The sequence below is a fragment of the Scleropages formosus genome, chromosome 13 (genome assembly GCF_900964775.1).
Source record: "Scleropages formosus chromosome 13, fSclFor1.1, whole genome shotgun sequence".
NCBI classification, from domain to species: Eukaryota; Metazoa; Chordata; class Actinopteri; order Osteoglossiformes; family Osteoglossidae; genus Scleropages; species Scleropages formosus.
Genome location: NC_041818.1, coordinates 9,540,988 through 9,679,819, shown reverse-complemented (window position 1 = coordinate 9,679,819; position 138,832 = coordinate 9,540,988). Strand labels below are relative to the sequence as shown.

General features: G+C 44.7%; 11 protein-coding genes and 1 pseudogene across 30 annotated transcripts in view; 5 read left to right on the top strand and 7 right to left on the bottom strand.

The window, feature by feature from the left end:
* The window catches only part of nxf1a (nuclear RNA export factor 1a), a 14,641-nt gene extending 9,366 nt beyond the window's left edge, over positions 1–5,275 (bottom strand). Inside the window, exons 1-5 of one of the 2 annotated variants that reach the window (XM_018737276.2) lie at positions 5,078–5,275; positions 4,137–4,196; positions 1,749–1,968; positions 1,500–1,635; positions 1,136–1,219 (exon numbers count right to left, since the gene is read on the bottom strand). In XM_018737276.2, coding sequence (XP_018592792.1) covers positions 1,136–1,219; positions 1,500–1,635; positions 1,749–1,968; positions 4,137–4,196; positions 5,078–5,141 — 564 coding nt within the window. In that variant the 5' untranslated portion in view covers positions 5,142–5,275. Of the gene's footprint in view, positions 1–1,135; positions 1,220–1,499; positions 1,636–1,748; positions 1,969–4,136; positions 4,197–4,265; positions 4,499–5,077 lie in introns of those variants that run through there. The other variant, XM_018737277.2, reaches the window with a different exon arrangement.
* Positions 5,276–8,934: 3,659 nt separating this feature from the next.
* LOC108925237 (uncharacterized) lies at positions 8,935–15,650 on the bottom strand. Of its 2 annotated transcripts, XM_018737064.2 has the most exons (8): positions 15,455–15,650; positions 13,840–14,701; positions 12,126–12,210; positions 11,663–11,876; positions 11,316–11,520; positions 10,502–10,603; positions 10,139–10,210; positions 8,935–9,818 (listed from the first exon to the last, which is right to left on the bottom strand). In XM_018737064.2, the coding sequence occupies exons 2-8, from the start codon at positions 14,698–14,700 to the stop codon at positions 9,273–9,275; spliced, it is 2,085 nt and encodes a 694-aa protein (XP_018592580.2). In that variant the 5' UTR covers position 14,701; positions 15,455–15,650; the 3' UTR covers positions 8,935–9,272. The 2 variants fall into 2 exon arrangements, with proteins under 2 accessions (XP_018592580.2, XP_018592581.2); XM_018737065.2 differs by lacking the exons at positions 10,502–10,603; positions 15,455–15,650 and having other exon boundaries at positions 13,840–14,789.
* A 489-nt stretch (positions 15,651–16,139) lies between these two features.
* Positions 16,140–24,137, bottom strand: LOC108925458 (seipin-like). 3 transcript variants are annotated; one of them, XM_018737404.2, is made up of 12 exons: positions 24,007–24,137; positions 21,543–22,096; positions 21,321–21,402; positions 20,986–21,129; positions 20,505–20,537; positions 20,131–20,265; positions 19,530–19,627; positions 19,081–19,222; positions 18,774–18,840; positions 18,080–18,151; positions 17,853–17,927; positions 16,140–17,505 (listed from the first exon to the last, which is right to left on the bottom strand). In XM_018737404.2, exons 2-12 carry the CDS (start codon positions 21,749–21,751, stop codon positions 17,312–17,314), a joined length of 1,251 nt encoding a protein of 416 aa, XP_018592920.2. In that variant the 5' UTR covers positions 21,752–22,096; positions 24,007–24,137; the 3' UTR covers positions 16,140–17,311. The 3 variants fall into 3 exon arrangements, with proteins under 3 accessions (XP_018592920.2, XP_018592921.2, XP_018592922.2); XM_018737405.2 differs by having other exon boundaries at positions 16,140–17,493; XM_018737406.2 differs by lacking the exon at positions 20,505–20,537.
* Positions 24,138–24,226: 89 nt separating this feature from the next.
* Positions 24,227–30,123, top strand: LOC108925460 (guanine nucleotide-binding protein G(I)/G(S)/G(O) subunit gamma-3-like). 3 transcript variants are annotated; one of them, XM_018737409.2, is made up of 3 exons: positions 24,227–24,421; positions 27,423–27,522; positions 28,946–30,123. In XM_018737409.2, the coding sequence occupies exons 2-3, from the start codon at positions 27,424–27,426 to the stop codon at positions 29,072–29,074; spliced, it is 228 nt and encodes a 75-aa protein (XP_018592925.1). In that variant the 5' UTR covers positions 24,227–24,421; position 27,423; the 3' UTR covers positions 29,075–30,123. The 3 variants fall into 3 exon arrangements, with proteins under 3 accessions (XP_018592925.1, XP_018592927.1, XP_018592924.1); XM_018737411.2 differs by having other exon boundaries at positions 24,227–24,425; XM_018737408.2 differs by lacking the exon at positions 24,227–24,421 and adding an exon at positions 25,264–25,474.
* A 3,515-nt stretch (positions 30,124–33,638) lies between these two features.
* ctsf (cathepsin F) lies at positions 33,639–40,693 on the top strand. Its single transcript, XM_018737128.2, has 14 exons — positions 33,639–34,085; positions 35,499–35,615; positions 36,363–36,444; positions 36,543–36,592; positions 36,687–36,759; positions 37,052–37,165; positions 37,253–37,401; positions 37,968–38,064; positions 38,154–38,234; positions 38,357–38,476; positions 38,642–38,706; positions 38,815–38,905; positions 39,107–39,165; positions 39,953–40,693. Exons 1-14 carry the CDS (start codon positions 33,813–33,815, stop codon positions 40,025–40,027), a joined length of 1,446 nt encoding a protein of 481 aa, XP_018592644.2. The 5' UTR covers positions 33,639–33,812; the 3' UTR covers positions 40,028–40,693.
* A 128-nt stretch (positions 40,694–40,821) lies between these two features.
* On the bottom strand, positions 40,822–43,896 carry LOC108925490 (BAF nuclear assembly factor 1). The gene is made up of 3 exons (XM_018737473.2): positions 43,791–43,896; positions 42,005–42,172; positions 40,822–41,888 (listed from the first exon to the last, which is right to left on the bottom strand). The coding sequence occupies exons 2-3, from the start codon at positions 42,128–42,130 to the stop codon at positions 41,742–41,744; spliced, it is 273 nt and encodes a 90-aa protein (XP_018592989.1). The 5' UTR covers positions 42,131–42,172; positions 43,791–43,896; the 3' UTR covers positions 40,822–41,741.
* Positions 43,897–44,185: 289 nt separating this feature from the next.
* Positions 44,186–47,346, top strand: eif1ad (eukaryotic translation initiation factor 1A domain containing). Its single transcript, XM_018737193.2, has 5 exons — positions 44,186–44,332; positions 44,792–44,958; positions 45,112–45,220; positions 45,570–45,678; positions 46,544–47,346. Exons 2-5 carry the CDS (start codon positions 44,872–44,874, stop codon positions 46,755–46,757), a joined length of 519 nt encoding a protein of 172 aa, XP_018592709.1. The 5' UTR covers positions 44,186–44,332; positions 44,792–44,871; the 3' UTR covers positions 46,758–47,346.
* Positions 47,347–48,664: 1,318 nt separating this feature from the next.
* Positions 48,665–50,057, bottom strand: LOC108925300 (N-acetyllactosaminide beta-1,3-N-acetylglucosaminyltransferase 2-like; annotated as a pseudogene).
* Positions 50,058–58,480: 8,423 nt separating this feature from the next.
* Positions 58,481–71,093, bottom strand: LOC108925355 (uncharacterized). Its single transcript, XM_018737205.2, has 4 exons — positions 71,009–71,093; positions 64,520–66,622; positions 61,328–61,648; positions 58,481–59,501 (listed from the first exon to the last, which is right to left on the bottom strand). Exons 2-4 carry the CDS (start codon positions 66,606–66,608, stop codon positions 59,236–59,238), a joined length of 2,676 nt encoding a protein of 891 aa, XP_018592721.2. The 5' UTR covers positions 66,609–66,622; positions 71,009–71,093; the 3' UTR covers positions 58,481–59,235.
* A 2,745-nt stretch (positions 71,094–73,838) lies between these two features.
* krcp (kelch repeat-containing protein) lies at positions 73,839–81,688 on the top strand. The gene is made up of 13 exons (XM_018737242.2): positions 73,839–74,078; positions 74,414–74,575; positions 74,977–75,058; positions 75,197–75,241; positions 75,719–75,992; positions 76,163–76,294; positions 77,646–77,833; positions 78,080–78,276; positions 78,530–78,621; positions 79,334–79,388; positions 79,850–79,947; positions 80,322–80,416; positions 81,251–81,688. Exons 1-13 carry the CDS (start codon positions 74,017–74,019, stop codon positions 81,374–81,376), a joined length of 1,608 nt encoding a protein of 535 aa, XP_018592758.2. The 5' UTR covers positions 73,839–74,016; the 3' UTR covers positions 81,377–81,688.
* Positions 81,689–82,462: 774 nt separating this feature from the next.
* On the top strand, positions 82,463–127,947 carry mark2b (MAP/microtubule affinity-regulating kinase 2b). Of its 11 annotated transcripts, none has more exons than XM_018737253.2 (19): positions 82,463–83,519; positions 99,085–99,258; positions 101,663–101,716; positions 104,764–104,812; positions 105,390–105,455; positions 105,692–105,762; positions 106,235–106,291; positions 107,406–107,642; positions 107,775–107,894; positions 108,258–108,357; positions 108,991–109,103; positions 109,249–109,378; positions 109,560–109,708; positions 110,191–110,285; positions 112,616–112,762; positions 116,427–116,687; positions 119,968–119,994; positions 124,319–124,357; positions 125,993–127,947. In XM_018737253.2, exons 1-19 carry the CDS (start codon positions 83,469–83,471, stop codon positions 126,429–126,431), a joined length of 2,379 nt encoding a protein of 792 aa, XP_018592769.1. In that variant the 5' UTR covers positions 82,463–83,468; the 3' UTR covers positions 126,432–127,947. The 11 variants fall into 11 exon arrangements, with proteins under 11 accessions (XP_018592769.1, XP_018592770.1, XP_018592768.1 ...); XM_018737254.2 differs by having other exon boundaries at positions 108,255–108,357; positions 124,322–124,357; XM_018737252.2 differs by having other exon boundaries at positions 108,255–108,357.
* Positions 127,948–127,995: 48 nt separating this feature from the next.
* rcor2 (REST corepressor 2) lies at positions 127,996–137,620 on the bottom strand. Of its 4 annotated transcripts, none has more exons than XM_018737266.2 (13): positions 137,243–137,620; positions 135,595–135,721; positions 134,253–134,309; positions 133,865–133,945; positions 133,703–133,755; positions 132,948–133,109; positions 132,651–132,775; positions 132,430–132,496; positions 131,984–132,226; positions 131,779–131,856; positions 131,627–131,684; positions 131,156–131,382; positions 127,996–131,002 (listed from the first exon to the last, which is right to left on the bottom strand). In XM_018737266.2, the coding sequence occupies exons 2-13, from the start codon at positions 135,713–135,715 to the stop codon at positions 130,646–130,648; spliced, it is 1,629 nt and encodes a 542-aa protein (XP_018592782.1). In that variant the 5' UTR covers positions 135,716–135,721; positions 137,243–137,620; the 3' UTR covers positions 127,996–130,645. The 4 variants fall into 4 exon arrangements, with proteins under 4 accessions (XP_018592782.1, XP_018592783.1, XP_018592780.1 ...); XM_018737267.2 differs by having other exon boundaries at positions 131,315–131,382; XM_018737264.2 differs by having other exon boundaries at positions 127,996–131,382.
* Positions 137,621–138,832: the final 1,212 nt, after the last annotated feature.

Sequence of the window (138,832 nt, the reverse complement as noted above, 5' to 3'; positions counted from 1 at the left end):
AGACTCTTTATAAAATAAAGATTAGAGCACAACAAGACCAGGACCTTTGATTACTGTAATCACTCTTATCCCGTATCTGCTGAGCTATTCATAAAGTATCCTTTGCAATAAATCAATGATTTTGCCTTTCAAGAAATTACACTATAGACATGACTTGCTGAATGACGAGGATACGTTTTGAGAAATGCATTGTTAGGCGATTTCGTTGTGCGAACCAAGTGTACTTATACAAACCTAGATGGTATAGCCTTGATGCAGTCAAGAGACGCGGTAAACACGAGATTTATGATGCTGCTGCCAGCATAACAGCATACTGTTTTACAGTAAACTTAAGTACAAAGAATATGCTCTAAAATGAGAAAATGTACAGTAAACAGAAACCAGTAACATAGGTGTTTATTATCATTATCAAGTATTAGTATTACATACTAAACAATTGTATGCTATACTTTTATACGACCGGAAGCGCACTAGGTTTGTTTACAGCAGCACCACGACAAACGCGTAGCGCTATGACATCGCTAATCGATACATTTTAAGCTCCATTAATCTTTTAGGACCACCATCATATATGTGGTCGGTCGTTCAGCAGCGCATGACTGTCTATGCAGTTTTTTAAAATAAAATAAAAAATAAAAAAAATTTTCTTTTTGTTTTACGACTCATTATCATTACATATGGTGAACAGCATCTGACAACTGTCAAGCACAGAAGTCAGACAATGCATGAGGGGTCATCTCACATTATGTGGCTCCAGATGTCACCAAGAACATATTCAAATTGAAAAATGTTTGCATAAAGTGCTTCTTTTAAGAATGATTTCATGTCATTATGCAAAGTGTAGAGTACAAACTACTTATCAAATTTGATAAAAAGCAGTTCCATTATATGAATGCCATTAACGGCTGTATGTGTTTCAGGTCACTTTATGAATAAAGTTGTCAATCTCCAGGAACAGATTACAACATAGTCAAAAGAAATTTTGAGTACAGCTTTCCTGGTATCCAGACATTCACTTTAAGATCCTGATTTTCAGGGACATGTTACGTTCAGATAACAGTAGGTACGGGGACACTTTTGTCTAATTTAAGATTTTTTTATTAAGGTCTCCACGTTTTCATGCCGCATGACCTACATGAACAGGAGTGAAAGGTACGGAGCAGAGGTTCTGCAGAGCCGTCAACAGCCACTTCTTGTCATACTTCTTCCCATGAGGGATCTGTAGGAAATACATGAGTTTGGGTTTTGCAACTGCAATAACACAAAGGAAACTACCCAAGTACCATAGAGAAGCCCAGATCTGACAGACATCCTGCTAATAAGAAGAGTAGTAATTTGTGGTCAACCTATCTTTCACACTGTTTTCACAAGACCACTGTAGTGTCAAGTATCGTTTGAGAATTATATTAAAACCTGACATCTTGAAAAGAAAAACAAGCTTTATTCAATTTTTTTTCCCCCCCAAAAAGACTCCGTTTTGACCACTTTCTTTCACTCACAGTCATCTTGAACCAGCTCCGACGACCTCCACTTCCACCACCTCCACCACCTCCAGCTCTATGGCCATCATTTCCTCCCCTTCGGTCCCGATCAAACCGGCCATTCCCCCTTCGGTTTTGTCTCCCGTAGGGATTACTGAAGGATCACCAAAAGGACGAATTGTTTAGAAACAACAATCTTTTAAAACAAACCAAAAAAACATCTTCAGGAAGTGCCACATAAAGCAGGAACTTTGAAAGTGCGCTCACAATCTCCGCTGCGAAGATGAAGACCCATCCTGCGAACTGCTGTCATTCATGGCAACATCCCCATCATCATCCTCAAAGCGGGATCGCGGTCCTGGAGCACCTCCTCCTGCAGCCCCACGATTCCTCTGTCTTGATGGCTGCTCACTGTACATGTGAGTTCTGAAAGGGCCCCGACCCTTCCGATGGCGGAACTGAGGACCTCCAACCCTGTCGTCATGTTCTAAGGGAACACACAACAATTTGAATTCTACAATTTTAAGGTCCTTGCAGATATGAATGGTCAAATACACTTGGCCAAATTACTGCAGCAACAATGTTACACAAATTTTGGCAGTAGAGAAAAGATGAAGCATGAGAGAATACAATCTTAGCATAACATTGAACGCATTCCCTTGATTCATATATTCGTCAAGTATAACACTGCTTCAGCTAAAATTTTAGACAGGACAACACGGTGGCACAGTGGGTAGTGTCTGCATCTTAAGAGTATCTAGTCTGTGGGTTTGGGGCTCAATATGACCCATATTTGTGTGGGTATGTTCCAGATGCTCTGGTTTCCTCCCTACAGTAAAAAGACATACATTTCAGATTAACTAGTACTTGCAGTGTATGAATAGTTAGCGAGACTGCCATATGGCAGCACAGTGGCAAAGCAAGTAGTGCTGGTGTCTCACAGTGCCTGGGTGGTATGAGAGGATGTGGGTTCGATCCTCACTCAGTCTGTGAGGAGTTCGCACGTTCTCCGCATGACTGCGTGGGTTTCCCCTGGGTGCTCAGGTTTCCCCCACATAACATGCTACTAAGGCTCACCCACAGTATGAGAGTGACAGAAAGTGTGTTTCACTGATGTATGGATGAGTGACCCATTGTAAGTAGTGTATCTAGCAGCGTAAGTCACTGCACTGAATAAGGTGTGGGTGCTGAAAACACTACATAGAGTTCATTGTAAGTCGCTTTGGAAAAGTGTCTGCTAAATAATCATTGTGAGTTTGCAGTTAATACTGGATGAATAAAACTTTAGAGATCAGAGAAAATCTGAATGCTGCTATAGACATGAATGTCCCATTTCAGAATGTCTATAGCAGACATGTAAAATGAATAAGAAGTGAATGTGAGGGGGAAAAAAAATACCACTCATAATTAAACAAAATTAAAATGGATTACAATCCCTGCAAATGGGACTAACAGCCCCTACACAACTGACAACGTACTGTTACTAAAGCACTATATGTAGACGTAGAAGGGACCATGCCTTCTAAAACACACTATTGTTAAAAAAAAAAAGAAAAAAAAGCAGCCGTTTATAAATAGACAGCTCACCTTAAATTAATCAGCAATTTAAATTGCACTGTCTTCTACAAACTACATTTCTTCAAATTTTCAGGAAGGCAGACGCCGAACCCCACATATACAGGAACCGAAAAATATTTACAGAGAAAGTCAGCTTTTGAACACACTTAAGTTTCCCAACACCCTACAAAACGATAACGTACACAAAGGCCGTCCGGCAACGGGTTCTCCTACATCTCATCATCAGGCAGGAATCTCAACCTGCGACATACCACAATAGGCTGCAGGAGCTCAAAGTGAACACGAACCAGCATTAGACATAATCACTTTGGAGGAACAACCTAGTTTAAAAATATATATATTATATATAATGGGGGGCACGGTGGCGCAGTGGGTTGGACCAGGTCCTGCTCTCCAGTGGGTCCGGGGTTCGAGTCCCACTTGGGGTGCCTTGCAATGGACTGGCGTCCCGTCCTGGATGCGTCCCCTCCCGCTCCGGCCTTACGCCCTGTGTTGCCAGGTAGGCTCCGGTTCCCCGCGACCCCGTATGGGACAAGCGGTTCAGAAAATGTGTGTGTATGATATATTATATATAAACACACTGTATATATAAAAATTGTTTATCAGAGACAGTGGCACGATCCACTTAATTATTACAGCTTGCCCAGGACAAGTGCTAAACTTTGAACTTTGACTGTTCAGTAAAAAGTCAGATCGAGTGGCTACAAGCCAAGGGCTGCGCAGATGTGGTCGGAAGTGGCGTGGACAGTAGCGGACAGTGTCCAGCGTCCAGTTTAGGGCTACTGCCTTGGCTTGTAGCCTCAAGTTCTCGATTAAAACTCCCCACGGCTCATCTTGTGCCCTTGATCATAACAATTCCCTGCTGAACAAACTGGTGAAGTGCCCCTGATTGAAAGCGTAAACAGCCTGATCATGACAAGCCTTGGCTATATTATATGACTAAGTGACAGAGTCAGGGCGCCATGGCCACGAATGGGCTGCACCACCTCACGCGCCACCAGCACGCTACACGTGATGGTCGCTGCCTGAACGACCGCGTTACAAACAACAACTGCTTTCCGGTCGACTACCATTTACCTCCAGACGGCCCGTAACTACTCCTGACCTCTCTGCGGACGATGGGGTCGCCGTCGCGACCTACGAGGTGAAAAAAAACTCCATTTTACTGCTGGTTGCACTGAAGAGAAAAGAGCCAGGGCCACTCACCGTTGAAATAGCGGGTATCGTCCGTCGTCGCCATATTCTGGACAAAAAATCCCAGCTTAAAAAGAAGAGTTTGACGCCAGTAGCTGCGGCGTCGCTACAACATATAATACGTAAGATAAAGACCTACTTATGAGTCTATCAAGAGGGGCTATACGATTATATCTTGTATTTTTATGCTAATTTGGTAACGACTGCGCGGCCTCCGCGTCACTAAGAGCGAGGCGCATTACGCATGTGCACCGGAAGTACCTAGTGGAATTGTAGTTTTTTCCTAGTTTCCACGTTTCGGTTTCCCAACTACAACTTCCGGTGTAAAAGTGACAATCTTTAATACAAACGAGGCTTAGTGACTTTTTAAAGACACTTACTAGCCACACTAAATTTTTAATTTGAAACCCACCTTAACACCGAACGTATTGAGAATTACAAGTTCTGGAACAAGTTCTTGTACACTGCATTCTGCGCTGCCATCATTAGGCTACGCTCCTTTCCCATCGTGGCAGAGACTAGGACCGCTAGGTGCACAGCTAAGTTACCATACTTTCAATGATTTAGTGTTAAAATCTTACTTTTGTTAAAAAGCCGTTGATATGCCCCTCGATCTACACCCAGAAATTCCATTAACTCACCAAATGAGACACTTGAAGTTGAAGTAGTGTTATTTTCAAATAAAGAAACAACATTCCATTCACTGACAATCAACCCACCTGACCTAGTTCTCGTAATGTTGTACAAGCAGACACAGGGGTTTTAACAAACGCCACAGCTGCAAAGAACAAACTATTTATGCAGTTTTTTTTTTTTTTTTTTACCTTCTATTGGGTATACACGAGTGACCACTTGGAAGTTGTCGTACCACTTGCGAAAAAATGTCATCTTGGTTTAATTATTATGTAAAATGTAATACTTAAAATGTCATACGTGTGTAAGCGATACTTTTTCTTCAGTAATTTGTAAAGAAGCTTCACAAATTTTAAATTAATGGGCAACTCTGCTTCACTCGACGTCCAGGAGACTTGCAAACACGTGTCCGGATCGCCGCCAAATGTGTTTCTGTGCGCAGCATTGATTTACGACCATTTACAAGACTGGTCGTGAACGAGCTCGGGTCGAAACACTGTTAGGTAGAGTATTCACTGTCGAATAAATAGTAGTTGAGTGCAAAAATATTTGTAATTACGTTTTCTGTTATTAATACACTTTCAAGTTTCATTTGAATCCTTGTTATAGCCATTTTGATTTTTTACGATTGGAGGTGTGACGATGTTACAATTTTCAAGACTGTAGTGTACCAGCAAAATTACTCTGAAAAAAATCTTTACTCCAGGCTCACACAATGCTAAAGTTCCTTAATTTTGTCTTTTTGGTAAATTTTCGTTTAATCCTGCACCTTTCCTTGTTGGTGTTTGTTGCAGGAGTTATCAACCCTTAATTACTACGACATGATTGGATAATTCGTATAACTTTCCATAATTGTACCGTTTTTATTTCAAGTAGGAATGCTCAGACAGATAAAGAACACATTTGGTTTTAAGAGTTTCTTTGACAAAAAATGCTTTTGAGCTTGATTTAACATAGTTTGGATAGCTTTACGAAGAATTTCATGTAACAAAAGTCAGCAATACGTAAAACATTGGTCCAATTGGTCCACGTCACAACATGTTGTGACGTGTCATGACGTCACAGTTAAGCCAATCATCGCGTGGCGCAGTGATGGCCTTCTGTTTGCTCATTTTTTAAACCTTATATTATTCAGTGTAAGTGTTAACCATAATGTTGCCAAAATTGCAATCTACATATTGTCCATATGACCGTTAATAATAAGCCACTGGCTAACGATTGTGACGTCACATAACGTCACGTGTGATGTAAATTCTTATGTATGGTGATGTACATATACATTTATTCATTTAGCTGACGCTTTCCTCGAAAGTGACGTACATCTCGTAGAAATGTATCTATTTAACATACATTTTTTTAACATGATGTATTTAACACGCATGCCAATGAAGGCAAAGTCTGTGTGCTATGCAAATTATAACTGTTGGTTTGTTATGTTTGAGTGCTGCTCCTTTTCACTATTGCAAGTTTTTGCAACGTTTTAACATTGCACGTTTGCAGATCCTACCAAAATCAGTATCACCTAAATCTAATTTTAGATGAAGGGCACCGAACTGGACAAATAGTACATTTTTATTAAATTGACAAAGTTATCAACACCAATTGGCACAATGGAAACTAAAGAAGATGGGAGTATTTTAAATGTTTTATTTTTTTTTAAAAAAATTGCAATTTTAAGTCACTGTAATGCAAAATTACCAAGTAATAAAGTGTTTTTTTTTTTTTAGACATTAGCTTATAGTAAGATCACACTCCTCAACTTTGACAGGTTCACATTTTGGTGACATGTTATAGAACTCAGTTGTCACAACACGGAAGGTTGAGGGGCTTTTCTGGGTGGGACGCAGTGAAAGGTTTACACAGCATTTTTGACTAAACCACCTGCTTATAGGTTTGTTTGTTGAATCCGAGGCCCTGTAACATGGTGTTACAGGCAGTGTCGTGGTTGCAGATACTTGCTTGCAGCTGAAGGACTCAAATTTAAAACCCTTCTCCAACTGTAGTACCCTTGATCAAGGTACTTAACTTCAACTTCTCTAGTAAAAAATTTAAATGGGTATATCCTTGTAAGTTTCTTTCGAGAAAAGTAGTTGAATAATAATTGCAAATACCAAGAAAAATTAACAAGAAAAATCTTCATATGCCCACATAGTCACTGTATTAGTTTTTCTTCTCATAAATTCTTCTGTCACTGCTGTACTGATCATACTCAGCTCTTCTCTTTTCCTCCAACCCCCACAAATATATCTTCTCACATCACATTTTGCCTCTCCCAGCAGGCCCAATTATCAGTCGGGAGCTCTCTATCAAAGTAGACAATTACTTTCTCATGTCATTTCAACTAATTTTATCTGCTTCTTCATTTAAGCCTGGGAGTTTAAATCAACTCAGGTCTCTGCTTCCTCCAACACATTGAAGCCATAGCCCGGTCCTGCAGATTCCTCCTGCATAACATTTGCAGAATCCAACCATATCTCTAGCACACTCTACCCTACTTCTAGTCCAGGCCATGGTGATATCCCACCTGGATGACTGCAGCTCTCTCCAGTCTGATCTCCCAGTCTCTGCCATCAAGCTTCTCCAGTTGAGCCAGAATGGTATAAGTTGTGTTTCACCTCCCAGAGTATTCCCATATATATATCTCTCTTCCTCATCTCATCTGCATTGACTTTCAAGTTCAAGGCTCTGGTTATGGACTAAAAGGTGATCAATGATGAATACCAACAAAGCCTGATCACCCCATACACCCCAGCAAAACCAATACACTCCTCCACCTCTAGGTGCCTGGTGGTCCCACATATTCCAGGAGTCTAGAATCAAGTCCAAATGCTTTTGGTTTTGGCTCCATTGGGGTGGAACTAGTCTCCTTTCTACCTCTGATGTGCTGAATCCTTTTCAACATTCAACAAGGGTCTCAAAAGGGCACTTCTTTTGGACCACTTCTCTCTTTACCTTCTAACTGCTCCATCCTCATACCATCTGTAACAATCACCTTTAAATTTCTTATCATTTCTTATCAAACTCACCCCTGAAGGCAGCTACTTGTGCGATGCTCACTGGCAAAAAAAAACGAGATCAACTCATTTTACTTTGATAGTTGCATTGTTGTAACCTAAACATTTGTTGAAATGCACATTTGTTTGTATGTCACTTTGGAGAAAAGTATCTCTATCTCTAACATGAATAAATCGAAATGTAATGCTTTTAACACATTTTAAAAGTTGAGATAAAATGGCTGTGTGGTGTGTTTTTTAAATAAATAGTTCAATATTCATAAAAAAGAAAAAAGTCATGTGATTAAAGCTCAGAGTTAAAATTCTGAATGCTGTACAACAGAGCTAGTTGTGTCATTTTTAAGCAATGGTTTGTCACAATGATTGCATAAATGTTTCGGATAATTCACAGCTTTATCAAATATGTGTTATGATTTATCCATTGTTGCGGATACATCCTGTTTCCCATTTTGTAATTCAAGTGTGAATGGCTCTGGGGGCTTTTTTGAATGGGGCAAAAAGTCCCAAACACCTTTTGTTTAGGAAAAAAAAAAAGACTTTCAAAATAAGCATAAGACCAGACTTTTGTATAGAGTATTTTGATAGTGTGTAGATCCATGAAAAGTTTTTTTTTTTTTTTTTGCCCCAGTGGTCTGTGTTTTTGAGAATGTATTTTAAGTGCAATGAAAATTATGCAACTTTGTCAAAAACAATTTTAATTTTTTTCAAGAAAAAAAATTATAAAGACTTCAATGAGGGGCATCACAGTGGTGCAGCAAGTAGAGCTGCTGCCTCGAGAGAATGTGAGTCTGTATGGAATTTGGTTGTTCTCCCCGTGTCTGCATGAGTTTCCTCTGGGCGCTGTGGTCTCCTCCCACAGTCCAAAGACATGGAGTTCAGGTGGATTGGTGACTAAATTGCCCTTAGCGTGTGAATGGATGAATGCCTATATGTGTGTGTGAGTGGCTACCCTGCTAAGGACTAGCGTTCCAGCCAGAGTGTACCCCCCCTCAGCCATTGTGCCCAATGCTTCTGGGATAGGCTCTGGTACACCTTGACCCTGCTCAGGACAAGCAATTATTGAAACTGGATGGACGGACTTCAATCAGTTTTCTTCATTTAGGCTGTCGACCTAATGCATAATACTGTCATTTGAGCTGCAAAATCACACTGATCTCAGTGCCTCAACATCTGTTTAGTCTAATTCACAGGTGCAAAGACCAATTGTAGGCCCCATTTCTGTGGTCCAGCACAGGTTCTCTTTCAGTTATACTGGAAAGCTAAAATATCTTTTGGTTTCTTGACCAGCTCTTACCCGAGAGATTTTCAAAGTCCAGCTTTGCTGCTATGTTAAGGATGTGTCAGTGATGTTCTCAGTCCTATCACGTGACCTTTAGTCCACATCCATGCTTGCGGTACGTAGGATGTTTCCATTTGGCGGCAAAGAATTTTCGGCATGTGACTCTGGCACAGAGTTACTCTGGAGGCTTTGGGTAGCGATGTACTCGAGGGATGTTAGGAATGTGGAGCACTCCAGCTTGCACTCTGGTCTAGTTGCACTGGATCCTAGAAGGTCACCACTCAACACCTCCTCTAGACCAGTGTCCTTTGAGTCGGACTCTTCCAGCAATGGTAGCCGAGGGCTCTTCGGTATGACTTCCCTTGACATTGACCAGGTCTGTGTCTGCGGTTTGCGTTCAGGTTCCACAGCGCAGCTGCTCAAGCCTGTTCCCTGAGACTGTTCAAGGGCCTTCGTCACCATCGAGGTCAGTGTGGTCAGACCAATAAGGTATCCATCTTCCCGATTGCCCTCAGTCCATGGTATGTCATGCCCGAGATGTAACCCAGAGGGAACAGGGAGCGTTTTCCCGAAATCTATCATCCATATGTTGGCTCTGCTTGTGCGGTCATGGATAAAGAGAAGCGAGCTGCCAATAATCTTTGGAGAGAGACAAGGGATTCATTTTGGAGGAGGAAGAGGAGTAAAAGAACACTGAGCCAAAGTAAGATTTTCCACACACAGCAGAGCGAAAACTTAAACTGACAAAGTGACATAGCCAAAAATCACATATAACTGGTTCACCATATCCACCTTAGTGGATTTGCTTCCACGAACTTGCGTTTGCACAAAACGGTACTGTAGCAGCGCATGTAATAGTAGTAAACACGTTCGTAAAGATACCTAGTAATTGCTTATAAAAGCGAAGGGGACCATACAAAACATGGGAAAACACGGTATAGTGGCGGAGATGGACTGACCTCGTGCGTCCTGAAGAACTCAGACTCTTTGAGAGCTTCGTGTAGAGCACTGAGCCTGGATAGATACGCCTCCTTGGAGAAAAAGAGAAATAGTGCACGAGTTTCCCATGGCCGAGCAGCACCGGAGGACAGTTTGGTCTTATTAGTGTGGAACAACGTGTCCCTTTACCTCCGTGTCCACTGTTTTACATGCTCTGGTAACCGAAATGCCAATTGTCGTGCAAATATATATCGAAGTTCTCGTTTTCAGTTAAGCTGAGAGTGACGTGTAAGGATCAAAAGCAAGTGATGTACCAGGCTAGAAATAAAAGTAGGGAGCAGGGAGATTTTGTTTGTGTTTATGCCAGCTGGATGGGAACTGACCAGAATGCTCGGCTGTTTATTTGTGAAGGAGAGAAGGGCTTCAGCCACCTGGGCTGACGTTTGAGTCATTTTGAAGTCCCGCAGCACCTTGCCGTTTTCCGTCTGAGAGGAAGGACAGAGATTTGTGAATTTGCGACGTTTTTTAGGCAATGCCTTGATATATGTGACTGATGTCTCAGTGCCTCTCTGTATTTGTGCACAGTTTATAGCTCAGTTCATGGATGTGTTTCGGGTGAACTGGTGCCTTTAAATTGCTCTTAGCATGTGTGTGCATGTGTGAGACTGCCTTTTGGTGGACCGGTGTCTCATCCAGGGTGCATCCTCCCCCATGCCATGTATCTCTGGGATAGGCTCCAGACCACGACAACCCAGCTCTGGACAAGCACTGGACATTACTAATGAATGGATGGATGGATAGATAAATATTCTGTTAGTAGGAGATCTAAAAAAAGTTGTGAAAAATTCACCATAACCGTAACTATTTTACAGCTAGGGGGGCGCGGTGGCGCAGTGGGTTTGGCCAGGGCCTGCTCTCCGGTCGGTCTGGGGTTCGAGTCGAGTCCTACTTGGGGTGCCTTGTGATGCAGTGGCGTCCCGTCCTGGGTGTGTCCCCTCCTCCTCCGACCTTGCGCCCTGTGTTGCTGGGTTAGACTCCGGTTCGCCACGACCCCGCTCAGGACAAGCGGCTTCAGACTGTGTGTGTGTGTATTTCACAGCTGATTGCATGACTGTAGTTACATCAGTGTCTGTCAGTTCGGTAGCTGCGTGTGGCAGCGTGACCGTCGTGATGTGCTGGAGCGCCGGTAACGCATACCGTGATCCCCTCTATCCTGAAGCCCAGCGTCGAGGTGGAGCTCACGTTGTCCCTCCACTGCATGTAGCGCTGCTTCGTCACAGCCTTCTGAGCGTGCTCCTTCTCGGAGGGTGCCGACGGGTCCACTTTCACCATCTTCTGGTACATGTCGCTGCGCAGGCTGGGGTTGTGCCGGGCCTTCATGAGCTCCTCCTCCAGGAAGGTGCTGAGAGAAAGCAAGCCGTTCCATCGTTAAAAACCGCTGTACAAATAACCCCCGAAAGGAAGACCTCAAAACTAGGTAAATTTGAAGGTTGAAAGAACTTCTGCATGTGGCAGCACTTCAGCGCTCTGTGAAATCGGTGTACCGGACACCCATTTTGCAGTCCATTATGACAGGACAGATCTGCCCACTCAGCAAGTCCTCCAGGCGCATGTAGCTGTCCTCCCCCCTGCTGGCGAGGCCGTAGTACTGCGGGACAAACTGGCGCAGGGCGTCACTCATGAGGACCTCCAGGCAGGTGTTTTCCACAGCGTTGTACCTCTTCAGCACCTCGCCGCCTTCGCTGGGATGGAAGTTGCCTGGCAAGGTGCAGAAGAGAAGCAACATCTAATGCTGTTCCGCCAATCCGTCAGCCGAACGCAGCGGATCGACCGCCTAAAGGTCGCTGGTTCGAATCCTGCCCTCTGCCGCAGCACCCCTGAGCAAGGCACTCGCGGCAAATTCCTTCGGTAAAAGTTACCCAGCGGTATAAACGGGCGACTAGTTGCAGGTAGCGTGACGTTGTATGTTACGTGCAGCGGCACGCACAAAACGCAGTACGAACATGCCTGGGTGTCCTGCCAGCTGCACCCAGGAACTCTGCCGGCGCGCTGACCACTGCATCATGGTGAGGAACGTCCTCCAGGAGCGAGTCTGCCGGAGGGATGAGGGCAAAGCAAAGGAGGACAAAGGAGGAGAGATTTTAACATACTGTGAGGTCAGTGTCCCACATGCAGATAGCACATGTCATAGTGTAGCCTGTATGGACTGAAGGATCCCGAATCCCGAAGAAAACCCAGCGACCCATTCGGTGAAATCTGTCCTTTCCTCGTCCGTGAGAACCGGAACGGATGTCGTTTCGCTTCTGCAGTCGCCGCGCAGAGAAGCGAAGCCCGACGGCGCGATAACAAAGGCGGCGGAGTGGAAGTGGGTACGGGGGGCTCAGTGAGTGTCGCCCTCCCTCTTCCGCTATAGGCACCATGCAAATCATTTCAGCGGCTTATTCAAATGTCTTCACCCGACACTAGTTATGTCAAGGATCTCTTTGAAACGCATGCAAATCGCGAAAGGGCCAGAAAATCCTGAAACGAAGAGCTGCTCGCACCCAAAGGTCAGACTGGCCCCGGAATATGCGACGAGCAGGAGTATCGAAAGCGCTCAAATTGGGCCGGTTCACAACACTTACTGCCAGTCTGCAACAATTTCAAAAAAATCTTTTTAAAATCTTTTTCGGTATTTTAATCGTCGACCTTAAATTCTTAGCTATTTACGCCGCCGCCGGCTCCTTTTTACTCCACATCTACTGAATATCGACAACACGCGTTATTCTCGTTTTTTTTATTTTATTTATCCCTCTTTTGTTTTATTCTCTCTTCTCTTTCGACTGTTAATTATGATGTGGACCTTCCCTTGCTTCTGCTCTAACTATTCACATGCTGGTGCCATGCAATTTGTCATCGCGGCAGTGACTATCCTGAGGAAAACCAAGGCCGGGACCTACGCGCTTTTGATTAAACGTGCGGCGGGCTGCGTTACGCGTTATATTTAAAGGATATAAAATAAGGATGAAAAATGGGCCGATACAGCCTTTGACCCTGAGTGCAGCCCAGCTTCCCATTTCAAATGATTTGGAATCATAGATCTCGAGCTTCTTTACCAGTTCCAATCCAAAAGAATTCGTCATACATTCAGCGTAGTGATGAAATACAGCCTGTTATTATTGGGACAGTCTGGGCTTCCGGGGTGCAAATATTCATATTCGGTTCCTCAGATTCTCTGGAGATCGTGCATAAATAAGAACTAAGAATAAGTACGTAAACATGCACTGTCACGCATGGTCTGGCGCGTTTCCAAGGCCACGCGGTGCATCGACACGCTCCCAGCTCAGAGCCGCATTCCTCTTATCCTCAGCATCTCCGCAACGAAAGGGGGCGAATGACGTGAAAGTGACACCGTAAGAAACTCGTCCGCGTTGTTCCGGATTTGCGTAACGGAAAAGCGACAACTTTGTAAATGAGCGGAATTCACGCGAGCGGAGTCTGTGAAATCGACCGCCTAGGAATCGATCCCCGGCGAGCGGCGGTCGGCACCGACGCGTCGATCGTCCGGGATCGATTTCCGAACGGGTTGTTGAAAAGGTCCGAATAACGGGGCGCGTAGCGGCCGCGTGCGGTCTGCAGCAGGACGCGCAGCACTTGTCGGAAAGCAGCTCTTCTGCACGGTTCTGCACCACAGACATTCTGGCAAATGGCGCACACACACAGAACCCCTCCCCCGCCTCACCTTCTTCTTGGGCCCCGCGTCCTGGGCCTTGGTTCTCGCCTCCTCTCCTTCGCTGAAGACTTCGGCATCGCTCTCGGCGGAAGAGCAGTTGAAGGAGGAGGACGACGACGAGGCGGAGGAGTGCATGAACATGTGGGAGAGGATGGTGCGCCGGATGGAGCCCCTCCGCTCCAGCCTGTGGTCCGGCTGCACCTCGGAGCCCGCTTCCTCGGCCTGCCCATTTCCCTCCGGGATGTCGCTCTCGAGTCTCCTGTCTCTTCTAATCCACTGTTTTCGTCTCTCTCTGTCCGTCTCAAACCTCTTCATCTCATTTGCTTCTCCTTCTCCGCTCCCACCCAGCCGCACCCTCCTTCTCCCTTTCCATCTCTCCACGTCCTCAGCATTTACATGACACGCAACCTCCCTCTCGCCACCTCTTCTTTCCGTCTCCATGTCCTCCCCGTTGTCTCTCTCTTTCAAACACTCCCCTCCTCCCTCCTTTCCTGTCTGCTCTCCCTCTGCCCTTTCCTCATTATGATCCATCGCTTTGTTGTCCTTTGGATCCACAGCAGCACTTAGTGCCTTTTCTTCAGATGACCTGTCTAGCATGTTATTGGTCCCTGGTCCTGAATTTGGCCCACGCTTCCCACGAGAGATGAAGGTGGTCCTCATAGTGCAAAGCTTTGGCCTCACCTTACATGGTTCCACTTTCACATCGGGAGCTGGAGAGCTCCGGGTGGCTCGTTCATAGGGATCAGGTGTAAGAACATCGCGGTTTGTCTCTTCACTGCTCTCACACCCTCCAGTTTGCTCTGCCTCCCTTTCTTTGTGTCCATCTCCCCACTCCTCCTCCAGAACTGTGCTTGAGGAAGGGCCCTCCATTCTTTAAATTCAACACAAGTGATGCTGAGTTAGCTCAATTCTGCCTCTCTACGCACCTTATACACACACATTCTCTGAAAGAGCTTGTCCTATGTGGGGTCGCAGGGAACCAGAGCCCACCCGGCAACACAGGGCGTAAGGCTGGAGGGGGAGGGGACACAACCAGAACAAGACGCCAGTCCGTCACAAGGCACCCCAAGTGGGACTCGAACCCCAGACCCACCGGAGAACAGAACCCGGTCCAACCCACTGTGCCACTGTGCCACTGCACCCCCCTTCCACACCTTATACTTATTTAAAATATGCCCAGAGTAGGACGAAATTCAGAGCGTCAGCCGTACTTTCAGAACACATTTCTGCCACCATCTGACTTGCGAGAGCGTTCAGGATACCACGTAACATTTTTTTAAATGTTAGTTAAGGTCCTCGTGCGGATCTGCAGTCATTCCACTGTCAGTCTGGTGTTCGGGTACGCTTCGTTTCAAATAAAACGGTACTGCTCTGGCACCACGCAGGTCGGCTGAGGACATCAGCGTCCGAAAGCGCGTCGAGAAAACTGAACCTGAGCTGCTGAGGGAAAGAGCGAGAGAATCCAGTTTTGAAAATGACTTCCGAAGAACAGATTTTTAGTCTGTTTTTAGAGTAAATTTCTTAGGCTTTCTTGAACGTTTGTGACGACACAACAAGCAGAGGTTACTAATGTAAGTTATGTAACCCACAGGTGAAGCGGGAGCATTACTGGAACGATACTAACCTTCCACGGCCATTCAGGAACACAGACGCGCCACCCGTTCCAGCATTTCTGGCTGTATTCTCGCTCCTGTGCTGCGCGAAACCATTCGTCTGCTGTCTTTATGAAACTCCACTCACTCCTGGTCTTCTTATTTTCCTGTCTTTTCCTCCCAGCTTTGCGCTCCACTCCCCTGTTCAGAGTGTGTTTTGCATAATGGAAGGTTGACCACACTTTTCCACAACATCCCGATGGCATGCATATTATGCACACTTCAAAGTGTGTGCGCGCGCGTCTATACGAGACACCAGTTAGACCTATACGCTCTGAAAAGAAAATCAATTTAATCATTTCAACGCAAGTTCCAACTATGAAATTCTTTGACTTCGTACAAAGATAAAACAACATCATGAATTATATTATAAAGATGATATCGCAATGAATGGAGACAATTTTTCTATTCAGTGCTCAAGCCTTATTTAACATGAACTGAACTACTATCATCCAGCCTCTTGTATGTTACAATTAACTGTATACACTGTTTCTTATGGAATTTATAATATGCATGATGGTTCACTTCTTTAAGCAAAACATGTGCAATGTTAGTGTTTTACAGAGAAAATGAATTGCTTTACAATTTATATTAAAATATGTATTAAAAAACAGTTGATATAACAAAGACGAAAAAGGCAAATCTTTAGGCAGCAGAATTCATTAAGGGTGTTTTTTGTTTTATCATGACATGATTGCTTTTAGATAAATACACAGACTGCACCTGTATATTTTTTCTTTATTTTGTAACACATTTCTCAAAGGTGACTTAAATGTTAGACAAGCAACTGCGATGATTTACCCATTTATACAGCAGCGTATTCTTACTGTAACAGTTCATTGTAAGCACTTTGATCAAGGGTAATACTGCAGGAGTGGGACTCCTGTTATGGTGTGTTTTTCCTCAGCTCTTGACAATCCAATTACAGTACTCCAGGTACTAGTCCTGACTGAAATGCACAAATGAGTCAACCCATTTACAGGCTGAAAAATTTTATACTGATAGAGGTTTATTTTTGGCAAAGAGTTTCATCACACATTATTAAATAAAGGTTACCCGGTCAAGTTCTCTGCCAACTGTACCACTCTAACATTCATGAACTATCCCATTATACCTACCACAGTATAACATTTTTAAAAAAAAAAGTATAAAAAATAAAATTGGAGGGGAAAAAAAAAAAATTAGTTTTACGGTCAAGTTCGTAGTTAAAATCTAAATTATTCCTGTGCTTTCATCATTTTCAGAACGAACAGAGACAAAAGTTATACAGTTTTATTAAAGTCGAGTACAGAGGTGATAGGTTACAAAGTTAAAGTGAAGTGTTACAGGAAGTGGAGATGCGATAACCTAGTACAAATGGTAGCAGTACAGCTCTAGATGTGCAGTGTTGAGTTTATGCTTGCGTCATTTTATTGTGCAGACAAAGACTCTGTGTTAGAAAAAAGTTAATATGCTTAGCAATGACATAAAAATTAATCTGAAAGTTACTTAATTTTTCCAGTTAAACTGTTTAAATGACATTCTTTCATTAGTGGATGCATAGCTCTTAATGCTCCATTTCACCAGTTTATACTGCTCGTCATTTTTAGTGAGGCATTTCCAGATTATTCAGAATATATTGCCCCAGGGTACAAAGGTAGAATCCTTAAGGAGATCTAAACCTGCAAACATTTGCTTACAAACATGCGTCAATGTGTCTGCCATGCCCCATATGTATGTCCTATATAGTGAAGGAAGAGGGAGCAAGAAAGAGCATACAAAGGCACCTATGGAGATTTTTGAAAATCTGAGTGGGCATGTATTTTTGTGTATATTTGATGGTTCCTGCCTTAAGAGCTCATGCAAGCTCCATGCCGTTGACGCAGGACAGTGGCAGAGGCTGAATCTGAATCTGAGAGGTCCTCCTGCTGCTCGCTGCTCCCCTGTGCTTCGACCTCTTCTCCAGCATCAGGCTCTTCCTCACTCATAGTGGTGTCCAATATCTCGGGGGCTTCTAACAGAACAGGGTCATCTGTGGAGAAATCTAATGGTTGGACATACAGTCAAGGAAATCAAATGCAAGAACAATTAGTGAAAGTCTGGACATGTTCGCTTATTTACAGTTACTGGGTTAATTTCTGTAACCCCGAAACAAAATCCATCAAACCATAATATGGTAAGAAATACATCATAGACACAAAAGCACTAAATGAAATATGTAACTATTAACATTTCTCATGTTTTTAGAATGTCATCCACTCGTAAAGCTCTTACAAACAGAGCTAGTTTTACCATCAGTGCCACTGAACACTGAAGAAATTCATTTCATATGGAAAAGAATGCTACGGGTGACACCTGATCATTATGACGACAATAACAATGTCTACCTACCTGGAGCTTCATCTTGTAAGCTGACCGGTCCGTTCAGGGAGCCAATAGTCTCTGGGACTTCAGAATCCAGTTCGCCTATACAGCATACAAACAGCAGTACAGCAAAATCCACTATACACGTATATTCATTTAATATATTTTTTGCAGAAGTGATACACACTGATTATCTGACAGCAGGTATAACATACCGCACCGAAAGCCAGCTTTCTCTAGTACTTCACTCTTACCCTTTCCCGGTGGTTCTGTGTTCGTCCCAGTCCCTGGGTCCTGTGGGCTATCATTCCTCTCAGTCTTCTCATCTGAAACAAAAAATGCAAGCCAGCCACATTACCATAACATCATGCTGCAGAACAGGTTTAATTATATTTAGGATAGTTCCTGGGAAATCAAGAAATAACATCTAAGGAGGGGGTGGGACAACTTTGAAATCTGTATGAACTCTATTGTACAGATAATCAGTCAGATTTACATTTATTCGTTGAGCAGATGCTTTTCTCAAAAGCGACTTAAAATCTAAAAGCTACCTATTTATACAGCTGAGTAATTTAGGGTAAGTACCTTGTTCAAGTCCTGTCCTGGGTGTGTCCCCTCCCCCTCCGGTCTCACGCCCTGTGTGCCAGGTTAGGCTCCGGTCCCCCGTGCCCCGTATGGGGGCGAGCGGTTCGGACGGGACGGACCTTGTTCAAGGGTACTACAGCTGGAGGTGAAATTCAAACCTACAACCTTTGGGTCCAAAGGTACTACCTTTAACCACTATGCTACCAGCTGTCCCAGATCAACATTTGGGACAAAAATATCTTGTGTAAAATTTCTGCCTTCTGAAAGCATCACAGTAAGGATGTGTGTATATATACCCTTATTGTGACAAATACTAGGTCATATATGATGTGTGAGCTTCTATGTAATGTAAAGACTGGTTACTGTAGCTTATGCGTCTCCTGGCTTCTTCTCTTCTTTGCTGTGGTCGGGCACCATTTCTCAGCAAGACCTGGGACACATAACGCACAAACCCATAAAGACTACAGATATGCAATGTGAAAAGCTCAATGTAATGCCACATGATCATAAAACACCCTCGAAATGCGGATGGCTGATACAACAGGATTCAGAATGCATCACACTGCACAGAACACCACATTTGTCATTACTGGAACTGTACTGGACAAATGGCCAAAAAAAAAAGGGTTACATGATTTCCCTGCAGTCTGTCACGGTATTCGAGACTCACCCTGACTCGGACCTGCTCTGGAGGCCAGATCCCTCCCCAAATGAACTGCAGGTAGCTGAAGAGCACCAGGACACTCAGGAAAGCAAAGTTGCTGGCCACACCCAGCACTGCTGATGTCAGTGGGAAGTTGAAAAGCAGATACCTGAAGAGAAGAGGACCACAGTAAGGGAAGAAGGTGTTCAGAGGTGTTGATTCAGCAGCCAACAGGAAGAGGGAAAAGATGAGAGGAGCCATAGATGAGACAGGAATAAGAGGACTGTCAACTAGTAGTGTAGGCACAACAATAATTTCAACATTCAAGGACAAAACATTTATATTTATTCATTTAGCAGATGCTTTTCTCCAAAGCGGCGTACATCTCACAGAAAACAAACAAATAGTAAATATGAACTTATATTTAAAGTTGCTGCAACATTCATAAAGGACTCATTTGCCTACAGAAGCGGTACCTAATGCCAGTGAAGTGAGCATGGATCCAGAGCTGAGCCGAGTAGATCTGGACTTTCCGAGACTGGAGCTCTATCACTGCCCCTACAGTTGGAAGGTACTGCAAGGACAGTAAGGGGATTCCAATGTATGGGGTGTCTGCTGTGAAAGTAGTAAGGATGTGTATAGTATCCATATCAAAGGACTCCTCTCATATTTCAATAGGTTCAGCAATGCACCACCTATGAGAATAAACATACTAGCAAAACAGAGTAGGTCAAACTATGTACAGTACCTCATTCAACAAAATTAAACTGTCAAGAATAACAGTAAGAAAAAATTATTTCTGGGTTACGTTTGCACGCCTACTTTACAAAATAGCAAGTTAAAATGCAATGTTCATCTGCTATTATAATGGTTACACAACACAAAAATAAGGTAAAACTATTTTAAGACTTGAATAACATATTCCTCAGATACTCCTGGAATTAACACCCTCTAAGAGATAAAAATAACAGGACTTTCGCCAAAAGATGTCTTTAAGCACAAAAGAGCAGATGGAAGTGAGAACTAAAGTAACTCCGGGGAAACCAGGGCTAGAAATACAGATCATTCAATACTCACCGAATTCTCTCTGTAGCCAGAGAAAAGCTCCACTTCGACAAGCTGCTTCTGTTCTGACATTCCAGACAGCAGCAGTGGGGAGAAGAACAGAGTGCCAAGGGCCTGCAGGAGACTCGAGCGGTAGTGCAGCATGGCCTGATGGGACAGCAGAGGACTCAGCCAAAGGACAGGTCACAGCACACCTCAGCGTTACGGACAACCAGACAGACAAACCGGTTCGGGCAAACAAGTGCTCAGCATCACATCCACACACACACCGATGACAAAGAGTGTTAGGTTAAAGATGTGGCAACGAGCAGTCTCCACAAGGGCACAGCGCAGGGATGGAGGACAGGAAAGGCAAGTACGTCACTGCTGGGGTAACGTGTACTCACGGTGCGAGAACCTGAAGTGATGAGCTGGCTAACCTGAGAGAAGGGGGAGAGGGACAGTAACCGAGGGTTTCGTGTGATGGAAACGGAGAAGGAAAGACAACGTGACAGAAGTCAAAACCAGGAAAGAGGAGATATGGGCGGTAGGGAGGAGTTACACAGAACTACAGGAATGGAATTAGCAAGCTAGTTTTTTTTTGCTGGTAATCAGATTTTAACGCTAACCAGACCATCCAAACCATCCTCAAAGAAAGCTCAAGGAGCAGGTCATGAGACAAACCACCCATGTTTGCCACAGGACAGTGAGGGATGGCATAGCATCTCTCCATCATTACTGTAGCTCTAGAATCGACCAGTTCCTTTTCATCTGGGTAACTGCAGATTTGGGACAGAAGCCATGCTCACTGCAACACGGGGAACCGGGAGACACGGGACAGCAAAAAAGCTAGAATGATCTGATCTGAGAAATGAGAAGCGTACTCACTGAGCGGGCGACTGTAGAAATGGGTTGTCCCCCCTTGGTGTAGCAGGTCATCTTTACCATGAACATACCCAGCTCCTGGTTGGCTAGAGACTCTGGCATCTCTAGCTCCAGAGAGATTCGATAAGGCTGGCCATATACCATCACCTGGAAGGGGAGTTGCATACCAGTCCAGATCTTCAGAGCCACAGTTTTTACTCTGTGTAACAGAGTTTGGCCCCTAACTCAGAATCTGTTCAAATATCTATTCAAAAAGCTGCTGTTTCTGTAATGCTAGGTACGTATTTCCTGTCCATGTTCCTTTACAAAACCCCTCTGGATACATCATTTTAACACACCTGGTCTCGGTTATTCCTCAGGAAGGAGACATTTGCCACAGGAAAGGAGCAGAGGGTAGAGCTGGGAGGTTCACAATCACTTCTGAAAGTGAAACCGTAAAGTCGACTACATTTGTATACGTTAAGACTCAAATGTCACAAAAGTATTAACTGGTCAATACAAAGTTGCTGTGCTTTTGAGGAAAGATCGAACAGTACAGAAGCGATCATGATCAGCTGTACCTGTAGTAGTAGTGCACTGGGGTGCTGAAGCTGGCAGTGGGCATATACGAGTAGTAGAAGCTGCCATAAAGAAAGATGGCCACCCAGAGCAGCAGCACCAGCACACAGAGAAGGATGGCAGCCTGCAGAAAGACACGTCGGGTCCGCAGCAGCACCACTGCAGCCACATCCTGCAGCCACAGTAGGGTGGGTCCAACCAAACCCCCCATCTCCTCCTGGGCGAGGCTGCTGCCCCGCTGCGGCTCTCCGCTGGTGTCCGTTGTTGTGCGGGTACGGTCTGCCCCTCAGGTCAGTACGCACCTATGCCAAACGCTGATGCCCGCGTGCTTCCCGATCTTTCAGTCAGTCAGCCTTTATCTGCTACGAGTTACTTTTAACTTAGAACTGCAGTTTAGTTTTTTCTCTCCTCATACAATGCTTTACAAGTGCTCTTGTCTACAGGTTTCTTTCAACTAAGAGCAAACTATTGAATGAGAATCATGTATAAGTACAGGAATTTCTGGACAATACTTTGTCCCAACCATCAGTGTTTCACTTGAACAGCTGCCTCTCACCTTGAAGAAAAAGGGGGGGGGGGGGGGGGGACACAATAGTGAGTTTGGTTTTTACTCAAAGACAAAGCAGTGCACAACTGGTAGTGTAGTGGTTAGAGCTGTTGCCTTTGGACGGAATGGCCGCAGGTTTAAATCTCACCTCCAGCTGCAGTACCCTTGAGCAAGGTACTTACCCTAGATTGTTCCAGTAAAATTGCCCAACTGTATAAATGGATAAATAACTATAAAACAGATCAACACTGTAAGTCACTTTGGATAAAAGCATCAGCTAAATGAATAAATAATTCCCCATCTCCTCTCTTGTATAGTATGCTCAGAGTAAATATTTGTTTTAATGAATTCAGGGGCTATTGACACATTATTAAAAATTTGCTAAAGAGAGGTGGGAGACAAGCAAACCATCACAAGAACTTATATAAGATGGAGACATTACATTTCAAATGAGAGAACTTTTTAGAAGTGAACTGAGTGGCACTTTAAATACATCACTCTGCTGAGAAGAGTGCTCTATAAAAAATTACTGGAATTGAACAAAGTTGAACTGAAATTCCAGTTGTCGTGCATGGGATAAAAATCTGAAGGCACGTGAGAGACCACCATTTTCCACAGACATAACAAAAACAGTGATGAGTTTCACCGAACCGTTTCTGTGTGACGCTGAACATCAGATGACTGGTGAACACAGAACTCATAACAGTTCTGACAATGTGCTCTACCGAGTGTTTCTCGGAAAAGAGACCAGTATAGAGACACACCAAGTTTGTGTGAAATCATGTTATGACACCAAATAAAGACTCTTTAATGACATAGAGACCAACACGGTCAAGGAAGAGAAGTAAAACCATAAACCACACTCATTTATAAATACTCCTTTTTAAAAGTGACACGGCTCCATGAATACCCATTTTTCACCAAATTATAAAGATAAATGCACACGACAAGCACAGCAAGCATATCATGCAGTGATCTGACTAGGGCTGCTGTCTCACAGTCTAAAGGTTCTGGGTTCAAGCCCCACTTCTGCTGTAGCACCATACAGCTGGAATGCCTCGGTGTATCAGTGGATAAATTTACACTTACATTTATTTATTTAGCATACGCTTTTCTCCAAAGGGACTTCCAATGAACTCTTTGTGGGGTTATCAGTCCACACACCTTCACCGTGGTGACTTACACTACTAGATACACTACTTACAATGGATCACTCATCCATACATCAGTGGAACACACCCTCTCTGTCACTCACACACTATGGATGAACCTGGACAGCATGTCTTTGGACTGTGGGAGGAAACCAGAGCACCGAAAGAAAACCCACACAGTGGGGATCGAACCCACATCCTCTCATAGCACCAGGTCACGTGCTGTGACACGCAGCTGCGCTATACGCTGTGCCAACTTACAATATTTACCCATTTTATTATTATACAGCTGGGTAACTTTACTGGAGAAATTTATGGTAAGTACCTTGTTCAAGGGTACTACAGCTGGAGGTGGGATTCGAACCTGGCTCCTTCCAGTGCGAGAGACAGCAGCTCTAACCACGAGAAAAACACGAGAGAACGGAACGAGATTGTGACGTCACACGACGCGAATTCCAAATAACTACACCACCAGCTAACTTTATTTTAAAGCTGAATATAAAACTTGTCACTTGTCATTTTAAAAATTAGCAATAAACACAAATTTAAATTAATATCACAGCTAGCTTAAAGACATCGTCAGCAAAGAGAAAGAGCACTTGTCTTGTTAAATTACAGAGAGAGCGCTGCCTCAGGAGACTGGAGGAGAGGATGCGATGTCCACGAGACGAGACAAAGACGCCAAGGTGACAGGAAAAGTTAATGTCGCAAAATGAAAAAAAAAAGAGGACAATTTTAGGCAGAGACCGACTCCTCCAGCCAACTCACCTCCTATTCTCCTCACCGTTGTCGTTGACAATGTTGTTCGGTTACACAAAGCAAGTCTATGCACAGCGCATCTACACACGTCCTTCCGAGGGCAACTCGTCCTCGCGACGAGCAGCGGAGAGAGTGAAGCTACGGCGGCCGAACTGGGACTTTAGACCTTCTTCCGCTCAATTCCCTTGCGTGCCGTCACGCGCGTTTTCACAATTACGACGACGACCCCGCCGCCGCGCTTTTCCGGCCTACAGCCGCACATCTCGCAAACTCTTACTGAGTGATCGGTGGAATATTTAGACTATGTGTTCCCATGAATATTAAAAAAGTTCCAAACATATTTAAAATATGTCATACGCTCCTGTCTTGGGCGAGAAATAGCAATTTGAAAAGAGATGTTGCTTATGTAGACCCACCCAGGCAGGCAAGTAAGACTTGTGTTTTCCCAAATTACACCTATAATCACTCTTTCTTGGAAATATTTACAGTATACAATATAGATATACAGACCGTCACACACAAATCCCTTCATTCACACACAGTAATGCATAATTTACGTGGTAATTTGCATTTAATCTGATTTTCTGTAAAACCTAGGTGTGCTTTCAAGATGATATACGTTGAACGATTGTGTGTAGCTCTGTACAATTCTTGAATAAGTTTGTGTCTGGCATGAGAAAATGTTCTGAAACACGTGACTGCAAAAAAGAGGAAGCGCGTGAGCAGAAAAGAGGTTAAGGACAGAGGCAGCGGTACTGTCAAAGACAAAGGGGGAGGGAAAAATGGCAGCTGTTTCCATGGAAACGGCAGGGGGCAAGGGGATGGGGTAAGTGATTCAAGCGAATGACAGACAGCGCTTCTAACAAACCCATTCTGCTTCCAGTGTATGCACACATTAGAAGAGAGATTTACAGTAACGCCGCAGAATACATCAACAGACATGAAGCTCTTCAGCTCTCAGCTTCTTTTCATCATTCACCTACTTTTGAGTAATAGTCCTCTTTTTCACTCCATCCAGATTTCCTATATACATACTGCATTTCTCCTTTCCCCCTCTAACTATATTCCATTCGGCATTTAAATGATTAACGATTTTCAAGCATGGATCCTTTTCGGGAGAGACGATTTTGGCTGAGGAGTGGTACTGGCTTCCACCCACATCCCGCGTTACCCACGACGCAGACCTCGGAGTTGGTACATCCCAGTCCGGCTCGCTCAAGAAAATGAGTATGATGCAGCTCTACACTGACCATTTGGCACGTTCCATTAGCCTGAGAGGGGAGTCCACTGTGACACACTGTACATAGCAGACCTGCAGTGCGCTGGAGTGTATTGAATGGTGTAGCATCCACACTGTCTATGAGGGTGGGGTCCGGCTTTACTGGAACCTCAGACACCACGAGAGAGACGCCGAAGGAGAGAGGGAGAGAGAAAAGGAGAGAGGGAGAGATTGCACCGGGAGAGGAAGACAACAAGGGTAAGTGAGAGGACGAGAAGGAGAGAGGAAACAAACGAGAGCCCCCCCCCCCAGACCGAGAGTCCAGGAAAGCTGTCACACCTCTATGGACTTGCCTTTTCCTACCTTCGACCATCCCTCCATTTTTTCTTTCATTTCTCCTCTTTGTCACACTATTGCTCTATATATGAGGGTGTGTTTCTGCATTCAGATTTACAGCCTTGAGGATCAAAATCCATCAAACCCTACGTTCTATTTGCAGCTGTATTTTCCTCTCTGTTTGCCTGTCTGCTTTGACTGTTATGTCCACACATGGGCCAAGGTGTAGAGTTCAAATACGACGTTGTTCACTCAAGGTGGGCGGCGTGAAGCGATTCTTTTATTTGTTTAATGCGACTTTTAACTTGCTCTTAATTCCGCTTGACCCTGTGATTGTATGTTACTTTTATAACTAGGATGGGAATTTCACATTCAGACATCTGGAAGAGCTACATCTGCGTACAGTATGGACATATCATAGCTCAGAATCACTCATTCTCATCAGCAATACGATAGTCACGCTGGTCAGAACCTGAGGACACTCTCTTGGGCTAAAAGGTGGAAATATATCATTTAGAATGCTTATACACTTGGAAACCTAGTTATGTCCCAGTTCAAAATATCCATTACAAAATTAATCGTAAAAAGAAAGAAACACACACACACACACACACACACACACACACACACACACACACACACACACACACACACACATTTTCAGAACCGCTCGTCCCTTACGGGGTCACGGGGAACCGGAGCCTACCCGGCAACACAGGGCGTAAGGCCGGAGGGGGAAGGGGACGCACCCAGGACGGGACGCCAGTCCATCACAAGGCACCCCAAGCGGGACTCGAACCCCAGACCCACCGGAGAGTAGGACTGCGGTCCAACCCACTGCGCCACCGCACCCCCAAAGAAAGAAACCAAGGAATTAAATTGAATTTGCTATACGGAGATAAAATTTTTGATATGCGATTTGTAAAATTGCTATACCATATAAAGATACATAACACAAATAGTAAAACAGGTTAAATCCTTTCACTGGAAAATATTTGAGTGCCATGCCACATTTCTATTTTTATGAATCTCTGAAGAAAGGTTTTCTAGGACAGAGGACTTTTAGTACGATGGAAAAGTGACACCAGTGTAACTGTCCCTGGAGAAACAGATGGAGAAATCTGAGGCAAGAATATGTTGAACACACTTCTTTACTGGATAGATAGGAACCATTGAAGTTCCAAAACAAATTCAAGTGGCTTTGCAATAAATGGATTTATGAGAAATAACATATATCTCCAGTGTGAAGATCCTGTTGTAAAAAAAGTCCATTTGTAGACATACAAAGCAACGACAAATATTCATATACCATAAGTAAAATAGTATACAGGGCCAATCACACCAATGATGGAAATATAGGCCAATGAACATACTCTGTGCTCTACATAAAGTGCTTATGATAACATATTATTTAATAAATAATGCAGAAAATCACACCTACCGAGTCAAATAACACCTACGTTATAATTTACAGATTCGTTTCGTATCCTGTGTAAATTTCCAGGTTAAACCCGAAGGATATGTTGTGATTTTTGAGCGTATTTAGTGTTCAGCCTTGAAAATTTCTCAACAAATTCTACATTTTCTTCCCCTGGCATAATAACACCAATCATATTCCTCATGCATCGAACCCGATGGACACATGAACCGTGACATGACTTACACTCATACTCACACATCACAGTTAAAGGAGATACAGTTTCGAATGATTACACTGCTGTGTATTTGTCCCAGAGAATATATGAGAATTTCTGGATAAGATGAAATAGCCACAAAATTTGTCTGTTAATTGTCTCTTAAGCCGGGGTACCCGGTGACGCCCCACGTAAGCGTCCCCACGTGTCTCAAAGAGTGCGTACTTGTGTGTCAGGATGAAAGGAGACACCCCCGTGAACAGCAACATGAGTGTTGGCCAGGCCAGGAAGCTGGTGGAGCAACTGAAGATTGAAGCCAGCATGGGCCGGATCAAGGTGAGACACGGGCTCTGGGCCTCACATGAGTCAAATTCAGTTTACATCATTCATTAGTTCTTTCTTCGGATGGCGTTCTTACGGTGATTGTTCCGTATTAGCAATGAGCACGTTTTAAAAAGCACGGAAATAGCAACCGGTTAGTTAAGAAGAGGAATATCAGATACTTTTTGGTGTTGTTCACCTAATATAATCTCGTATTGTACTGTATTGAAAATGTGTTATGTTAAAGACCTGTTTTTGCTCTGTGTGAGATAGCAAGTGGCATAGAGGACAAGGACACGGGCTTGGAACCAAATCACTGTTTTTAAAAATATTTAGCCAGAATTTTATAAAATTATTTTAATTCAATTATTTTAATTTCTCTAAAATTATTTAGAGGTGGCGCAGTGGGTTCGACCGGGTCCTGCTCTCCGGTGGGTCTGGGGTTCGAGTCCCGCTTGGGGTGCCTTCCTACGGCCTGGCGTCCCATCCTGGGTGTGTCCCCTTCCCCTCTGGCCTTGCGTGCTGTGTTGCCGGGTTAAGCTCCGGCTCCCCGCGACCCCGTATGGGACAAGCGGTTCAGAAAATGTGTGTAAAATTATTTAATTTAATTAATTCTTGCTGTGGCTATCCTGGTCAATCCCGAGATCACTGTGAGTTAGGCCAGTAGGTGTACACCCTGGATGCAGCTCCAGTCTGTGCCAGGGTAGTGACACACACACACACACGCACACAGTCGCAGTCTTGGGCAATTTAGAGTCACCAGTCAACCTGGAACAGTGTCTTTATACTGTGGGAGGGAACCAGAGCACCCAGAGGAAATTTCTACAGACACTGGGAGGATGTGTAGACGCGACACCTATTAAACTGGATTTAAACTCGGGCCCAAACAGCCCAGGTGTTTTGAAGCGACAGTGCTACTCGCTGTGCCACCATGTAACGTATTCAAATACACACACACACACACACACACACACACACACACACACACACATTTTCAGAACCGCTTGTCCCATACAGGGTCACGGGGAACCGGAGCCTACCCAGCAACACAGGGCGTAAGGCCAGAGGGGGAGGGGACACACCCAGGACAGGACGCCAGTCCATCGCAAGGCACCCCAAGCGGGACTTGAACCCCAGACCCACCGGAAAGCAGGACCTGGTCCAACCCACTGCGCCACCGCACCCCCCTATTCAAATACAACGAAACATAAATAAAAACAAGGCATATGCAAAATTCCAGGTGATATAACAATGCTTTGCTTCTCACTATGTGAAACATGAACATAAGCTCCGGAATGCAGCGGTGTAACCACAATTTCGCATATTTCTATGAGTGCAAATTTACTGCTATTGTAAACTGTAAATTTACCCTTCGAGGATTTTGTTGATCTTCACAACTGTGATCTTGACATGTTTGACAATGGTCACCACCGTATAGGTGTCAAAGGCTGCCGCAGACCTGATGGCCTACTGTGATGCTCATGCCTGCGAAGACCCCCTCATCACCCCTGTTCCCACGTCCGAAAACCCGTTCCGGGAGAAGAAGTTCTTCTGTGCTCTTCTCTGAGAAGAGCGGAGAACTGACAGCATGCATCTACAATGACACACGGGCGAACAGAGGCACACACGCAGCCACACTCAGAGCATCGCTGAGACCAGAGGGCAGATACAATAAGGGACAGGGGATAACAAGGTTATGAGAGGGACACAGGAAATACTTTGTGCGTTATCTCTAGGTTTTGATGTTTATATACACAAGACTCCGACTACTTTTGTGAAATATCATGTTTTTTTTTTTTTTTTTATTATTTTGCCATTAACTTCTTTCAGTGATCAATGTCGATAGGTGCATTTCTTTGAATGTGGCCAAGGGGTTATGCACACAAATTAGAAAGGTGTGCGAAGACTCATCTGAAAACTAAATTACAACGGAGAAACGGTCAATATGAAAACCACCAAAGGCAGAGTAAGAAATGTATGGACAGACGGTAAACGCAGTAAACAGTACCATCTTGCTGATTCGAGTGGTTTCCACATCTGAACGGATTTTATAAAATGACTTACCTTCTCTAGCCGCGTTGCATTCATAGTAAGATGCAAAATTTTTTATTTTTCTTACAGAAGACTGAGCTTGATTTTACTAAGTTCAAGATGCAGTTTCCACTTAAACGTCACATCGCTTACGTTTAGGGGCATTTTGAGCAGCGTTCCTTTCACAGGTCTCTTGGTAGCTTAGCAAATAATTTAAGTTGTGCATTTAGAGCATCTGTAGTCTAATATCTCTCACAATATGACAAAAGTAATTGGAACCCCAATATCTGATCATATTCTGTACCTCTACGCAACTATCAAACCCATTTGGAAACTGACATGTACTATTCCTTATTATACCGATGAAGAACAAGAAAGCACAACCCTGGCAATATGCGTATCTGTGAACCAAGTGTTTTTTTTCTTTAAACAAATTATAACGTATCTTTGTAAAGAGGTAATCTATGATTCGAGACACAAACGCGCACATTTTGTTGGCTGCACATTCAGAAGAACGTGTAGTGGAGAGCGGGGTGGATTAGAGGGACAGCGTGTGTTTGTATAAAAAAATGTGTTTGGGGGCTGGGGGTGTGTAAAATATCTCAATAAACACTCCTGTCACCATTATGTCGTGTTAGTTTTTTCTGCAACCTGTGCCATGCATTGCTTTTCTTACAGACTGACTAAATCAGTGGAGATCTAGGCGTTTGGAGTCCAAGGAGACCGCTTCTCACAAGGCATTTCACGCTGACATGTTCTCAGAAAGAATTCCGCATTTTGCATTTATGAAAGAATGGTCTGGGGTGGGAGTTGTAGCTAAGTCTGTCTTACTAGATGGTCTGACTTATGAGTTCCAATAATATCAATATGTTTTCAAGTTTCACCTCCAAATGCTGCTATATCAGTCAATTTACACACACACACACATTTTCTGACCTGCTTGTCCCAGAGGGGGTCACGGGGAACCGGAGCCTAACCCGGCAACACAGGGCGTAAGATTGGGGGGGGGGGGGGACACACCCAGGACGGGACGCCAGTCCATCACAAGGCACCCCAAGCGGGACTCGAACCCCAGACCCACCAGAGAGCAGGACCCAGTCCAACCCACTGCGCCACCACACCCCCTCAGTCAATATATTTAGATAGAATAGACAGATGTTTACATGGCATAGTCTCTCCTATCCTGTCCTCTATGAAGATTGATTATTATAAATCACTGTCTTAGAAACAGAATCACCTTTGTTATGAGGATACTTTTGGGTCATCACCAAGGCTTGCGGAGGGTGTGGTGGTGCAGCGGGTTTGGCCTGTGCCTGCTCTCTAGTGGATCCGGGGTTTGAGTCCCACTTCGGGTGCCCTGGGGCGGACTGATATCCCCTCCTGGGTGTGTCCCCCCTGGGCTCCGGCTTGCTGCGACGCCACTTGGGACAAGCAGTTTCAGTCAATGTGTGTGTGTGTATGTGTGTGTGTGTGTGTGTGTGTGTGTGCACTGAGGCCTGCATCTTTAGGAAGCAAGCACTTTCATAAGTAGTGCTTATTCAATTCCTCTTTTCCCATTACATTCGTTTAATGGTTCTTTCGTGTACCATTCCTATCGGACACACTACGACTTTACAATACTTCAGTGTTACTGTAATTTATTAGATTGAAAATCAGTGGAACATTAGCAATCTCCATCGTGCTGATGACACCACACTAACAGAAGAGAGCAAAGAAGACTGCGAAACCCTGTTGAAAAATCAAAGTGGAGAGCAAAGAAACGGGGGTGTGATTAAATCAGAACAAAAAAACGTGACAAGTGTGCGAACTTCAGTGTTGATGGTACTGACATAAAAGTCTTTGACAACTTCTGCCAAAAACTAACACTCAGGTCAAGCTGCAACGAAAGATCTGGAAAATATCTCCAAATGAGTTAATGTATGCATGAGAACAAAGAGCAGAATTGTACAAGCGATGGCATTTCTAAAACTGCACGGATGTGAAAGCTGCACTTTACCAAAACATGACGGGAAAAACAGAGACTCCTTTGAACTATGGTGCTGGAGGACAGTTTCAAGGATGCCAAATTGATGGATATTGGATCGGAACAGACCAAAACTCTCACTAGAGGCACAGATCATGATACTGAGGTTATTGTACTTTGGACATATCATGTGAAGGTTGGGTTCTCTCGAGAAGATTGCAATGGGAGGGAGAACCAAAGGAAGAAGAAGAAGTGCGTCACCAGCATGGGCTCAATCACAATGGCAATGGAAAATTCCCTTTTAACACTAAGGTCACAAACGGAGGACCAAAGTTTCTGGGCACCCCCTATAGTGCTCCCAAGACTCAACGTCAACTCCATGGCATGTATCAACAACAGCAAAAACTGTTATTTATTAATTTGGCAGTCATACCCAGAGTGGTTTACTACACTTACAGTATGTCACAGTGCTTTGTTAACGTGTAATATTCACTTTGGCATTAGATTTCTTTGAGGACACGAATGACATAAGAGTGTATGATAAACACGGGCTTCGGAAAGAGCCAAAGCAATCCAGCAAAAACATTACGACCGGTGGTGTATAATTGGAGTAGTCTAGTGTGGTGCAAAAACATGGTTAGTGTTTCTTCTGTGGCTACTTTGAGTGGTGTTGTGAAAAGACAAGACTGGGACAAATCACAGAGGATCACTCAATTATAGCCTGTTGAGCTCACACTCTACCTTCGTGATTGAGAGCTAAACAAGCGTTGCTTATACTGCAGTCCTGGAGGATTTTCTTGGGAGATCAGGGTCCATCTTCTGTCATGTGTTTGTAGAGCAGATTACAGAAACCATGGGCAGATGACCCAGTGTTTCCACAAAACAAGGGGGAAGGCAGGAGGCAAGTGTTAGGAACCATGTGAAGGCCCTACAAGACAGAAGCAGAGGAGATATTTTCCAAATACATGAGGACAGAAAGAGCCAGAAAAAGCTTTTGGGACCAGTGGCGAAGAATGTGAGCCTGCAAAGCTGGAGAAAGCAGGCAACTGTTTCCTTGTCCGTACACTGGATGTACACTTTCTCACAAATGTTAATTTCATTGTAGCATCTCTACCTTTGTATAGGCACCAAACATGAGATAATATAGTGATGATTTTAGTCGTGGTGCAAAATCAATCGATAGCCACTGCCAGTAAAAATGTCTAATTCAGGAAGAAATAAAATCATTCGGATTAAAGTAAATGAAATCAGAACATTTGCCAAAGGTCTTTTTTTGTTTTTTTATCGGTTCTTTATTGATGGTAAAAAGCTCACAGATTACCAGGAAACATCAATTAGATGGACTTCTTTCATTTAAAGATAAAGTAACATTAGACTGTATTATTATTATTATTATTATTTAAAAATAATTTAATGTAAGAAATAGACTAATAATTAAAGAAATTATAGAGAATAAATTCTATAAATAATACATTTTACAGAATGCCGTTGTAAGCAAGAATGGGATGGGTTTTGAGTGTTATACACTTCATCCTTATGGTTGTTGGTTCGACTCACACTCCTGTCTTAGTGCCCTTGATCAAAGTACTTGGACTAACTGGTAAAGTAAAAATAAAATGCTGTATAAAATGGGTAAATATCAGGAATGGTGATTGTTTGACAAGTCGCTTTACACTAAATGCCTCATCTAAAGTTATGAACCGGATTTTTAGATGAAATGCCGTTACATTATTATGATTATTGCAAAAGAAAATTATTATACAATATTATAATATTACATTATTATTAGAACATTATTGTATACAAAAAAGTTATAAAAACAAATGTAAAAATGATTTGTCTTTGGGTTATACAAATATAATCCTGCATATAATGCATTTTGTACGTGTGTTATACACATATACTGAAGAAGTTATCAACACGAAATGTAGAAGTGTGGAAAGGGTCCCTCGAGTCCCGTGCGCGCGGGCAAATTCACTCCGACACGGATCATTCGTATCGGACTGTAGGAGGCGCCACCTTAATTCGCACGAATCCCTCAAAATCCCTGGAATGGTGACGTCACCGCCCCAGCAACCGCTTATTGACGTCACAAGCCCTCCGTGCGCCCCGCCCCGCCCAGCCCCGCCCTCCCAGATGCGGGTCAAAACAAACAAGTTTGGCGTAGCGGCACCGGCTGGAGGCGGCTCGCAGTGGGCGGCTCGCGCGCACTTAAAGAGGGACGTTCACGAGGGACGTGGAAAAGCGGGCGTCGCTGCGGAATCCGCTCCTTGTTCTGGGCTCTGCTCGCTGCTCGACTCGAGGTGTCACGATGGTGGAGGCCGGCGGCGGAGAGCAGCGCTGTCGCTCCTCTCTCTGCCTCTTCTTCATCCTGGCCCTGACGACCAGGCTGGTCGTGGCGCAGGACGGGGGTGGTGCGGTCGGAGGGCCGCACGCGGCTCCCGGGGCCCCCAGCGCGGTGGCTCTGTCGGATTCGGACCCCGGACTGCTGAGAGCGCTGAGGTTCGCAGAAGGACAGTACAACGTGGGCTCCGGCGGGGTGTACCTGAGGAGGGTCACCAGGGTCATATCCGCTAGTCGGCAGGTATGCTATAATAATAATAATAATAATAATAATAATAATACATAGAAATAATAATTCTTATTATAATACTACTACTACTACTAGTAATAATAATTGTTATTATTAAGTAGATAGGTATTGTGTAATAATAATAACAACAACAACAAGAATACCTATAAATAATAATTCTTACTATAATAATATTTATTATTGTTGTTATTATTATTAAATAGGCAGGTGTGTAATAATGATACTAATACACACACACACACACACACACACACTTTCAGAGCCGCTTGTCCCATACGGGGTCGCGGGGAACCGGAGCCTACCCGGTAACACAGGGCATAAGGCCGGAGGGGGAGGGGACACACCCAGGACGGGACGCCAGTCCATCACAAGGCTCCCCAAGCAGGACTCGAACCCCAGACCCACCGGAGAGCAGGATTGCGGTCCAACCCACTGCGCCACCGCATCCCCTATGATACCAATAATGACAAGAAAAAGAATACTTGAAAAATAATTGTTTAAAAAAATTCTTATTATTGTCCTTTACTTAGCTGATAACCTTTGTCCACGGTGACTTAAAACGTTATCCAACTTTACAGTGATTTACCAATTTATAAAAGCAGAGCGGGGGGGCGCAGTGGGTTGGACCGGGTCCTGCTCTCCGGTGGGTCTGGGGTTCGAGTCCCGCTTGGGGTGCCTTGCGATGGACTGACGTCCCGTCCTGGGTGTGTCCCCTCCCCCTCCGGCCTTACGCCCTGAGCTGCCGGGTTAAGCTCTGGTTCCCCGTGACAAGCGGTTCAGAAAGTGTGTGTGTGAAAGCAGAGCATTCTTACTGTACCAGTCCCTTGATGGAGGCTGCTGAAGCGGGAGGGGGACTCGACCCGACAACCTTTAGTTTGTTGGAGAACCGTCGCAATCACTGCGCTCACTGCCGGTGCCGCTCTGCTGTATTTTGGATGCCGTTATCTAGTAACGTTTCACTTGTGTCAGTTTGATAAGTGAGGGAACCAACTCATCTGATGTGTGCATGCTTACTAAGATATTTAAAGGCTGGAGCTGGAGGATGGGCTCCCCCGCTGCGTCGCTCGTCCCGCATGCATGGCGCCCGTCACGAGGGCGTGCTGCACGTGAGCCGCGCGGGAACATTCCGCCGTCCCGTCCGGATCGTTCCGTGCCGCGGCCTCCATTGTTCTCGCAAAAGCTGCCGAGACGCTGGCGTGTTGTGCGGGTTTGGGATCTGTGTGCGTTGCAGAAAATGTGTGTACCCCATTTTCCTCGCACACTTTCCTGTAAATGATCTGCTGCTAAGTTCTCCGAGGGTCTTTATGTGTGCGCGAGCCCGGCGGGGTCTCCCCCGAGTGCGTCCCGTGCCGGAGCTCTGAGGTTCGGCTGAATGACACGTGTCTCGCCATGATGTTTGTACAGCTGGTAAAAGGCATGAAGTACAGCATCGTGGCGGAGCTGGGAAACACCCTGTGTAAGAAGTCGACCTCGGCTGACCCCACCACGTGCGAGTTCCACGCAGAAGCCGCTAGACTGAAGGTGAGAGAAACGCACTTCCCATCACGCTCTTGAGCCTGTTTACCCATGTCATCGTGTGCGGTTTTGCTGCCGCCGACCAAATCTACGGTTCAGGGGTCTGGTCAAGGTGTCACCCGTACCGCTTCATTACAGCACTGCATCATGGGTAATGCCAGTGTCTCTAACCCCTGAGCCTGTGATTAAGGTGGCTCGTGTGTGTCTGCCTCCCTCTTGGAGCGCGTTGGTCCCGTTTGACGTCACGCCGCGCGCTCGGATCTCCGGCCTCCACCCTTTAGCGGCGCGCATCGGCGCGTGACGTTGCGCACCTCACAGGGAAGAAAGTTCCGGCAAAGGCAACTCCGAGTCAAGGCAGATATGTGCCTGCGCGAGCCTCGCTGAGATTACGCAAGAGTCGGCTCTGCGGCTCCTCGTCACGTGACCCGGACCTCGTGATGAGCGACCTCGTGGACGCGTGACTTCGGGTCAGCGTGCAGGAACCTCTCTGCTGGCGGTCGCCCTCTGCCTGCTCTTTTGGGTTCATCCAAGTTGACGTCACTCGCGGAATAACTGTCCCTACTGTACGCCGCGACCCCACTCTGTACCGGTTTCACTTGGAAAAAACGAGGTAGCTGATGACCGATGGCTCCGAACCCTCGGTTTTCAGCCCCTTCTCGATTTTTAAACCAATATCGGGTCGTCCTTTGAAATCAATCGTATGTGTCCCCTTCCGTTTCCCTCCTCCCCTTCCGCGTACGGCCGTACCCCCAGGCGGAGGTGTGCGCGTTCGAGATCTGGGACATCCCCTGGCTGAGCAAGTCCACGCTCCTCAAGCAGAAGTGTCAGCCCACAGGTCAGTGCTCGGCCCCCCGCGCCGCAGATGCGTCGAGCTACCGCATGTAACCTACAAAGATGAAGCCCACATGTGTTCTTTCTCGAATCCATTCGCAGGGAGCAACAGGACCGACCCGGGGGCTCCCTCCCCCGACGCTCACGAACAGGTAACGCGGCTCGGGTGCGTGAAAAGGATTGCGGCTCCACCCCGTCCGGATACGTTCGGTCGTGACGTGTCATCTCTCTGCTCTCCTTCCGCAGGAATCTGTGGATCTGTTGTCCGCGTTCAAAGAGTTTGTGACCAAATACAACCGCAGCTATAGCGGCCAAGAGGGTGAGAGATGTTACGGCCATCCTTCGCCGCCCCGCTCTCGCCTGCCGACGCGTAGCGACGCGTCCGTGCGAACGTCAAACGACGTGACGCACGTTCGCGTATCGAGCTGAGACGAGGAGGTTTGGAGTCGGTCGTGTGGTCGCACGATGCGCTGATAACATCGGTTATTTGCTATGATACGATGACCCCCGAAAGCGTTTTGTCATCCTTTGGCGTGTGGATTTTGTAGACGTTAACCGAGCTGTCTCCCGAGGCTGACGCGGTTTCCGTCGACGCTGCTCGTCTTTGACAGAAGCGGACAGGCGGTTTCGAATTTTTCGAAAGAACGCGCAGACGGCACGGACGCTGCAGTCTCTCGACCAAGGATCCGCGGAGTACGGGGTCACCAAGTTCAGCGACCTCACCGGTACGCGCGGCCGCCTTCGAGCTTCTCGAGCGTATCCGCGCGCGCGGATTCCCTTTTTTTGATTTCTCGATTGAACCCCCCGCGCAGAGGAGGAGTTTCGTTCGCTGTACCTGAACCCCCTCCTGAGCCAGCGGAACCTCCAGCGTCCCATGAAGGCCGCGTCTCCGGCTCGCGCCCCCGCGCCACCCACCTGGGACTGGCGGGAGCACGGAGCTGTCGGTCCGGTCAAGGACCAGGTACGAGGAAGCCGCCGGTCGACCTACCCGTGCCGTGTTCTCTTCTCTTGTTATTGCCACTGACGTCCATTTATTTTCCCTTGTTTACTTTTGACTTTATTCCAGTATTTTGTGTTTTCTATTGCTCCGCACTTCCGGTATTTATTTACTTGCTCTCGTGCGCTTTTTTGGGCGGCTCTGGGTCACGGCGGTCCAGAGTCTATCCTGATGGCCTAAGGCGCATCGGGATAGTCTAAGGCTAGTCAGGGTACACACTGGACAGAACACCAGTCTAGTGCAGAGTAGCCACACACACACACCCACACACACACAGACACACACACACTCGCTCAGAAATACACGCAACGCTGTTGGCGATTTCGATTCCCGGTTCACCCGAAATACGTCTCCGTGCTGTGGGAGGAAACGGGAGCACGCGGAGGAATCCCACACAGACACGGGGAGAACGTGCAAGCTCTGTATATAGACCGAGCTGGATTTGAACCTATGCTCGAAGAGTCCAGGTGCTGCCCACTTTTGGTACGTATCCATGCCATATTTACACATGTAATGTGGTTGTGTTGTAGGGCATGTGTGGGTCGTGCTGGGCCTTCTCAGTCATCGGGAATATAGAGGGTCAGTGGTTTCTCAAGAAAGGCAGTCTGCTGTCTCTCTCAGAGCAAGGTAGGGTCTCACCGTCCCCTCTGTCCATTGCTTGCTCTTCTATGCATAGAGGATCCAGGAATCGATCACTTTCTGTCCTTCTCGCACAGAACTGGTGGACTGTGACCGTCTGGACCAGGCATGTGGGGGTGGTCTTCCTTCAAATGCTTACGAGGCCATCGAGAAGCTGGGTGAGAGGAAGAGGAAGAGGAGGAGTGGCGGCGTGACACTGCTATAGAGACACCCGGTTTGTCCAGCCATCTCATCTCAACTGTGTGTGTGTGTCTTCCCTGTCCACTGGCATCGACCGCAGGAGGCCTTGAGACCGAGACAGACTACCGCTACACAGGACACAAGCAGAGCTGCGGGTTCTCCTCGGGGAAAGTTGTGGCCTATATCAACAGCTCCGTGGAGTTATCCAGGGATGAGAACGGTGAGAGGGGGATGGAGAGGAGTCACGGGGAGGGGGGTGGAGTAGTGAGGGACGTCCAGAACGCTGAGAAGGATGGAGGAATAAGGGCGGAGCAGATCCTCTTGTTCCGAGCGTGAACGCCGACTGCTGGTGAAAAGCGGAGCGTTGTTCTTTTTGTGAACGTAGAGATCGCCGCGTGGCTGGCGGAAAACGGACCGGTTTCGGTGGCTCTCAACGCCTTTGCGATGCAGGTAATTCCTAGTCGCGTCGACAGCGCGGTTCCAGACTGACTTGCAGCGCTGCCGTTTCCTCGCGGCTCTTCCGCTTACCCGGACCTCGCGTCTCTCCCGATCCCTCAGTTCTACCGCAGAGGAGTGTCCCGACCCCTCAAGATCTTCTGCAATCCCTGGATGATCGACCACGCCGTGCTGCTTGTGGGATACGGCGAACGTGAGCGTTGCCCGCAATGGCGCGGGCGTTCCTTTCCGCCGTACTTGAGAGAAGGACGCGCGCGAACCCGGGCCTTCTCCGTATTTGTATCGCGTGCTCGAGACGACACGTGTAACGCCGGCGAAGATGAAGTATGTTCTGACCCGCACTCTGCTTTTCCTGTCCTCATCCTCCTCTTCTGTTTTCTCTTCCTATGTGCAGGCAATGGGATTCCTTTCTGGGCCATTAAAAACAGCTGGGGTGAAGACTACGGAGAGCAGGTAGGAGAGGTCCCCACGCCGGATTATGGAGGCGCGCTCGAGACGCGTAACTGGTGGTTATCGCAGCTTTGTAGGGTGTTTTTTCACACATGATCCATGTCCCCCATCCAAAGGCTGCAGCAAAGTTGCTGCGTTTTGCTTCGATCCGCATTGTGTAGCGTCAAACGTGTCTCCTATTGCACTGGCTAAATGTTCCGGATCCATGAGGAGCCAGATGAGGGTTCAGTGGTTAAGACACTGGGCTTTTCACCGAAAGATCCTTAGAGGGGAACTGGTAAACCTGGACCGCTTCCCTAAACATCCATGTGTATTACCCATACACACGTTGCCTGAAACCGCTTGTCCCAAGTGGGGTTGCGGTGAACCGGAACCTCACCTGGCAACACAGGGCGTAAGGCTGGAGGGGGAGGGGACACACCCAGGACGGGACGCCAGTCCATCGCAAGGCACCCCAAGCGGGACTCGAACCCCAGACCCACCAGAGAGCAGGGCCCGGTCAAACCCACTGCGTCACTGTGCCCCCCATCCATGTGTATTAATATGTGAGAAATTGTCACTTTGCATAAGCGTGCTTTCAAAATCAGTGTATATGACTACAGTCATACATTTTATTAGACAGTGATAGTATAACTTAATATTAAATACTATTTTTGCAAATATTTGAGGTAGCCTCCTTGTTGTTCTGACAATAAAATTCTTATATTAAACATTTTTTAAATGTAGTAATTCTTTTTACCATACTAGCTCACATTCTCTTGTTTTAACACTCCTGTTGTATGTTTTCCAGGGTTATTACTACCTGTACAGAGGATCCAGGTTGTGCGGGATAAACAAGATGTGCTCGTCAGCTATGGTGAACTAAACGTTTATTCGCTGTAATGTAAGATCCCGTAGGTCAAGTAGTATGAATCTGAGGACTTTGTGACAAGAGTGAAAGCAACCTTTCAGACAACTTCACCAAAGTTAGTACACATGCATTCTTCCTCAATTAAGTGATCACAAGGATTCATGAATTAGAAAAAAATCTATTGTAGAAAAGTTTGTGCTCCAGTACCGTAATTTTTAGTTAAGAGTAGCTGGGAGATAAAATTTAGAGCAGATACAGTAATAACTATTCTATTTTCTAAATTCATTAGCACAATAGAAGTTGTAGTGTTTTTTTTTTGTATTAGCAAATCCCAACAAGATTAATATAATTAGTTTATTTAATATAAAGGGATTATAGAGTGGTTCTTGTGTGTAACACTGGTTTTAATATCTGGACCCTGTTCTGTTACCTGAGTAGCTGTACACTAGAGTGTTTTCCAAGATCATTTCAGCTTCTGTCCTGCTGTAATGTGCATTTTCTATGTAAAATGTTTTTTTCTGTGGAGTTTGAACCAAAAACTACTGAACATTAACTAATTTTCTGTATAGAACATAAAATAACATTTGCTGAGGTTAAGGGATATATTTAAGGGTTCATACCTAAGAGACAAAATAAAAATGTATTTCTCAAAATAATGCAATAAAACTTGATGTTACCAGTTAACTTGCTTTTCTAAAGACAATTTAAATCCCAAAACCCTTAGTTACACAGCTTACTTATGCAAGTTCAATAGTATACTTGCAGTTTTTAACTTGAAATGCACCACTACACCAAGTTGACAAAATATGTATTTGAGGTGCTATGCAGTAGAAGATGTTTCTTACTGCGTTTGCAGCAGACCAGTGGAAGGAAATACTGTTTTAACAGCTCTGAGATATTTGATTACATACCTCTGTCTTATCAGAGGAAAGGCATATATTTCTAAAATACTAGAACACATTGACAGAGAATACATCCAATAAAGTTCACATTACATTTATTTAAAAAACTGCAGTTCATGAACATAAAAGTCACTGGGCCGATTTTAAATAAAACACGTGAAAATTCCCATAAAGGACAATTTTTTCCAACCCCCACTTTCTTTCACAGTCACAAAAAGTTGCCAGTGTCAGTTACTGTCTACTAACCTTAGCTGAAGAGCACTGAAATCATCTTTCGCAAGTCAATGGTTGTATGTCACCTTCTAGCAAAACTTCATCTTGCTGAGGTAATAATGTAATCAAAGGATTTAAATACAACTTTGTGGTTCCCACTATGCCACAAAGGATTACAGAATTTCAATTCTTTATTTAAATTACAAGTTACACCATTTTGGGTCAACAGACTGAGAAACATACAATTTTGTGCATTTTCATATTACCCAATCAAAATACAAGTAATAAAACTAATCCAACAATCTTTTTGTAGGAACATCATAAGATGTGGATTAAATTAGCATAAGAACCTTTTTACAGTTTTCAGTTAAAATGTTCGCTCTTTAACAGGCCTTAGTCATAGCTGTGACCATCCGCCAAAATAACGCCTCAAAGTCAACACTCACTAAAAACGTAAAAGAGGTACCTTGCGTGAGAAACGGTTTACAGAGGGTAAGATGATGTGGATGATACACACAATGATGCGATAAATTGAGCACTGGAGAGAAAGACAGGAGCATGTGGGTTAGACTGGAAAAAAGGGAAAACAGCACGTTGGGGGCAGGCAAGTACAACTACAGGAAAGAGTCGCACCACTCGCGCAGACAGCCGTAGCAGTCTCCCTGCTGTTTGGCATTTGCACCACATGTGTCTTTCAGCCAGTCACGGAAGAGTTCCTCATCTTTCTTCAGCACAAGGAACTGACCTAGTACAACGTACGCCTGCAGGTTGAAGTGGAAATACGTATCAGATGTAGAATTTATGAAAGGGGGTGGGGGTTTATCAGGGATTGGAAAAGGGGGTGTTAGATGGGACGGACAGACATGACCGAGGTTACCTTGTCGAATCCTTTCTCCTCAAGACGTTTCCCCAAGACCTCCCCAATGCCAGCCAATGCCATCACGGACTTCTCCCCCATGGGCTCAGCCACAAATTCCTTGTGTTTTTGAGATGTCGATGACATCCTGGCTGTCTCTCAAGTAAGTTCTTCGTGGCTAAAATAAACCTGAGAGAACGAAGGCTACTGGTTTTATTCTGAATTAGCACAGCATTACCTTATTGAAACATTCAGCAAGAGGCAGGTTAATAATTTCGTGCTGGTGATTCCTCCCTGACTGCATCTTCTCATCCATTCCTGATGTAGTCCTAGCACGGAAACAGCACCTAGTCCTTGTCCACCAACTTAACGGAGTTCGTCATTTGTCACTAACCCTGGCTAAAAGCAATTACAGGTGGTCCCCGATTTACGATGGATTGACTTACAATTTTTTCAACTTTATGATGGCAAGCTGGCAATAGACACTCAGTAGAAACTGTACTTCAAATTTTAATTTTTTCCCAGGCAAGCGATATGCGGTGCAACTCTCTTACGATGCTGGGCAGTGGGAACGATCCGCATCTCCCAGTCTGTCACACAACCGTGAAGGTGGAAAGCCCATAATGGCTATCGCACGTATGCTAGCCTACGATGTTCGGTAGGTTAGATGTATTAAATGCATTTTCAATTTACGATGGGGTTACATTCCGCAAAACCCATCCTAAGTCGAAAATATCATAAGTCGGGGACCACCTGTAGTGGTTCAACACATAAAAATGCTTTTTAATTTTATTGCATAAAATCTTCATAATGACTACATGCAGGGACAGCACACTGTTGATCATTACCCCCAAATTAGACTTAGCTATGCAGCTACACTTAGGTAATACAGTAATAAAAAGCTGGACAAAATGTGTGTAACAATCATTTAGCTAATCTTTAACAACAGATAAGTCTAATACTGCTTTTGCGACTGAATAATTTATTTTTTCCATTATAAGTACTCTTGGTTATAAAATGAAAGGTCTGTCACTAAAACAACCTAGAAACTAAGAACATGTAAAACAAACTTTCAAAATATCTACACTTCAGAATTTGCATGCTATTTTGTTACCTCCCCCTTTTATTAGTTATGAAAAAAGGACACTGGTTTCAGTTAAGTTTTGCTAAAAGGAAATGATTGAATAGGGAGAGTAATAATTTGTATAATAATAACCAATATGTTTCATTAATTAAAGTCAAATTTTTCACTCTACACAGAACTGTAGCTGTGAAGATCATTATAATGAAGAACCTCACAGATATTATAATGAATAAACAGCAATTATGAATGGATACCACATGGAGGAATTCTTTTCCATTCTGGCAAATTTCTAAATAGATTCATCAGTTCAGACGAAAATTACAAATCAGTTTAAACTGACAAGTTAATTCTAGGTAGGTTAAAGCCACACAACACGAATAAAACTAAAGTAATACCTGAATAATCGCAAATTAACACGAAAAAAATGTGACAAATTTTATGAGAAACAGCTGAAAATGTAAAAAGCGATTGTTTAATCAAACTGTAGCTCCAACACATTAGAATTAGTTGGCATACACTGTGTTAGTTAATAAGTTATACTACTAGGATAATTTCAAGTGTATTCTAAATTCTTAGCCAAGAGAGTTAGGATGTTACTGGTAATCCAGAATTATTAAACATATTTCATTTATTGCACGTTCACAAAACTGAGGAAACTAGTTTTGAAGTGAAAGAGTGTTTTTTAAAAAAAATAATAAACAACTTTATATAGCTAACATATACCAATTTCTCGAAGAAACGAGAACAGGCGACGGCTGCTCCTCCGCAAATGCGCTCAGAAATGTTCCACTACTACTTCCGGATCCCGCCGCCCAGACGAGCCAATTCCGGTCCTATGATGAATTCCGTCGTTTTGAGTGAATTTAACAGTAGTTCCTATCACACTAAGAATTTAAATAGATTACCCTTTGAAATAGAGATACATAACATTTCTGTCTAATCTCTGCATTATTTACTTAATGCTGCAAAAATATCAGATGCATAATACTCCTTATTTATGTAAGTGTTTCGGTATATAGCATAATATTTATTTTACAAAAAAATACAGTTTTAAATATGTTGTCATTTTTTGAAAGACCAAATTGAGCGGTCGGACGAATATCAGCGACGTACCGGAAGCAATACGGCTTTTGATGCATGTGCTTCTTTCCTGCTTTAGTCGAGATCTCGTTTGTTAAGTACAACATCTGTTAAATTGTTAATATCCAGATAGTTGTGGGTTTAACCGAAGATTAACTATTTCAATTGTGTGTTCTGCGTTCAAGGTAGGTTATCTGTTACCAAGACGCCAGAGTAGTTCTCGTGTATCGCGACGAATTTGCCGGCATCGATTTTATTTAGCTACTAGTCGACAACAAATTAGCCTTGTTGTTGTGTATACGTTTTGCTCCTTTATTTATTATCCGTGTAGATTTAAGCAAATAATATGTTGAAGTTGTCATATTAACAGTAGATTTCAGACAGTTCAGCAAAAAATTAAATTGTACCAGTCCAGACGAGTTAGCGTTTGCTGGAAACTTAGTTTCTTCTGGGTTCAAAATGTGCCATTCAATATTCTGTGTCAATCCACTTGACTGGGACTTCAGTTTTATTCTAAAATAATTATGATAGGCAGCTCAGTCTTTTACAGCTCTGTGATAGAAGGGGTGCAGATGGACACTACTACTACACAACAATGAATCAGCTTTGTTGAATTATTGGTTTTTGTTTTTTTCTTCATGCAGCTGGGTCAAACTAATTCTGAAGAATTCCTAGAGGATTTACAATTGCCGACGTGAAACGCCACCAAGACCTCCTTTCAGGGATGTCACAGGCTACTAAGCGCAAGCATGTGGTGAAGGAAGTGCTGGGAGACTTCATTGTTCCTTCAGGAAATCAACAAATAGTTAGAGTGGGTTTTTTAACAGTGAAACAGCTTTATGGTGTAATGAAAAATTAGATTTTGTGGGTTTAATAAACCGAGTAGGTGCCAGGAATGTCCGAATGTATTCCGTTTCAGTTCTGGGTTTCATGATGATTCACCAGGTGTACTGTGTTCTGTCAGGTTTTAGGGAGCCCCGGGAATAACCTTCATGAGGCTGTCACTGCTGAGGGAGACCGCTTCCTGGTCAGCATGCCTACCAAGTTCCGCAAGAATATTTGGATAAAGAGAGGTTGTCTTATCTGCTTGTCTGCAGTTAGCGTAGAATTTTCATGTCTGGTCAAACTAATCGCCTTGATTACTTTCTGTCATTTGTTAAATTATTCAGGCAGGCTGGTAAATTTAAATTACCTGTAGTGCATGTGAGTGAATGAGGGTGTTAGGTTGCTCTGCCGTATAAATGAGTGAATAATTGTAGGGAGTTTAGTGTAGTACACCTAGCATTTTAAGCTTCCTTGGACAAAGGAGTCAGCTAAATACTGGTTTATACTAGTTAATTTTGTGTTTCGGATAGTATAAAATATTTTAAATGTCTTAAGTTAATCACTGTCAGAATCATTCCGGGGTGTTCTCTTCTCCAGGAGATTTTGTGATTGTTGATCCTATCGAAGAGGGAGAGAAGGTGAAAGGGGAAATCATTGTCATTCTCTACAAGGATCACATCCGACACTTGCAGAAATTGGGTGTTTGGTGAGGCCCATCTTCCAGTTTTTAGTTTTATGAAGTTTCATTTTGTGTCACTGTCAGTAATGCTTGATGTGAGGTATTATGATTATTCCGCTAGCAGAAAAATCATAAGTTTCATATTTACACTGAAACTGCAGAACAGGTATAATTTGTTGGCTGATTAAAAATTCATGCATTCAGGCATAATTTAAATTGAAAGTCTTCAACAGCATGACCTGAGGGGATAGTTTATTGTAAGAGTGAGGACTGTGTCTGATTTATCATGTTAGAAAATAAGTGTGTGACACTATGATGCTATAGGGGCTGTGTAGTGTTAAAAACAAATGGTACACTAGATGATTTCTATTTGATCATGAGATTTAAGGTTTTTACTGTAGTGTAAGGATATTATAAACCTGTTTGTGCTTGTGGTACACGTTTTCATGGCCGCCTCCATGAGGATGGACAAAGTTCTTGTCACCTTTTACATAATCCTTCCCCAGCAGTATCAATGCATGTCCCTGTCAGAGAGAAGCCATGTCACACGCATTCCTAGTGTTCAGTTCCTGTTATCCTTCACCAGTCAGCATTTATGTAATGCAAGAGTCACACCTTGAGTCCATTTCCAGTTCTACTCCCTGAAAGGACACACCTTATTAAAAAAGTAAATAACTGAGTTGATAGATGTATACTCTATATTTACAAGGACTCAAAGGAGCCAGGTTTGAATCCCACCTCTTACTCTAATAAGTCTATAGCAAGGTCTTTACCCTGAATTGTTCCAGTAAAAAGTATCCTGCTGTATAAATGAGTAAATGATTGTAAGTAGCTTAAGTAGCATTCATATTATAGATTAGCATCAGATAAGGAGTTTCTCCCTTTTTTTTAGGCCAAAAGGTTTCTGTGAAAATTCTGCTTTGGAGGTGAGCAAAGAGGAGCAACCAGATGGAGAGAATTCCAACAAAGAAGAAGCTGAGGAGAATGGAGATACCAGCGAATCAGAAGATGACAGTGATCTTTTTGTCAACACAAACCGGGTCAGATACCAGTATAGTGAAAGTGAAGATGAAGAAGAAGAAACTGATGAGGAACAGGGTGAATAGATTGGGGGAACAGACTGAAAGATAAGGGCTGAGCATCTTTCCCTTTTACGGACCGAAGGGTTTATGAACTCTGCTTTTAAGATAGACATTCAGATATTTTTAATGTTTGGTTCTGTTTAAGGAATAGTACCAGACATATCATTTCACTTGGACCAAGATATTGTGCAGGTGTGTCAACTTTGCTTGCATGTAAAAGAGCAGGGATCATTGGCTTAGACAACAGGTGAAACAATTCCAAAACATGTTTTGGCTGTGAAATATTTGCATTGGAATCATACAAGTTCTTGGTATTTACTGCTTTGTCTGTACCAGACAGTGCATTTTTGGTTTACTTATGGGTTACAAATAATCCTTCACGATGGTAATGGAATATGCTATATATGTTTCCACCTTTTAATGCTGACATAACCACTGCAGTCTTCCAAAACATGTTCCTCTACTTTTGTTGCTTAAATGCTTTGAGACAGCAATGAGCAATCTTTGATTCATTTTACAAAAGAAACAAGCAGGGCTGCACAGACACCAGTATATTTAATATGGGTTACATATGTGTGATGAATGTATCAGCATGCATGTATTAATTCAAATGATTAATAAATATTGATAAAAATATGGATCGTAAGTGTTTTATGTTCGGTTACTGGTTCATAGGCCACGTGAAGTTTGTTGTGACAACTGATGAGATACCTTGTGTTCATAGAGGTCATGCACAGACCAAGTAAAACCAACCTACATGTGGACCTAAAAGAGGGCAGATGACAAAAAACCTCAGCAGACAGCAGTCCAATTGCACTGGATAGGCTGTTTAAAACTGTACCTGCCTATAATACATGTCAGTATTTGGTATGATTCTACAAGTCACACTGAAAACAATTTGAAAAAATCAAAATTAAAAACTTCTGCCCAAACACCATAGCATCAGTGACTCATTGTTTCACCTTAGTCACTTTAAAAACACAGATGCATATAATACTATATCTGAACCATATTGAAATTTCAGATTTAACAATTGCACAAAACCTTGACATGCTGTTTTAGTTTTCAAAGCGCTATGTTTCAACTGCCACTCTGCCAAGACCACACAATATTGTCATTACAATTAATGGTTTCACTGCATATTTTTTTGTGTAAAGTGTTGTTGTAGTATATAAACACAGAAAGAGCACAAGGATGTCCTTAATACTGAAGTGTAAAAGGGACCTCACGATATATAGAATGAAGCATCTTAAGCAAATAACTGTAATCCAGGCTCCTTTCCCCAAATACCCTAGGACTTACATGGACTCTTTGCTCACACAACTCTGGATTTCCTGTTAATGTGCTCTTGGTCCATTTTTACAAGTTTCTTGGTGTTCTGGGTTTGAATCTTTCATTTCAAAACAGAAGTGAAATCCAACAAAAGCTGTCCATTTATCATTTTATCAATATCATTTTGCTTCAGAAACAAAAAGCGAATGTCAAGAAAATCAATACTAACAATTCTTTGCAGTTAATCTGAAATTGTTGTTACGCTACACAAAAGCATTCTGCCACCCTTGAATGTAATCAATCATGCGTGCTTTCAGCTGCCTTTCAGCACTCGTGACGTGTGTAAGTATAAAGGTTTAATTTATTTCGTTTTAACAGTTTGTCAGTTACAGTTCACACCTATGGGGCAAGGCTCTAAGGGTCTGGGATCAGTGTATAGTTTTCAAGAGATACTGGTTTCATTCAGTATAACATTGATATTAGAGATATTTTTCAGTCTGTAAAACTGTCATTGGCTTCTGTAAAAACAGCTCATTCGCTCACTATCATGAACCACCTGTCCAAGTCGGGGTCGTGGTGGTCCGGACCCTGGAATCTGATTGCCATATCCATGCATTGCCAGTAGCGCCAATTAAGCAGTTGAGTTTCCACCAGGTCCATTAGCTTGTGCTTGTAGTGTTTTCAACCGCTGTTACGCTCACACACTCTGGCCATGGTGTCTGGAGTATCTTCCACAACCTCCGCATCTCTGTGGACTTCCATCTGTGTACCAGTAGGACTGAAGAGTAACTGATGAGGGCAAGCCTTGCAATCTTGGGAAAGTCAAAGGTCAGAAAGCCTGGGTGGTGGGTAGGGGCAAGACCAAACTTACGAAGGCACATACCAAGGTAGACATCATCGATGGGAAAAAGATGCACCTTCTTGGACACCCCAACAAGACGCAAGGCCAAAGGTCCAGAGTATACGACCCCTCCACCTCCGGCATACGGAGGGTACTGCCCCGTGTAGAAGCTCTCGGGGATGTAGTACTTTCTGGTGATCAGACATACTGGAATTGCATTTTCAATCACATCTCCCACAATGAAATCCCTTCTCTTTCCCATTTGTTTCTCCACGTTCTAAAGGTATTTAACAAGAGCAGGTGTGTGTACGAAGACATCATCGTCTCCCTTGAATATGAAGTGGGCATGGCGACACCGCTGTGAGAACCATTCCCGGAAGAGCACATCCTTCAGCGTCAAGTTGAAGAAGGTGTTGTGGAAGTCCCACTGTAGGATATCACCATACAGATCGCTCTCCAGCTTGAGGAAGTCCAGGGGAAGAGAGCAGGGCTGCACAGAACGATTCTGTTTGCCGAGGAGGAAGATCCTGCGGAGTGATGTGCCCTCCTTCACCTTTCCCATTTCCTGTCCTGTCTTGTCCCCTTGTCCTGCGGATTGCCTGCCTGTTCTCAAAACTGCACTCTGGTGATTTGATAGCCAGCAGCAGCAGGGGTGCATCCTGGCTCTCGTGGCCACAAAGTTGAGGCTGGTCCATCAGTAATGGGTACTCCCGGCAGTGCATGGAGAGCACAAAGTCATGGATCTGCTTACTGAATGTGTTGTTATTCAGCAGATGGGAGGCCAAGCCTGGGCAGCCACAGCCAAGACCTCTGCTCCTGGACATGGATTCTCCATCCCAGTTTTGCAATCCAGCTCCCTCTGTGGTGTTCTGGTTCTTCAGCAGAAGGGGTTATACTCTCGGTCTAGAAGATGCTGGAGCCCATTCCAGAGGGCTCTGTCATCAAGCTCGAGGTTCCAGAAAGGCTTTACTGGGTGGGCTGCCAGCTGCCTGGAGCTGATGAGCCCCAGTGCAACAAATAGAGTCTGTGTCTCAGTGTAAGCAGTTCTGTACAAGACCGATATGGCAAAATAGACAAAGTGGTATCCCAGCACTAAGCAAAACAGAGTGAGGCATGAGAAACGGGGCCTGGAATTCGTCATAAACTGCCCAAAAGACATATCGCAGGAGAGAAAAACAGTTGTTAAAAAGCTGACAAACAGCTTCTTGTGATGTTTAGGTATAACTGCCTTCTGGCAGAAAGCACTCTCAAACAGGTCCTTGCTTGACACATTAAAACAAATTAAATTCTTAAAAAATAAAAGGCAAGTTGAATTTTTTTTGCCACCACTGTCAATTATCCTGTATTAAAACCATCTTCAGTGAAGGCGGGGGGGCGGTGGTGGCGGATATCCAATGAACACCGAGGGTGAAGGAACAAAGAAAAACAGGATGGAATCTAGAGAGGCACAGAGAGAGACAGAGGTCATAAAGTTGCTTATACAACTAGATTTCTCTGGGTTTTTTAATTTTTTTTTTTTATTGCAACAAGACTATTCAAAGGTACTATAAAGAATTCTGTGTCAGGATGATGATAACTGACTCTCACAAAGCCTCCCATCTATGCAGCTACCTGTCAACACAAATGTGTTCAGCATACAGCTCCACATGTACTTGGAAATGATTATAAAACACCATCGGGACATTTACAATTTAACAAGCCTTGATCATTTATTTAACTAATTGCTAAATAAATTAGTGTTTAAAATACATTTCAAACATTTTTTGTAACTTCTAGAAGTTCAAAACAGCCAGTTCCAATTTAAAAGTTGTGATTTCTTCGCATTATTGCCCCTTTATCCGTCTAAAAGTAGGCTGTTTAGACAGAAGAGTATGTAGAAGTACTGCATGTGTTATTTATAATAACATGTTTTGGTCGGCCTGATTTATTTTAGCTTTCTTCCCATGTATCCTGATCATGACATGTCAGATAAACATTAAAATTCTGAACTGCACCTACCTCACAGCAGATGAAGGAACTCCTTAAATTTTTTCATTAAAAAAAAAAAAAAAAATCAGACTCTTCCATTTGTTCATTCACCTTTCTTACACAATCATTTTCTAGTACAATTTATCCTCTGTGTCTCTTTTACAAAGAACACACAATCATACTTATAGGTCACAGACAGATTAATGTGGGGTTTGAAGGGCATTTAAATCAGTAAATCTGACATGGGAAAATGTTCTGTTCTTGCAAAACATCAGAAAAAAAAAATTAGGAAACAGAGCAGAGGATTTTTCGCCAGTGTACACTTCACCTACCAAACATCAGTTATGTTGACACACATCTTAAAAGTTCAGCCTACATACGAACTAATATGGCCAGAAATTAACTGGTAGTTGTTTTAAAACACTAAGAATGTTTCTGTAACACTCTTAGAAACAAGTTTTTTTTGTTGCTGTTGTTAAAATTACATGTAGTAGTAAATTTTAAAAGTAATATACAAGTATTCTCTGGTATGCAGACTCCTGGTTTATAGTTTCTCGGTATAACGGCCCTGTAAGCGTTGTGTCCATGTTCGTTATACGGACCGACCACTCCTGGAATTGCGGACCTTTTTCCGGCGTTTGACGTAGACTTTTCAGCAATGACGTGTACAAGTCTTGAGACGATAAGCTGCGAACGTTCCCCCGACGATTATAGAAATCATGAGCCAATGAGGCGCAGACTTTCCACCAATGACGTAAAGGTAATGAACCAATCACGTACAGAATTTTCAACATCCTACGATAACTTCTTGTTAATTTCGGAGTGGAGTTCGCGTGTTCTCCCGTGTCTGCGTGGGTTTCCTCCCACAGTCCAAAGACATGTTCAGGTTCCCCATAGTGTGTGAGTGACAGAGAGAGTGTGTTGCACTGATGTATGGATGAGTGACCCATTGTAAGTAGTGTACCTAGCAGTGTAAGTCACCGCGGTGAATAAGCCTAAAGAGGTGTGTTGGCTGATAGTAGCACTACACAGAGTTCGTTGGAAGTTGCTTTGGAGAAAAGCGCCTGCTAAATAAATGTAAATGTACTTTCCTTTTGTTTTTTTTTTTTTTCTTCCAAGTGTCTAGCAGAGCACGCGCGCATTTCCAACTCCTCCCTCGTTCTCCCGCGCGCGCACTCCCACACCTCTCACGTCGTTACCTCAACCCTAAAAATTTTGCCCCTAGAACGCAATATCACAGAAACGTGACAACAAACTATTTACAATTAAATAACAAATAATACCGCAAGGTATTACATTTGCATTACATTTACATGTATCTATTTACCAGACACTTTTCTCCAAAGCGACTTCCAATGAACTCTACGTAGTTTTATCACCCTACACACCTTTCACCAAGGTGATTTACACTGGCTAGGTACACTACTTACAGTGGGTCACTCATCCAAACATCAGTGGAACACACACGATATTAATATATTATTATGTATTACAGTATGTTTGCATGTATTTCCTGTACAATAGTTTCATAAAAAATAAAAATTTTGCCCAACTTAGTCTTTGTTAATTTCCTTCCTTCCTTGGTTATTTTTAATACCTTCCTCATTTTTATTGCTGATTCTTGAGTGTTTTTGAGAGTTTGTGGAAATATCTGGGCGTTCAGTGCAGAAACGCACCATTTCCCTCCATTTAAAACAATGGGAAAGGAAGTCCCGGTTTGCAGACTCTTGGTACTGGATATGAAGTTTTAAGGACCGAATTAGGTCTGTATAAAAGGGGATACCTGTATTGTCTCATGTTAGTCTTCCAAAATATTAACCTCAGCATTAATAGTGTCACGACCACACCCGCACCTCAACCAGCAGCACCTGGTTCCGATTAAGCAGCTGGCTTCAATGGAGCACTGAGCTACAAAACACGTTTCTCAGCCTCTTCCCAGCTCTGGAATCTCATTGAGACAAGTGGTCCCTCTGTGTGCCCATGCCCATGCCCATGCCCATGCCCATGCCCATGCCCATGTTCCTGGCTCCTGACCATTTGCCTTTTTTTCTCGATTTTATCCACATATTTTCGCTTTCACCCCGATTGCAGATCGACCGACTGGTCCCCCGTCCTTGACAATGCAAGCAAGTCTAACCCACTTGCCTTGAATGAACGAACTTGCGCTTGGGTCTTGCTTTCCCCGTGTCCTCTGCTCTGCGTGACAAATATCTTCCTTCTGTATTCACGTGCCCATGTTTTCATCTTTATGGAGAGTTTTAAAATTATAGGCCTATACTGCCACTGCGCATTTCTACAGTTCTACACTTCGGATGTGGCAGTTGAGCTCTGTATGGAGAGCACAAAACATTCTTTGCTTAAGCCATGTGATAAGATAGAGAGAGTACAACAAGAATTACAGGCTTAAGAATGCAGCCTGAGGTAAACACTGCATACCATTTACCGTGCTTCAAAAGAACCAGCATATGGCCCATACAGACCTTGCATTCAACCCATGCTTGGGCATGTAAAGGTACCTATTATGTACCTGCTGACCAGGTTAAAATAGAAATTGTGTGTTTCTGTTCATGTGTCTGCAACTGTCTTTTTCTCCTATTATAATGCAAAAATTGTGTCTTCTAAGAAAGGTGGGTGTGGTGGCGCAGTGGGTTGGACCAGGTCCTGTTCTCTGGTGGGTCTGGGGTTCGAGTCCCACTTGGGGTGCCTTGTGATGGACTGGTGTTCTGTCCTGGGTGTGTCCCCTCCAGCCTTACGCCCTGAGTTGCTGGGTTAGGCTCTGGTTCCCTGCAGGGGACAAGTGGTTCAGAAAGTGTGTGTGTGTGTCTGTCTTCTAGGAGATATATGTCTTTTTGGAGAAAAGCCTCTGCTAAATGAATAAATGTAATGTACATGTTTGGAAAGGAACAGGAGCTTCTGGACAATGGGACAGGATGGGGATTTATCATGATGTTAACATAGAGGAGTTGGGCAGGCCTCCCCTGAGTCTGAAGGTCTCAGCATAAGACAGTGACAATTCCCCACATGCTGACCCCCCTGAACTGTGGGGACAAACAGCCCCACCCACCCTATTGATTATACCTGTGAACACACAGGCACATATACACAGTAGCACACACACAGGCATCCCACACAATCACATATTTTTACCCATGCATACAGCCCGTGACATTCACACATGTGCACACTCCAGCTCTCGCCAGCTCTCTGCCATGTGCTTCGCCTGCTGCACTGCACCCATTTGCAGAGCCAACGTACTTCCTTTCCCCAGGGGCCCAAGGATGCCATGTGTCGGCGTCTCGCACGCAAGGCTTGCCGCACAGCACTGCAGCATTGCCCATTGATTCTACCCCCAAGGGTTAGGGTATCACCTCACATTACCCCCCCAAAAGTGGGCTTATGTAATGAGGACAGTGGGAAGGCAGGAAACAGCAGACGGTCAATGGCAATCTGACAAAACGCATTGACTTGTTTCAGCCTGGTAATTTCCAAAACCAGCACTGCTGCCTGCACTCCACTGCGTTTTGTGGTGGATGTGCTCCTGGTTAATACATCAATGGTTGCATTTTCAGTGTGTTTTTAAAATAAATGTGGCATGCACATTTCTTGATTGTTAATGCCATGAATTTAGGGCAACGCCCAAAAAAATATGTTACAAGTGCCACAGTATAATAATAGTAAACAAAAAATTCCTTTTAAAAGGAACACAGAATTTTGCTCCACAGTCTTCATAGTACAGTTTCCTTACGGTGCTGCTTGAAAGCATGCAAAGCCCTTGCATCTCTTAGTTTTACCATGAAATGATTATTTAATGAAAAGCAGCCTTTTGGTGCGTTATGACCAATTCCACATGTTGCGTTAGAGGAAATTGTGTGTGTAGTAGAAAAATGGAAATAGTGCAGGTATAAATGATCCCCACGTTGCACTGGTTAAACCAAGAAGTTAAGTAGTCAATCACACACACACACATTGTCTGAACCCCTCGTCCCATACAGGGTCGCGGGGAGCCGGCACCTAACCCGGCAACATAGGGCGCAAGGCTGGAGGGGGGACACCCAGGACGGGACGCCAATCCATCGCAAGGCACCCCAAGCAAGACTTGAACCCCAGACCCCACGGAGAGCAGGACCCGGTCCAACCCACTGTGCCACCACACCCCCTGTGGCGTGTCAATTGTAATCATTTATTCTTTCAATAAGCTTAATATTTAAGAGTTGTACTTTATAAGCTGAATATTTTATACAAGAATAATGACCATCCCCACAGGGCTCACATAGTTTCAAGCAACACCGTAGGTGGTCTTGTCATCATTATGGCTCTTTTTATACCGCGCATCCAATGAAAACCACAGGCCCGGTTTGATGTACAAAATTATTTTAATAAACTATTCTGGTAATGCAGAATTCCCAGAAACAACACAGGGAAGACAATTTCAACATCATCCAACTAGTTGTGTCTGCTTTTTTTTTTTTTTTTGTTGTACAAGTACAGCAGTCCTAATATACAATAGACTCTTCATGATCAACATTGTCATAGTTGTTGGTTCACAGCAATGTCCCCAGTCTCTCGTACAGACTGTAATGTTTAGGGCAGGTTAGTTAGGCTCTCGGAGACACGAACAGCCACTGCCCGTCTCAGACAGACAACGAACACGGAAATACAATCTGTGCCAACGAAGCACAAGGCAAGTACAAACAAGCGTGTTAGGGGAGACCACTTTCCTGTTGCTGTTTTACTACTAGTGCGGAACAGGAGTGCAACAATCAAGTGGGAACGGTAGCACGCACGCTCGGGCCGGCTGCACCTTCGGCCCGGGCCGCGAGGCGTTTCGGAGCTCGGACGTCTTCGCGATCGGCTCGGCCGGAAACGCCGCTAAAGTGATGCTGCAGCGAGGTTACCACAGTGCACGTCCACTGGCGAACGAAGCAGAAAGAATGAAAGAGTACAAGCCATCACAGTGTAAAACCATCCTTTACGCGGCGCTTTACATCCCGCTCGCTCAACCCGAGGCTTTGGCACCAGCAATGGAATGTCACAAAAATCAAGATCGAGCTCTGTTGATGTGGATCTTTATAAACACGTGAATCATTTCACTTATCTGCAGCAGCTCAAAATACGCCGCACGTTAACTAAAACCCACATTTAATCCCTTTCCACTCGTTTCCAAGCCGCAGTTTTCCATTGCTGGAGCCAGACTCAGTCACATCCTTCCTCGATGGATTTGTGTTATTTGCGCTTATTTTTTCCCCCCTTCCCTACAAATTTCAGCACAGTACAGCAAGCGAGTACCGTAATTTTCCAGACTAGCTATGCAATTCACAGTTTGGTGACTAAAACAGACGCACACACCACCTGAACCGCTCGTCCCATACGGGGTCGCGGGGAGCCGGAGCCTAACCCGGCAACACGGGGCGCAAGAGGGGGAGGGGACACACCCAGGACGGGACGCCAGTCCGTCGCAAGGCACCCCAAGCGGGACTCGAACCCCAGACCCACCGGAGAGCAAGACTCGGGCCGACCCACCGCGCCCCCCCCGTCTCAAACAGACAGCAAACAGTAATTCATGAACGGTTCATCAACAACTCCGAATGCAACCGGACCCAAAAACAACACGGCCACACGTGGCCTCATGTGTTTTGCTGTTGAATAAACTTTGGAGTTCAACTAGAACTTGAACTGTATTACGCATTTTACAAAAAGCACTTACTAGCCCAGATGTAGGACTAAATTACACATCAGAGAATTTTTTTTCCCCCCACTTCAGAAAACGTAGAAGCTTATGACCATTTCGATGCAATTTTTGGAAGAAACTCAAACCGAATGAAATGTGATAAATTAGCTACATTGTTTATGCTACATTGGTTTGGAAGACGCGGTCAAAGAAAAAACAATGTCTCCTATGCTTTCATGTATTTCTGCATAATGCTTCCCGTCTCACAATGCTTCGAGTGATCTTCAGTTCGGTTTTTTTCTCCGCTTCCGGTTCTTCATCCGCACCATCTGGAACGTTCCTCCGTCTGCACGCATCTGCGAAATCCAGAACGTTCGCTTCGGACTGTCCTGAAAAGCCGCCGGAGGTCTCACGGGCGGCCGGGGGCAGGTGCAGAAGCGGCGTCCCTCCTGCTACAGTCTGCGGAGGGCCGAGCCCCGGGGGGCACAAGCTGCCCTCGGGACCAACGGCCTCCGTGGGCGAGACCTCGGGGCACCTTTGACGCGGTAATTTCTATTTCAGTTCGAAACAACACGGCATTTTCAGCGCACACCTCTCACAACGGAGAAACACTGTAAAAAAAAAAAAGGTTCCTGCTGAACTATAAAAGCATCATTTGACATAACACCTCGTTCTCATGTTCCCCAGCACAGCAGCATAGTCCCCCCCGCTCCATAATGCCTTCGTGTTCCAGACTGCACTACCGTTCCCAAAAAGGCCGTCTACCTACGAACTAGGAGCTCTATACCAACGTTGTTTTAAGTTTATCACGCCATTGGCGTTGTGCGAATTATCCTTTAAGAGGAATAAAAAAGTTTTCTACAGTTTTCGTGAACACTGGGATTCGCATGGAAATTCTCATTAAAATCCTTGACGTGATTCCTGGTAAAACGAGTGGAGTCGAGCAGCTCGAAAAGAGAAGGACGGCAGGAGTGACGACCGGTGAGCAAATAGAGCCCAGGGTTCAGGTGAGCAGCCCTGGAGGTAAGAGCTACATCTCTGCTTCACGGGAACGGGGGGGGGGTTCAAAGAGCATGGGGTTAAAGGAGACAAAGTGAAGCGAGGTGTCAGTCACAGCGAAATACAAAATAGAGCCTTTCTTGAGAAAGTAAAGCAAAGCAACGGAACAGCGTCGATGCATACAGCTGGTTCAGAGGCGGCAGACCGGAACCGAGAGACGATCAGAAGAGAGGAGACGAGAGGCAGAGAGAAGAAGAGACGGGAAATGGAAAGGAGGACAAAGAAGAGCAGAAAGAAATGATTTAAACGTGCAGTAAAATTCCTCATGCCTCCCTCAGAGTTATTTTGCCCTGAGGAGCTCCAGCCTCCTACCGTGAACATCTCTGTCACTTTGTGGCGTTAAAGCTGTACGCTCCGGATGAGAGTTATAGTGTTTGTTCCATGTCAATTGTCAGTATTGGCTGAAATCTAAAAATATACAATATAACATTGTAATATTTTAAAATCTTGTACATCGACAGAGTAAATCTGCTTCATAATCGAAAATTGTGTTTCGGCGAAACGTGAAATTGATGATGATGACGACAAACATAAAGAAGAGAGGTGACTAATGGGGTAGAGACATTTCGGTACGAGATGGATGAGACGGAATAGCGACCGATTCCGAACGAGACGCACAGATAGGATCTCTTCCTTTCACAGTCTATCCACTGTTTTAAAAAGGATTTTCTAACAATTTTGCAGTTTTTTTTCTTCTTTTTTTTTTCAGCTCCTGGAGCTCTGTACAGCATGTTCTTTCCTGCACGTTTTAATATTTTTCCGACCTGGCTGCGTTTTTTTTTTTTTTTTTTTTTTTTTAACCTAGGGAAGACTGTTGGACACATTTTCCGAAGAAAACGCAGTCAAATAAACCAAAAGATAAAAATGAACCCATTAATTAAAAAAAAAATAAATAAAAAAAAACTGTATGCATATGGAAATATATATTTTGTACTGCTGTCATAATATAACAAAAATTTTGCTGAAGGCCAGAAAACACAGAATAAAGGACTTGGGATGTGCACGTGGCATCGTACGAAACCTTTAACTCCTTACTGCATAACTCCTCTCTGTTCACCGGAAGCCTGTAAATTCTGTTCATCTTACACTGTAATTTGGTCGACGTTAGTCTGCTCTAACTGGAATCATTTTTGCTCGCGTACTTTTCGTTTTAAAACCATACCGTAGTAGTGTGGAATCCTATACTGGCTCCTTTAAATCTCAGTGCGCTTTGTAAGTTACAGATTTATTGCACACCCTCCGAAATTAAAATAATATAAATAATACAAGTATTTCCCATCCACCAGAGCATCGCAATAAAAATAAAAAAAAATTTAAAAAAACTGAATTTACCAGCAGAAAAACTCTTAAACTGCAGTCAAATACCAGCATCTTTCTCTTCGTCCATTGCAAATTTTAGCCCGGTAGCAGCAGATATACATCTTAAGCTTTAAGAGGATCGTCCATAATCCTGTTCTCCACAGTACCACTTTATTCCATCTGTTGCTTCCCCTGCCTCTTTTTGTCTTAGTATAATCAGCAAAAGATTGACTTTAATTCCTCACAGTCAGCATCTCCAGCTCCCTCTCCTTATTTCTCCTTTTCCTGGGCTTTTACTGCGCTCCTCCTCCTCCCTCTTTTATCCTTCCACCTCCTCCTTCTCTTCCTCCAGCACTCCTTGTCCTGGCCCTACTCTCTTCCTCAGCTGGTGCCTCTCAGACCTGGGTCTCCAGGCCGCTGAGCTTGGGTGTGAGGATGCGCGGGGTGACGCCCGAATTGAGGTCCCTCTCGAACTCCAGCAGCTGCCCCATGAAGTTGAGATTGGGCGAGACCACGGGCCGCCGGCTTCGCACGTACTTGTAGGCATCCGTCATGGTCATCAGGGTGTGCTTCATCAAGTAGGCGATGACGATGGTGGCGGAACGGGAAACCCCGGCCTGGCAGTGCACCAGGACCCCCCGTCCGCTCTGGTGCGCCTCCTCTGCGGGGGAAGAAGACCGGCCATGACGAAACAATACTGGGATTTATAACTCTCTCTCACCACCCCCAGCACCCCCGCCTCATGTCTTTATCGAACGCTTTTTCACACTCTTGCATTAGTCCATCCGACCCGTACAGCTGGTGAACGGCTGGTTCTCCGCCTCGCCCGTTACGTTCTAAGAGAATATCTCGTTCCGTTTTCATATAATCTGTCACGTTCCATTGTTGCTTTCCTCTCCTCACGTCATATTGCGTTGCCCCCCCCCCCCGTGCGGAATCCATGAGGGCGGCACTACTTATTTTCGCACCGCTGTCCATGTCTATTGCTCTGTTGTCTGCACCCTCCGTGACTCCAGTTCGATCTTTGTCTTCTTCCTAGACCCCTATCATGAGAAAAGTCAATGGTGACCCGTGTGGCCCTAATCTGTAAAAACAACAGAGCCGAAGCCAGTTCTAGCCAGCGCTGCAATGGACTCGCGGCACGAGAGACGCTGTCGTGTAGAGAGCAGCTAAAGGCAAACGTAGGTGGAGGGCTGGCCATTCCAACAGACACCTTTACTCGTCAGTAGGAGTAGGACAGATTGCACGCTTCCTCCAAATGTACAACTACTTGTAAAAGCTGCGTAATTCCTGGTGAAAACAACAGGCAGCGTTTGTCATAGTGCATACAGGTACGAATTTGATCCGGGTGGGGGGGCAGCTGAATGTATAGTCAGAGTCAAGTCCATTCAAGTCAAGTCCGTCATTGTCATGTGTACGTCGCACAATGAAATTATTGCTTGCGTGTTTCCTGCAGACTATAAAAGTTATAATACACAGAGAGTAAATAGAACACCACCTGAAAAGATAATAGAGGTAACATTATATTTATTTGATGCTTTTCTCCAAAGGGACAAACTATTTACCCATTCATACAGCTGGGTTATCTTACTGGAGCAATTTAGGGTAAGTACCTTGCTCAAGTATACTACAGCTGGAGGTAGGATTGGAACCCGCAACCAACCAACGTTAACAACCGCTTGCCTTTAGTGGAGTCGCAGCAAGCTGGAGCCTATCTGGAAAAAACGGGGCGCAAGGTTGAAAGGGGGAGGGGACACCCCGGACGGGACGCCAGTCCATTGCAGCGCACCCCAAGCGTGAGTCGAACCTCAGACCCCCCACACAGGAGGAACCAGCCAAACCCACTGCGCTACCACAGGAACCTGCAACCTTTGGGTCCAAAGGTAAGAGCTGTAACCACTGCACCACCAGCAACTCCTCTGGGTAGTAAGACGATATGTAGAAAAACACACATCAAGTCAAGTCTTTTTGTACAGCTGGCAGTGTGTGTGGCTGTTGAGTGACCTTTGGCTTGTAAGTAGAAGATGTCCTTCAGTGCAGTGGCGCAAGCGGCGACGTGCAACACATCGCAGCTCTACGGCATCATCCTCGTAACGGTACAGCATAGCGGACAGAGCTGCTGCTTCTCCGGTGTGCCTGGGGTTTGAGTCCCGCTTGGGGTGCCTTGTGATGGACTGGCGTCCCGTCCTGGGTGCGTCCCCTCCCCCTCCAGCCTCGTGCCCTGTGTTGCTGGGGTGGGCTCCGGTTTGCCGTGACCTCGCTTGGGACAAGCGTTTTCCAACATTGTGTGTGTGTGTGCTTTGGAGAAAAGCGTCAGCTCCATGAATCCATGTAGGAAAGGAAGAGAAATGTACACGTTATTGTCGGCTGACGCGCGAATGACCACACGTGTCACCGGTAGCCAAACAATTCTTCACTCCTGCTTCTCCCTAAGTGTCGAACCAACTGGAGTCCCGATCAGAGACCCGAGCCCCCTCCCCCTCTCACCGATGAACTCGAACACCTCCTCGAAGTACTGCCGAAGGTTCTGCTTGCTGCTGTCGGTGGCGGGCAGGCGCTTGTAGCGCACCAGGCCAGTAGCCAGGTGGTAGAGCGGCAGGTGGGTGGTGACGTTCACCACAAAGCCGATGTTGAGACGCAGCAGCAGCTCCAGGTCCTGGGCGTCTCTCTCATTCCCCAGGAACAAGAAGGGCAGGATGGGGCTGAGGGGCGCGTTCTCGACGTCAGGGCTCAGCTCCGTCTCCTCCGACAGGGAGGAAGGGAGGAAGGAGGAGAGGGGCAGCGAGAGCCCGGGGTCGTGCTGGAGCGCTGCGGGGGGGGGGCGTTGCATCGAAGAAAGAAGCTTTTAATTATGGAACATGAAACGGGTCTATCAGACACGAGAACAGGAACAGAACGCAAGAGGGCATGTCCGATCCATCGAAAGACATCCATCATGAGGGAAGCGGTGAAAGGGGAAAAATAAGCTGGAATTATTCAAGAAGAAAAACGGGAACGATTAAAGTTTGGAAAGTGAAATCCGACAAAGTTGCTCTTTTTACAGTATACTGGGTCATCGCCGGAAGGGTTTATGCAGCTAAAATCCTTGGCGGGGTGCGCTCAAAGAAAGTTATATAAGGGGAGAAAAAGGACTAGAAAACAAAACTAAATTGCTGATTTTAGATTTCTCTGCTTTGCAATTTAAATGCGAGGGAAGCTTAATCTCCCGCCGCCAGCATTTAGTGTCAGCAACCCAGTTCCCAGGGAAAAATCAAATTAATTCACTTTTTATCTCATCCCTAATCACCTTCATTCACGTTCCCCTCATCTTTCTTCTATTCCTGTCTTCTCCTTTCCTTCCCAAGCCCGGAGTTATAATTATTGGCTCATTGTCCCTCGATCCTTTACTGCGCCAACGTGCTGGAGAAGCGTTATATAACGGCAGTTCCAGGGAGGAGAGGGGATTAACACGTGGGGCGTTTTTTTTTTTTAAAAAAAGCCTTTCTCGCCCTCTGTGTGTGCGCATCTCTATGTGCGTTTGGGGCATACATACGAGGTGCTGTATTTAATGGGATTTTTTGCTTCATTTTGTTGTTACAACCTGAAATAAATGAATCTATTTAAAATGTCATTTGTTTCACGTTGATTTACGCAAACGAGACCATACGTAGCAGACGCGAGAATGGTACCTCGTTTCGATAAATAGCATCATGTTTTGCAGTTTGCCTCTCGGACGTCTCCGTTTAGATGGCCGATCATCATCTTGAAGTCAGCCTCCCCAAAACCAAGATCCTTCACCTCTCAGAAGGTCCGTCCACGTGGCTATCTAACTGGGCAACTTGCTCATTTCGCCTGCTTCATCGATCAACACCCTGGAAGCAACGATCAACTCGATTCCCTGCTTCTCTCACCACGCCGAAGCCGTAACCTGGTCCTGCGGACACGTCCCCTGTAACATCCACAGGATCCGTCCTCAACTCATGACACACTCTACGCCGTTTCTGGTCCAGGCCATGGTGATATCTCACCTTCACTACTGCAACTCCCTCCTGTCTGGTCTTCCAGCCTCCACCATCAAGCTTCTTCGATTGGTACAGATGCTGCAGCGCTAGTTGTGTTTGACCTGCCAGCGTTCTCATGTATCCCCCCCATGTCTCTCGCCACTGGCTGTCTGTAGCTGCGTGGTTCACGTTCAAGACTCTAGTTACAGCCTTCAACACCATCATTGGATCTTCTCCCCAGTAGCTGGAGGACCTGATCACTCACTATTCCTCAGCCAGACCACTACACATCTCCACCTATGGCTGCTTGGTCATCCTCCCAGGGACAAAAGGTCCGAAATCAACAGCCCGGAGGTTCCCTGTTCTGCCTCCAACGTGGTGCATGAGCTCCCTCTCACTCAAAACTGCTGAACCCCTTTCGACATTCAAGACGGGTCGGGAAAAAAGTGTCTCTTGGAACCACTTTCCCCCGATCTCCTATCTGCTCCATAAGCTTTCATCGCTTACCCTCAACCAGTTCAGTGTACAGCTACTTCCGTCATTTTTGCTGGAAAAAAAAACTGTGGTTTTGAGCTGGCTGACTGTACTTTGCGAATCACGTGTCTGCATCTATGCTGCTCCATCTCTTGGTGACGTGCACTTTTGTTTACTCTGAGCCGCACATCACTCTGGAGAAAAGAATTTGCTAACTGAATAAATATAAATATAAATATATACACAGATGAATGTCGCATCTGTCACCTCCACGCCCACAACACAAGCAACAACACCTGACTCCGCACTAGCTCATGAATAATCGCTCACCCTATAAAGACCCTCTTCAGCTCCCGTACCGTTGCGGAATCTCGTTTGGGACAACCGCCCTTCCTCGTGTTACTACACTCTTGCTCCGTCCACGATCTCCGTTTTTTTTTGACTCCTTGCTTCGTTCTCCGACCACGTCCACGGATCCTCGTTCCCGTCCCGCTCGCCGATCGACCGACCCTTCGCCTGTCGCTGGTTTTGAGACCTAGCCTCTTCCCTCAACGTCTAACGAACAACGCCGCACTTGGGTTCAGCCGTCTCGGCTCCCCGTGTTCCGCGCGACAGCATCTTCGGCTGATAGTACAGCTGTACTTTGGAGAAAACCACTTTACGCATCTGGGTTCAGGCATTTTCAGTCGTTCTTCTTGTCTTAATGGATGGTGTTACAGCGATGCTCGTGTCTGTCTTACCATAGACTCCCGACTGGGTTCCAGTCTGTGCCTCAATTAGATCGTTCAGGGCACTGGGGTCCTTGTTTTTGTCTTCCTTTTATTAGCAGCATTTGTGAGTGATTTAAGCCACTGTCTTTTTTAAAGGTCTTTCCAGGTTGAAGCACATTTTCCCTAAAAAGTGGGCTTCTAAGCATCACCCCTAAGTTACACTGAAAACTCAGATTTTATGAAAAACTTTGATTTTTGTATTTTTAACCTATCGTTTCTCCCTCCTCTGTTTTTACTGACATCGAAAAGGGCACCTGGCAGCAAAGAAACAACAATCTCTTGTCAGCGGCACCGGTTAAACTCTAACGTGAGCACATCAGGGACACAATAACGATGAGAAACTATTAATTTTCTTTACAGAGCCACATGCTGCCACCAACACCTTAACTTCTCTTGTCAGGCTGCGGTTTTTAAACTGAATCTCTACGTCAAACGGAGCGGTAACACTCGCTTACCTTTCCTGCCCTCCTCGTCTTGGTCTTGGCCGAGTGAGTTCGGAATCAGGTGCAGCGACTGGGCCGTGGGGAGGGGGTGCGAAGGGACCGAGTGGCCCCCCTCCGCCTCTCTGTCCCGGGCCTTCGTGAGGGTGGTGTGGGCTGAGGGTGGAGGAGAGAAGGAGGCTGGGGACTGGCTGGTGGGAGAGGTGGTTGAGGGGCAGTGGGGCAAGGTGCCATCGCCAAAACCGTTAGAATCACCCTCGTAGTGCTCTCCGCCTTTGGTCCAGAGCCTCTTGAGCGAGTCGTGGCCCACATCGCGACCTGAGCTTGAGCCAATGAAATCGAGGACCGCCATTTTCCCCTGCTGGAGACGTCGGCGACCTGCGTGGTCCGTCCGCTGAGATCGGGTGAACTCCAGTAGGTTCCGGCAGTCTAGGACCATAGGACTGGTGCCGTTCTGCTTCTGGCTCTCACACGTATCTGCGGGACCCCGACCCAATCCGACAACCTGCTGGTTCTGCTCGACTTTGGAGCGAGTCATCTTCTTCGCCAGCTCCTCAGGCCAGATGCTGCGTACGCTGTAGTCGTCATCATCCGCCGAGTATATCCCTGCTGTGCGTAGCCCCCCGGCTTGGCCTGCCCCACCCAGTTTCCCTCTGCGGGGGTTGTAGGTCACCACTATAGGGTCGCTGCTGCAGTAGCTGCAGGTAGAACTGCCGGCCTGGCTGTTCTTCGGGTTGCAGCCCCCAACGCAACTTTGGAAGGCGCGCAGAGGAGCGGAGGATGAGAGGGGTGCACATGGCAGGCAGCCCCCGACGAGCTTCTTCCGAAATGCAGCCGGGCTCTCGAAACCGCCCCCTCTGCCCGAGCAGAGGACGCAGCCCAAGGGCCTGAGGGGCCCGGTACGACAGTCGGACACGGTGCTGTTGGATGACGAGGTGTTAGTGGTGGATGAGGTAGACAGACATCCTCCCAGGGTTTTCAGCCCCATGCTTCCCCTGCCCACGCCAGGACCACCCTGGCACCCTCCGGGCCGGCCAGCTCCGCCACCGGACCGGACCGGCTTCCAGCAGCCACAGTTGAAGGGGTGGGAGAGGCCGAGGGCGCAAGTATGGTCCGGACTGGGGAAAGCCCCGCCCCTAGAGGAGCTGCGCGAGCTGGCGAGCGCGAGGAGGTGAGGCGCCGGGAGCTCCCGGCTCCGGAACGCGTGCGGCTGGCCGAGCTGCTGGTGGAGAGGGGCGGCGGAATTGCAGGAGAGCGGGGCTAAGGCAGGGTGGCGGCTGTTTAGGACTGACGCGTGGGGCACAGGGATCGAAGCGTGCTGGCGGGGTAGGCACTGGGGCTTGGGCGGTTGGTGAACTGGTCCCAGTTTGGAGTTCTCCTTGTTCCCTGCACACGCCACCTCCCGCAGAGCCTGGGAAGACAAGCTGCTGTTGGCGGGGTAAGCCTGAGGGGGCGGGTCTTCGTCTCGCTCCTTCCCGGGCTCGGCCGGCCCGATTCTCTCTCCGGGACGAGCACGCTGCTCGTTCGGATGATGGGTGTCTTGCGGAACTTTCTTCTTGCCCTGAGAGCTGTTCTGCAGTTGCTGTAACGCCTCTTCGGTCTTCGCCTGGGCTCTGCCACCTCTCTTGTCACCCTGCCCCAGATCCACACGCACAGACACTTTCTTCTCTCTGCTGCCCTTCAGGCTACTGCTGCGGCCCAAGCTGCCGCCGTGCGCCTTCCCTGAGAGCGCTTCTCGGGCGCCTCCCCCAGCACCCAGGGAAAACTTAATGTCTATGGTGTGCGTGTGCTTCTGCTGCCCAGATCCCAGGATCACGGCTCCGTTGCTGTGCTGAGGGTGGAAGTCGCCGCGCTCGCCGTCTTCCCGCGCTCCCTTCGAGCGCCGGCGAGGGGACCTGCGTTTGCGCTCGGAGGAGGACGACGAGGAGGAGGGGTGGGGACGGGAGTGACGGGGGAGGGGCTGGGGCTTAGAAGGTGGAGGCTCGCTTCTGAGGGAGGCGCTGTGGGACTGCTGGGAGGTGGTTGGGGGAGAGCCCACACGCAAGGGCAAGCTCTTGGGGCGCTGTATGACCACTATGCGCTCGTCGAGAGGGAGTGGAGGCATCTGGGGTCCCGCACCTGAATGAAAAATGAGGGGGGAGTGGACAGAGTCAGTGTCTCCACTGAGTTGCCTGCTGGTGGCCGGCCGATTACATTCAAATGCTGACTTTATGAATTTTTGCTGGATTTTGCAGGCTCATCTAGAGAGGCCTCTTTATGTGTTCTGATAGGTTGTGCATCTATATGGGTGAAGAGAGTTCTGAAAAATTGCCCTCGACTTAAGTTACAACAGGCTTGGCAAGCGTCACACCTACCGCATGTGAAATGTGCCTATTGAGCGGAGATTCTAGGACCGACCGACGAATCAATTAAACATCACTCAGAATCTAGCGCAAGGATTTTCGGGTCTGGCTTAGATGTGGTGGAATGACCTCCCTCTCTCACTCAGAACTGCTGAATCTCAACATTCGAGAAAGGTCTCAGAACTCAACTTTTTCCGACTCACTTCCCCACCGATCTCCACCGAGCTCTGTAAACGTGAACACGTACGTTATCTGTTCGATAACTAAAAGAATCCACATCCTATCTGCAGCCGGTGGTTTAACGCAGACAGGATTATACCGCAGTACGTGACAAGTTGACTGTACTCAAGAATCACGTCTGTATCGAAATCTTTCCTTCCGTTGGCGTGATGCGTTTTTTGGATTGTTCTCAGAGACGTACGTCTCTTCGGAGAAAAGCGTCTGCCAAATGAATAAACGTAAACTGTCCACATAATTTCTGGTTCCATTTTTTTTTTAAATGCGCTTTTTGTGACATCATTTATGGTTCTGCTTTGACAGATTAACTAATCACATCAGTAAATTGTGATCTCTTTTTACTGTTTGTTTGCCCTTATTTTCAATTCATTTGTTGCCAGTTCCCAAAGTGTTATATCTCCACCTCATAGCATGACAAGTGGAGGATGACACTTCCCTCCAAGTGCACGGGCTGAGCTGTCCACCTCTTTTCACTCTACAGGCTGCAACATGACAGCACTTAGGAAAGTGTGTATTTTACAGCATGTGCCCGATCACAGATGTCGCTACGGACAGAGGGAAACGCAGGACCCCGGGCGTCTCACCCACGCGAGGCAACGCAGTCCACTTTGCTTTCCCCGGGCCGCCCTGCAAAGTCTGGCAAAACGGGCGCTCAAACCCGGGTCCCTCTCACAGGGTGCGCGGCACTAAACCAGTGCAGCCCTTGAAAACCCCTTTCTCTGCGTTTGATGTTTTATAATACGTGATTCATAAAAGAACTATAAAGAAATTATTGCACAAAATATATTCATGAAGATGATGCAGAGTCCAGAACAGTATTTGACATGCTCTCATTCACAGAACTTTCCATGCACAAATGACACTCGTACCGCAGTAACTTTGGGCTGCACTTGAATGTCAATAATTTTCCTAATCTCCATTCGGGCTTTTGTAGTATTTGTGGCCAGCGAGGAGGTCATAATGACCAATTTTAATTCATAGGGGGCGTAAATATTACTCGGACATTACAGCTATATACCCTCAAACAGCAGACGTGATGAGCAGCCTCGCCAGTTCATATTCACAATTGGTTTGGCTCCACTATCTGCTGTTCACTGACAGCCCGTAAAAAACACTGATTTAACAGCGGTATATAAAAGAAACAAGCAGAAGCTGTATAATAACTGAATTTCTAGCAGACTTGTAAAATAGTTGTTTATTGCCTATGGGCAAAGAATGCTACAGCTTATTTCTGCATGGCTCTGATAATGGTAAAATTCTGTCTTACAGTGGCAGTAATGAAATCTGACATGTTCATAAGAGGTCGTTAACCATTATCACAGCGTTATGCTCCAGGGTCCAAACAGTTAAAATCTTCCGAAGGCCATAATGATGGCCACACGGAATACCATTACAGCAATAAACAGATATACAACAAAATCCAGAGATGGTTGTGTAAAGGGTGGCAGAAATACACATAATTATAAGAGTACAGGAGTGTTGCACTGGCTCACGGACACAGAGCGAACATACCAGCAGCCTCCGTGAAACTACTGGTCCAAACATCACGTGTCCATGCAGCTGTCAGGGGGAGAAGCAACTGGGAAGCGGCCCTCTAGAACATGACACTCATGAAAAACACTCCGTGCAAGATCTTAAAATTCAAAAGTCCATTTATAGAGTGTCGATTTCTGGAACGTCTTTGACGCGTGACAAACGTATAAGTGGGAAAAGTGACAACCGAGACCTTGGGACCTTGGTCGTTTGTAAAATATCACTTCCTGTAAGGGTGTCCAAAACAGTCTTGCTTGATTCCTCCACCAAAGAGTGTAAAAGCAAGAAGCATATGATGAGTACATGCCAAGGGGTTGTGATGCACAACTGCAGACATTGTCATCTACAAAGACCTGGTCAGAGCTGTTCATTGACTGAGATTTAGGCATTATAAAGACATAATCATTTGCGAAGACCTTGACATTTGCAGGGTGTGTCTATTTAAAAAGCCTTGGCAATTTAGGGAGACCTAGCAAGTTAAAGAGACCCATGGAGATCTGGCTGCTTACAAAGACTCAAACATTAGCAAAGGCCCAGGTGTTTAGAGAGAGACCTAGACTTCCGTGCAGAGATTTACAGACATGTGGTGAGTTACACATGCTCACCCATTTAAAGACATCCTGCGGGTTACAGAAGTCAAATTGTTTAGACGGACCTGGTCGTAAGATCCAGCCATTTCTGAAATAGGTCTGAACGTGTCAACTGTGTCAGATAGCACAGGATGCCAGAGTCTGGTCCAGAAGGTATATCCCCTTGACGTTCAGCTTCAGAAATGATGACGACCCCACCGACTACAAGGAAAGTACGCTGTCATTTCAACTGATCGTTAAAATACATTCCGCTTGACTTAGGTACCCAGCAGCTCTTGACACACGAATGCGTGAAAGGCCAAAGCCAACTTACACCTGCCTTCAATATGAGCTTTAATACCGCGGTGTGAGGTAGGTCTCGGGCCTACATGTGCTTTATTTCAGGAAGGTGTGGGATCTACAGGCCTGCCTGTGAATCCAGTCAGGGCACTGGCTTCTTCACCCATGACGCATCATTTAGATCACATTTCGGTCGCTACTCCAGGCGAAGAACCGACGTAAATCATCGCATCCCTTTTTAGCCTTTTATTTATTCATTTAGCTGACATTTTCACAATGTGACTTATGACGTGAGGTTTGTGTACTAAGCTTCTAACAAATATTGACCCATTTGTACAGCTAGGCAATTTTTACTGGAGCAATTGAGGCTCAGTACCTCGCTCAAGGGTACTACAGCGGGGTGCAGGATTCAGACCTGGGTACTTTGGCTGCAAGGCAATGCCTCTGATCACAACGCTACCTGCTGCCCTGCTAGTTTAGATAGTGATTAGATGACCAATTAGATGACCGTTCCCAACCATGGATTTACGAGGTAAGGAATAACAGGAATGATCAATACTCTGATTCGGCCGCTACAGTCTGCACCGATGCAAACCGGCCTCATTTTTACCGCTAAGCACAGACAACCTTGCTGTTTGCACCAGATACAAGCGATCCTTAAAGAGATTAATTTCTGGAGCCTCAGCAATGAGCCCTTGATCTATTAATGAAATGTTTTCATTGATGATGCAGACACCTTTCCTTCAGCAAAGCGTTAAGGATCTGGAAGCGCTCAGTCCCAGGAACAGCTGTACAGGACTTGACTGCAAACAAGAAGGAAAAAGTGGGAAATGGTGACATTGTACTGTAGGAGGTGTACGGCGGGAAGTGGCCAAAGCTGAAGCTGATGCTGCTGCTGCTGTTTTTCTGCCACTTCTCCTTCATGCGGAACGGAAGGGTCCCACACACGTTATGTAGCACTGTGTGCCTCCTCCCCACTTTCGCCCGTGGTAAACCTCACGAAAATAACGTGTCCTTTTTAAATTCGGCCCTCAGACACCCCTCCTATCTGAGGCATTTTCGAATAAAATTATAAGTCTCTCCCTGTGGCCTTCCAGAAACATAACCCTGAGCTGAGGTTGGGGGCGGGGGCCCGAGGGGGGATGCGCGAGGAGGCTCCTCGTTTCCTGCGCCCAGTTAATTAAAAATATTAATGCGCCTCAACGTTCCTCTCAATAACGATGCCGAGCTGACAATCTTTGAATTAAAAATGTAAGTTGGGTGCATCCTTAACCGTACAAGCCAGGGCAGGAACACTCGATTCGCGCTTTATTTATTTCACAACAAGCGCCCGCGTGCGGAGAGGAACCCGCCAGTTTTACGCGGACGGAGCGACAGAGCTGCGCACACGCATGTGACGCACGTGCGACACACATGCAGGGCGCGCGATACGCGTGTGGCGGTCGCGCGCGGGCGCTGCGGCGAGCGCCAACGCCGGAGCCCCGGCGGACCGCGAGCGGTAAAACGAGCGACGCCGCACTTACGTTACGATCCGTTCCTGCGCCGGGTCCTCATCGTGCTGCGTGAGCTGCGACAATCGCGGCGTCCCGTTCGCCTTCGCGCGCACGCACTCACACACACACACACACACACACACACACACACACACACGCTCACTCGCACAGCGCCGTGTGTCACGGTGTCGGACTCTCTCCTATTGGGATGCAGGAGGCTGAGCAGATGCGGTACCAATCATGCTCCTCCATCACGCCCTGATCCGTCCGGGCTCCCCGCTGCTGGCACTGCTCCCTCTCGTCATGCTGTGCTGATGAGTGACACGCACGAGGAGGACGAGGAGGAGGAGGAGGAAGAGCAGTTGGTGTCACAGTGTCAGTCAGCGGCACGGTCTCAGTGCGTGTGTGTCTGTGTGTTGCGTGTTTGGGAGGCGGGGACGGGTTGGGGGCTGTGGGGGGGGGGTCCGGGGGGCGCGGTGGAGGAGACAGAAAGGGGAGGGGGGAAGGGGGGGTTTGCCAGTGGGTGACATCATCCCGGATCAACGGACATGAGGGGCCGAGCGGTCAGAACCCGTCCTGTGTGATGGGAAGACGGAGGGACGGGAGGGGTGATCAGATACAGCAGGGAGAGTACTGTACGAACTGGTATTGCATAACACACACACACACACACACACACACACACACACACACACACACACAGCTAACATACTGATCGATTTTGCTTTTTAATGACGTTTATTCAACTCTCCTCCCTGCCACTTGCTGTTAATACATCAGTGTGGGCAAAAACCAACCGGCATGTTTCTTCCTTTATTTAAGGTTTTTTTAAGGTCTTCCTTTATTTAAAGTTACATGTGTGAGTGTCACAGAGATAGTGTGTGTTCCACTGATGTATGGATGAGTGACCCGGTGTGAGTAGTGTATCTAGCAGTGTAAGTCACTGCGGTGAATAAGGTGTGTGGGCTGGTGACACTACATAGTATCCATTGTAAGTTGCTTTGGAGAAAAGCATCTGCTAAGTGAATAAATGTAAATTTATCTGTTCAGCATCATAACTGCAAATGCAGCTCCTGTTTCTTTATCGGGGCCCTTCCATTCATTTGAGGTGCGACGTTACTTAAAATCCAGCAAAATCTCCAAGACAACAAAATTTAATGACAATATAGATATAGACAATAGATATAAGTTGTCTTTTACGTATCGAAAACGTTTGCAGCTGAATGAATATTATTTAAAGTCATTTCTGGTCTCGGGCTGAACCCACAGACTAGACTCACTGCTCACGGTGGAAGGAATTTGACTGATAAGTTTGGACTGCAGAACTAATCTCTGCACAAGAGGGATTTTCATCTCTGGATCGCACCGCCTGAGCCTGCAGACTCCGAAATACTAACACGGATGTCCCTCTATGGATGCACCTTATGCTGTTTTGCTTTTTTTGCTTTCAGACATGGTTACAGAGAAATAACTGGCCTAAGAGAAATGAGCTACACGCACTGATCCGCCGGTGCTTCTGTTTTGAAAACAATCGTGTCGGTCGATAACCGAATGTATCATATATGTGTGCTTACAAATGTACAGATCAAACTTGACAAAAATTATCTGGGACGCCTTCCTAAAATATCTCGATGTTTTATAAAACTGTCAGACCGTGTCTCATAATCCCCCCCCCAACCCCCGCCAACTACAGTCCCATTAATTCCAGCTTTTATGGACGGTTTATTAATAAATGGCTCAAATCATAGGGAACTTACTACATTGGTCATTTGAATGTATTTCTGATTTTAGTTGTCAGGATTTTTAAGTGCATTTCAAAGCACATGTACTCTTTTCTTGAAAAAAAAAAAAAAAGCCTTTCAGGTGATGCTGCAGATGAGTATAAAAATAAGAGCGGTGTGGCATGCTTAAGAATTCATGCGCGTTAAAAGAGACACATGGGTCTCGTTGAACTCGGACAGTTTTTGTGTGCCTGTGCATTCTTCCTGTGGGTGTGTGTGTGTTTGTATGTATATGTGTGTGTGTGTGTGTGTGTGTGTGTGCATAAAAGAATTGTTCTGGAGTGAATAGTGATGAATAGGAAGAGAAGGAGGACGAGTGAATGATGATTATCTGTGACATGACTGCTGTCAGACCGGGCCAGGACAGCCCTCCTTGGACAGAAATGAGCGTGATGAAAAGTTACATGTGTCTTGTCTCATCAGCTCAAGCGGTGTGTGTGTGTGTGTGCGCGCACGCTTGCAGAGCAGCTCTGTCCCAGTTTCTCTGGAGCTTGGCCATATTAATTAATACGCTTGTGAAGGCAGCTCCAGTACTGCGCTTTCATGCAGAGGTGCAGCATTATGTTTGGTTGAGTCTGTGCACAAGAGGGATGCACTAAAGCTACTTACTGCAAATATGACAATGTGTAGCTGTACACAGTTGGCGATACCATTACATTTACAGTAATTCATTTAGCGGATGCATTTGTATTAAGAATTCTGCTATCTAAACTTTATAGGTCAACTGTGTGTGTTTGTCTCACAAAATATTATAAATAATAAACACTAAATTCGAAACCTGCATGTGGTGTACATTCATTCTATCTTGTAAAATAACAGAATTTATTATATTTCTGTAATACAGTCCTGCCCGTTCCCTTTAACAGTTTCTACTGTTATACAATAACACGTCAGAAACCTATAGGTTCATTGCATGGGGTTAATATCAACTCAACTTCCGGGATACTCCACCTTTAAGTCCCACCCATTCCCCGGTTTCTTTTTTTAATTGGTGGACATTTCTGTTGATTGACAGGTTTGTGGTGCTGCTGATTGGATGAAGACCAGCCACGCGAACACCAATGAGGTTGTAGTGGCGCGGTTTTTGCGCCGTTCGATCGCCTTTGGCGGGAGATGGACGCGGAGGGAACGTCAGATTCAGATTGTTTGTACTTGTAGGTTCTTTTTCGAACGCAGCTCAGGATTCTCTTTAAAACGCGCAAACCTTTTCCGAAAACTTTGCCCTGGAATCGCACTGTGGCTGAAATACGGCTCAATATGGACGATTTTTCTGTCTATGCGCTTCTGGGAGTAAGCGATCCACCTCGCAGACTCCTAAGGTAAGACAGTAATTATTGAGAACTCGTCAAAACAAAAGTTTATAACTTAGCTGCCAGTTATTAAAAATTCACATTACACATCTACGTAATAATATTATTGCTGTGTATTGTAATATGTAGCAAGAATTAATATCTATTATCGCTTTGTTTGTATTGCACAATTATTTAATGAAACCGTCTGGCTTACGGTATTTTAGCATTAATTTTAGCATTAACATTAGCAGAGAATGCGGGATTCTGCTTGTGAATTCGAAAGAATGAGTTCGTGAACTGGATGGAAATGCAGCGTGTTTAAGGTGCGCTGTAACTGCCATTTGGCCCCATTTTGTCCTCAGTGCCGGTGGGAAGCGGCAGGGCTCAGTTGCAGTAGCGCCGCACATCCACCAGGTGGTGGTGTTCGCACACGGAGCGTGGAGGAGGCGCCGTGACGTCACCGTGGAGCTGAGTGCGACTGACGGGCAGCCCGTCGCTGTTGGCGCATTAACCCCTCATCACAAGTCAGTCCGGTTACCTGCTCTCTCTGCCTTCGTCTCCCTTGTGTTCTGCAGCATCACCCTGAGCAGCACGGCGAGTAGCGCCCGGGTGGTACGAGAGGATGCGGGTTCGATCCCCGCTCGTGTTCTCCCCGTGTCTGTGTGGCTTTCCTCCGGGTGCTCTGGTTTCCTCCCACACTCCAAAGACATGCTGTTCAGGTTCACTCATAGTGTGTGAGTGACAGAGAGTGTGTCTGTGTTCCATTGTTGTATGCATGAGTGACCCAGTGTAAGTAGTGTATCTAGCAGTGTAAGTCACCGCGATGAATAAGGTGTGTGGGCTGCTAACACTACGTAGAGATCATTAGAAGTTGCTTTGGAGAAAAGCATCTGTTAAATAAATGTGAATGTCTCACGTTTCTCAGGTGTCTTTTGTGGGACCGGTGGGAAGGAGAAGTGGGAAAGGAGGGTTCTACGCTAACCGTCACTCTGGAAGGAGACGGTCCGGTCGGTACCTTTAGCGGAGCCCATTCTGTACACTTTCTCGCTGACGTTGGTGTGTTTCACCCTCTATTTGAGTCTTTTATGCAGGCACAAACATTGACATTTTTGTTCATATCACATGCTGTGATTCTTTTTTGACAGGATGGGGAGGATGGCATGCGCTCAAAAATAGAATGTACCCCAACGGTGAGCTTTTATCCCTGCTAATTTCCAGTGAAAAATGGTAAATTATGCTGTAAAACTATGTACTTGTAAGCAACTGAATGTGAGATGCTATTTAAAAAAAAAAAAAAAAAAACCTTGCTTGGATGAGTTGCTATAAAAAGCACAAATAGCCTTGCAGTCAACATTGACACCGCTGTATTGTATTTCTCAATAATAACTTCTACAGAACCTTTACAGCCACTGAGAAATATTTAGCAACACTGACAACGCAGCATGTGTTCCAAAATAATTACAACCTGCATTATAGGATCTCATTAGCTGAACATTTTGTGGTATTTAAATGCCAAAGCAAACACTGGGATTCATCACCGTCGCACGTAGAACAACGAATGCCCCGTATCTGTTCTTGCCGATGGCACGGCATCTCGTGTACGATTGGGTCTGAATCGCTCCCGTGTTGGAGAACGAAGCGCGATGTCGCCGCTGTTCTCGTTGCAGAACAGCACCGCGGCCCCCCTGGTCAGGGATCCTCCAAGGAAGAGAAAGAGGGGGCAGGAGGATGCGCGGGATGGCCGTGCCGGGGAACGGGAGAACGTGTGTCCCAACGGCTCGGTGTCGGACACTGCCGCCGCCACCCCCCACCGGAAAGTCAGAGGCAAGGCCCGTGGTAGACAGGCGTGCCTCTTCGCTCAGAGTGAGGAGCACACTAGTGCCTCCGCTCCCCAAACCCACAAGGCCAAGGGCAAGCAGTGCAGGGCTCCAGCACAGACGGGTAATTTGACAAGCTTTAATATCTACTCGGATACTTGCGGCCTACGCTGAAGTTCAGTCCATCTTCTCCGCCCCTCCGTATGAAAGGGAAAAAATCTGCGAGAAAACTGCCACATGCGTCTGATAAAATATGTTCGGTTTACACAGCCTCTGTGTTTTTCTTTGACGCAGCCTCACTGGTTATTCCATCGGGTCGCTGGGGTCAAACCCTTTGCCCCATTGACCCTCAGACAGCAATTCTTATTGGAGGACAGGGCTCAAGGATGCAGTTCTGCAGAGATCCCATGTGGAAGCTGTGTGCTGGTAAGATCGTCTGTTGCGCGGTCATAAAATAAAATGACGCCAATTAATTTACTTGTCCTTTTTATAGGACGCGGTAACATGCCGGCATCCAGCATTGTAGCCGTGTCCAGCTGGAGCGGCGCTAGATAGCGGCATGGTGGTGCAGCGGGTAGCTCACGCCTCATAATGCCTGGACTGCGGTTTCAGATACGGGGTTTGATCCAGTGCAGTGGAGTCAAAATCGGAAGGAATCACTGGGTTACTGGAGTCGGTAAAAATGTATAGACTCCGACTGAATGTACTGTTTAAGTCGACCCCCAAAAAATAGAGATCTAATAGGTTTAGGCCTATATTTGCCGGATTAGGCGGCGATTCTAATATAATGTGCAACTTGTGGGCGGTGCTGTGGAGTCGGAGTTGAAGGTTTCGCGTAACGACTCCGCAGCCCAGGTTCGATCCCGGCTCAGTCTGTGTGGAGTTGGCATGTTCTGCTGTTGTTCGTGAGGGTTTCCTGCTGCAGTCCAAGGAAATGTGTGGAAGCCACACAAGCGGTCGCCATGAGTTGCGTTCAACATGACGGCACTTGCCTACGCTCTACATATAGCGCAGCTCTAATGAAATAAAGTGTGGGTTTGGATTTGTTCTGTATGTTTTAGAAACATTAGAAATGCATTTCACAGATTGCGCAATAAGGCATAATACACACACACACACACACACACACACACTGTCTGAAACTCCTTGTCCCATACGGGGTCGCGGGGAACCAGAGCCTAACCCAGCAACTCAGGGCGTAAGGCTGGAGGGGGAGGGGACACACCCAGGACGGGACGCCAGTCCATCGCGAGGCACCCCAAGCGGGACTCGAACCCCAGACCCACTAGAGAGCAGGACCCGATCAAACCCGCTGCGCCCCCCTAAAGCATTACATTTTTATTTTATTCATTTAGCTGATATTTCTCCAAAGCGACTTACAATGTTAATCTACCTACAATTACTTACCCATTTGTACAGCTGAGTATTTTTTTATATTAAATACTGTAACAATTTTAGGATAAGTACGGTGCTCAAAGGTACTACAGTTGGGGCAGGGGCTCAAACCTGCAACCTTTGGATTCAAATGCAGTAGCTGTAACCACTACACTGCCAGCTTTTTTTCCCTTAATAAATTCAATCATCATTTTAAAAACTACATTTTGTATTTAGTAGGGTTATCTTTGTGTAATATTAAAATTTGTTTGATCTCAATCATTTAACTGTGACAAATAATGCAAAAAAAAAAAAAAAAATCAGGAAGGGAGCAAATACTTTTCCACAGCACTGTATAATTAAAGCATAATTCTGTGGCTTCTTATTTGGTTTTGTCCCACAGAGGACATGTCTTGGGTGCCGGCAGAGACACTGGCAGGGGGCCCAACTCCCGAAGCCCGAATCGGCCACACCGCGACCTTTGACCCCGAGTCAAAGCGCATCTACGTCTTTGGCGGGTCGAAGAACAAGAAATGGTTCAATGATGTCCACATCCTGGACACGCAGAGCTGGCGCTGGACAATGGTGGAGGTCAGTTGAACTGGGACTCATTTAATGGGTGAGGAGGAGACTGAGCAGGATTGCAATGTGATGTAGTGTATTTATACTATAGTACAATGTGTAAGTTGCGTTAAAAGCATTGTTAAGCCTAAATATAACTCGCCATGGCTATTAACAGCTATGGCTTTACCTGTTGTGGTTGTGGGATTGAATGTGGTTCAGAAAGACATAGTTACCGGTCTTCATAGTGGCTGGTCTCTTACGACGCTGCTTCAGGCCCAAGGGAAGGTGCCCCCGCTAGCCTACCACAGCTGCAGCCTGTTCCGGGGGGAGCTGTTCGTGCTGGGGGGCGTGTTCCCACGGCCGCACCCGGAGCCAGACGGCTGCAGCGACGCACTGTACATCTTCAACCCTGAAATGGCCATTTGGTACCAGCCGATTGTCAACGGGCACCGTCCCGCACCGCGATCTGGGTAGGAAACACCCCAGTGTCATTTGTGACTCTCGTGAGAAGATCTGAGAATTCCCATGTTCACTTTGCGTAGCGTTTGGTGTGCTTGTGATGTGCTCACATGCCAGAGGTATTTTCTATTTGTGGATGAGAGAAGGGCGGTGTTGCTCCGTTATGTCTAATCTGTCAGTTTTGACGAGAACTGCTGAAGATGACCTGTAAATCTCTCTCTCTCTCTCTCTCTCTCTCTCTCTCTCTCTCTCTCTCTCTCTCAGGCATTCAGCATGTGTGCTTCAAGGGAAAATCTTTGTGTTTGGGGGCTGGGACACTCCGGTGTGCTTCAATGACATGCACGCGCTCGACCTGGGTGAGACGTTTTTAGCGTACATCCATTGCTGACATAATGGGGTCCCACACAGTGATGGGTTGTGAAAATAACGTTCTCTTATACAAGGGAATAATGATTCAATACAATGGCACTTTTGCCTGTTGTGATATAATAATAAAAAGTGGGGATGTGGTGGCACAACAAGTAGCACTGCTGCCTCATGATACCTGGGTGGTGCGAGAGGATGTGGGTTCGATCCCCACTCAGCCTGTGTGGAGTTTGCATGTTCTTCCTGTGTCTGTGGATTTCCTCCAGGTACTCAGGTTTCCTCCCACACTCTAAAGGCTATTTAAGTGAATTGGTGATGCTACTGGCATCCTGGGTGTACTCTCCACAGCCTTGTGCCCAATGCTTCCAGGATAGGCTGGTTCACTGCCACCCTGCTCAGGGCAGAAGCAGCTATTGAAATGCATGAATATATCATAATAAAGTGCCTAGGTGGCTTTTATTTTGTGTAACTGTGTTTATTCCAATTGAACAGATAATTTAATGTTTCAATTTTGCATAAGGACTTTTCTCAAGGGTACCTCAGTAGTAGAGGACAGTGGCTCTTGAACTGGTTGTCTTCTGGTTACACACCCGTGTCCTTAAATTCGAATTCGCATACTTTCCTCATTTTCGGTTGACACGTCAGGTTTGTGTGTAGCTGGGTGGAACGTTGCTTTCCAACATAATGTGCTTTCTGTTTTAGGTCTGATGGAGTTCTTGGCCGTGAACACCAGTGGACCGTCTCCTTCCCCTCGAAGGTTTGCTTCATCTACACCAGACATCATTAGGCAGATCTAAAACTCATTTGAAATTTGCCTGTTTATAGCAAAATGAACCTCGCCAGCTTTGGATTGGTTTCCTAACATCTCCTCAGCATTAGATCTGGGTACCTCCTTGTTTGTTCTCGTATGATGCTGGTGATGATGGATCAGTATGTTTTAAAAGGTCAAAATGTTACAGATGATTTTTTTTCAATCCTTTCATTTAGTCATATTCAGCACTATGGCCAAAATTGCTTGCTTTTAGTGCAGAGGCAGTTGATGAATGAACTTAATCTTTTCTCCGAAAAACCAAAATGATTTCGAAGTTGTCCATTATAAAGCAGAGCCCTCTGCCTGTTGGTGAGGCTGGGATAAGAAACAATTTTGAGTTGCATTGATTGCTGTTGCACATTGAGCTGTCCAGGGGTGGCTTTTACTGATATGAAGCCCATCCACAGCTGGCACGGTTGTGCAGTGCTCTCCGAGTCCAAATTCCTGGTCCACGGCGGCTACAGTGGGAACGCTGCATTGAACGACACCTTCGTCTTCAACGCAGGTAAGGCGTGCTCTCAGGAGTCGCTGTCAATGAAAACATCTGCTGGGCTCATAATGGACTTTATATCCAGCATCTAAAGTAAACAATTTCCACTGCACTAAAACTTGTTAGGGTGGAGGTTAGAAGAGGTTTGCTGGACGGGCTATTCAGTCAGTGGGTGATCGGTTGAGGTCCAGTACAGCATAGCAGTACAGTAATTGACAAAGTTAACTGGTCCTAGTGAATGTTATGGGCTGTAAAGGAATCTGGATTATTTACCACGAGTACAGCAGCACCAAATGACAAGAACTGAGCTTCCTATCTTGATGCAAGTGTGTAAAATTTCTGAGTGCAGAGACTAACAGAGTAAAAAATGTTTACTTTCGCCTTTGCAGAGACTAGCTGCTGGTCAGCTGTTGTTAATACCCAGTTGTCAGCTGCGCCCAGGGCTGGACACTCCATTATCACAATGGCAAAACCATCGAAACAGGTACTGCGCGCTTACAAAAGCACCTCTTTGACAAATATCGTGTAATGCAGTCTTTCCCAGGCTGGGGCATATCAACAGTTAGTTATATTAAAGTATTATTAGAATCACATCTGTAACTCTTTCTTTAACATAATGCACAAATTGTATTTCTCTGAGATGTGCGTCGCTTTGGAGAAAAGCATCTGCTAAATGAATAAATGTAGCGTGTCTGATCAGGGCAAGAGATGTCTAGAACGCCTGTGCCCGGTGCGAGAGTGTTGGAATCGTGCATCCGCGTCAGCTGTGTCACCAAGATTTGGGGGGGGGGTCATTCGATTCGGTTCCGAGCTACATCGCAATCACTTTTCTCCTCAAGTAACCGGTTGCAATTATTAGAATACTCTTCGCTGTGTGGCTCTCGGGAAACTGCTGCGCACCCTGCGGCAGATACCTTGTTTGTAACACTAGCCATCTGCAGTAAAGAGGCTCAGAGGAAACAAATTGGCCCATGTTCCCCCGGGTGGGTGAGATGGCTGCTGTTCTTTTCCCTCTCGTTGCTCACAGCGACACTTACGATCAGCTGGAATCCAGCAAATAGTGCTCTCCTTCAACACGTTGGGTGCCTGAAGGAGCCTGCAGGCTGTTCACACCATGCACATCAGAGGAGGTGTTTGCCTGTTTTCACCCTGTCTGATTTGGCATCGGTGTTGCGCTTTCAGAGGATAGGCATAAAAATCCGGTAATTGCCTGTGACTTAACTGGGAGAAAATGGTGAAATGCAGGGAAAAACTCGCCGTTACGCTGCTGTTGAGGAGCTCCGGTCAGTAATAATGCTGTTTATGTGATCGTTTCCAGGGTTCTGCAGTAGATGAGGAACAAGAAGGTCCCGAACAAACCTTGCTTGTGTTTGGAGGTGGCGACAATGAGGGCGGTTTCTTTTCCGATCTGACAACTGTGGCGATCGATGAACTGCTTCATTGAGCTCCTTATTTGTTTATTTAATGCGTTTTAATACAAGATTTTGTTTTAGTTCTTCCCTGCCATGTTCTCTTGACAGTTAATTGTAAATGTAAGAGTTAAATTTTAGATGTTGGTGTTTTCTTAAACATACTTCCGTAAAATTATTTAAAGAAAAATCTTATTTTTGTATAAAGGCATTGATTGCTTCACAGAATCATAGTGTGCTGTCAATGAATTATGTGAACCCAAAAAAGTGGTTTGTTTTTTTTTCCCCCCCTTCCTCCTTCTCTAAATATCTTTAAGCAAGAATGTGCAAAGTCCTTTCTTGCTGCCCAAGGCATTTGTGGCTTGAGTTTGTGCTCGGATTAATAAAATTGAGTCCTGTCTGTCTTCTGTACAAGTTAATGGCTTATTTTCTTGTATATTTTCTGGCTCCAGTGAAACACCACCACACTCCTACTGTCCGTACAACACTTTTTCCTGCTTTGTGTGTGTATTTAATATATGTATAGGCCTGAGTTGGTCGACCACTTTTATCCATTTTGTACCTGTATTATAAGTTTTTTTTTTTTTTTTTTTGCTTGTTACCCTGCTCCTATTGGATTTAAGGATTTATTTTTCAATTTTCATATTTTATTTTAAATTTAGACAATTACCTCACATAAGGAGTGTTCACCTGCATGCACCCAGGCCCTGCTGAATTTCGCTGTTCTATTCACTTAATGGGAAGCTCGAACTAAGAAATTAATACCCTCGCCTGTTTTAATAATTAGTTAATCACGAATATAAATCTTACAGTAGCGTTAACTAATGTTTTGTGAACTTAAACAACAGGACCGCTCCTCAAGCTGAAGGACATATTGACTTGAGGCTTCGTCTGTTGTTCGCGCCCTCTTTAACAGCCACCAGGATGGCGAGGCCGAGCACTTTATTTAGAGAGAAAAGTCCCGTTTCGGACTGGTTCGGTTGGCTCGGACACGATACACACTGCGGGACCTGACGGGCGCCGAAGCAGAAGCCGAAGCTGAATTCCGCCGGTCGCCCTCTTTTCCCCACCTCCTCCTCCCCCCTCCCCACTCCACCCCTCCCCCTCTCGGCGCTGCAGCCGCCATGTTCCCTGGCGCCTGTTCCGGTATCGAGTCTCAGTGCGGACCGTGTCGGCTGTCGGCCCCAGCGGTGTCCCCACTCGTCGGACCCGGGCGCTCATCCTATCCTCAGGACAACGTTACCAGCCGCGGACTTTACACCTTTCACGTTTTTTGGACCAATTCTTTTTGAAAAGCCGTTGATTCGCCCCCAACCGACGTTAGTCGGCCCCGGCCTTTACACTTGATGTGATTTACGCGGACGGACGGCTCTGAGAACCGCGGGGCTCTGCTCGGATTGGGACCCACAGAGGCTGCTGGCTGCTCGGCCGGAGGCATTATTTTCTGCTCTCCAAAATACGGGGAGGGAGGTGTGATTTCATGTGAACCATCATCTCGATCTCCGCCTTTTCCTTATCGAAGCGGACGTCACGTCGTCGGTCGAGTTCCGATCGGCCTAAACTGTGAATCCGCGGCGTCAATTTGAACGCGGCCGTCGTGGAAGCATCTCGGCTCCGCCGTCCGGCGACAACCTCCGCTGCCCGCGGCAACGGAACCGTCCGACCCGCTTCCCTCCCCGGAGAGCTCAGCCAGCAGTGTGACAGAGCAGCGCCTCCGCTGCTGCAACCGACGCCGCTTCGTCTGTTTTACAAGCGCTGTAGCGCACGTACGCATTCTAGTTGGAGTTTAATCGAACGCGTTTTGCTCGCTCCATCGATTTTTAGTCGCTCAACACAACGATTAGGGAGCTGTCGAAGTTGCTCGGCAATCGCGGCGGAGGAGGAGTGAGGAAACTCGCGAGCCGCGCCGCGCGGGAACACCTCCTCCTTGTACTTGTTGATCGTAGTGAATGTAGCTCGGCAGCGCACTTTTTTTTTTTTTATTTTTATTAAATCGTCGTGTTGTCTTGTTTTGTCGCGGTGCCGCGAGGAAGCAGTCGGCTCGGAAGAACCTGTATAAATGTGCCCTCGGTTCTGAGAGCTCTCGCGTCCCCATTGATCCTCCTTTCCGCGCGGAGAAACCTAACGATGTCAGCGCGGACGCCATTGCTGACGGTCATTGAGAACTCGTCCAGCCAGGTAAGGCGAAAAGCGAGCCGAAACCCTGTCTTCCCCCTTCCATTGGACTCATTTTCTCACTGCAACTCGTCGACTAAAAATCTGCTCCTTAACTCAAGTCAGGAACTCGACATGTTAAGTAACAGTACACGTAGTCTCTAGAGGAAGAAAAGTTACCGAAGTAAACATGTCACGAACCCGCCCGGGCCGGGCCGGGGCTCGGCGAGTTCGCTCCTGACGAAACACAGGGGTGTCATTTTGGGCTTTATTTTAAACTGTTTCTGTGACTGACTAGTCCGGTAGTGAGCAATACACTTTTCTCACGGTAACTGGTGCACTTGGTGTTATATTTACGGAAATGGAATGTAAAGCCAAGGTGCTCGAATCTGACACAGTTTGTTGCTGAACTCGGTCGGTAAGTGTGGGACTGTCAGTCACTCCGTTCCTTACTTAGCGTTCGCTCGCTCGGACTGTGTGTGTCGCTCCACCTCGGGAAGAAGGTAATAGTGGACCTGCCGGTGCGGTGGTCCTACTAGGCCCGGGAAAAGTTGACAAGGTTTCTTTTTTTTATATATATATATATATATATATATATATATTAAAAAAAAAAAAAAAAACCCTTCCACCAAATCTCCCCGTACTAAGCGGACTCGCTCGATGGCGAAATGCCGCTCATGTTCCAGAACGGAAAGAGAGTCGCAGCACTGCAGAAGAAACACACGCGTCGGGCCTGTTGTTGGCGAAGAAAACTCATCAATTTATGGTCTCCATTGAAAGATGCAGCAGTTTGTTGTGCTGGAAAGGAAGGCAGCGGAACCCGGGGGGGGGGGGAAGGGGGGCTGGTGCAGTGGGCGGGCCGAGCGGTCGCTCCTGTACCGTGTCGGCGACCGGGCAGAATAAAACAAGGACGAGGAGTGACTAAGTCAGTGGAATAAAGTGCCCTTTTGCGTTTAGCCAAAGATTAACGTGACGCGAGTTTCGGAGCGCTTGTTCACATCGGCTCTGCGCGCCGAGAGCCGCTGCGGTGTCGCTTGCTTCTGTTTCCGCTGAGTGCGACTCGTTTCCTTGGGAGACTGACTGACAGAGCCGACAACGTGGGGACAGGTTTGCCTGCTTCTCTGGATTAAAAGCCTTTAAAGTGCGCGTCTGAGTGTGTTTTCATTTTCGTTTCGGTTAGTTTTGCTTGTCAGGGTTACTGATGTTTCGAATTGGAGTTACCGGGGCTGCAGTTTATTTCCTAAACTCAGTTTTAGTGGAAGATTGCAGCTTTGTTCCTTGCTGTCAAAGTCAGCTCTGTTGTCATTGTGCCTGTAGGTGAGTTACACATCCGAGGGGGGAGAACTACAACACGTGAGTGCAGAACCAAGACAAGACAGATCCCTGGAATGAGTGCGGGCAGTGGAGGAGTAAAGATCTTACTTTACTTCAGTGCAGGAAGTACAGCTCCAGTGTCAACGCGGTGTCGGTGTGTGAACCGGGCCTCTAACCGTTACTTTGCAGCCCAGCGAGACCTGACACCTCGGTGTTTCCTTACAGGAGCTGCTTCTGATCCGCGTGCTCGGAGTACTGAGGCTCCGCATGGTGCGGTATCGCCCTGCCTTGACGTATATTTACAAAACATGGATTGCTTGCCTTCCGTTCAGCGCTTAATAGATAAACCAGCTTTGATTCCGAATAAATGCCTTTTGACATTGTCGTATACAAACGCAAGTCGTGTACCCGCAGATTTGTGTTAAGAGGGGGAAAATGTTTCCATTTCTGTTTTTGCTACCGCTTGTGCTTGTAACTGTTGATATAAATGTAAGGTTAAAAATAACTCCTCACTAAAGTGTGAGCAGCCCATGCACATCACGTTATGTAGTCTTGTACACGGAATTATTGTCACTTGAAATCTGTTTTGATTCATAATCTGGGATTCAGAGCATTGCTTTTTTCATTGCCGGTGTGGTGCAGGTCTTTTCATGAAGAGAGGACACCAGTGTGAGTTTTTTTATGGATATAGTTGTGTTTTTTTGCTTATGTCCATGTGAATGGGAATCGAAATGCCAATTTTGAAGCAGCTGGTGCATTGCCCGTTACGTGCTGAACTTCTATTTTGAATGTAGGAGTTTGATTAAGCTTCCCTGTCGTACCTATAGTTTGCACCTTCCTTCTTTATTACTTGCTTTGACAGTTTAAACCGGGGGTCGTTTCCATGATGTATCGTTTTGAGTCTCTCTAGGGAAGTGTGTGCAAACAAGAAATGGATTGCAGAGGTAGTTTATGAACTACGTCACAGGGACTGAGAGTTTGCCGCGATGGAGTTTGAACTCGCATTGATGTATGCCTCTATCACCTTTTCAGGGTAGGTGGGATGCAACTCAGATCTGGCTTTTCTAGTAATTGCCAGTTGTACTAATAGCGGAAGTACCAGAAGTTTCATATCCATAATATCAATCTGCACATTGCTGTGCTTTTACTGTCACCTGCATAGTATGGCCTGTTAAATTCTTGGAAGAAGGTAAGAGGTGGTTAAATGGAGTTTTTTTTTTGGCTCATTAGTGTGTGTCACATGCTCAGGAAAGTAATTTTTTAATTTACAGTAGATGGAGTTTACTCATTCTGTTTATGAATGCCTACTGGTTGTATCCTCTGTTTCTATGGTTACTTGGAAATGGTTTTGTCTAAAATATAAGCGAGCTTGAAGCTTCTCCATGGGCAAAGGATTTAAAAAAGCAGGTTTGGCAGAATTCATATTAAAATGTAATTGAAGTTTATCTTCAGGGTGACTGTTTTAATTGTTAAAGGTTAAAGTTTTTCTATGCAGAAGAATGATTTATTTTTGAGAGATTTTTTTTTTTCCAAGTGTTTAACCCTGTAGCACCTGACTCAATTCCGCCAACGGCGGAAATACTGTTATTCAAGTGTTTAAAATCAGTCTGAGTATTTATTTGACATGCCAAGGTTCAAATAACAGAACCAGTTTTATATTGTGCTTTTTACATATGTTTATTTTATGTTCAGAGGTTGTTTGACACTCATTCACGAAATACATAACTTGAAAATGAAATGTTGGCATGTGGGGGTTGAGATTCTGAAAAGTCAGCAAAAGGAAATTCTGCTGTTAACCGTTTTTCATGAAGTGGCTGCAGTAATTTTGCCATTAGTTTCCTCTGAAAGCATTTGCTAATCCAGTGGGAATTTACTGGGTCATTGAAGTAATTGTAAACTTCATCTTTTTTTTCCCCCATGATGAAGTGAAAGTAATTAAATTTGCCACCTGGAAAGGTGTCTCTCCCCCTCCCCTTTTTCACTTTGGAATCATAGTTGAAACCTTTCTTAGATTGCTTTCGCTTCTGTTCTACATAAGATAAACATACAAAATACCCGGATAAATACTTTGTTCAAACTGTGGATGTTAATTTTAGTTTAGCTAATTTTAAGTAACTTATGTGAGAGCCAGATGTAAGAGTAGGTCTGCACAAGATGAAATGGCAGGAATGAGTTACCCTGTTTGCAACAAGTTATTGCTTCAGGTTATTAATTATGAATCACAGTGAGCAGGTTGTCGTGACACAGTTTTCTGGATTTTATTTCTGATGTGGAACATCTAGGGGGAGGCAGATGTGATGCAGTTTTCGGATGTTATGTAGCCTAGCTATAGAAGGTTAGTTTAGTCAGATACTTAGATTTTTGTACCGGTTTTATCTTGGTTAATTACCTTATTTATATACAAATACAGTAATAAGAGCATTAAGTCTTTTGCTGCCCAGTGTGTATACAGATAACTTTATAATTAACTTTTTATTGAACCTTAGACTGCATACCAGTTTCATTTGAAGTAGTAAACTCCATGTTTGTTGGCCAAAGCTTGAAGTAGCATATATTGACTATATATATTTTTAACTTTTTGTCTGCTTCATGGTTAGCTACCAAAACATTGAGGTTATTGGACTGTTTCATGCATCGAAATTCCTCTGCGAACCCGGTAAGCTAAACAAAATTGTAAGCATTTCCACTGTGAGGAAAGCTAAGAAACGTTCCTGTTAGTCAGTTTATACACGTGGCACAGTTATAAAGCTGAGAAAAAGTGCTTTGTGAAATAGCCCTTAGCTACCGTTACAAACGTATCCATCGAAATAAATGTTGGGAACATGGTAAAGTGTAACCTTTGTGACGGTTTCAGCCGGTAAGCTACCCGGGGCTGGAACAGAGGCCTTGTTCCGGGGTTATATTGTTGTAGAACAGTGACAATGGCTTTGTGGAAGTGGAGCGTTTAGCCTTGGGGAACCTTTCCGATGGAGTACCTAGTGTACAGTGTACTGCTCTGGTGCCTCCACTGCACATGCTTAAATACACCTGTGGTAGTACATACCTGGCACCAGTAATCAGTGTGCAGGTAAGCGAATATGTAAATGTAGAAAATGTTAAATATTGCTTTGAATTTTAAGCACTAAAGAAGGCAGGTGGTTTTTTCCCTCTCCTCTCTAAATGCACTTTATCAGGCAGTTCTGTGCCTCTAAAAATATACCAGTGCTTTTGTTGCAACTGCAAGTTTCAACGTTTTCTCTCTCATTCCATTGGTTATTTTGGGCTCTCAAATTTAGCGAGGGCCAGTGGCCGCAAAAACGCTATGCTGATATTTTGACAGCCGCATTGCTTCTAGGAGAAAAGCTTTCTTTTTGCCTTAAATTTGTAGATGTCTCTTATTAGGCATGGGGATTCTCCAAGCTGGCCTTGGGAGTCTATACCCCTGGGGTTTTTGTGCAGCCTCTTTGGCTGCAGTATTTAGCCATCAGCCAGTATAGCAATAAAATTTTATTTGTGAAGAATTGACTGTTAAAGCTAAAGAATTGGCAAGCAAACAACTGAATATTTTACTGATTGAGTTAAGTGAATATGCAGGGCTCATTAGAATGCAGCTCTACCTCTTCAGTGCAGTGTGGTATTTTTTTAATTTTTTTTTTTTTAAAGTGGTTTAAAATTGTATTCGGTTATCTCCAGTAAAAAAGATCAAATTTGTTACGCTCTAAATTCCAGCAGCTGTGTCAAATGGAATTTTGATGTCGATGTTGGCCAAATGCTTTCTTGCTCCCGAACATGGTTTTTCCTCTTTAAGAGGACAGGGCTGCCTTTGAATGTCGCTGCACTCATCTGCAGTGTAACAGGACAACAGGCTGTTCACCTTGCAGCAGAAATCTCGCTGTACCGCCTCGCCACGCTGCAGACTGAGGGTACGGCAGACTTTCCGTCATATGTGTTTAGTCTCCAATGATTTGCCTTATTGCGATTATGCTTTTGGTGCACTCTTAAGGTCTGCCTTGCACAATACTGGCTTAACAAACTATGTACTGTACATTTGCACAAAATTATTTGGTTGAGTGTCAAAGGAATTTATATTTTGGGGTAACCAGTTTATTGTTGCTCGGTCATTTCTAGTTAAATATTAACACCTTTATACTTGAATAGGGACTAAATGGTCCTGTTTTGTGGATCACTACTGTTTACGATGGTGTGTGACATTTAGTCACTGTACTACATAAAATATTAGTGATCTGCTTTGAACTGATTAAGGAACGATGTCTTTTGCCTGAATGTTAGAGGAGAGATTGAAGTGAATCAACCTTGAGCTAGTTTTGTAAAAGGATATCTGCTTCATAACTAACATTTATATGATAAGAGCCAGGGAATGTGCTCGGAACTGAATGTTGTATTTTACTGTCTGATAAATGAAGTCATCTTTCCTGTATTATTTTGTAGCTAAGCTGACAGTTACTAAAAATCAGCTTATATTTTGAGCTTTTCAGCACATATTACTGAGTACTTTAATGGGTGCAGTTCAGGGTGCAGCAGCAAGCACCTCCTGGAACATGAACTGGGAATCTGCTCACGTGACGCTGGGCTGAATCAACATGGTTCACACACCGTTGGGGTTGAGAGCACACGCTGGGTTTCACATTGCGTGGTAGGTGCATCATCTCTCTAAAGTAGGGTACCATGCTCCTCAATGTTCCCTTCAGCTTGTTAGACTGTGCGTTCTCCTCTCGAGCTGATGGCACACCCTTCCTCGCCGAGCCCTGCTGTTCCCACCAGTTTGTGCATGGGTGACGTTGCGCTCATGCAAATACGTTGCTGCAGTGTTAAATAAACATTGTGAGAAGGGTGTGCTATTGCCAGGGCGGTGCTGAAGAGTCTGTCTCTTTGTATGAACCAGCCCTGCCGGTTGAGCTGGGAGTGGAGCTCTGGTTGGGGAGTGCCGACACATACTCCATTTTCTTGGCGCTGATGTCATCCAGGTGTGTGAGCATGTGAAGGTGTACTCATCTGCGTGATTGGGTGTGTGAGTGTGCGTCACATTGCTCCTTCTGTACCTGCCTTTTGGACTCGTATGTGGACGTGATTTTTAAAAAATTTAAAAAATTTTTTTAAATGCCTTTCTATTAGTTGATTTGAGGTTCTCTTTTCTTCTGATTATCTGCGTTTCCTTCTCTTCTGTACTTGTCATTTCTGTCTGGATCCTGTCAGTTTTCTTCTAGCACATGCTCAGAAACAGTAGGTTATAAATATCTTATGGATGGGAGGGAGCTTTTTTTTTTTAAAGCTTGTGTTAACGCTCTTCCCTATCATCGCCTGGCTTGAACCTCATGTTTTGGTGCTTTTTTAAAATCTTTCTCTCAGACTCATGATCAGGATTTTGTCTGTTCTTTGTCAGTTTCAAGAGGCCCTTACAGAAATGCATTAATGTTTTTGTTATATTTATTCATTTTGGATTTCAGCTATAAATTTTTTTCACTGCCTGTCCAACTTATACTAGCTCACACCATCAGCCTTTAAATGACTTCAGCCTTTTATTGCCCCTGTACTTGCTGCCCCCCTCTGTGCTGTGTACAGTAAATGCCTCTGGGGCACTTGTACAGTGGTACAAGTACGTGCTGTAGAGGATATTTGGTCTTTGCACTCCATCCGGAATTCAGCAAGGCTATCTGACAAAGAGATGACTAATAATGAAGTGTACTGTGCTGGACAAAATATTCTAAGTCCTGATAGGGAGCATGTAAAACTGCTTCAGTTGCCCCTGTGTAACTCCTCATGTTGATTTGAAAGGCAGTAGGCATAGATACACGTATAGATAAGACTTTTCTAATTTACTGAGTGGTTTATGAGAATCGGGACCTAAAAGGAATACAGTATTAGAAGCAAAGAGCGGTTGCTGCTCCTGCATTGCTGGTTACGTGCTATAGTCCAGTGTTCTTTCCAAAGCCCGTGAGTGAATAAAAACAGGCACCATAAATCAGAAGCAGAATTATTTGGAAGTGGTTGATATACACAATCTTTGAATTTAACCAATAATTGTATGTGGTGAATTTTAAAGTGACACTTTTCTATAAATCCTTTGTCCAGGTTTTGCGTTCTTGACAGTTGAAGTAGGAGGTGAATATAGAGGAGAATAGACTAATTTATGACGTCAAAGTGCTTATGATATGTAACAGTTGGTGGTCAAAGGTGAAGGCTTGGAACTGGAGGTGTTTGCCAAGATGAAGATGGTGTCAGTTGTCCTATGGATATGGAAGAAAATCTGAAGAAACAAGCTGGCAGATGTCCATAGGTGTGTGATGCATCAGCAAGTGTTGGTGTAGTCACCTGTGTAACAGCTGACCACCTCTTGGGTTGTGTGTGCAGTTCCGTCTGCTTCTCTGTGTTTCGTACTTGGTAAACGTAGGTTCTTTCTGTGGTGAATGGGGATCGATGGCTGAACATGACTATCTTTCTTTTGAACCACGTGCACTGGCCTCCAGTTTCGTTTTTTTTTATTATTATTATATGCAAACAGTCACAGTGGCCTTTGTCGAGGCTTGATTTGTAAGGCCATCTGTTTTTCTCTTTCCAGAGAACATTGCGGAGTTTGTTTAGAGGTCATCTTTTGTTAGAGCATATTTCTTCAGGGTCCCTCCCGTCAGATGGGAATGAAAGACTAATACTAAAAAATAAACATTGCACTTCAGTTGTGGTGTTTCTTGATCATGTGAAACACACATATGAAACAAATTAGTAAAGAGACTGACAGATGTGCTGATGGTTTCTGCTTGCCCAACTAACTGGTTATTTACATTGCCTTGACTGAAAAATACACTAATTTATGCAAGTGTGCAACATGAAAAGTCACATGAGTTATAACTAAGGAATATGACAAAGTTCTTTTACCGTGAACTTTAAGTGTAAAGGAATTGCTAAAGGAATATGTTTTAAAATAATTTCAAGTATTTCAGCCATACAGTATTAATGTTTTGTTCCAGTGCAGTACTACACAGGTCCACATTTCTACTTAAAAGCTACCATGTGGCTCATGTTCAATAACTTTAGCAACTCGTGATTTCAAGCTTAGTTTGCTCTTCTGGACAGAAGTCACTATATATTCACTGATTAAAAATGACTGTCCTGCCTCCCAGACTCGGCATTAGGAAAAAACACTACGGCAACACGTAAAGTCTTGGTGAATTTAAACATGTGCTACATTCATAATACTTTGAATTTTATAAACACAGACTGTACATTGATTTCTGTGAATTATCCTCAAATTTGGGATTAGCTAGGATGGCCTGGCTGTGTATTGTAGCCAGATCGCCACCCGTGTGAAAGCTGTACTACAACAACTGTACAGCTCAGCATAGTTCATTCCTTCATTGAATGGCAACTTGGGGGGGGGGAGGGGAGGGAATCTTAACTTCTGGGCATTTAGCAGTACACTGGTGGAGATGTTTTGTTTGATGCTCTAAGCATTTTTATTTTCCCAAGCCCTGTGGGGAAAACTATGTATTGAGAGATGTGAACTAGGTAGAGGACTAACAGATGTACCTAAGCAAAAAGGTTAAACCTACAAATTTCTGGACAAATATTCCAAATGATCTCACTATTAAATGCATGTCTTCAGTGGCTTTATGCGAGTTGTGCTGTTTCGAAAAAAGCTGCTAATGATCAGAAGTGTAAAGTTAGTTAACCCCATTATGACATGACAAAAATTGATGGATGGCAAGAGTGTTTTAGGTTTCTAAATTGTATCTTTAGCTAGGTGAACTTGCCTGCTCACTTCACCTGTTACTTTAAACGGCACAATAGCCATTGTCCATAAGAGTTTAATTTCTTTTGGGGCATCATATGCCAAATAAAGGTCAAGACTGGAAATTCCTTCCCTCCATACATCTGTGGCTGCTGTGAGTAAAGTGTGACTAGGGCTGACGGCACAGTGTGAGGTGCAGAGGCCTAGTGTGGCTAAGCAGGTGGGTACCGTGCTGTGCTTTGGTGCGCGTGCCTCTGTCTGAAAGTGGATGAAATGTAAACGTGGCGAGCTTGGCTGGAACAGCATAGCTACCCGTTTACCTTTTTCTGAATGTTGAGGGTGCATGAGGAAGTGTGTGTAACTGCTTAGAGAGGGTGAAATTCAGCGTAGAGCCTTCTGCTGCTGTGTTCTTTCGGGCTTTTATGAAGGGGATTAAAGGACAGAGCGAGGTACTGAAGGCAGAGGCACAGGGCAGTGATGGGGGAAGGAGGGGCAGGTGAAACAATGACATGTTTCCATGGTAACATGCTGCCTCTGAATTCGGGCCATACAGAGCTGTGTTTGGGGGAAGGGTGGGCTTTATTTCATGTCGTCGTCCTCAGATTTCCATATACAATGGAAATAACTGAGAATCACAGCTAAGGTCAGTGCTGGTGTTGAGGACCAAGTTTGCTTGACAACCTGTCAAGGACCTGTGGTTAGCAAACTTTTATAGGCATGGTAAAACTGAAATGGTACTTTGTTTATTCCTTATTGCGTTGCCCAGCTGACACTATCTAAAGAGATATCTCATTTATACAGCTAGATATTTTATTGGTTCTATAGGCACCTGTCTAAAGGGTCTAACAGAAGGCCTCCTGGTACTTGAACTGACCAATTCAGGTTAAAATCTCATGTTCTCACCAGATGTGCTACATCGTGCCTTATGTATTTGTATTAGTGTTTGTACTGAAAACAGTTGGAGGTGCACACTGGATTTGACTTTGATTTGTGAGATGAGCTGTGGAACAGCAGAAAAAGGGGCAGTTAGGGTGAGCATGGGAAACAGCCTGAATGGGAGGGGTCATAAAGCACTGGAAAACCAGTCAGTGTGGTGACTGGCAGAGGCGCTCTGGCTTTTGTTATGTAGATGTCCCACTGGAAAGTGCTTTACCCACAGTGTATGTGACTCAGAGAGAGGGACAAGGAGTGTGAGACACGTCTGTCTGTGGGAACAGTGCAATGGGACAAAGATGCATGCACAGAAAAATGTCAGTTTGGCAGATAGCTCTTCTGTTGAACTAAGGATGGAATCCTGAAGTTTTAGTGTTTGGTTCCTTTAGTGTTTTCACTGTAGGAGTTTTGTACTTCAGTGGTACAAGTCACAGCCCATCGGGCAGAGGAGTTGTTGAAGTCCATGTTTCTGGCATCAGAAGTCGTGAAAGTGTGTATCTTGCGTTGGTTCTAGGGGTTAGGTTTGTTGAATTGTATGGTTTACTGGGCGGTTTCCTTCATGGGAACCCCTCATGATCTCAGAGATGTATGTCGCTTTGAAGAAAAGCATCTGCTAAATGAATAAGTGTAAATGTAATGCCCCCACACGTCGATGCTCTGCTGATATGCAATATCTGTGCATCTCCTGCTCACCCATCCTCATATTTTTTCCTCATTGGCCATTTTCAGGGATGATCTCTAGTTAAGTTTGAGCGTAGCAGTTGCTCAATAGAAGATTGACTCCCTGTCCCAGCTTGCACCCCAAAACCATTATAAACTGAATGTTAAAAGTCCTGCATCAGGTCTACTGGTACCTTAAGGTTAATGTGACTCTTTTTACGGCTGAAGCAAATGGTAGTGCAGTCAGTCTGAAAGCATTGCATGGTGTGTGTGCTGTGTGAAACCAGTTATTAAAGTGGAAAAGCTATTCAGCAGAAACATACAATTCTAGTCTCCCTGGCAGTATACAGTGCTGAGGTTCCCTTGTGTTCAAGGCCTCACAGCAAAGCCTCCTTGGGGCCTCATTGGGGTCATCGCTCTGGACCCTGACCCACATTTACAGCTTTTCATTTAGCTGGCACTTTCTCTAAAGCAACTTACAATGTTAAGCTACCTACAGTTGTTTACCGATTTTTATACGGTTGGCTAATTTTACTGAAGCAGTTTGCATGTACTTTTTTGCATGTATCTGATGCTTTTCTCCAACGTGACGTACATCTCGGAGAACAATACAAAAAGAGTATGATGACAGCAGGAGGAGAGACTGAGGTGCCGATGTGATTCTTGACTACAGTCCATTTCACATACTACCATATGAACCAGTGGACATTATATGGTTAAGTGCAGAGAGGCTTTCCATTATTAAAATTTATTAACCATAACACTTTAGGGTAGGTACCTTGCTCAAGGGTAATACAGCTGGAGGAGGGATTCAAATCAGTGATCTTTAGTTCTGAAGGCGGCAGCTATAAGCACCTCACTATCAGCTGCCCCTCTGACATTGTAAATGCTAGGGTAACATCTGCAGTGAAATTAGGGTTAAACTCTTATCATTCCGTGCTCGTCCACTTGATCTCGGAAAAGGAGCGAATAATGTACGTGGGCGACTTTGTTCGGAATATTTTGGTACAAGAACACAGAGCACATCTAATGAATACTTCATAATTACAATTAGTCTCCAGTAGATTCATGTACACAAATAGGTGTGAATAGTTGTTTTTCTGTTTAGAGACAGTTAACTTGAAAAAGATGTTTTCCGTCCATATTAAATGTTTTAAAATTTTTCCCCCCACTGTGTGTGTGTGTGTGTGTGTGTGTATAAATATCATACACACACACACATTTTCAGAACCGCTTGTCCCATACGGGGTCACGGGGAACCGGAGCCTACCCGGCAACACAGGGCGTAAGGCCGGAGGGGGAGGGGACACACCCAGGACGGGACGCCAGTCCGTCGCAAGGCACCCCAAGCGGGACTCGAACCCCAGACCCACCGGACAGCAGGACCGTGGTCCAACCCACTGCGCCACCGCACCCCCCTGTGTATAATATATGATTTGTATAATGCGTCTAAAAAATTCTGTGGGTAAAAATTGGAGGTATGTATTTCACCCTAAAGTTCTTGAGTGTTTGTGTGGGGTTGAACAGGCTGGTAGTACTTGAGTGAGCGTCATGGGATTCCTCAGAAAAGTGACAATGTGCCATTTTCTCATTTCTCATCTTACATGTAGAAGCTCACTTGAGAGGCGGTGGCATCATTCATTTAGCAGATGCTTTTCTCCGGAGCCACTTCCAGTAAACACTATGTAATGTTATGAACCCACAGTTTTTTCACTCAAGGTGACTTGGACTGCTAGATGCACTCCTTTCGAAGGGTCACTCATCTATACACCAGTGAAATACAGCTAGCTATGTTGATTGTAGACTGACCAACCCACCTGAATACCATGCATTTGGACTGTGGAAGGAAACCCTCACAGATGTGGGTAGGTCATACAAACTCCACGTAGACTGAGCGGAGATCGAACCCATGTCCTCTGGCACCCCATAAGCCCTGGAAGACAGCGAGACTACTTGTGCCATGGTGCTGCCCCACCATTCTTCAAAGCTTTGAGATTGTGCAGTATACCCCCATATCGGTTAGATCAGAGGTACTCAGCCTTTTTGGCTGAGATGCAGCATCAAGGATCAGCCAGTTGTTCAGGCATCCACTAAATAGCTATATGCTAAGAAATCCTGAACTAAATACTACACAAAGACGTAGTGAGAATTGCTTTTACTGTCACGCATGTACAAATGGTGCCAATACATTAGGAAAATGTCCCGTCAATGATTTCACAATTGCTAGGTAAATATTTTAGTGAAAAATGCACCATACTGGGTAGAGTCCCTGAGGTACCCCCCCGTACACATCAGGATACCAGGGTTTTGTATACCCCAAGTTGATAACCAGTGTTAGAGCACAACTTGGATCACTGTAGTATATATGTATCATCAATAAAATTGATCATTGCAGTTCTGTTGTAGGTTGACTTTTAATTGCCTTCACAGAATGTTTGTCTTTCCAGAACCCTGTCCATATTGACTTTAAAGACATTTTGCTTAATATATTTTTATGAATTATAGTCCTTGAACATATTTGACTGATTAATATTTGCATTTATATTTTGTGTGTAAGGCATACAAATTAATTTGCATAATATGACAGTAGATTTACATAACGTATATTTTTGCTTCTGTCCAAAGTCTGAGTACCTTGGGATTTTTACCATATTGAGCATAGGTTACCAGTGAGGGAGAGAGAATAACCGGATGTAGACGGTCTGGTCCAGTACTCTGAAGCAGGCTGTGCCCCACACTGCTGTAGTTAATTTACAAACATCCTGAGAAATTACCCAGGCTTCCTGTCGAAGCTGATATGGGGTGCAAAGCAGTAGTTGCTGGGCCTGTCACACCTCTCTACTCTCTGAATAAGTGGGTTGTTCCAAGTACTCTGCCTAGGAGGCTTCCAGACTGGCTCACATTCATTATTAATATTGTTGTTAATGTTATTAACTTAGCTGACTGCTTTGTCCAAGGTATTTTACACAGGATATTTTGTGGGGGGTGCTTAAGAGAGTTAAAAGATAACCAGCTGATGACGATAGATGTTATTGCAACCAACACAAAATCAACCTACCATGGAAATAAACAATCTTAACGATTGTATACATTTTTAATATAGTGGTCTTCTCAACACTGAGTTCATAACAGTTAACAGTGACACTTGACAGTAGCTGCTGCGGTGATGAAGTCCTGCTGTGTTTGTCTTTCTAGACTTTACTGTGGTCTCCTGGACTAGACATGAGAAGAGTGATCTAGGGACACTTCTTAGTCCTGGGGGGGTGCACTGTGTAGAGGGTTTTCATTGACCCCTTAACATATTCAGTCCAAAGAAGCTGCTAAGTAGGTTAGGTTTGGGGAATAATTATTACGATCGGGTGTTAAGTGCTGCGGTAGCATGAACAAGGACTGAAGAACCAGTCCTGGAAGGTTATCGCTGACTGATGACGACACATACTTCCCCTGTCTTGCCAGATGCACTTTACATTGGCAGTTTTACAAAGCATGATGAGTTTGAGGTCAGCACACTTGCCGATTTTGAATTTTGAAGGGTCGCACTGGGACATTGACAGTATGGTTGCTTTTACAAAGCTGGTTGCTGGATTGTGTTTTCTGTCAAAATCTGGCATTTTATGTGATTTCACCACGTCAAGTAAGAGAACATGGGAGGCGTGATGGTGTAGTGGGTTCACCCGGTGCCTGTTGTGTAGTGTGTCTGGGGTTTGAGCCCTGCTTGGGGTGTGTTGTGAGGACTGGCATCCCATCCTGGGTGTGTCCCCTCCCCCTTTGACCTTGCACCCTGGGTTGCCGCGACCCTGCTCGGGACAAGCGGTTGTTGATGATGGATGGGTGGGTGGATGGATGGATGGAAGGAAGTATAAAAACATGACTATTCTTTGTGAATTGAGGTTTTTGTCCTTTACAGTGGTCCCTCTGCTGTTATGCAGTGAATGTCTTCTGATGAACACAGCGCCTTCTGCATCTCTCTTTGCTGTGCTGAGCTGTTTAGTTTGCATGCAGGTGGTGGATGTTTGTGTTCATCTGTAACGTTGTGTGTGTTTTGTCATATTGCATGCACAGACACGTACACTGCAGAAGATCTAGTATAGTTGTATTTGAATTAAGCTGATGCAGCGGGTAGTGCTGTTCCTCAGCTCCTGGGCTGCAAGATCTGATCTGGCTCAGTCTGTTTGGACTTTGATAGTTCTCCCTGTGTTTGGGTGGGTTTTCTTTCTGTCTATAGACATGCATTTGAGATTCATTGGTAATTCTAAATTGTCAGTGTGTGACTGTGTGTGTTACATTACTCTTGTATAGGTGGACAAGTTATTGTAGGTGCTTTAAATATATCTAGTATAAATTGTACATCGCTTTTGTAGAAAAGTGTCATCTAAACGAATATCGTAACGGCGAAGTCATTGCATATGGTGAGCAAAACATTCTAGCCATTGCATTTCTGAGAGAGAGGAATGTAAGATAACATTTTTCTTGAGTTTGATGACCTGTGAAAAGGCTGAGGTGCTATGTATACACAGACATTGGTTAACACAGCTGCTCCTACCGTCTAGTGCCACATACAGGCCTTCCTCTCCTTTAGTTTGTAATGAGCGATTGTAAGGATCAGAAGCCCAGTGACATGTCTTGTCTGAGTAAAGGGAGGGTATTCCCTATTTTCTGCCATATGACTTTGTTGTCGTGGTTGCGTGTCAGGTCCCTGCGGAGCTAGGGGTCGAGCCCTGACGCTGTGGAGCTAGACCCCCTCTTTCCCCCAGCCTTGATCTCCTCACCTCTCTGTCTACATCTAACACATAGCTCTGCTCAGCCACAGCTCAGTTGTTAGCATCTGGAGTTGTCACAGTGTTCCTGTTCCCAATCCCCCCTGTCCTATCCTCATACCTCTAAATATAGGGATCTTTGGAAAGTTGTTTCATGCATTTGTAATTTGCCAGTTTTTTTTTTTTGTTTGTTTTGTTCCAGCCATACTCAGATGCCAAGGCCAGTGGGCGGTCTAGCATGTCACGAGGCCGGAACTCGTTCGCCACCACTGCAGATGATCAGCCACACATCGGCAACTACCGGCTGCTAAAGACCATTGGCAAGGGAAACTTTGCCAAGGTGAAGTTGGCCCGACATGTACTCACAGGAAAGGAGGTGAGGGGTTTTGCTAAAGGAAGACTGGGACATGTTTGCTTATTGCAGTGGTCAGTCCTATATAAAATCATTCTAGTTGTGAGTGGACATGTGTGTTGGATAACAGACTGAACCAAGGTCCAACCAATAAGTCTGCTTCATTGTCTTAATTGTAGATTGTACATTATACATAAGATTTGTGTATGTTGGAAGCCAGCCTGGAGCTTGCAGTTTAGTGTAAGAATGTTTCTCAGACTGCTCTTGGTGGTAGACATTCAAAAACACTTTGGAAGCCAAGTACACCCAACAGTTAGTCCAGAAATGCATTTGTTAAGAGTAATATATCACACCCAACCTTGACATGTAATGGTGTTTTCTCTGTCAAATTGTAAGATATCAGTATGCATTATATTCTTTCACTTTAGTACACTTTAAATTGATATGGATCACCAGTAGGTTCTTTATGGAGACACCCTTCATTGTGGTTTCCTTCTTGTGGTTTCCCTACATCGTTGTTTTTAATTGCTTGTTAAATACCTGGGAAAAGGAGTCAAAGGTAGACAGAGAATAAAAGTGTCTGCTATATAGAAAATATACGTTGATATGGTAAGTATACTTTGCTGTTGTAAATTTGGGGGTGTGGTGGGATGGTGAGTTTGGCCAGGGCCTGCTGTGTGGTGGGTCTGGGGTTCGAGTCCTGCTTGGGGTGCCTTGTGGCGAACTGGCGTCCTGTCCTGGGTGTGTCCCCTCCCCCTCCGGCCTTGCGCCTAGTGTTGCCGGGTTGGCCTCTGGCTTGCCGCAACCCCACTTGGGACAAACAGTTGTAGTTGGTTGGTTGTTGTAAATTCACCTGTTTTCTTCTTAACTGCCCAGTGAAGCTCTATTTGTACTCTGACTACTGTGAATCTTCTTCGTTTCCACCACTCTTTGTGCTTGCATTCCATAGGGTTCTGTTGTTTCCATGGAGACAGCAAGGCATCCATCAGTCTGTAGTCTGGTGTTCTCTTTGGAGGGTTCTGTCTGGGTGTATGCAAGTAATTTTTCTGGCTAAGATATGTAATAAGTTGGATGTGATTCCTGAACAACTAATTTCAGGGGAAATCACCCTTGAGGGTAAATTTAAAATAATTGTACTCTGGGTTTTAATTTTGTATTATATTTTATATGGTATGAAATGCTTTTCTTGTAAGTACTGTGGCATTGATAATCACAAAAGGTTTTATAGTGGCATATTACTAGCCCTTCCCTGTTGTAAGTTTTTTCCTTGTTCTGCCTTGTTTTTGGCTTCACAACTTTGGTCATCAGTGTAAAAGGTCTAAAGTACCTGCATCACATGACTCAAAAGTGCAGTAATGGTGATCACGTTAAAATAGTTTTTACAGCATTTTCACAGAATTCTTAAAAACCAAGGCTCTGGAACAGGAGTGGTTAATGATGAAACAAAATGTTCTTGATTGTAGATTCCAGTGCAAATTCCCCCCCCCCCCATTCTCCCTCCCCCCCCCCCCCCCCCCCTTTTTTTTTTTTTTTTTTTTTTTTTTTTTTTCCTCCCCACGATAAGCTGTGTTTGTGGTTTTAAGAATCACTGGTGAATGAGGAGGTTTGTTTAAGACAGAGAATAGGGTGGTTTTGTGTTTGCTTGCTACAGCCGCCCGGTGGACACTGCTCTCCAGCCACCTCTGTTTATTGTCTGGATGGCAGAGCCATTCGATTGGAAGCAGCACACTTTACATTCAGCGGCGAGCTGCCTTGCTGCGCTGGAGGCCGGCTCTTGTCAGCATGTGACCGTGTACAGCCTGACACGCTGATAACACTCCACGTGACCCCCGTGCAAGCTAGGGGGGAGGGGAAATCAAAGGGGAAAGCCTTTATGATAACTAAAATGTGCCTTCGACACTGGGTGTTTGGGGAACAATTTTCCACTTTGTACTGATGGGTTTTTTAAAAATATTCTTCCAATATGTAAATGTCACTTGAATTTTGGAAGGAAAAGGTGAGCAGGAAAGAGTTGTTACACAAATCCTCAGTAATGGGGGATGATGTTTCTGTTAGGCATGTGATTTAGAGAACATAGAAGAAGGATGTTCTAGATGACTTAAGTTTAAGATGCCTCCTATCAACTCCTTAGTAATGGGATGAGGGAAAAATTAGGTAACTAGGTCACTTTGAGTACACATTCTGTAGTTTCTGGTCAACATTTAGTTCACTTTTAGTATTCTGTGTTGAGAAATTAATGTGCCTATGAATTTAACTGTATATGCAGAATATTTAAATTTTCTAGTGTTACATTCCAATATATTTGTCAGCAAATGTATGCATTTCCAAAAAATCTAAATACTTAAGATACACCTGGTTAATTTAGCGTATGTGATTAAGGTAGCTAGAATTGCTGTGATAACATATGTTGGTTTATTTTTCTTAACAGGTTGCTGTAAAAATCATAGACAAGACTCAGCTTAATTCCTCTAGTCTCCAAAAGGTGAGTTCAGTAACAATTTTAATTTGTTTAATCTGCCCAATTTTAGTTTGAGGAGTAATTTCCTTTAATAATTGTATTACTTTAAGATGCATGAATCCCTAGACACATTAATGTCCCATTAATTAAAAAGTGTTCTGTGATTGTAGAATATGATGGTTAACAGGAATGGAAAAAAAGGGCTAACTGAATGAAGCAAAGCAGATGTGCGGTATAAGGTGAAGTCCCTGCAGCTGCAAGGGGCTCATGAATTCAGTGTGCTGCTACACAGCAGAGGCACATATGCACCTTCTTTTCAGAGCTGTGTTCTGTCCCATGCCCCTCAAGGCAGAGCGCTTTGTGTCAGTCTACCACAACTACCATTGTTCTGTTGTGGTGTCTGAGAACAGAGACAGCCCTGCACTACCCTGCAGTTGCCAATTGTGTGGGCTGACTGAAGCTCCAAGCAGAGAGGCCACAGTAATGTGTAATACGAGTCCTGTCCATTGGACAGAACTTGCTTGCATGTTCACAGCCGTTAGTGCATTTTGGCTCGTGTGGCCTGCCCTCGTGATAAGCTCTGTATGACACAGACTTCTTAACTGGGCCAAAAACCCAAGCAAATAAGTTTGAGCCACTTCTGGTTGAAACCCTTTCTAAAAGTATTTGTAGCAAATGTAATATATAACAGCACAGTGTAACACATACGTACACATTAGATCCTCCAGTCCACCTGAAATGCATTTCTTTGGACTGTCGGAGGAAAATGGAGTGGCCGGAGGAATCTTGCACAAACATGGTGACAACGTTCAAAACTCCATGCAGATTAAACTAGGATCGAACCCACGTCTAATTGCACAGCCCAGGTGCTTCGAGATGCCTGTGTTCCCCACTGTGCCAGTCTGCCCCATAGTGACGATGATGCCTCTGCTTCTAAATGAAAAAGTGCCTCAGCTTCTTATGAAAATAAATATCAGTTTTTTCATAAAATGGGATTATTATTCAGTGCCACTATTTTGGCAGTTAAGTGGTCATTTTACCCTCAAAACAGCTATTTTATTCTGTATAACAGCTTATATCAGATGTTGTGCACAAAGACACATACTTTATGTTTTCTGTGGTGTCAGTCTAGCTATTTTCTGGCTAGACCTAGTGTATTAACCTCTACGTTGCTCTGGAAACAATGATGGCTAGTGTCTAAAATATGGGTCGAGAGGTGGATAGAGACAGATATTCCTTCAAGCAGGTTATCACACACATCATCCATAAGAAAACCAACTACAGGTAGTCCTTGATTTAAAACGTGTACGACTTGCGACAACCCCAACTTGCGATCCCATTAACCTTCTATCGTTATGGAGTTCTCCACTGTCTTTGGTTGTAATGCCTAATGACAGCCGCTCCATCTTCTGTATGATATCTTTGGCTGCCCACTCTGCCACAGCACAGCCATGTTTCTTATTGTTTGGGTCTCTGTCAGTGTTTGAGTGCCTTTTCTTTACAATACATTTCTCAGTGGTTTCCAAGAAGTTGCTTTTTATTTGAAATGGCTAGAAAGTGACACTGTTCTGGAGGTCAAGGACCACCTGTATTGTAAATAGTTCCTACTTCCTATATCACACTGACACTCAAGAACAGCTTTCAGTTACAGTATATTTAATTTAACAAAAGAAATTGCACATTTGGTACTATTTTTTTTTTTTTTTTTTTAAAAGCTGACTTCTCTCCAAATTGCCTTAGTGTTAAACTACGTAATTTTAAATAGCAGGGTAATTTTTGCTGGGTCAGTTCCGGGTAAGCGGAGTAAGAGCAGGGATCAGATATTTGTTAAACTACACAGTCTGTAACGACATAGTGTGCCTTGCAAGGTCATTGACATAAACGGTGAACTTATGAACTTCATTTCTTTCTGTCATTAAACGTCCGTGAGCCAAATTGTTAACGTCTTTGTCCAGAGTGCATTCTGTCTCTCACACTATGCTTCCAGGATGGAATCGCAACCTGTGTGGTCTTTCATTGACCAAGTGGTTATTAATCATTAATATATAGGTGAATTGACATTCAAATACAACCCAAAAATTGTTTTTGTCACAAGTATTATACATTGATGTTATTGTCATGCATAAAACACCCATTTTGGTGTTAATTTCCAGTTACATTTTCCAATGAGGTATTGATTCCATCCCATAAAAATAAATTGTATTTCACCCACCTCACAAGACTTCTCTCACAGGAGTGATTTACACCGAAAAAATTAACACCATTGGTGAGGATTAGTTATAATGTAGACAGATAAGTGATACAGATTCAAATAACTTTTTCCTCATTTAACCATGGTATATGTTCTTTCTCATTACTGTGTTCTTCCCATCGCCTAACAGATATCTTTTTCTTCCCTCCATCTTAGTTGATCTTTTGCTCAGTCCATTTTGTTTAGTCCTATCCTATATTTTTTTTTTCCTCCCTTCTTTCCTGCTTTCTGCCCTCCTCAGTAACAGGTTTATTCTTGTCCCTGTCCCATGAGGCCATGGGGCAGAACTGGTGTAATTGGAGGAAATGAGGCTAAAATACTTCCTGGAGTGTCTCTTAAAAACAAACACACACAAGCTTAGTCAACGATGGTCAGTTGTTCAATTGTACAAAATTGCCTGCTATGATATGTGTACTTAGTGACACTCTAAAGAACATTTTGCGTATTGGGTACTATTAATTTATTTAGCTGATGCTTTTTTCCAGAGCGACTTAGTGTTAAGTTACTTACAATTATTTACCCATTTATACAGCTGGGTAATTTTACCAGAGCAATTTAGGATAAGCACCTTGCTCATGGGTACTACAGCCAGAGGTGGTACTCGAACCTGTGACCTTTGGGTCTTAAGGCAGTAGCTCTAACCTCTACACTACCGGCTGCCCCATTTCAACGAACATTTGCGAATGTAGTAACAGCAGTTTATAAGGGTGGTTCTTGTGTTGTATTTTGTATTGTACACCTTAAACCAGTGTATAAAAGAAAAACACTGTTTGTGGTATCGCTAACTCTCTGTTCTGTCTGCTACCATCATGTTCTGCAGCTTTTTCGAGAAGTGAGAATCATGAAGGTGTTGAATCACCCTAATATAGGTGAGTGCGCCTGGGCCCACATGACTCATCCCGGTTTTTGTTGTTCTGCAGTGGAGTTAGTATTCACGGAAGAAGAGGCAAAGCTCTCAGTAGTTTTAACTGGAAATGATTGGCATGGTGAGGGGGACAGAAGGTCACATAGTGGTTAGGGATGTGGGCTTGAAACTGGAAAATGATGGAGCAGCTGTCTGTGCTTTAAAATAATAAAGTGCTTGCTCCTTTGTATGTTTTAATGCCAGTTCTGTATCTTGTGGGGTTTTTAACTTCTCTGCAGCATGGAGGGGTTCAGCTGGAGATGCTAGTTTATTTAGAGCTTGTACATGATGTGTGAAGAACTCTGAAATGTAACCTTGATGTATTTAAAGCGTCACAGAAAGAAGAGATCTATACCAAAGTCCTATTGTTTAGTCTATATGGTGTTGCAAAGATTGGGGGGGAAAAAGATGAGAAGAATTTAAAACAATTTTAAAGGGAATTGATGCTACCAGACCTCAGTTATTTTTTACTATTTACTTTCATTGCTGTGGCCATTTTACCTTAGCTGACCATATTTTCCCTTTCCTTTTTGTATCTGTAGTTAAGTTATTTGAAGTAATAGAGACGGAGAAGACACTGTACTTGGTTATGGAATATGCCAGTGGAGGTAAGCCATTCTGTACAGGTTCTGCAGTGACTTCCCCCTGATGTGACTGCTCATTCCTGGTAGTGGAAGCATTTTGAGATCTATAGGTTAGTCAGTTTCATACAGTTGGACATGTGAAGGGGTGTATGAAACATCCTGCAGTGAACATGAGCTTTACTGGTCTTTGCTGTACCGAGTTGATCGAGGTCTTTTTTTCTTAAGAGTCTTAAACATTCTGTCTCTCCATCATTCCCAAGGTGAAGTGTTTGATTATCTTGTGGCTCATGGGAGGATGAAAGAGAAGGAGGCCAGAGCCAAATTCAGACAGGTGACTTGCTGCCCCTGTTTTGTCCCCTCCCCCCCCCCTTTGTACACCCTGCTTGCTAGTGGTTATGGTGCTGTAATCTGGTCAGTCATTGGTCTATATTTAATAATGCACATTTTCTATTGTTGGGGCTATGACCACTCAATGGAAAAGGGGATATGAAGTCAGTCGGCATAGGGCTATTGATTCACATTTAGGCTTCTGTGCATTATACACACACAGACATGCAGATAAGTTGTGAAGTTGGGGATTGTTATGGTTCTCTGAGGCAGGAGTTGTTAGTGAGCTTTTTAAATCCTTATCTGTTTATAGATGATTTCCAGAGTCTAAAAGGCCAATTCTATCAAAACTGATCAGAGGTTACACATGTTGCAGAATTCAGAGATGCGTTTCTCAAATGTAGCTCCAGGCCATAAGTGTGATTTTTTTTTTTTTTTTTTTTTCCCTTCTTTTCCCCCTCCTCCCCGCCCTGCAGATTGTGTCAGCAGTGCAGTACTGTCACCAGAAGTGCATCGTTCACAGAGACCTGAAGGTGAGAGCTGACATGTGGTTTCAGAAGAGGAACCTCTTTGAATGGTTCCCTATTTAACCTCTCAGTTGTTTACTTCCCTTAGTTAAACACATACCTTGTAGCTTCAGTCCGATTATAGTATAAAACTATTAAAGTAACAAGACATTTTCACATTTTTTCAAACTTTGTTTTTCTTTGGGTTCAGGTGTAATCATGCTAACTGGATTTGTAGGAGTCTACTTTCAGTGTATGCATTGTATGAATAATGGACTCCATTGCACAGATTACCAAGGATATTGAGCGTTTGTGTTCTTACAAAAAGGGAAGATAGCCCAGAAATCACATCCTCTGAGAAAGATCCTTTTATATCCTTCACAAGACAAATATGCCCATTTTATCCTCTGTCCATATCCACTCCTTGGGCACTGTTGTCATCAGTCTGTCAAATCAATACTTTGATTAATAGAAATCTGTATCTGCTAGACTTTAGGCTGACACACCTTAGTTTAACTTCATTTGTTTTTTTTTTAGTATATGTCTGAAATGTTGATTGCCCCAGACCCTACCCTTCCTATTCAGTCTCTCAAAGATGGCAACATGCCTTCATCTTTTGCTGGACAGATTACAGTAATGGCCCTAAAATGTTTTCCATTTTGCAGCTTTGTAAGTGTAGCAGATTGCAGCTTTTGCATTTATCCCTTTTGGAGTTCACCTTCCTGCCAGAGATTTGTTACATCAGCTGGTTTGTGAGATTCTGAGTGTGTAAACCCTCACCTGTGCTCTTTGAATTTTTACTCCTGGCATACTTATCAATGAATAGTTGGGTGATGATAATGCATTTGCTTTAGTCTGCTTTTGAGACATTTGTTTGACCACAGTGTATAATTGATTAACATTTCACTACTTTGAATCAGTATGCATGCAGATTTCTCATCTGGAGTTAAAAAAGGTTCAGTTCAGTACTGGTTTTGAAGACATACCTATAAATAAAAATGAAGGGAATTAAAGGGATGAAAAAATTCAGTCTGAATATGGACGTGAAAAACTTATCAGCGCATTCACTGCTTGCTTGATTAGTCTTCAAAAAACCTCTTCTTCCTTTCATTTGTTCCACCCTGAAATCTCCATTTTCCAGGCAGAGAACTTGCTCCTGGATGGTGACATGAACATCAAGATTGCGGACTTCGGCTTCAGCAATGAGTTCACACTGGGCAACAAGCTAGACACGTTTTGTGGCAGCCCTCCCTATGCGGCACCTGAACTTTTTCAGGGAAAGAAGTATGATGGTCCAGAAGTAGATGTGTGGAGTCTGGGGGTCATTCTCTACACACTGGTCAGTGGCTCACTGCCCTTTGATGGCCAGAACCTCAAGGTATGCAGAGATGTAAGGGGGGAGAATTGATGGTTATACTCAATCATCTGTGTTTCTCAGTCAGATGTCATGCAACTGCAATTAATCATAGTGTCCCCTTACTTGATCTTCGGTCTTTCTCCACTCCTTTAGGAGCTACGTGAGCGAGTACTAAGGGGAAAGTACAGAATCCCCTTTTACATGTCGACTGATTGTGAGAACCTGCTGAAGAAGTTCCTCATCCTCAACCCCACCAAGAGAGGCAGCCTAGAGGTTAGTGCTTGGTGTTTCATCATCTGTAACCCAGTTCCCCTGCTTATTCTGCTGTAAGTGCATATATAATAAAAATGTATAGTGTTTACATAACTATCTATAGTTATTTACAATGATTAATACTGAGACAAGGGCTCTGATTCAGAGGTTCATGCTGGGGCATTAGGGTTGTATCCAACCGAGGCCTGTATGAATATAGGTCTCCACAGTCTTGGCTCTGAACCTCTTTAATCCTGTCTGATGAGACCGACCTCTGGCATATGTGCTGATCCCCTCCTCTTTGTCCCCATCTTGGCCTCTTTCTCTCATGTTGTTGTTCTTTCACTTTTCTACAACGCCCCGCTGTCTGCTTGGTTCCAGCAGCAGATAATGAAGGACCGATGGATGAACGTAGGCCATGAAGAAGATGAACTCAAACCCTATGTGGAACCACAGCCTGACTACAAAGACCCCAGGCGGACAGGTTCGTAGGATGGCAGATTTTGGGATGATGAAGGAGGGGGGAAAAAATGTCACTTGGGACATTTTGGTGTCATTGGTTATGTTGCTTTAAGTTCAAAGATCAATTAATTGTTTTTTCCTGAGTTGCAAGTCACTTATTTCCCAGCTGAGTTACATTATTGAACAACTTTAAATATTATGACTTTGCATGTGTCTGATCTTCGGTTATGGAAAAAATTGATCCAGATTAATCGCTTTGTGCATCTTAGCCATCATGTTCTATCATCCATGCATAAGAGGGTTATGCTGAAGGGGCTAGACTTCATACACGTTTTAAATGGACTCACTCACAATTTTTTGTAGTGGTGTACACTCCAATGTTAGCTTCCATTGCTTGGTCATGGTCTTTTCTGTGATCGCCCCCCCAGTTGTCTTGTAAGCTTTATGTTACAGTAAAAATATTACCTAAGAACTCAATTTGAGTTTTTTGTATTTGATCTTCACAGGTTTTTTTTTTAATTTTATTTTATTTAAATTTTACACCTGTAGTGAAAGATATAAAGCTAAGAATGCGTAGGTTCTGTTCCTGACTTGTTTGTGTGCATGTGAGTGCAGTAGTTCCTCTAGTTTATCATTGTTCCTTTACTTCTGGCAGAAATAATGCTGCAGATGGGTTATTCTCAGGATGAGATCCAGGATTCCCTTGTCAACCAAAAATACAATGATGTCATGGCTACATACCTGCTGCTGGACTATAAGACCTCAGAGGTACACATCTAGTCAGTCTTTCTGCACCTCTCTCTCACAAGGATGCACAGATGTTCAGTGGTCTCCTTAAAGGTGAGACCCACATCTCAAAAGAGGAATCTATGTCGAGTCTTTATGATGGCATTTCCTTTTTTCCTCCCTTCAGGGGGATGAAGTATTGACAATAAAACCCCGCCCAGGAAGTGACCTCACAAACAGCAACGTCCAGTCCCCTCCCCACAAGGTACAGCGCAGCGTCTCATCCAACCCGAAACCTCGGCGATCCACGGACCAAGGTGAGAGAGCTTAGGCGGTTTTGGTCTGTAGCTCAGTTTGAGTATGACACATTGAAGAAATGTCAGTATTTTTTTTAAAAAAAAAAAAAAGGCACTATGCTTTATATTTTGTGGCACTGGTCAACTTTAGTACTTGTGTATAGGTTTTGCATGTCTTACTCAATAGCCTCCTCCTCTTCAGGGTGCTCATCATACTCCAAGCGGTCCCAGGGGGACAGTAAGCACACTGTTGAGGAATCAGCGAGGAAAGGTTCTGGCAGCTCCACGAAAGTCCCCCCCAGCCCTCTTACTCTTGGTGACCACACTAAAGGCACCCCCACTCCATCCACTGTAAGCACAGATGACCTCTTTAATTACCTCATTGTGATTGGGAACAGGAGAAATTTAGCCTTTTAGAAAAAAAAGACACTGAGTTTAAAATAACTCATCGTGCAAATGCTTATACTTATAATCACATGAGCTTGTGGATTAAGTGAATCAAAGACAGATTGAATCTGTTAAGTGTGGCTATCTAATTTAGCCTAGCCAGAGGAGCAGGAAACCAAAGCAGTAATTTAAAATTTGATTATTCTGTGTTCAGCTTCTTTACTTTTTACTTACACCATCATTACTTTTGTTTGTTTAAAAAAAAATTGTTGGTTAATGTCATTATTCTTACAGTTAGCACCACCATGCTCTCCACTGTGTTTGTGGCCAACATATAGTGTTAAGCCCCGTGGAATGTTGGTGCACATCAGTGTTTGTCTGACACCACAGTTACCTTGCCTCAAAGTGGGGCACTGACCTCCTGTCTGTGGGCTCTCTTGTTACAGAACAGTATCTTGTCCACTGGTACAAGTCGGAGTAGGAACTCGCCCCTCACAGAGAGGTCCACTCTGGGACAAGGCATACAGAATGGCAAGGACAGGTATGAGATTGGCCACTTACAATATCCCTATCCTATTCAAAATAATATTTTAAGATCATTTTTTTTATAAGATTTATGTGGGTCAGTCTTTGGTGGAAGAATAAGGTTTTTTTTTCTTAATTTAGAACTTGGGATTGTTTTCAAGAGCTGCTTTTATTATTTGGATGACTGCTTCTCTACCATTTCTTCTCGTGTACCTTCTCAATTGCTAGCACTCAGCATGAGAACCCCATGTGGTATTAATCCAGATAAGCTTGAAACCCTTCCTCGGCTGGTAGGTGGAGCTGGCAGGCTGGGGAGGAGTCAGGCTGGGTCGTTGGAACCACCCATCATGGGGATTTGGAAATCTGAGAGGGAGGATTAGCAGGACCTGTAAAATAGGGATTACTGGACAAACAGACCCTCCCCATTAACAATACAAACGCAAGCATGCAAAAGTATGTACACACAGGCATATCGCAACCTGCTCCCAAACAGCCGTAGTTTGCTCCTACATACACAAGCACTCGTTTCCACACAAACATGGAGGAGGGGCCTGGAGAAGGGCAGAGATCTGTCACCTCAGAGCTGGTGTCTATCAGACTAGACCAGCAGGCGGAAGCTATTTAAGTGAAGGTTTAGTCTTGCTGACTCTGTGCTTTACCATGCATGTCCTCCCAGGGTCACGCTTCTCATTAACTCTTCCCAGCCAACCCCCTGGATTGTCACTGATCTGCCATTGTCTTCTCTCTCACTCAGTCCATAAACTGGGAGATGTGTGTTGTCAGGAACTTGTGTTCCAGTACTGCCAGTAGGCCCATTTGCTCGCACCCCCCACTCTACCTGTGAATTATCTGCTTCCTCCCTCCACATGCCAGTACAGACAACCCAGCAGTTTTGTTCTGCTCCCCTATTCCCTGATGGTAATCCCCCTTGCGGGTTCTGATCCTTACTGATACCTCCATTTCCTACCAACACACTTTTCTTCTGCCAGATTTGGTTTGAAACAGAATGTGCAACCATTACGTGTGTTCTTTTGTTGCATTTACAAACTTTTGTGAAATGTATACATTTTCAGTTTCTTATCTTTCCTGTTTTACGGAGGTAATTGGTCTTGAAAAACTCTCATAACCCGAAAATGAATTATCATAAGTCGAGGCTTCTATCCATAGTTTCAATGGTCCCAAATCTGACACCTACATATGCTAAAATATCATCAAATTACATTAAAATAGACAAAATTAGAGTATATTAGTTACCATAGCACAACATAATGCTGTGGTTTCCCTTCATTAATTACTCTAATATTGTATGCCTGTCTATCTGTATCTCTAAATGTCTGTGTGTTTAATTAGTGAATCTGTGAAGCACACCAGGCATACCTAAATATCATCCCAAAAAAATTATAACAAAATACTCAAGAATGTTTTAATTTGCACAGTGGATTCCCACAGTAAACTTAAGTGCACATTGATTGTTAATGTCATTGTCTAAATTTAAAAAATCAAAACCCATATGACAAAGTAATTTATGCCCACTATGAAATGGATAACTTTGAACAGCCCCTGCAGTGGAATTCATGATGGTTCAAATATTTATGTGTTTTAGAAAGCAGGTTATAACAGCATTTAAAATGTTCATGTTCATCATGTCTGGCTTGTGTCCAGCAGTATTTCCTGTTTGCAAAAATGCCTGAATTTCCTCCTCCTGCTTTTTTTTGATGAGCGTTAATGTTGGAAATACAGCTTCTCTTCACATTCGGATGACTACTTCTTCTGTTTCCTCATTATGAGTAACTTAATGATTAACCATCATTATCCAGAACTGAGTATGCAGTGTCCCCTTCTCCCACTGCCACTCCCTCTAAAACCATGTCAGCTTTTATGTATAGATACATGAATGTGTAGCACTGAGAGAATTAAACAGGCGTAAACCATTAACTCTGAAAAGCACTCTGTTCGAATGGACTCCCTGTTCTTAGCAGGACCTTTACTTGCTACATTATTTTCAAATTCCGTGCCTGTTTGGTTCTTTCAAGGTGCTACGTGTGTGCGAGCACGCATGTGTTTATGCTCCTGAATGTTTCACTTTGAGCTTGTATCTCTTTCTTTAGATTGTGGTCAGCAGCACAGACTGGTACCTGCATTTTTGTGTGTGTGTGTGTGTGTGTGTGTGTGTGTGTGTGTGTGTCTTTCTGTATAGGGGAAGGCGTCTGAGTGCGTCCCTCTGCCCATCGTGCTCCTGTGTATGTTCTTGTGTGGCTTCTAACCTGTCGACCCTACACTCTCTCTGCCCCACCCATTTCACGTGGTGGGGGCAACGGGGGGCTGTTGTTGGTTTTCTCCCCCCAGCCTGAACACCCCCGGGTCCCGTGCCTCCACCGCCTCGGCAGCTGCTGTCCTCACCTCCTCCTCCTCCTCCTCCCGCCCCCGACACCACAAGTCCCTGTCCTCCTCCGCTCACCCCAGCCCCCCCGACTTCCACGCACACCGGCCCAGGCAAGTGCCACAGACCCAGGGGCGCAAAAGAGACCCTGAGTGCCAGTGGGTTCGGAATGATCAAGGACAATGGGGGACCTAGAGATGGACGCTAAATTACAAACGCACACAGTTGTGGAATTGACGGGAGACCAAGGGCTAGAGTGACATTGTTAGGAAGCTGGGACATTAGTGGGACCTGTGACTTATAACTGGACTTGAAAGGAAATAGGTTTAGGTTAACTACTTTAATTTAGATGTTTATTAAAAAGTAGTAATTTTTTCCAGGAATGAATATAAAGAATGAGATGAGATTGGACAATAGTCTTCCTTGGTCCTGGTTTTGCCCAAAGATGGAGCAAAGTCCTTGTTGCCCACCCTTGGCCCCTGTCCCTTAACACCCTACATACAACCCTTCCTCCTTACATTGTTTCCCCTACCAGTTGCACCTGGTCTCTCCAACCCCTGCCTCAATCACCAGACACACAGACCACAAACTCAGCACTAACTGCAGTAAAGTTAATCCCATACTCTGCACAACTCCATTTGTCTAGTGTCTAGAGAGTAACATGGCCAAAGTTCAGACTCCAGCAATATGGTCCACTTCAGGGTTTGAACAGCTCTCGCAGTGTATGGCACTTGGATTACTGCAGATGGAGAACTACCGAGCCTGGTCCTGGAGAGCCCTGTTCTTTCTGTGACAGTTCTCCATGCTCCTCATAGTCCCTGCTGTGTGTTCTTTCAACTAAAGCGTTCCACACATCAGTGTTTAAAATAGCATTTCACTAACCGCAAAGCAACCAGTTTGGTTTCACATTGTCAGTGGCTCTGCAACAGTAGGATGACACATGTGCAGGCTTAGCGTTTAAGAGTACAGAGCGGGTTCCACTCTCATTTCTCCATACCTGGCTTTGCTGTCTATCTTGTGGCGTACAGACATAATGAACACCTCTTTAAGTTGAGTTGAGAGGCTCCCCTTACTAAATGACACTGGCCCACTTCAGGTCCTCCTGAAGGAGAAAAATGCATGGCACTGCTTTAGAAATCCTTAACATAGCAGTCAGAAGGTTTACTCATACAAAAGTTTGATTAAAAATGTTTCTGTATCCTGCTAGATTATATAGCCATATATTTATCACTGGTAATCGGCCATTTAGCATTGTTATGAAACTAAAAATGCTATTTTAAATGTTTTGCAAAAATATGAGTGTAAAATATTTTTAATTAATTTTGAACTGTTAATAGTCCAACTTATGAATGACTATATATTTTCTTTTTTGAGGGGTTGGGGGTATCATTTAAAGACTAATGCCACTCGGATTTCTTATGAAATGCCTATGATTTTGAATAATTTAGATTTGTCTAAAACTGTCAAAATACTTAAAAGCAGAGTCATTAGTAATGACAGTAGAAGTTATTACATAGTTGGGACCTGTGCATCTGTTAAGAAAACAGTGGTTCAAGGTTGATCTGTCGCACACAGTGAGCTTGGGCTCTTCAGAACCTGGTTGGCGACTCCTTACACAAGGTACTCCTGCCAGCACTTAGCAGTTTGGCCACAAACGTTCGAGACATTTTCTGCAGCTAGAGTGCTGCTGAAATACATATATACACTCATAAGCAGAGCTGTATATGTCTATATATACACATTTTCATACAGATGCATTAATTGGTTTGCTTGAGTGGCACCACTGCAATCCTGTGAAAAGTCTGTTCATGATTGATATCATTCCTGAATGCTTGGTTTGTTTTTGATATTAATGATGATTCTCTTTAATGCCTGATGTGTGTAGTTAGGAGAATTATCATTGTAAATACATTGAACATTTTTACATGGAACGTGGCATTTTCACAGTTTTGCATGTGATGAGTTCATTAAATGCAAGTGTCGTATGTGTGTATATATATTTGCATATCCTCTGACGTGTGCAGTATGAAGTGGATTTGAGTGCAGTGCCGTTTGTGCGTTGGCGTATTTTCTTCCTGTCCGTGCAGTGATGTGGAGATGCCTTCTTGGCACTGGACATGCACAATGTCAACCACAGAAACCAAAGTACTGCTGATGCCACACTATACAGTGCATTTACTTCTAAAGTATGCACCTTTACAGGTGCTTTCCACCTCACTCCACCACACAACACCACTTTTTGGAATGCATTTGCCCCTTTCAGCTAATCCAATTTAAACTGTTCATAAAATAAATAACATAAAAAAAGCCCCTTACTCCTAGTGAAGGCCCTTATATCAGCCACATCCTGGTCATTTCAGGACATCCCCACCTCTAAATCTCCCCAGTCATTGCTTCTGTCTGCATTAATTTGCTGTTGGTTAACTAACTTTTCATTCCTGTTGTCATACTCATTGCTGAACTAAACAGCAGGGTCATTTTTGCTTTGTACTTTTTTGGTTTATGTTTTTCTTACACAGGGGAGGTAAATGGCACTGATATATTTGACATTGCTGCTCGAAAGTTGAACCTCTAATGTAGTTCTGTAAATGTGATATTGGTACTAGGAGATCCTTGTTTGTTAAAAGCAAGAATAATTTCTAAACCTAAACTGTAGTTGTTCAGAGGAGTTTAGCCATTAATTGAACCAAACAGGTTAAACAAGAACCCATGCATGTGACATTAGCTCTGTCAAAAGGTAGTTATAATCTGGGGAGTTTAAAAAAAAAAAAAAAAAAGGCATTCCAACTTAACAAGTCAAAGATGAAAAAATTCTCAGACTAAGGGTAGTATTGCCGTGTATAAAAGTAAAAATCCTGATTTGTTCTAGCCATACAGTTTAGGTAGCCAGGCCTGCTTTCATGTAAAGAGATCATAGAGGTTGGTGTACTTGGACAGTCTGGTGTGCGTTGAAAGTTCATGGAAAAGGACTTTGTCACAGTGGGACTGATGAAAATCGAAGACACATAGAAGTTGATGCCTTCAATTTGTAACACACATTAATGCCTCTAAAGAACAATTTGCAAATTTATGTGTCAGTCATTTCTTTTGGGAAAAATATGGTTTGGTTTTTTTGTTTGTTTAAGCGACAGAATCACATAGATCAAATGTGATATTAACGGAATTACACTGAGGCTGCACATAGTTCCAAGTAGCATTGTAGCATTTTAAAGGTAAGTATATTTCCCATTTTTTGTACGGTAAAATTCATAATGTTTCAATTTGAAATGGAAAACAAAACATGATAGTGAACTTTCCAACAGATGTGTGCAATGCTGTTAAGCAGTTTGTACCTTTCTAATTGGCCACACGTCTGAGTACAGCCCTCATGGTGAAACAATTTCACTCAACAGATAAAAGTCCAGTATCCTTTGCAGGTTAACATTTATGCCGTGAAACTTCCGTATTCTGCTGGACAGCTCGCAAGCACTGTACTAGAGGAGCTTTCCTCTGCTAAGTTTAAATCAGTGGGTAAAACAAGGTCCTGGGTGAAGTATGAAGTTGTTCACTAAAACAACTTAAGTCCTATTGGACTGTATTTGATTTATAGAAGCCCAGCTCTTTTCTCTGTTTTCAAAATCATGACTTAAGTATCTGATTGTTTGCTGGGCAGCTAGCAGTGTGTTGTTAAACCTGCAGTACGGATTTGTAATGTTCCTTTGATTCGAATGAAGAAAGTGTTGTCACATTACTGTTCTAAATGTCACTTTACCCTCCTCTTTAAAAATAAATGTACAGCGCTGCTTCTCAGCGAGCTCCAGGAGCATCTCCCTCTGCCCACAACATCAGCAACGCCACAATGGCGGACCGTACAAACTTCCCCAGAGGGGTGGCCAGCCGGAGCACTTTCCACGCCGGCCAGCAAAGGGCCACAAGGGACCAGCAGGCTTCTGCCAATGGGCCCCCTGCCTCCCCATCACTGTCTCATGGGAACAGCCAACCCCGGCGTCCTGGAGCAGCAGGCATCTTCAGCAAGTTCACTTCCAAGTTTGTGCGCAGGTGAGAACGTGGTCTATGAACAGGGCGTGCTTGGAGGGCTGTATACGCCTGTGTAGATGCTTGTCGAATGTGAAAGGTGAATGTCGTGTGGTGGTGGGAATTGAGCTTTGGGTAATGGATGTGTACTCAAATTGCAGTAGAAACACCCTTGAGTGGGTGGGGGAAGAAAGGGAAAAGGCATGCAAACTATCCCTCAATCCAAAAGTAGAAATGTTAAAGTCTTACTCTTGCATTGGCTAGCAGAAGTTTGCAATCCTTTCTCATCCATCTTCAGTTTTCTTCACTGACGAAAGGGGGGGACTTGCCATGCGATGGGGCGTTTCGTTGTTGATTGTGTGATGCCGTTTTCTCCTTAAGGAAGCCTGCTTTCTAGATTCCATAGAGGTATGATGTAATCGTGACATAGCAAAGGGGTTAGTGGGGTGTAGCACAGATCCATACCTTGTCCAGACCAGTGGCTTGTGTGTGTTGTCCCCTGCACAGTGCAAACTTATGGAAGTTCCAGTGCTAGAAGCCATTGCTCTGTCTATTCTCGTAACCCTCCCTGTTAAGACTGGGTAAGGGCATAGGACCGCTATTCCAGACGTCAGTTTCAGTTTGTCTCAGTCTTTGGGTTCATTGTGACTAACACTGGCCAAAAGAGGACTACAGTGGAGTTGTGTAACCACTTCTTTGCTTGTATTTGTTTAAAATAAGAGAAATTTGACCTTGGTCAATGACAATGACTCTCACAAAATGTCATATACCTGTATGACTCTGCTAAATTCTTCCGTCACTGTGTTAGCATGGATTCTTCACTGCCTCTCTGAAACCGGAACAAGACTCAATGTTGGTATATCAACAAAATAAACGGCAGTGTCACTGAAAACGGAACAAAGCAGCAGCTCTGACATGATACCAGCACTCTGCAGTTTGGTGCCACCGTCCCCGTTTGGGTCAGCCTGCTTTCCCTGTGTGCTTCAGGAGCTGTAAGCGTTAATTCAACAGCACGTCTTCCATTGCTGCGAGCTGCAGTGACAGACATAATGACACCACACTTCACAGCTGTGCATGAGGGGGAACCTGTGGAATGGTTCACAGAAATGTGGATCTTGGGAGCGCCGCAGGAAGATTGGCAAATAGACCTGCAAATTTGAAGTGAGCACTTTCCTCCCAGTGGCTCCTTCAATGTAATTTTGATTTTAAAAAAAAAAAAAAAAGGAAAAAACCTCCTAATTTGCAGGGAAATTGCATAAATTAAATGACATCTTGCACATCACTGTAGCTCTTATTTGTATGGATTTTAGGTGCCTGGAATGCAAGTGCATGTTCTCACTTGCATGTAATGGTCCTTGAAGCAATTTGGTATATTCCCAAAATTTTTGTGTGTACCTCACCTTCCAGTACAGGACGGTAATGTTTGGAAGTACAGCAGTATGTTGATCAGCTTTGCTTTGGAGCCATTTTTGGACAGTGTATCTGTGGGTCTCCATGGAATCCCACTCCTGTCATGTACTCCCCACATGCCTTTAGCTAAGCTGTCTCAGAATGTGTATGTTAGCTTAGGAACCACTTATTCAAAGTCCCTTAAAAATTGACTTCTATCCAGAAAAAAACCTCTGGACACAACAGCGATGCCTCTTAATCCTGAGTGCATGAAGAGCGTACTGAGCAAACTCTGATTTAGAAGAGCCTGGCTCTACACAATGCTCCTGCTGTCCCATTGTGCTTGAGAGGACCCTTTAAAGGTCTCACTGTCAGTCCCTGTGAGGAACCTGCTTCTGCTGGGCTCGCCCTGAGTCACTGTGTGCCTCGGAGGGGCCTGATTGTACAGGTGCCAAGTGCTATAGGGAGGGAGCCTCGCTGGTTGCCTCTGGTAGTCTCATCTGATGTGTGTTTTTCATGCACACGTGCACAAACCAGAGAGTCAAGATCTTTGGAAGTGCAGTCCTAGTGTTCCTTTACCCTGCTCGTTTTTGCATTACAACACGGTTTCATCATGCTTACAGCTCTGAGCTCTGATAATATGTTATTAAAGTTGGAATCTTAGCAAGTGGGGGGGACCCTCACTATAAACCTTTACTTTGAAAACGCCTCCGTGGTGACAGTTACCATGGTTACCCCCAGTGGTGTTGCTTTCTCTAGAACTAAAAATACATGTGTGGTGGACAGGGACACGCAGCTTGTGGAACAGAGGGGTTCCGTTTCAGTGCTGGCCTAGTGCCTGCTGGGTGCCATGTTCCCTCAGCTGCATGCTCTCCCATGAGAATGGCATCATAAACAACTAAGTACAAGGCGCTCTCACAGTTATGCGTTTCAAGAAACTGCAGTCATGAGACATCTTGTAATGTTCTGGCTGAGCCTTTTGCTGGATGTTGATATTAATCAAATGAATAGATAATAGTAGGTCTTTATGAGAGCTAAACACTTTAACAAAAGACAAGGGCTGCCCATGCTTGTGTCCCATTTTCCACTTTTTGCAAAATGAACTTCATGTACAGTAACTTTTCTAAAGGAGATGGTTGATTTACAGTTGGTCTTAATAGAAAACACACCTCTGGGTGAAGTGCAAAGGACATGGGATTGATGCTGGCTTTTGTGAAACTGCGAGCGCAGTGCTCCTGGGCTCTCATCCTCAGACTGCAGATTTGGGGACTTGAAGCATTGTGGGTGCAGTGTAGCTGGGTGGACGTGTTGTATTTTGTAGTGAGCAACAACAGTGACGCGCTCTCCTGGTCAGTCCATGCTCCTCGTTGAGGAGCAACCGCTTTAGAGGAACACACAAATCCGGATCGGTTATGATCAACTCCATTTCTGCTTGCATGGATGGAGCAAAGAGATCTGGGCATTTGAGTTCACCGAAGATCTTCAGATACCTTGGATATTAATACAACATAATTCATATCCCTTGCAAGTCCCATTAATCCGTCTGACAACAATCCACATTCTGGGTACATATGAGAGTATCATTTGCATGCCTGTCCCATTCAGTGCAAGACACTTTGCTCTATATTATAAAATTGAACTGTTATTACACACCACTGGATGCATCTTAACTGTAATTCCACATTGAATGCTGTGAAAATGTTATGTGGTTTGTAGCTCATTATAGGTAGCTGTTAACAGTTGTTGGTCATGTGTTGTAATTAACCATGTCGGGACCAGAGAGACAAAGAAAATACATTTTTCTTTAAACAAGTCAGCTGCATAAGTATATACTTGCTGTGAATTTTGAGTGCACACTAGTGTACATACGCTTTTCTTTCTTTTCCCCTATTTTTTTCTTTTTTTTCTTTTGTAGAAATCTCTCGTTCAGATTCCCCAGAAGGTAGGCAACAACAACCACTACCTCCTGAGTATTTGTGTATCTGGACCTTCCTGTTTTTGGCTCTCTTGTCCATCGTCTTGATCTGTTTTAATATTTTGTGGGTTTTTTGCCATTGGTGTGAACTGTTTGGCTGGTACTAACGCCGCTGCCATACCCACCCCCACCCCCCCACCCCGCCGCTTGACTCACCAAACACCTACTCTACATGCATAACACCAATCCCTCCCTTCTGAAACCCCATCCCTCACTCCATCTGTCAGTGTCCATGGTCCCAACAGCCCAGCCCATCACAGATGTGGACAAACCATCGTGCCCATTACCTCCTTTGCCTGTTCAGCTGTTCTGCTTGTATATCTCTTGATGCGGCAGTAAAAACTGGCATAACGCTACACTGTGATGCAGGGAGGTCCCCCGCCTTTCCATCACAGACAGCCAATGTGAGCCTTGCACTCTGACCCTGCTGTGGTCTCTACTGAGATGTGCTACAGTATGTTTCTTGGTACGGAAGCATTCGCTGTACCACGTTTGTGATGACCACAGGACTGCAAACTAGCAGATGGCAAGTGTGGAGCACCCACAACCGTCAAAGGCCTTTAAGAAGTTCATTGCCAGCTGTTGACTGCCCCAGTCCAGAAGGTCTTTGTTCCACTTGCACTGCTAACCTCGCAGCTGAACTGTCTACGCTGAACTCGTTTAACTCCTTTTGCGAGTTCTTAGTGATGGAGCAAGAGCTGGAAAACCTGCTGGGCTGTGGCCAGCCGGCACTGGAATTGAACAAACCTATTGTAAGCAGTCAGGCCTGTTGGACAGGGATGCTGGGGAGGAGGTGCCTCAGTCCACAGCCTTGGCTGCGGCCATACTCGTTTCTTCTTCTTTCACTAACACTTTGTCCCATGGGTGAGGCCACACCGCAGTTAACGTGCGCATCACCGGCGATGTTAAAAGCTGTTCTTCAGCTTCCTGTTGTAAACAATGCGTATGTCTTTGGTGATGTAAAAGTGGCATGGGGAATGGCTAGACTTGTATTCCTTCCACTGTGGTTACTAGCCCATCGTAGCACATGGGTGAGAGCTTGCAAGGGCCACATGATCTCGGGGTTTTTTGCTCAGAGGAACAAGAAATATGTCACTTGTCGCGAGAGTCCTCCTGTCTAAATGTGTACAGCCTTGTTTCGGTGTGTCGTTCCAATTTAATCTCACTTGATAAATAATGATAGTGTTCATTTAAAGAAAGGTTACTAATGAAGAGAGGTTTGGAGATTTTCCCAACCTTGAACAGGATACGGTAACCTCAGTCATCTTCACTTCCTATGAAAATGGACCTGGAAGCACTGGTTGACCTTTTTTTTTTTTTCTTCCCCCCCCCCCCCCCCCCCCCCCCCCCCCCCCCCCCCTTTGGGTAACAGATTAGGCAACGTTATGCCCTTTGTTGCCGGGTTAGGCTCTGGCTCACCACGACCCCACTCGGGACAAGCGGTTTCAGTCAGTGTGTGTGTGTGATGTGATGTGATTAGGCAACATATTGCTAAATTAATCATGATGTTACCTTCAACAATTTAACTATTTATAAAGTTGCGTAGATTTTTTTTAATATTTGTGTGTGTATGTATGTAATGTTCTCTTAGTGCAGCATACCAAAATGGGGAAAATACCAAAGGTTTTTAAGAAAAAAAAAAAGTAGAAGAGCATTTTGAAATCGGTTATGAACTTCCGTGTCGCAATGTATTGAAGGTTTGCTAACACATGTGTTTTGTGCTCTGGGAGGGATGGAGGGCAGAGCACTGTGGTGAGGGCCACCGCACCAATACCGTACTGTACTTGTGTTCTTCGGGGAATGTACACCCCCTAGCGGCCACGCTTCTCCACACGCGTCTTTCATAAGCGCTGCCCACAAGTGATGGTCTTTTCCAGGCTGATGAAACCAAGTCATTCCTGAAAAACCCTCCATAGGATGAATTCTCATAAACTGAAGAAGTTATTATGATTAGTTTTATGGCAAAATGTTTAATGTGTTCCTGAGCCCCAAAGTTGACACCCATTTGTGCTAAAATATCACCAAGTCCTATTCACATGGGCACAATAACTTTAGTACTTAACATGAGTTATAACACAAGATGGTAAGGAAGTTTCCCCTCACTGATGGCTCTGTAACACTGTCTACTCCTTCAGCACACTTAACAAACTCACAAACGGAGCGTTCCTTTATGGCGAAAGACAAAAGGGAATCCAAGAGAGCATTGATACTCCCCAAACAAGTCGATGCTGTTTGGACAGTCCAGCTGGGGTCCTGCGTTTACCCAGATCATGACAGGTGAAACTGCCAAACAACGGCTAAAGAGAACTCAGAACTTAAGGCAGCAGGAGCTTAACAGTAGGCGTGAAACCACATGCTGGCTCTGCTCTCGTGCTGCTCAGCTCCGGGAGGCATAGAAGCTTCTAATTTGGCCCTTGTAAATGCAAAGAGATGCCTTTTAGTGAAAGGAGGGCTCTTCAGTGAAACTCCCCGTAAAGTCAGATTCTTGTGACCCAAATGGGTATGGCTGGAGTTTCTAGAGAGTCATTTGTGTTTCTCTGTTTATTTCCATTGAGCGCTTTTCTCATCAGGGTGACACGTAGTGTTCAGCCTGTTTCCAGGGAGTGGTGCAGTGGAGAAGGGAGTGGTACGATAAAGATATCCATTTATGTTATACGGTAAAAGTAACCGTTTTGTTGTAGATAAGACAGTTATTTATAAAGCTACACCTTTTTTTTTCCTTTATCTGAAAATTGAATTGTACGGTATATTATATGGTTACACTAAGGGGTGCCTGCACTTAAACGCTAATATGGACCAAAATGTGTGTTTTCGTGAAGCAGTATGTAGTTGTGCTGTTTTCCAGTAAGAAATGGAAAATAAGGTTGTTAAATTGGGCTGGGCATCACTGGTTTTCCCACTCTTGTGTTCATTCAACACCTGGAAACTGTCATTTGTGGTTTCTTTCGGTATCACACATCCTGGAACACAGTAGGAGCAAAAGTTGACAAATGAGTCCTGTTATTGCTGTAGAAAACACGGTATTGTACTGTAAAAGCCATGAACTGGTATAGTATTTTCTTCAGAAACACCTTTTATAATAATAATAATGAGGTGATTTTAATTATGGCAATTTTTTTTTTTTTTTTTTTTTTTAACAAACATTTTATAACTTTTGATTTTGAGTTAAAAGGTCTTACAGTAGGGTAAATTTTATGTCTCCAGGCCCCCAGTAGCACACTTGTGTAGGGAAAAAGTGTCTTAGTAAGATACGGAAACTAGTGACTTACCTGCAAAGCAAGGTATAGAGCGGTGTCGTGTCACGGGTCGCTTGATATAAAGGGAGAAATGGCTTTTTTTTTCTTTAGCCTTTTGGAAAAGTCTCGATAATCAGAAGGATTCTTCATTTTTTTTTTTATTATTATTATTATTATTATTATTATAATATAAAGTAACCTTTTTTACTCACTCTTCTGTGCCTCTGTTTTTTTTTTGCGGATGTCGTTGCCCTGCTGGTTGTTGTTAATTGTAAGGTTTTCATTGAATGGTCCTCAGCCATTTGAAATGTAGTGACAGGAAGCACCCTGTGCCCACTCCATAACCCTACACACACACACATCCTCACTATCTCTTAAGGAGTCCTATACTTCCCATGGTGTTGGTCACTATTGGTAGGTTATTTCATTTCAGTAACGTGATGCTGCAGAAGTGGAACCAGTGACAGTTCCAGGCTCGAGAAACCTGAGCAGGGGGAATAACTTACGGCTGTGGGTGGTATGGACATCCAGCCTAGTGTTTTCATGCCTGTGTACATTGGCCTCAATGTTTACGTGTGTCTGCGTGTGTGTCTTTTTGAGCCTGTGTGTGGATTTGTGTGTTCTTGTCGGGGGGGGGATGCTGGAGCAGTTGCCCTGGTGATGAGCTGGATCATGGGCTTGGACTCCTGGACCTGACTGCTACTGGCTCATTCCTTCCAGTTCCATTTGCATGTGTCAGAACTGGTGTCGCTTGGTGCCCATAGAACCCATCCCGTGTCCTCCCCTCTGGGTGTGTTCAGTGCCGCTCAGGCTTCCGCTGTGGACCGGGATGGTGTGTAATGTGCAAACACCACTAAAGTTTGAGGTCTTTCCCATTGTACCAGTTGAATGATGACTGGAACATGAACCCAGAGGACAGTTTGGAAGTGGAACTGGAAGGGCCCAGGAGACAGGGGACAGGTGGTCCCAAAGGCTCACGGTGGTGGAATAACCTCACTAGAGTAGCAATCAGACCTCAATATACTAAACTTATACTGACCTTTTTTTTTCCCGAGGAGCCCATATGAGGGAGAGGGTCGAGATGAGGGCAGCAGGTGAGAAACGCAACATAACGAAATCAATCAGCTACATGCTCGATTTCAGTAGACAACTTTGATTTGTATAAAAACATTGTGACTTAATTTAAAGAAAACAGAAAAATAATGGACCAGTGTTGTGATCAGTTGGGTGAGACAAAATCATAAGTTATGTACCAGTTCTGTTCTTGTAGTTTACTTGTATGCACTTATGTGTAATTGATTAACTCCTAATGAATGAAATAATCTTGTGCTGAAGGATGGTGTCCAGTTGTATGGTATTGCTCTTTCCGCAAGTCCCCTGAAGGGCTTGAGGACTGTGCACCTGAGGGTTTTACTTAATTTACCTTCTTTTGCTTCCTTTGCTTCCAGCTCTGAGAATCCCTGCTCTTAAACTAAGCCCCATCATTTTGGGTTTGTTGACTTTTTCTGTAAAATGAAGAACTTTGATTTAAAATAGAACGGGATAAAATCATGTGCACGCTTGACAAAGTGCATTAGTTTTCCAAAATATTTGGATACGCGGCAACGCACCAGCAGCCGTAAAAGTAGTTATTGTACAGAAAAATTGTGATAATTTCAAACTGAAACAAACTGGTGTGACTGCCTGGATTTAAATGTGTTTCATTTGACACTTATCAGTATGAACACTTTTTTTTTTTTTTTTTTTTTTCCCTCTTCCTTCCTTGAAAACGGAATAAAGCTCATTTAATTTGGTAAGGAAATTCCTTTTGGGCACGTATTCGGAGCCGGGAGGAAGCGAAAGATTTTTACATACGCTTGAAACGATGGGGCTTCTCTCTCGTTACGCGAATCGTGACGTGAATCCACGGTGCCCATGTTTCCTTGAGTCCCAGAGTGAAGAGAGAAACGCTGTCAGCAAAGTGGGATCTGTTTCGGGTCCGCTGCACAGACTCGAGTAATAGTTAGCTTTATTAATGTGAACGGAGTTGGGAAGCGTGGATCCTGACCCACAGCGGTGTGTTTGGTGCTCTGCTTGCTGCCTGATTGGACAACTCTGTCGCTGGAATAGAGTGGGGGGAAAAGCCCTGCGCAACTATGCCAGTTTTTTTTTTTTTTTTTTTTTTTTTTTTTTGCTGTGGGCTGCTGCTGCTCCTCCTCTTCCGCGCAACACCATTTCTGCTGCTTACCCCTCTTGCTGTAGTAGGTGTGCAGGTCTGCTGTCCGTTCTCCGTTGCTCCATGTTTGCAGAGATGTGCCATCATCCATAATTTAGTACCCGGCGCTGCGCGGCGTAGCAGAAACCGAGCGAGAGCCGCACCTTCGGTTCTGCTGCAGCGAGAGCCGAACGCTTTCTGCTCCGGGTGTGAATTGTGGCCTGCGAGGGGTTCTTTTGATCTTCACAGGAGAAGGGAGGCTGTGAGGCTGGGCTGCCTCCCCAGTCTCTGGCTCTGCTTCCTAGTCTCTGGCTCGTGACCTTTTTCCTCCCTTCTCCTCTCCCCACCCATTGGCACCCTCATGTTTGTCCTCTCCTTCCAAACGTCATGCTGATGCCGCTTGTCTCGTACTCACCGCGGTTCTCTCATGTTACTCCTCACCCCGTCCTCTTCATCCTCTTCTTCCTCTGTTCTCGCCTGTCCCGTGCGCTACTCGTACCTATGACCTCTGACCTTCCTGTCTGCCCTGCTTCAGGCCCATGCTGAGCAGCAGCGGGGACAAGAGTGAGAAGGGCCCTGGCAGCATGCTGGGCTCCACCGGCGACGAGAACAAAGACTCGCTGTCGTCGTCCTCTCCGGTGCCCGGTGGCACGCCCCCGCCCAAGGACCCCAAGCCACGCTCGCTGCGCTTCACCTGGAGCATGAAGACCACGTCTTCCATGGAGCCCAGCGAGATGATGAAGGAGATCCGCAAGGTGCTGGACTCCAACAGCTGCGAGTACGAGCTGCGCGAGCGCTACATGCTGCTGTGCATGTCGGGAGACCCGTCACGGGACAATTTTGTCCAGTGGGAGATGGAGGTGTGTAAGCTGCCCCGCCTCTCGCTCAATGGCGTGCGCTTCAAGCGCATCTCGGGCACCTCCATCGCCTTCAAGAACATCGCCTCCAAGATTGCGAATGAGCTCAAGCTGTAACCCACCCCAAGAGTGATGAACTGGGCTCTTTACACTGGAGAGGGCGAGACCCAGGAGCAGGATCAACTGAGGCTGTGAAGCGCTACTGGCACACGCTAGGTGCGTGAGCAGAGTCCCCACCAGGAGCCGAAGAGGGGACGGGACGGGACCGACTGGCTGCCAGGTGCCATCTGTACGCATCGCCTGCTTGGGGGGAGGGAGTATACTTTTGGCCCTTTAGAGACCCTTTCTTCTCGTCTTTTACCCAGAGTCCTTCATACCTGCACCGTCACATCTCCCCCCGTGAACGAATTGGAACATTTGCCCCGATCTTTTGCCAGCTGCTTACTTTCTTCACAACTCTCACTTCTGTTTAGAAGACTGGAGTATCAGCAGCACCATTTGTCTTAGACCTGTTTGGCTCTCTTCACTGAAATTGAAAAAAGCTATTGCTATGTGAACCAGCCCCCCCCCCACCACCACCACCATCACCAGAGAGCTACAGTTAAAACATGATCCTACTTGTCTCCCGTTTGTGGGTGTCCTTTAGATGCGGGGGAAGCGACGCCCTCGCCTGCCAAGCATATGCCACCGCAGAGTGCGGTTATACCCCGAGGGCAAACTCTGAAACTCTCCAGCATCGCAGTCGAAACCACTTCTTGACAGTTGTGCCCTAAATGCACCCCCCCCCCCCCCCCCCCCCCCCTCATCCAGTGGCATTTTCTTCTACAAGGGTCCGTTACTGAACAAACTGATTGAGGGCCAGTTGTGTAATAATGGATAGATGAACTAGACTTATTGAGTTACTAGTTTGTTTGAAGCGCTGCACTGGAACGAGTCTTTTTTTTTTTTTTTTTTTTTGCCTTTCTGGAAAAAACTGACTATTATAAGTATAAGCAAGTTGAACGACCTTCTTTTGTCATTTTGTGTTTGTTCAGTTGGATCTTGCCTTTGTACAAAGAATGTAAAACTGAACGTGAGACTCCCATCTTGCTTTCCCCAAGCCTTCCTGAAGAAAAATAAAATATAAATAGTATCTATAAATATATAAATATCTGAAATATATTATCACTGGAAGAGAGAATTTTCATTTTGTTTAAACTTGGTTTTGTTTGTACATTTTTGAGAATGAGTTGGCTTGAACCAGTGTGTTTCCCTCTGCTAAAACTCCCCCCTCCCCCCCTTTCCGGTCAAAGGGGAAGGATGGAGAAATGGTCTCACCCCCACCCGCACTGAACTTTGGAGGGAGGAGAGACAGACAAGGCTTGTGGATTCGCACAGTCCTTATCACCTATTATTATTATTATTATTATTATTGTTATTGTTGTTGCTGTTATCACTGTTTTGATTGAAGGGTGTAATGTGGTGCATGGGGGTGACATCTCTTTTCAACCAAAATGTTGTTGGCCTCGCAACATATCCTTTCCACAGTGATTGTATGGGTAGTTTTTATAAAATTGATCTTAACTGTAATAACGATGATCTGAATTGACTATTGCTCATTCATCTTGGTTTAGTGTATTATTGATTCATTTTTGGCATTTTTATTAGTGTTGTTGATAAATGACCAGTTTTTTTTTTTTTTTTTTTTTTTTTTTTCCCCCCCCCTCTTTCCCTCCCCCCTGCACAGACATAGTGAGTGTTGACCTCCACAGTTTGGTTTTAGCTTGGCTGTGTCCGAGTCCAGGCAGAGACCACCCCGGTCCGGGAGCCGCGGAGGTGTGTAAACTATGCACCTGTGTTTGTGCTGCTGCAGGATGTTTGAGCGGCAATTGGCTCTCATCAGCATACGTGAAAAGTGATTCATGATTGTAAGGGCTAGGTAATTGATCAACCAGAGGACTAAGTTACAGTAGTCCAGTTTGTGCTGCCGAGATCATGAGTTGCTTTGCGTTCATTGAGACTGGGAATTTTGCAGTGATGAATTTTCATCCATTTGCCACATATGCCTGTTGAGGGTCACTCTAGAGTGCAGCTTCTCAGTTCTTGACTCTTTCTTTGGTGTAGAATGAAGGTCACCAGCAAGTAACTGCAGAGGAGCCACGGTCAGGCTTTTTATTCTGACCAGTGACCACGGTATCATGTGTCGTCATTGCTTTACTGTGGAGATAAATGCTGCAGGAATCCCTTTACGTCCATCTGCACCTTTAGTTGCTTGTACAGAATTCTGTGTGGGGAGGGGTTAGGTCTCCTGGCTCTTTTCAAAGGACACACTCCTGTTACTCCGTTCCACCTCGTCTTCATGCAGGGTTTACTGCTGCAGCTGTGTGCTTTCACGATGTGCCATGAGTAACGATCGGTGCAAATTTGAGAACTTGATCTACGTTGGTTTGAGAGTCAAGGTGGTGTCGGAAGTTCTAAGCGTACTTCATGGAGCCCTGCACGTTCTCTCGCGCGTGCTGTTCGCAAGCTTTGTATTGCTGGACTATAACCTGTGAGTTGGCAGGCACAGGCTCCCTCGACCGTGCTGAGGGGATGTCGTGGTGGTGTTTGGTCTGACTGAATCCATCACGTAGCTGGGTGTGTCACCCATTGTCCTTAAGACTCCAACAAGCAGCTCCTGTACAGGTTGAGCTCATGAGCCGTAGTGGAAGTGACAACTGCCTGTGTGCATGTGAGCTTGGTGAACCGTTGGCTGTGCCCACACACACACCCACACCTGTGCAATGGGACCGTGGCACCTCTCCCGTTGTCGACCACTGCAAGTGTGCTTTAGTGGTGCCACGGTTAGGAACACAAAGACCACTACAAATTTAATAAGTGTGGAGGAAGGAGGAGGCTGGCAGGGTGGTCATTATTATACAAGTAAAATGTTAAGGGGAACACCTGTGCATTTTTACCTGATATTTTGTTTTTAATGTAATTTTTGCTCTTTTCCAGATTGTTAAAGGTGCTGGGAATCCTTTTTTTTTCAGGGTTGATTGTCACATTTTCCATTGCTGTAATTTTTTTTTTTTTGTGTCAGGACAGCTCAAAATGTATTTTTGTTCATTTTTTTGTGAGGAAAACTTCAATGATAGTAATAAAATCAAATGGCATTAAAATAAACTAGTGTTCAGTCGCTTAGTGTCACTGCGAAGTATTGGCTAAAGGTTCCCTCAAGCCTTGGTGCAAACTGTCTAGCAAGGCAAGTGTTTCAATTCAGTAGTGTTTATGAAATACTTGACCTTCACATGTCAAAGCTGTACTTGGACGACTCTCAATCCACCCGTGCAAACGACAGCACAAACAAGCGTGCTGCTCTGTGTAGCCGAGACATGGGCAAAGGTCCGCCAACTTGGCTAACGTCACTTCTTCCGCAAACGGTGACAACACAGATGAAGTTCATATTTATTCCAGGAAAAAAAAAAAAAACTTCAAAACCGCAAGCAATTCATCTGTAACACACAAGCACATCACGCACGTTCACAAAAAAAGAAAAAGGATGCTAATTCTCTTTCAGATGGTGTTGTATCAGTGTTTGAATAAGCAGATTCCATGCATGGTTGCATGTCTAATATGTCAGTGTTTGAGTCAGTTGTAAGGGTACTGCTCACTTTATTCTAAGCTACTGTCTATATCTAGCAGGTTCGAGTCTAGTCGCCGAGTTTTACCCATCACACTAGCAATACTAGGTTACTCCTTTCCTATGAAAAACTGATCATCCCTCTTGTCATACTTTGTGCCAGAATGACTGATAACCCATACAGCCCTCCTGTCCACCAAAATCTGCCAGTGAAATGTTCTGTTGTTGCCACGGAAACAAAAGACCAGTCCAACCTAAAGATGGGACCTGAAGTATACACCGGAATTTGAAGTCTGGTATATACTTTTTAAATTTTGCTTAATTTTTAAACTATGGAGAGCTGTTTCTGGGGGTAATGACTGAACCTGTATACCTATGTTGCCATGGAAATGGAGATGTGTAGGTGTGTTCTGCCTTTTGGCCCAGAGACTCAGATGGAGCATTCAGCCAATCCTGTAGCTAGCTGCTTTGTCACAGTTCGGTTCAGGGGGCAGTAGTAGTGAAGGTGTGAGGGGGTGGCAGTGGTGGTTAAGGGTGTTATTGACTGGTTCTGCTGTCTGAGATGTGTAAGAACATGGGGAGGGAGAATAAGTTACAGGGTAATTAAGAGGTAGAGGGATGACGAGAGCAATATAATTGCCGTACCACCGGTATCCGCAGTCGTCTTTGTACTCCCTTGTGATACTTTTCTCAAATGTCCACTTTGCCCTCCCAAAATAAAAATTAAAAATCAGTGAGAATGAGGGGGCTCCACCTTCAGCCCCACCAGCGAAGGAGGCAGCTGGCCCAGTGTTGTGGAAGACGAGGAATTTGAAGCAGAGCCCATCGAGTTTCGCTGGAGAGCTGAGGAGATGGCTGGGCGGATCAGGGGCGGAGGTGGGTGGTTGTGAGGGGTCCGGGTTTGTAGAGGCCGTGTTTGCAAAGGAGGGGGCTGCCGTAGGAGGCTGGGAGGGGCAGGGGGCGGCCCGGGACGCAGCAAAGGGGGCGGTTGGGACAGGGGAGGTGGGGTTTGGTTTGAACTGGCGTTATTTCCGACAGTGCCGCCCATGGAGGGAGGGGAGGAAGGGGGAACGCCAGTCATTTGGACCTGAGAGAAGACGGAGACATTAGTTGGCTCCTCCTCCTCCCCCTCCTCTAGCAGCAACACTGTCTTATACATGCTTTTCCAGTTCCTCTTTTCACGGTTTATTTCATCGCACTGCAAATATTTAACATCTACTCTCTTCCATCCTTTCCTCACCTCTTCATCCTCAGTGGCCCCCAGTATGCCTCCTTCTACCCCATCCAGCCCTTTCATATCCTCCGAGCGTCCAGCCTTCACCTCCTGCTCCGCTTGCCATTCACGCAGCACCTCCTCTAGGTTGAAGCGCCGCCGGTAGCTGATGAAGAACGAACTAACCTGGGAGACTGTCTTGTTCCCAATGACCTCTGCGATGGCTGCCAGGTCCCTGCCGTACCGCCTGATGGCTGGGGGGCAAAAAGGAGACAATTATACAGTCCACAAATTGTCCATTCCACTCCGCATAGCCAATAACCCCGTTGCCCTCTGAGTGCACAGCCTCGAAGGTGCAACGCAGAGACATGAACAAACCCTGATGAAGACAGTTTACCTTTTAGACCTCCATTAAAGCTTATTAGAAACAGACAGACCCAGGACATGTACTAAACTAAGAATAACTCCAGTTGGAGCAGCAGAGTTACAGCTCCTCACCCTGCACAGCCAGTAGCTGCTCCTCCGTGGTCCAGCGGGAGCTGATCTTGGCAGCAGGCTGTAAAAAGGAAGATGGTGTTAGGAAGCTTCTCTGCAACCTGAATGCACACTACTCTCCACATCCAGCGCTTGCTCTTGTTCTAATGCGATACCTCTGATGGACGCATTGAGTCAATCCCTCCATCCAGGCTCTGCTTCAAGCTGCTGTTTGCTTGTTTAATGTTCTGTACCTTGTGTCCCAAAAGGGGAGGGTAAACACAAGCAAAGATTCATTTAACATATAAACTACTGTACATTATCCACTCGTACTACTTTAGAAGGGTAAGAACTGTGACCTGACAGAAGGGTAAACAGTACCTGTCTTTTCAGAGACACTAACTGGCTGTCCAGCTGCCTCAGCACCAAGGCCCCCATCTCAGGGGAAACTGACAGCGATGTGATATCCTCTTGGATCAAGTGCATTCCCTTTGGGGGACGGCGTCTAGCACGGAGCGGGTGGTGCCGGTACTGTCCGCTCTGGTTCTCTTTCCTGATTGGACCGCAGCGGCCAGAAGCCCCCTTTTCGCCTCCACCTCCAGTGCAGGTGCTCTGCTTGGGAATCTGGGCAAGAGACTGCTAAATGAACAGCGTAATCCCAGCATTACCCCAGAATCACCCGAACTGCTATACGTGGCTTCATGCTACAGAACTGTCCTTCTATGGTGAGTAATGGAGAAACGATGCCCAATCACAGGAAAACTAGAGCGATGTTACTTTATTTGAACAAAGCATTGAGCACATAAGATTTTTATAGAAATATTCACCTCTTTTTTAGTGTCGTCTTCTAAGTCGCTGTCACTTGCTGCATCGCCTTCTTCTATTTCGTCATTGCTAGACATTTTAAAAAAAAAAAAAAAAAAAGTTTGACTCATCTGCAAACGTAGCTCGCATACATTCAGCCGACCATCCACCTACTTTACAGTTCCCTCCTTTGTGCCATGGTCTCACTTCCTCTCCCCCATCCCAACATCCCCAGCCAACTCGCCTGTCATCCTTTTCCCGCTTGCTCCCCAGCCTACGAGCCTGCCTGTCCATGACGCTAGTGCGTGTTCGGGTCTTCTTCCAAGAGTAGTAGTACTTCACAAGACTGGAAATCAGCTTGTCAGGCAGCTGGAAGACAAAGCAGCGACAGCAGCTTGACAGCAGCCCCTTCCTTACGATACAGCTGCAGACAGTCTCTAGTTGACCAGGTGTAATCGCATTACTCAAAGAGAGGACTGAAGAGACAGCACGTAGAAAGAAGACTGCAACTAATAAGCAGGTTCATCAGCTTCCTCCTCACCATCTGCTGGATGCGATGGAAGCTCTTGCCATGGAAGCTGAAGGCCTGCTCAAACAGCACCTTGTCCTCCACTGTCCACTCGTCCGGGAAGGGGGTGAAGTTGGCCAGGTCAGCCAGGGACTTCTCCACATCATGCTTGTGCCACAGCAACATGCCAAGTGCCTGGGAAAACAAAGGAAGACATGCTTAGTAAGAAATACAGAACCAGTTTTTTTTTTTTTTTTTTTTTTTAATAATAAAAAAAAAAGGTGCAGTGTGTCTGGTTTTTAAAAAGAAACTGCATCTGTTGATATTTTAACTGGTTTAAGAACTTGTAACACATTTATATCTGTTCTGGTATCTCAGAATTACATTTAAAAGCACTAGTTTTGAGTTCATGCATTATTTAATCCCCAGTCATTTCCCAAATACTTTAACAATATTGCAAAGTGGTGGGGAGTGCACTGGGGTGCTCTGAGTGAAGGGCCAGTGGTAAGCTCCAACATTGTGAGCTTTGACGGTCTGACACCGTCCTGTGTTCCTCCTGCTGAAAGAATATTGTCAACTTACACCCAGAAGACTGGAAACTACATTTTCTACATGAAATGTAGAACTACACACTTTATTAGCATGTGACCTAATTCATCTTGTACTTCTTAACCACACATATTATCCATCTAGGAAAGCTAAAACACTTTACAGTATAGGTACAGCTGAACCAATACACTGATGTGCAACAATGAAAAGGCCAGTTATGAGGAAAATATCCAGTGTACCTGCTCCATATTGTATCCATGTTTCTCCTTTGCCATCAGAATGTATTCATCCACTGAGATGAAGGGGGGGGGGGGGGGGGGGAACAGCAAGGGTTGTGAGTGTCTGAATATTCAAGTTTCCACTTCTCTGGTCACAAATATTGAAATAGAAGTGTTTCTTACACTTTGCGTCAGACACGGTCACGTTAGGAGACCAGACCAGCATGCTCCTCTGATCCTTCTCATTGTAGCAAGCTAGACTATCTGTGGACACAAGCCTGCAGTCTTTAGTGTCTATCAGCACAGACGCAATACCAACCTTTCCCATTTCTCACACGCAGATATACAGGTAAACCTTTACATTTGTCTAGATCCTTACAGACTAACAAAACTAGGTAAAATCCCTCCCAACCTGATTACACTTTAGACCGTTTCTCCTACGCTTTTTGATTACCATCACTCACACGCACAAATGGCAATAGCCAAAAATTAAGAATCTCATTTTGCTGCACCAGTGCCCCCTCCCCATTTCTCTTTGTTTGATCATATTCGTACTAAAAACACTTCTTACCGGGTTTATATTCTGGAATTTGAGCCTGATAGTCCCCTCCAACTCGGATCATGCTGTCTGCAGAAACAAAAACAGATACGAGCACCTTACAATCACATATGCAGTTGGAAAGAGAGGGCAGACCGTACGCTGAAGGGAAAAAGGCAAAGCTGAGAGGAGGTGATTAAGGGAAACAGGAACTAAGTTAACTAGGAAATGACTGAAATGATAAAAACTTATATACAAGGCCCGAAGGAAAATGCTTCAACTGTGTAACTGTGATACCGCAACGGTACGTTTGCATATAGACACTCAAGTTTTGGTGTGAAACAGGCCTTTGGAACAAGGAGGCAGGGAAACAGCAACTCTGGTCCTTCAAGAGAGACAGTCCAGTAGTGTTCAGAAAACATTTCCATTTGTGCCCGACTTCTACGCAAATGTCCAGGTAAAGTGACGAGTTATTAAAATAATTACAAATTCTCCAGATGACCAGTCCAAACTCATTTCTGGGTGGATCAAGTATTGCAAAAAGCACACTGGGACGTTACACTTCCTTTTACAAGAGCCACAGTCCTATGCATCAGAACACATAACATATGACAGTGAAATACTTTAATTCCAGACTCAATATGCATTACACACGTCTCCAAATTCACCTTCCGGAAATCGTACAAAAAAAAAAAAAAACTTATGGTCAAGACCCAAAGCTCATCGTAAAATGTGGCGAAACAACTTACGCAGCATCTTGATGTCATGCAGTTTTTAAACCTATGACGTACAAACTGAGTGCTGCAGTGAAATGACAGAAGAGCACCGTGCAATAAAAAATATTGTAGGAGATGGTATGTGCCGTTGAATGAAATTGGACTCAACCTTGTGAACAGCTGTCGTTTCATGGTAAAAGAAGGTATGGAAGTGGTTTACCACTGCTTTCTTCCGTTCACGTCTTTGGATTGCAAACAGGGAGAATATACAAAACTCCACACACCCTCACCCAGGTTCAATCCCATACCCCACTGGGTCACTTCAAAGTAGTACACAAACATGTACATTTTGTGCTAAAATAGTTTGGTACCGTGAGCAGGAAAAACTAAAAGAAAATTTTATTTAGTAATATTATCGGTAGACATGGAATGGCGTTAAAAGGTACTAAACTGCTTAGGAACAATGTACAATGCTTTTTACAATTTCTGCGACAAAGTGAAGTTAGAAGAAAATCTCAGGAATATAAATGGCTACAGTGTTGTACGGTGAAGTGGCATGCATAAGAACAGCAGAATTTTAGTACTGTAAATATATCTCTCAATACTGATGACATGTGGTCTGCCCGCCAATGTGTAAGAATTAGTGTATAGACCCAAACCATGAGTATTTTCCTCGTCGCTGCTCTCCTCCTCGGAATGCTGGCTGTTGCCATTGGAAACATTTTTAGCCCTGCTTCGGGACAGCACCCCAGCCCCAGACCTCTCCATCACAGAGGGCATGGCTCCCTGACAACGCAAACAAATTCATCACATTAGTAGGCACCCCTTTCTAGGAAGGCTAAGAATTTATACAGGTACACATCCGACATAAATGACCCAACTGTGAAGCTGAATATTCCTCTAGGCCAATTTAGACGGGTCGCGTAAGGTGACGAGTCTCGAAACGACTTGTGTTGTAATACCGAGTGCTTGTATCGGAAGATGACAGACAGTGCTCCCGTTACTATCCAAAGCATTCTCTAGCAAAAAAAAAAGTCAAACATATGCACAAAATTTTATCTCGTTTAAAGCAAGGACCGCTACCGTCAGTGACATGCCCATTTGGCAGTAAGGTTGCAACGTTGTGGAAGACAGAAACGAATCACCGGGACGGGTTGGTGCAGGTTACTTTCCGACAGATTCCTATCACCAGGGCACAATGATCAAATTAACCCTTATCATTCAGCGACACGTGAAGTCCACTTGATTAATGAAAGGGAAAGAATCTAATACCTTACTTGGAACGTAAATATTGCCCGCCTTTGCACGATCCCGAAGTGTCGTGTAGGTGGTTTCATTTCACAATTTATTAGTTATATACAATGAGACAATCTGATTCCACTTACAAATGATCCAAATAGTGCATCTTCTATCTATTACATTAAATAATGAAATGCTGCACATGTGATGTAACATTGTTGCCACTTTTCTACTGGTCATCACAGATCTATGTTTTTTTTTTTGGGGGGGGGGGGGGGGGGTTTACAGATGGTTTCCATCACAAAACCAATCTTTGTCCTTTTTGAACAGTTGGTCAAAGTGCTTAACCCTGGTTGCTGGAAGCCACAATGTGAGCTGCTGTTCATCGCAATATCACTCCCATCATGATCATCACAGAAAAGAAAAGACAAGTTCCATTCGTCCCCTTGACCAAAACCAGCGAAGACTGAACACATGATGATTATCAACAGTCATTTCCATAAATCCCAGCAGTTCTGAGGATAATATGTTGCGTCTATGATTTCATGAATAAAAGACGACGGTATGCATTTGTTTTAAATTTATTTACCTCCCATTTCGATATGTGGAATCGAAATCAAAGTATATTTTATTTATTTATTTGCACGTTTCGTTAAAACTTAAGTTTTCATCCTCTTCTCTGCCGTTTTTAATCTCCGATCCCTGGGGAGCCGATGCAGGTCCATTATTATTAAACTAAGAAGAGCCGAAGATCCACAAGACAAGAAGACAAGAGAAGAGCCAAGTGAGGAACATCCCAGTTACCATTTTATCTGCCCTCGGCCTCCTCTTTTATTCACCCCCCCTGTCTAAGTGCCGGCTTTTCACGTCGTTAACAAGTTATCCCCCGCAACGTTTTTCTGTGAGCTTCCTTTCAGAGGAATCTGAGCAGGAGGAAACAGTCAGTGTTTCAAAGGAGCGACGATCTGGAACGTCAGTGCTCCGGACCGCCGGCACACACACACACACACACACACACTCCTGATAAAGAGTTAAAACACTTTATAAATAAACAGGTAAATGAAGCACCTTACTGTCCCGGAGGCCTGCGCCTCTCTGTCTTCGTCCACCGAAACGCGCTCGCCTTTTCGGGTCTTTTCGTTTTTACTCGTCCTTTTTCCTCTTCTATCTCCTTTATCTCCCCCCTGCGAGGAATTCCGCCGTTGCTAGGCTAAGCTAGCTGCCTCTTTTATGTGAAACTTGACTTGTATCTGTAACCTGCTCCACGAAAACGTAACGCAACTTACTGACTCGCTATGACCAAAAAAAAAAAAAAACCAAAAAAAAAAACAAAACAAAACAAAAACGAGTGCAACGCTTTCAATAAACTGTCTCCCACAGCCGCACAATGAAACGGCTTGTATAGTTTGTGTGTTTTTTTTGTGTGTGTGTGAGCCTGTGTATGAGTCTCTGTGTGTCCCTGTGTGTGTGTATGTACCGGGGAGCCTCAGCACACCCCATTTTCAGGCATAAAATCCGCCCCCACCGCCCGATCGCCTCAACTAACTTCGATGTCAAAAAAGTAGTTCTCCCCCCTGGGTGCCCACACACTCACTTTATATTACTCTAGAACTTCAAGAGACACTTGCATCGCAACACTTGACTGATGCCCTGACGGTATGCTCCAATTCAACGTTTTCGTCCAAACACATTTAGCATTTAACAAAATAAAATGTGCGAGCTTAAAAAGAGAATGACTGCACCACCCATATTAGTGAAAGACCTAAGGCAAACTGTACATTTCACTTGTGAAATAATAAGTTCATCACACAGCGCAGTAAAAAGCAGCGGTCGGTGTGGAGCTACTTTACTGAGGGAGCGCGAAGGGATCCACCGCCTGCACGTGGCTGTGATGAGGCCGCCCTGACTGGCAGTAATGTATGTGTGCATGTATATATATATATATATATATATATGTGTGTGTGTGTGTATGTGTATTTGGGTATATGTATGTATATGTGTGTGTACGCGTGGGGAGAACACACAGCAACACCAACGTCTCACAGTGTACACACAAAGATTTAAATCAGCTATTCAGTACGTTGTTTGTCTTTAGAGAAACTGGAAAAATGTGTATCATCGTTCATAAAATATTGTGTCTATGAAACAGTTTTCGGGGATAACAGATCAGAGGGTTATGTATTCTTGTTTCTCGAGTGATTAGAAGACTAGGTGATTAGGTGACTTGGGCATTTATGTTGTTAAACAAATGCACACGAGGGGTACGGTTGCCACACACAGAGGGACCCAAAAACGGAGAAGCAGGCACTGGCGCACGATGGCGTGCCACTCAAAACCAGGCTTCGGTGTGAAATATTCCCCTCACACTGTGACTGCGTGACTCCTAACCCAGTGTTCTGACGTCGACCATTTTGCCCTTGTAGCCCCGGCCGCGGTACACAGCTCCATCCCTTTCTCCTCCAGCTGTCGTCATACTCTACCTCCAGCAGCCTATAGATCCCCTCCCCCACCCCTTCCTCCATCTCCCACCTCTCCTTCCACCCAGCTTCTATTTTTCACCTCCATAACGGGCCCCTTGGAAAGAGATACATATTATCATACGGTTGCTGTTGCCTAACATTTAAACAGGAAAAATAACGCAGTATGCGCGTTTACGAA

What these genes read in the sequence shown, in the direction of transcription:
- LOC108925490 (XM_018737473.2), bottom strand. Translation starts at nt 42,130, where the DNA reads ATGTCATCGACATCTCAAAAACACAAGGAATTTGTGGCTGAGCCCATG. An exon ending in AGGAGAAAGGATTCGACAAG is followed by an intron (nt 41,889 to 42,004) that starts GTAACCTCGGTC and finishes TTCAACCTGCAG; the next exon opens with GCGTACGTTGTACTAGGTCA.
- ctsf (XM_018737128.2), top strand. Translation starts at nt 33,813, where the DNA reads ATGGTGGAGGCCGGCGGCGGAGAGCAGCGCTGTCGCTCCTCTCTCTGC. An exon ending in GCTTGTGGGATACGGCGAAC is followed by an intron (nt 38,906 to 39,106) that starts GTGAGCGTTGCC and finishes TCCTATGTGCAG; the next exon opens with GCAATGGGATTCCTTTCTGG. An exon ending in GTGAAGACTACGGAGAGCAG is followed by an intron (nt 39,166 to 39,952) that starts GTAGGAGAGGTC and finishes TATGTTTTCCAG; the next exon opens with GGTTATTACTACCTGTACAG.
- LOC108925237 (XM_018737064.2), bottom strand. Translation starts at nt 14,700, where the DNA reads ATGGAGGGCCCTTCCTCAAGCACAGTTCTGGAGGAGGAGTGGGGAGAT. An exon ending in GCAGCTGGCAGGACACCCAG is followed by an intron (nt 11,877 to 12,125) that starts GCATGTTCGTAC and finishes GCACCTTGCCAG; the next exon opens with GCAACTTCCATCCCAGCGAA. An exon ending in ATAAACAGCCGAGCATTCTG is followed by an intron (nt 10,211 to 10,501) that starts GTCAGTTCCCAT and finishes TTTTTCTCCAAG; the next exon opens with GAGGCGTATCTATCCAGGCT.
- mark2b (XM_018737252.2), top strand. Translation starts at nt 83,469, where the DNA reads ATGTCAGCGCGGACGCCATTGCTGACGGTCATTGAGAACTCGTCCAGC. An exon ending in ATGTACTCACAGGAAAGGAG is followed by an intron (nt 99,259 to 101,662) that starts GTGAGGGGTTTT and finishes TTTTCTTAACAG; the next exon opens with GTTGCTGTAAAAATCATAGA. An exon ending in TTGATGGCCAGAACCTCAAG is followed by an intron (nt 107,643 to 107,774) that starts GTATGCAGAGAT and finishes CCACTCCTTTAG; the next exon opens with GAGCTACGTGAGCGAGTACT.
- krcp (XM_018737242.2), top strand. Translation starts at nt 74,017, where the DNA reads ATGGACGATTTTTCTGTCTATGCGCTTCTGGGAGTAAGCGATCCACCT. An exon ending in CGTCCCGCACCGCGATCTGG is followed by an intron (nt 78,277 to 78,529) that starts GTAGGAAACACC and finishes TCTCTCTCTCAG; the next exon opens with GCATTCAGCATGTGTGCTTC. An exon ending in TGGCAAAACCATCGAAACAG is followed by an intron (nt 80,417 to 81,250) that starts GTACTGCGCGCT and finishes GATCGTTTCCAG; the next exon opens with GGTTCTGCAGTAGATGAGGA.
- eif1ad (XM_018737193.2), top strand. Translation starts at nt 44,872, where the DNA reads ATGTCACAGGCTACTAAGCGCAAGCATGTGGTGAAGGAAGTGCTGGGA. An exon ending in GAAATCAACAAATAGTTAGA is followed by an intron (nt 44,959 to 45,111) that starts GTGGGTTTTTTA and finishes GTGTTCTGTCAG; the next exon opens with GTTTTAGGGAGCCCCGGGAA. An exon ending in TTGCAGAAATTGGGTGTTTG is followed by an intron (nt 45,679 to 46,543) that starts GTGAGGCCCATC and finishes CCTTTTTTTTAG; the next exon opens with GCCAAAAGGTTTCTGTGAAA.
- LOC108925460 (XM_018737409.2), top strand. Translation starts at nt 27,424, where the DNA reads ATGAAAGGAGACACCCCCGTGAACAGCAACATGAGTGTTGGCCAGGCC. An exon ending in CCAGCATGGGCCGGATCAAG is followed by an intron (nt 27,523 to 28,945) that starts GTGAGACACGGG and finishes ACCACCGTATAG; the next exon opens with GTGTCAAAGGCTGCCGCAGA.
- rcor2 (XM_018737264.2), bottom strand. Translation starts at nt 135,715, where the DNA reads ATGCCCTCTGTGATGGAGAGGTCTGGGGCTGGGGTGCTGTCCCGAAGC. An exon ending in CGACGAGGAAAATACTCATG is followed by an intron (nt 134,310 to 135,594) that starts GTTTGGGTCTAT and finishes TTGTTTCTGCAG; the next exon opens with ACAGCATGATCCGAGTTGGA. An exon ending in AAGACGACACTAAAAAAGAG is followed by an intron (nt 132,227 to 132,429) that starts GTGAATATTTCT and finishes TCTCTTGCCCAG; the next exon opens with ATTCCCAAGCAGAGCACCTG.
- LOC108925355 (XM_018737205.2), bottom strand. Translation starts at nt 66,608, where the DNA reads ATGCCTCCACTCCCTCTCGACGAGCGCATAGTGGTCATACAGCGCCCC. An exon ending in AGACGAGGAGGGCAGGAAAG is followed by an intron (nt 61,649 to 64,519) that starts GTAAGCGAGTGT and finishes CCCCCCCCGCAG; the next exon opens with CGCTCCAGCACGACCCCGGG. An exon ending in GGAGGTGTTCGAGTTCATCG is followed by an intron (nt 59,502 to 61,327) that starts GTGAGAGGGGGA and finishes CTTCCCCCGCAG; the next exon opens with AGGAGGCGCACCAGAGCGGA.
- LOC108925458 (XM_018737404.2), bottom strand. Translation starts at nt 21,751, where the DNA reads ATGGGGGGTTTGGTTGGACCCACCCTACTGTGGCTGCAGGATGTGGCT. An exon ending in CCAGTGCACTACTACTACAG is followed by an intron (nt 21,403 to 21,542) that starts GTACAGCTGATC and finishes TTTCACTTTCAG; the next exon opens with AAGTGATTGTGAACCTCCCA. An exon ending in GCTCACTTCACTGGCATTAG is followed by an intron (nt 19,223 to 19,529) that starts GTACCGCTTCTG and finishes TCTTCTCTTCAG; the next exon opens with GTATCTGCTTTTCAACTTCC.